Below are 144,179 nucleotides of genomic sequence, written 5' to 3' on the forward strand. Positions count from 1 at the left end.
GAGACAATATACAGTAACAGTCACCTTATAGGCAATACAATGGCACTACATTCATATCTCTCAATAGTTACCCTGAATGTTAATTGGCTAAATGCCCCCAATCAAAAGACACAGGGTATTAAAAATTGAACTTCCTTATGACCCTACAACTTCACTCCTGGGTATTTACCACAAAGATACAGATGTCGTGAAAAGAAGGGCCATCTGTACCCCAATGTTTATAGCAGCAATGGCCACGGTCACCAAACTGTGGAAAGAACCAAGATGCCCTTCAACGGACGAATGGATAAGGAAGCTGTGGTCCATATACACTATGGAGTATTATGCCTCCATCAGAAAGGACTAATACCCAACTTTTGTAGCAACATGGACGGGACTGGAAGAGATGATGCTGAGTGAAATAAGTCAAGCAGAGAGAGTCAATTATCATATGGTTTCACTTATTTGTGGAGCATGGAGGTCATGGGGAGTTAGAGAGGAGAAGGGAGTTGGGGGAAATTTGGAAGGGGAGGTGAACCATGAGAGACTATGGACTCTGAAAAACAATCTGAGGGTTTTGAAGGGGTGGGGGTTAGGAGGTCGGGGTACCAGATGGTAGGTATTATAGAGGGCATGGATTGCATGGAGCCCTGGGTGTGGTGCAAAAATAATGAATACTGTTATGCTAAAAATAAATAAAAAATAAATTTTAAAAAAGACACAGGGTATCAGAATGGATAAAAAAACAAAACCCAGGGACACCTGGGAGGCTCAGTGGGTTAAAGTGTCTGCTTTTGGCTTGGGTCATGGTCTCAGGGTCCTGGGATCGAGCCCCGCATCAGGCTCTCTGCTCAGCAGGGAGCCTGCTTCCTCCTCTCTCTCTCTCTGCCTGCTTCTCTGCCTACTTGTGATCTCTGTTTGTCAAATAAATAAATAAAATCTTAAAAAACAAAAAACAAAACCCATCTATATGTTGCCTACAAGAATCTCATTTCAGACCCAAAGACACATCCAGATTTAAAGTGAGGGAATGGAAAACAAATTACCATGCTAATGGGCATCAGAAGAAAGCAGATCAGTTAGATTTTTTTATGTAAAAATTGTTTAGTTTATTTATTTTCAGCATAACAGTATCATTATTTTTTCACCACACCCAGTGCTCCATGCAATCTGTGCCCTCTATAATACCCACCACCAGGTACCCCGACCTCCCACCCCCCCGCCACTTCAAACCCCTCAGATTGTTTTTCAGAGTCCATAGTCTCTCATGGTTCACCTTCCCTTCCAATTTCCCCCAACTCCTTTCTCTTCTCTATCTCCCCATGTCCTCCATGCTATTTGTTATGCTCCACAAATAAGTGAAACCATATGATAATTGACTCTCTCTGCTTGACTTATTTTACTCAGCATGATCTCTTCCAGTCCTATCCATGTTGCTACAAAAGCTGGGTATTCCTCCTTTCTGATGGAGGCATAATACTCCATAGTGTATATGGACAACTGTTGAAAGAACCAACATGCCCTTCAACGGATGAATGGATAAGGAAGATGTGGTCCAGATCAGTTAGATTTTAAGCCAAAGACTCTAAAAAGAGATGAGGAAGGACAATGTATCATACTCAAAGGGTCTGTCCAACAAGAAGATCTAACAATTTTAAATATATATGCCCCTAATGTGGGAGCAGCCAACTACATAAACCAATTATTAAAAAAATGAAATAAACACATCAGCAATAATAGTAGGGGACTTTAACACTCCACTCACTGAAATGGACAGATCATCCAAGCAAAAGATCAACAAGGAAATAAAGGCCTTAAATGACACACTGGACAAGATGCACATCACAGATATATTCAGAACATTTCATCCCAAAGCAACAGAATACACATTCTTCTCCAGTGCACATGGAATATCTGCAGAATAGATCACATCCTGCGTCCCAAATCAGGTCTCAACTGGTATCAAAATATTGGGATCATTCCCTGCATAATTTCAGACCACAATGTTCTGAAGCTAGAACTCACTCACAAGAGGAAATTTGGAAAGAGCCCAAATACATGGAAACTAAACAGCATCCTTCTAAAGAGTGAATGGGTCAACCAGGAAATTAAATAAGAATTGAAAAAAATCATGGAAAAAATCATAATGAAAACACAACAGTTCAAAATCTGTGAGACACAGCAAAGGCACTCCTGAGAGGAAAATATATAGTGGTACGAGCCTTTCTCAAGTACACAAGTTGTGTACTTGTGTCCCAAGTACACAACCTAACCCTACACCTAAGGGAGCTGGAGAAAGAACAAGAAAGAAACCCTAAACCCAGCAGGAGAAGAGAAATCATAAAGATCAGAGGAGAAATCAATGAAATAGAAACAAACAAACAAACAAATAGAACAAATCAACAAAACTAGGAGCTGGTTATTTGAAAGAATTAATCAGATTGATAAACACCTGGCCAGACTTATCAAAAAGAAAAGAGAAAGTACCCAAATAAATGAAATCATGAATGAAAGAGTAGAGATCACAACTAACAGCAAAGAAATACAGACTATTATAAGAACATACTATGAGCAACTCTACTCCAACAAATTTGACAATCTGGAAAAAATGGATGCATTCCTAAAGACATATAAACTACCACAACTGAACCAGGAAGAAATAGAAAACCTGAAAAGACCCATAACCAGTAAGGAGATTGAAACAGTCATCAAAAATCTCCAAACAAACAAAAGCCCAGGGCCAGAAGGCTTCCCGCGGGAATTCTACCAAACATTTAAAGAAGAACTAATTCCTATTCTCCTGAAACTGTACCAAAAAATAGAAATGGAAGGAAACTTCCAAACTCATTTTATGAGGCCAGCATCACCTTGATCCCAAAACCAGACAAGGATCCCATCAAAAAAGAGAACTACAGACCAATATCCTTGATGAACACAGATGCGAAAATTCTTACCAAAATACTAGCCAATAAGATCCAACAGTACATTAAAAGGATTATTCACCACGACCAAGTGGGATTTATTCCAGGGCTGCAAGGTTCATTCAACATACACAAATCAATCATTGTGATACAACACATTAATAAAAGAAAAAGCAAGACCCATATGATAATCTCAATAGATACTGAAAAATTATTTGACAAAGTACAGCATCCCTTCCTGATCAAAACTCTTCAAAGTGTAGGGATAGAGGGCACATACCTCAAATTATCCAAGCCATCTATGAAAAACCCACCGCAAATATCATTCTCAATGGAGAAAAACTGAAATATTTTCCACTAAGGTCAGGAACACGGCAAGGATGTCCATTACCACCACTGCTATTCAACATAGTACTAGAAGTCCTAGCCTCAGCAATCAGACAATGAAAGGAAATTAAAAGCATTCAAATTGGCAAAGAAGTCAAACTATCACTCTTCGCAGATGATATGATACTCTATGTGGAAAACCCAAAAGACTCCACTCCAAAGCTCCTAGAACTTGTACAGGAATTCAGTAAATTGTCAGGATAAAAAATCAATGCACAGAAATCATTTGCATTTCTCTACACCAACAACAAGACAGAAGAAAGAGAAATCAAGGAGTCAATCCCATTGACAATTGCACACAAAACTATAAGATACCTAGGAATAAACCTAACCAAAGAGGCTAAGAATCTATCCTCAGAAAACTATAAAGTACTCATGAAAGAAATTGAGGAAGACACAAAGAAACCAAAAAATGTTTCATGCTCCTGGATTGGAAGAACAAATATTGTGAAAATGTCTATGCTACCTAAAGCAATCTACACATTTAATGCAATTCCTATCAATATACCATCCATTTGTTTCAAATAAATGGAACGAATAACACTTAGATTTATATGGAACCAGAAAAGACCTCGAATAGCCAAAGGAATATTGAAAGAGAAATCCAACGTTGGTGGCATCACAATTCCGGACTTCAAGCTCTATTACAAAGCTGTCATCATCAAGACAGCATGGTACTGGCACAAAAGCAGACACATAGATCAATGGAACAGAATGGAGAGCCCAGAAATAGACCCTCAACTCGATGGTCAACTAATCTTTGACAAAGCAGGAAAGAATGTCCAATGGAAATAAGACAGCCTCTTCAATAAATGGTGTTGGGAAAATTGGATAGCCACATGCAGAAAAATGAAATTGGACCATTTCCTTATACCACACACAAAAATAGACACAAAATGGATGAAGGACCTCATGTGCGAAAGGAATCCATCAAAATCCTTGAGGAGAACACAGGCAGCAACCTCTTCGACCTCATCTCAGCAACATTTTCATAGGAGCATCACCAAAGGCAAGGGAAGGAAGGACACAAATGAACTATTGGGATTTCATCAAGATCAAAAGCTTTCGCACAGCAAAGAAAACAGTTAATAAAACCAAAAGACAACTGACAGAATGGTAGAAGATATTTGCAAACGACATATCAGATAAAGGGTTAGTGGCCAAAATCTATAAAGAACTTATCAAACTCAACACCCAAAGAACAAATAATCCAATCAAGAATTGGGCAGAAGACATGAACAGACATTTCTGCAAAGAAGACATCCAGATGGCCAACTGAAACATGAAAAAGTGCTCCATATCACTCAGCATCAGGGAAATACAAATCAAAACCACAATGAGATACCATCTCACACCAGTCAGAACGCCTAAAATTAATAAGTCAGGAAATGACAGATGCTGGTGAGAATGCGGAGAAAGGGGAACCCTCCTACACTGTTGGTGGGAATGCAAGCTGGTGCAACCACTCTGGAATACAGCTTAGAGGTTCCTCAAAATGTTGAAAACAGAACTACCCTATGATCCAGCAATTGCACTACTGGGTGTTTACCCTATAGATGCAAACGTAGTGATCTGAAGGGGCATGTTCACCTGAATGTTTATAGCAGCAATGTCCACAATAGCCAAACTATGGAAAGAACCTAGATGTCCATCAACAGATGAATAGATAAAGAAGAAATGGTATATATACACAACGGAATACTATGCAGCCATCAAAAGAAATGAAATCTTGCCATTTGTGACGATGTGGATGTAACTAGAGCATATCATGCTTAGCGAAATAAGTCAAGCAAAGAAAGACAACTATCATATGATCTCCCTGATATGAGGAATTGGAGATGCAACATGGGGGTTTAAGGGGGTAAGAGAAGAATGAATGAAACAAGATGGGATTGGGAGGGTGAAAAACCATAAGTGACTCTTAATATCACAAAAACAAACTGAGGGTTGCTGGGGGGAGGGGGTTTGGGAGAAAGGTGTGGGATTATGGACATTGGGGAGGGTATGTGCTATGGTGAGTGCTGTGAAGTGTGTAAACCTGGCAATTCACAGACCTGTACCCCTGGGGATAAGAACACATTATATGTTTATAAAAAATAAAATTCAAAAAAATCTGGCAAATAAACATTTTCTAAATAAAAAAGAGGGCACTTCGTCCATAAACGCTATGGAGTATGATGCCTCCATCAGAAAGGACAAATACCCAACTTTTGTAGCATCATGGACGGGACTGGAAGAGATTATGCTGAGTGAAATAAGTCAAGCAGAGAGAGTCAATTATCATATGGTTTCACTTATTTGTGGAGCATAACAAATAGCATGGAGGACAGGGGGTGTTAGAGAGGAGAATGGAGTTGGGAGTAATCGGAAGGGGAGGTGAACCATGAGAGACTATAGACTCCGAAAGCAATCTGAGGGGTTTGAAGTGGTGGTGGGGGGGGGTGGGAGGTTGGGGTGCCGGATTGTGGGTATTATAGAGGGCACGATTGCATGGAGCACTGGGTGTGGTGAAAAAATAATGAATACTGTTTTTCTGAAAATAAATAAATTGAAAAAATTTATAAAAAGGAAAAAATAATGAATACTGTTTTTCTGAAAATAAATAAATTAATTTATGAAAAAAAGTATTATAGTAAACATAAAAAAGATGGAAAAACATATCATGCTCATGGTTTTGAAGAATAAATAAATATGGTTAATATATCTATGTTGCCAAGAAGAACCTATAATTTCAATAATGATCTAAATACCCTAGTCATTTTTTGATGTGCTAGAACAAACAATCCTGTAATTTGCCTGGAATCAGAAAAGATCCCAAATCAAGAAGGAAATGTTGAAAAGGGGAAACAAAGTTGGGGGCATCACATTGCCTGATTTCTAGCTATATTACAGAGCTTCAATCACCAAGACAGCATGGTACTGGCACAAAAAATGACACTTAGACCAGTGGAACAGAGTAGAGAGCCCAGATATGTATCCTCAAGTCTACAGTCAGGTATTTGACAAAGTAGGAAAAAATAGCCAATGGAAAAAAGAGGGTCTCTTCAATAAATGGTGCTGGGAAAATTGGACAGTTATATACAGAAGAATGAAACTCGACCATTTGCTTACACCATACAAATATAAACTCAAAATGGATGAAAAACGTCAATGTGATACAGGAATCTATCAGAATCCTAGAGTAAAACATAGACAGTATCCTCTTTGACATTGGCCACAGCAACTTCTTTCAAGACATGTCTCCAAAGGCAAAGGAAACAAAAGCAAAATGATCTTTTGGGACTTCATCGAGATAAAATCCTTCTGTATAACAAAGGAAACAATCAACAAAACAAGGAGGGAATGCATGGGATGGGAGAAGATATTTACAAATGATACTACAAAGTGATGATATCCAAGACCTATACAGAACATCTCAAAATCAACACCTGAAAAGAGATAATCATGTCAAAAAATGGGCAGAAGCGTCCATATACGCTATGGAATATTATGCCTCCATCAGAAAGGATGAATACTCAACTTTTGTAGCAACATGGATGGGACTGGAAGAGATTATGCTGAGTGAAATCAGTCAAGCAGAGAGAGTCAATTATCATATGGTTTCACTTATTTGTGGAGCATAACAAATAGCATGGAGGACAAGGGGAGTTAGAGAGGAGAAGGGAGTTGAGGGAAATTGGAAGGGGAGGTGAACCATGAGAGACTATGGACTCTGAAAAACAATCTGAGGGTTTTGAAGGGGCAGGGGGTGGGAGGTCGGGGTACCAGGTGGTGGGTATTATAGAGGGCACGGATTGCATGGAGCATTGGGTGTGGTGCAAAAACAATGAATACTGTTACACTGAAAATAAATTTAAAAAATTAAAAAAAAAATCGAAGAAGCCATGAACAGACACTTCTCCATAGGAGACATACAAATAGTCAACTAGTACATGAGAAAGTGTTCATTCTCATTAGCCATCAGGGAAATTCATATCAAAACCATCCTGAGATACCACCTTTTACCAGTTAGAATGGCAGAAATGACAAGGTATAAACAATGATTCTCAGAACACTGAAAAAATAAAATAAAAAAAATAAGTGACAAGGCAAGAAACAACAATGTTGGAGAGATTGTAGGGAAAGGGGAACCCTCTTACACTTTTGGTAGGAATGCAAGTTGGTGCAGCCTCTTTGGAAAACAGTGTGGAATTTCCTTAAGAAATTAAAAATAGAGCTACAATATGAACCTCCAATAGCACTACTGATTAGTTACACCAAAGATAGAGATGTCGTTAAAAGAAGGGCCCTCTGTACCCCAGTGTTTATAGCAGCAATGGCCACAGTCAACAAACTGTGGAAAGAACCAAGATGCCCTTCAACGCACGAATGGATAAGGAAGATGTGGTCCATATACACTATGGAGTATTATGCCTCCATCAGAAAGGATGAATACCCAACATTTGTAGCAACATGGATGGGACTGGAAGCGATTATGCTGAGTGAAATAAATCAGCAGAGAGAGTCAATTATCATATAATTTCACTTACTTATGAAGCATAAAGAATAACACGGAGGACAGTGAGTGAAAGCGAGAAGGGAGTTGGGGGAGACGCAGGGCAGACGAACCATGAAAGGCTGAAGAACAATCTGAGGGTTTTGAAGGGGCGGGGGGTGGGATGTTGGAGGAGCCTGGTGGTGGGTATTATGGAGGGCACGGATTGCTTGGAGCACTGGGTGTGGTGCATAAACAATGAATCTTGGAACACTGAAAATATAAAATAAAATTTAAAAATGTTTTATATTCGTGTGTGTGTGTGTGTGTGTGTGTGTGTAATCTTCAGACTCTGTATGCACACAAAATTCTAGTTCTGGTTTCCTCCTCTTTCCCACACTGTGATTAGCATTGATACTGTGAGTATTGTTCAAAATAGAGACAGTACCATGGCTCTTAATTCTCTTGCTTTGGATTTTTAAAGAAGATTTTACTTATTTATTTGACAGAAAGAGATCACAAGCAGACAGAGAGGTAGGCAGAGAGAGAGGAGGAATCAGGCTCCCTGCTGAGCAGAGAGCCCAATGGGGGGCTCAATCCCAGGACCCTGAGATCATGACCTGAGCCGAAGGCAGCAGCTTAACTCACTGAGCCACCCAGGCCCCCCTCTTGCTTTGGATTATTGATGCCTCTGTAGGCTCACATCCAGCATGAACTTTACACTGCTTCTAACAAGCTTTAGCTGGGTTTGAGCTGGGTGGTCCTCTGATTAACAGAGAGTGTAGCTGGGATTCCTGTAAGTTTTAGATGACACTCATGGAGATATTTATAATTCTTTGGTATTTTGGGACAGAACAAGCCAGTGTAAGTGACACAGTCCTTTGTGCATGTTATTATAGTTGTTGTCCCAAATCTCCAAGTCAGAGATTGAAGAGGAAGCACAGAATCATGTGTCCAGAGAGGCTCCCTTGGGGAAAAAGCTTGCAGGCATGGAGGTCAAAGACCCTGACAGGAAACTTGCTCATATCCTCCAGCTGCACCTGTTCTTGGGGCCTAAAGACAGAACTGGTGAGTGGTGTGCTCCCCTGGAGGTCCAGATCCCCTCCTACAGAGAGGTTTGTGTCTGGGCTCACACTGATGTCCTCTCACTGTGTCCGTTGCACAATAATACACAGCCATGTCCTCAGCTCTCAGGCTGTTCATCTGCAGATACAGCGTGTTCTTGCCGTTGTCTCTGGAGATGGTGAATCGGCCCTTCACAGTCTGCATAGTATGTGTTACTACCAGTATTGCTAATACTTGGGACCCACTGCAGCCCCTTCCCTGGAGCCTGGTGGACCCAACTCATCCAGTAGCTACTGAAGGTGAATTCAGAGGCTGCACAGGAAAGTCTCAGGGACCCCCCAGGTTTCACCAGGTCTCCCCCAGATTCCACCAGCTGCACCTCACACTGGACACCTGCAGACACAAGACATCATGGTCAGAAAACTATCACACAGCCATGGTTTCTCTCACTCGTATCCAGTCTTACACTCAAGGTCTCTTATTCTCTGAAAATTACCTTTTAAAAGAGCAACAAGGAAAACCCAGCCAAGCACAAGCTCCATGGTGAGTTTTCTTTATCCTGTCCTGATTAGTGAATGGGAACACCTGGAAGTATGGGGGCTGGGGCTCCTCTCCCAGCTGCAGGGTTAGGGTTTGGCTGCTTTAATCAGCAGAGCAAAGGCCCTATTTGCATGGCCTCTGGGTATATATTCATCTTGGGGTCTATATGAACAGAGAGGGCAGTCAACAGAGCAGGTGTTATTGCATTTGCTTTCGTGATATTGACAGCTTTATGGAAAATAAGATTTTTTATTATATGATTTTCCAGAGCACAGGCTTAACCTCTGTATGCTACCATTTTCACACGCTCAGAAATCTTTAGGCGTAGATTTCAGGTGACCCCATTAAGAGATGTGAGTGTATACCTAGAATTTTAGATGTTTTTTGAGGAGTCTAGAGTATGTACAGGGTAAGAGCGACCCCATGATCTTTTCTGTGCTCCTGCCACAGGATGTACTGCATCCATGGACCACCTGTAGGACAGAATGTCAGGCTCATGAGGAATGTGGAACCCCACCTGTAATGGGGACAGGATGATTTTGCTTGTTCTAGAGATTACCTGAAATAGAGAATCATGTTTCATGGAGTTGCATTTTCTAGTTTCTAATATTTTGTTATTTCTGCATTCGGCCAGAGTCATCTCTGTGGTTATTGGCAATAGCCTTGATGAGTGTACATGACACTCAGGGTGTGTGTGGACCTGAACAGAGACCAGCTCAAAGTGAAGAATGTGTAACATATGTGCTTATGTTTATATGGGTGGAGGTGGGATTCTAGGCAACAGACATTTGGGGTGCCCAGGAGCCTCTGATGGTGTGGACATTACCAACGACAACTCTGGCTGGATAGTAGGTCGTATTCCCTGGTTAGTGTAGAGAACCATTAGAAAAAGTATTGCAGACAACTAAAGAGTGAAAATGTCAACAGGTAATGTGGGTGCCGTTGAGTGTTTCCAGTATTGAGCACAGCATGTGGACCCTACCATCATGACACCAGGAAGAGTCACAGATGCAGGTGGGTTTCAAGTCAGACATGGGTTGACAACAGAACATTCAATGACAGGGGCACACCTCATGGAAATCAGTATATAACACAACTTTGTAAGGTGATTCTCGCCAGGTTTACACACTTCACAGCACTCACCAAAGCACATACCCTCCCCAATGTCCATAACCTCACCCCCCCTTCTCCCAACCCCCCTCCCCCCCAGCAACCCTCAGTTTGTTTTGTGAGATTAAGAGTCACTTATGGTTTGTCTCCCTCCCAATTCCATCTTGTTTCATTGTTTCTCCTCCTACCCACTTAACCCCCATGTTGCATCACCACTTCCTCATATCAGGGAGATCATATGATAGTTGTCTTTCTCTGCTTGACTTATTTCACTAAGCATGATACGCTCTAGTTCCATCCATGTTGTCGCAAATGGCAAGATTTCATTTCTTTTGATGGCTGCATAGTATTCCATTGTGTATATATACCACATCTTCTTGATCCATTCATCTGTTGATGGACATCTAGGTTCTTTCCATAGTTTGGCTATTGTGGACATTGCTGCTATAAACATTCGGGTGCACGTGCCCCTTTGGATCACTACGTTTGTATCTTTAGGGTAAATACCCAGTAGTGCAATTGCTGGGTCATAGGGCAGTTCTATTTTCAACATTTTGAGGAACCTCCGTGCTGTTTTCCAGAGTGGTTGCACCAGCTTGCATTCCCACCAACAGTGTAGGAGGGTTCCCCTTTCTCCACATCCTCGCCAGCATCTGTCATTTCCTGACTTGTTGATTTTAGCCTCTCTGACTGGCCCAGCACCATTTATTGAAGAGACTGTTTCCCTTACGCCCCCCTGGATATCTTTTCCTGTTCTGTTGAAGTTTATTTGATCATAGAGTTGCAGGTCCATTACTGGGCTCTCTATTCTGTTCCATTTGTCTATGTTTCTGTGTTTGTGCCAGTACCATGATCTCTTTGTGACAATAAGTTTGTAGTATATCTTGAAATCAGGAAACATGATGCCTCCAGCTTGGTTTTTCTTTTCATCGTTTCCTTAGCAATTATGGGTGTTGTCTTATTCCATACAAGTTTTTGGGATTTTTTGTTCCAGCACAAAGTAATGAAAAATGTTCCATGCTCATGGATTGGAAGAATAAACATTGTTAAAATATCTATACTGCCCAGAACAATCTGTACTTTCAGTGCCATCCCAATGAAAATTTAACTGGCATTTTTCAATACAAGGACTTTGAATGACACACTTGATCAGACTGATTTCTTATATTATGCTTTAAATTATTTTAATTTAAATTCAGTTCAGTTAACACACAGGGCTTTACTGGTTTCAGAGGTAGATTTAGTGATTTATTGGTTGCATATAACACCGAGTGCTCATTCCATCAAGTGCCCTCCTTAATGTCCATCAGCCAGTTACCCCATCCCCCATAGCCACCTCTAGTTTAAACACAAAATTTTTACTATACTTTCAGGATTTGGATTAGGGAATGTCCATCCTAGAATTATAGCTTTATTTATTTATTTTCTCACAACATTATCTGCTTAATTTTTTTTTTTTTGCTTAAATTCTTTTTAAAATTATGTTCAATTAGCTACCAAATAGTTCATCATTAGTTTTTTTTTACATCATTAATTTTTAATGTAGTGTTCAACAATTCATTATTTGTGTATAACAGCCACTGCTCTTCCCAGCATGTGCCCTCCTTATCTCCCATCCCCAAGTTACCCCATCCCCTGACCCCACCCCTCCAAAACCACGTTTGTTTCACAGAGAAACATATTGATTTCTGGTTTTATTTATTTATTTTTTAATTAATTTTTTATTTTTTATAAACATATATTTTTATCCCCAGGGGTACAGGTGTGTGAATCTTTATTTATTTATTTTTAAGATTTTATTTATTTATTTGACAGACAGAGATCACAAGTAGGCAGAGAGACAGACAGAGAGAGGGGGAAGCAGGCTCCCCGCTGAGCAGAGAGCCCGATGCGGGACTCGATCCCAGGACCCTGAGATCATGAACTGAGCCAAAGGCAGAGGCTTAACCCAAGGAGCCACCCAGACACTCCTCTGGTTTTATTTATTTGGGGCTTTCTCTTATCTTTTTGATAAATCTACGCAGAGGTTTCTAAATTTTATTTTATTTTCTTCCAAAGAACTAGACCTTGGTTTTTAAAATCTGTCCTGTCATTTTTTGGTTTTTATATTATTTATTTCTGCTCTAGTCTTTAGTATTTCCTTCCTTCTTCTGTATTTAGTCATTGTACTTTCTCTAACTTCTTTAGATGTAATGTTAGGTGGTGTCTTTTAGATTTTTCTTGCTTTTTGAGGTCTTCTTGTATTCTGTGTATTTCTGTCTTAGGACCACCCTTGCTAATTAAGTAAAAGCGATGAAGGTTTTATACTTTTGTGTGAGTTTGTGTGGGTGAGTGTGTTTAATGTTCAGTCTCCACATCCACAACACACCTGGTGGGGTTTCACTGCTTTCTGATGTTGCCACTAACATTGATGCTCTGAGATTTGTTTAAGACAGTGACACCCTCTTCCAAAGACCCTTTCTTCTTTTACTTTGGATTGTTGATATCTCTGTGCCCTCATGTGAAGAATGCACTTTTATGCTCCTTCTATCAAGTTTTCACATTGAGCTGGGTGAAACTGTGATGCATACTATGTGCCTCTGGGTTTTCCTGTAAAGCTCAGTTGATGAGCATCAGGATATTTGTGATTCATTGGTATTTAGGGACAGGAATAAACAACGTGAGTGACTCTGTATTTGTGCATTTTAGTATAATTGTTTTCCCATTAGAATACATTTTCGAAGTCAGATAGTGAAGAGGTAAGCACAGAATCATGTGTGCAGAGAGGGCCCTGAGAGAAAGTGTTCTCTGGAGAAGAATCGCCAGATCCTGTCAGGAAACTTGCCCATAACCTCCATCTGCATCTTCTCCTGGGCTTAAAGACAGAATTGGTGAGGAGTGTGCACCCTCTGGTGGTCCCTATCCTCTCCTACAGTGAGGTTTCTGTCTGGGCTCACATTGATGTCCCCTCACTCTGTCATTGCACAGTAATACATGGCTGTGTCTGCAGCTCTCAGGCTGTTCATCTACAGAAACAGTATATTCTTGCCATTGCCTCTGGAGATGCTGAATCGGCCCTTCACAGGGTCAGTGTAGCTTTTGCTACTTCCATCATAGCTAATCCATGTGATCCACTGTGGCCCTTCCCTGGAGCCTGGAGAACTCAGCTCATGTGTTAACTCCTGAAGGTGAATCCAGAGGCAGCACAGGAGAGTCTCAGGAGCCCCCCACTTCACCAGGTCTCCCCCAGACTCCTCGAGTTACACCTCACACTCGACACCTGAGGACACAAGACATTCTGGTTAGGAAATTGTTGCAGACCCACTGTTTCTCCCACTCATATTCGCTCTCACACTCAAGGTCTTTTGTTCACCATGAATTACCTTTTAAAAGAGCAACAATGAAAACACAGCCAAGCACAAACTCCATAGTGAGTTGTCTGTGTTCTGTCTTGATTACTGGTTGAAACACCTGGAAATCCTGGTGCTGGGGCTCCTCTCCCAGCTGCACAGTCAGGGCTGGGCTGTTTTAGTCCACAGAGGGAAGGCCCTATTTGTATGTTCTTTGAGTATATAACAAATTTTCAAGGTAGCATCCTCATGATGGCAGAGACCTAGAGCAGTTCTGAAGGTCCTGGGGGAGTTTGGTCACCATGATATCTTTGAGGAAACCACACCCTTTTATTTTGTAATTTTGCTAGAGAAACCCCTTAAAACCCATTAGCCTCCTTTTTTCACATATGCACCCCATCATCGTGATGTAGGTACCAATTTTACCAGTATTTTACAGGTGGGTATGTACACTCTGCAGCACAGAATGGTTGTGTGAATTTCCTGGTGAGGCAGCAGGCGAAATTGAGCCCCAGTGTCTGTGTCTGTGCTCCTCACCATGGGATCTATTTGCTCCTTTAAACCTCCTGCAGGACAGAGGTGGACATGAGATTTTAGGCTTCCTGAATTTCCAGAATTCCCAGTAGACTGATGTGTGGAGACCAGATCTTTCTGTCACAGAAACTTAGAGACACCGAGAAGCCTTGACAGAGACTTACAGAGCTGCTGAAGACACTGTGGGTTACCAACAAACACAAGGGGCATTTATACCTGTTCTCTCCGTACACATCAATGGAAAACTTCAATAAAGATAAAAGAATGGAATTATTTGTTAAACAATTAACATCAGAACACCTGAGATCAGAAAGTATGCTGTTAGTTAAAGACAATTCTTCATTTCTGAAATGGAGATCATCGTACTTCTACATTCATATTTATTGCCATGATGATATCAATTGTATTTATCCCAATTCTTCACCCTTGGCAAGTTTGATTATTGCTATTTTGATGGTTTAATCAAAACATGTAGGACTCTTCTCTATTTCCACAGATTTACAAACTGTTTACTGTGTTTCTGTCTGGGAGAAGTTAACAGAGAATTTATCTAGAAACCCTAGAGAGGAGACCAACCATCAAACAACCTCTTGTCCTGGATCTTGAGCTCTGTGGTTCTTGAGTCAGGGGGACTGTGAGTGCACCCTTTGGGTCTCAGTACAGCAGCAGGTGTCACAGATACTTGCAGAGATACAGGGACTCCTCTTTTCCCTTCCCCATTTATCCAGCATGCGAGGAGTTACCCTCTTAGTGTAACTACTACAGATTGTCCTGTTGAAATGACATGTCCTCATACTTACCTACTTTACTTGAGCTCCTCATTAAGCTCCTTAGGCTACAACATCCAACTATATTTATTGTATTCAGAGGTGAACAGGAATCTTGGATCAATTCCCTGTGAACTATAAGGTGCCCACACACCGTGAGGTCTTTCCCTTCTGTTGGTATAAATTTGTAGTTTCTATTGTGTGGGAAACGTCCCCTGTCTCAGTAAGGGGAGGGTCAGCTGTTTTCCTTGGAGGATTAGTCCTAGAAACCACATCTCTATATATATTTCCAATTATATTTGATGTGAATCACTAATGAAGTTGCCATTGATCTGAGAATTGTCTTCAGCAGGTATTGGATTTTAGTCATTCAGGCAGGTATGAGGTGACATCTTGCCATGGTTTTGATTTGTACTTCCCTGATGATGACTTATGTTTAGCATCTTTTAATGTATCTGATAGTCATCTGGATGTCTTCTTTCAATAAGTGTTTACTCCTTTCTTCTGACCATTCCCTAACTGCATTTCTTGGGTATTGATTGTAGTAAAGACTTTATAGATTATGGATATTAAACTTTATCAGATATGTCTTGTGCAAATATCTTCCCACATTTATGACTCATATGTGGAATTTATGAAGGAAAACAGATGAACATGAGAGAAGTGGGAAAAAGAAAAAACTGTGGGAGGGAAACAACCACAAGTGAGTCTTAGTAATAGAGAAAAAAACACAGATTGATGGAGGGAGATGAGTGAGGATTGGAGAGATGGATGATGAGCATGAAAGAAGGCACTGGTTTTGATGACACTACCAGTGTACGTAAGGATGAATCAGTGAATTATACTCCAGAAACTAATATTACACTGTGTGGTAACTAATAAAATTTAAAGTAAAAATAATAAGAAAAAAAAAGCAGCAGGTCCTGGAATACATGTGTGGTGTCAGGCAGTGAGGACCAGGGGAACAACACATCGTAAACATGCATCCTCAAGCTCGGGCTTGTTCCCTGTGGAGGAATGGGAGGTGCAAGGGAAGGCCAGCTGACACTTGTCCATGCTTCATGAGTTCTCAGATGCACCGCGGGGATCCAGCCTGTCCCAAGAGCTCAGAACGACCACACTTGGGCAGGATGTGGGATGCAAGGTCTTTGGACAGCTGCCAGTGAGGTGTGGACACAGACGAGTTAGGAAATGCCAACCCGTTTGGCACCGCACAGAGAGTCATGACTGTTTTAGTTAATTATGTCCACAACCAGTCAGGGAGAAAATGGATAAATGCAAAAAGTTGAGTGTCATTACTCTAAATCCTAATGGTTATGACATTTGGGACATAATTTTTCTCTCTTTCTACCTAAATTAGAGAGAAACTATTCAAATTATTCTGAAACCTTAAAAACACTCACTCAACATGTGAGTGCAGATTTTCTGTATTAGCTGTCAAAAATTGTTTTATTTTAGAAAAAAACACACCACATAATACAGAGAATCATAAATTTTTGAAATGTAAAGTGCAGTGGTGACAAGCATACACACCACATGATTTCACACTGAAGCATCTCCAACAGAGTCTCATTTCTTCTACCACACCTGACACGTGGACCAGCCCTTCCATGTTCAGGGCCTCAGGACTGGACCTTAGTCTTGCCCCTCATAGGATGTCATCTGCACCTTTATAAGAGCTTCCTTGTGTTACTGACTTAACTGAGTAGAGTTGAGATACATAGAGTATGTTAATGTTTACTGGTTGTGTTGTTCTATTCTTCTGTCACATACAAAGGACATAAACAGAAGGCAACTATACAAAAGTTAAAATAAAGCAAATGAATAGTCAAGAAGCAAAATTTAAAAATAGGCAAGTAACTCCCTAACCCTACTTGAACAGTGTGGAGATTCCTCAAGAAATTAAAAATAGAGTTTCCCTATGACCCTGCAATTGCACTATTGGGTATTTACCCCAAATATACAGATGTAGTGAAAAGAAGGGCCATCTGTACCCCAGAGTTCATAGCAGCAATCGCCACAGTCCCCAAACTGTGAAAAGAATCAAGATGCCCTTCAACAGACGAATGGATAAGGAAGATGTGGTCCATATACACTATGGAGTATTATGCCTCCATCAGAAAGGATGAATACCCAACTTTTGTAGCAACATGGACGGGACTGGAAGAGATGATGCTGAGTGAAAAAAGTCAAGCAGAGAGAGTCAATGATCATATGGTTTCACTTATTTGTGGAGCATAACAAATAGCATGGAGGACATGGGGAGGGAGGAGAAGGGAGTTGGGAGAAATTGGAAGGGGAGGTCAACCATGAGAGACTATGGACTCTGAAAAACAACTGGGGGTTTTGAAGGGGCAGGGGATGGCAGGTTGGGGGAACCAGGTGATGGGTATTAGAGAGGGCACGGATTGCATGGAGCACTGGGTGTGGTGCAAAAACAATGAATACTGTTATGCTGAAAATAAAAAATTGTGGAGCATAACAAATATCATGGAGGACAAGGGGTGTTAGAGAGGAGAAGGGAGTTGGGGTAAATTGAAAGGGGTGGTGAATCATGAGAGACTATGGACTCTGAAAAACAATCTGAGGGTTTTGAAGGGGCAGGGGGTGGGAGGTCGGGGTATCAGGTGGTGGGTATTATAGAGGGCACAATTTGCATGGAGCACTGGGTGTGGTAAAAACATAATGAATACTGTCATGCTGAAAATAAATAAATTAATAAAAAAAAGAAAAAAGAAAAAATAATGAATACTGTTATCCTGAAAATAAATAAAAAGTAAATTAAAAAAATAAGCAAGTGACTTCCTAAACCTACAAGATATAAAACCTTAAGAATCTAAGGATTAGTTTTTTTTTTTTTTTTTTCAGATTGAGTCCCTTTATAGTAATAGGAGTTCAGTAATTGGGATCTTGGTTGTTTTTAACCATTCAGTTTCACAGAAGTGGTAATTAGTAAATCCCTGAATAATATCAGCTTTGTTTAATGGAAATATCCTTCTGTGGTATGTTGTGAAGTTCAGGATAATGAACAAAATCATTGTTTGCAGTTATTTTTTAAGTTTTTATTTCAATTACTGTTATTTAACATAGGGCATATTTAACAAGACCCAAGCCTACATAACCCATCTGCCTCCCCACTGTTAACCATCAGTCTGTTATCTGTAGTTAAGAGTATATTTCTTGTTTTCTCTCTTTCTTTCCCCCCCTTTTCTCATTTATTTTATTTCTAAAATTCAATATATGAGTGAAATTATATGGTATTTGTCTTTCAGTCACTAATACACTTAGCATAAAAAACTCTCCAGCTCCATCCAAGTCATTGGAAATGTCATGATTTCATTCTTTTGTATGAGTGAGTAACGTTCCACTCTCTCTACCTATATACCACATCTTTTATATCATTCATCAATGAATGGACACGTGGGCTGTTTGTATAGTTTGGCTATTGTAAATAATGCTGCTGTTAATATACAGGTGTGAGGTTCTCTGTGAGCTAGTCTTTTTGTGCTCTTTGGGTAAATATCCAGTCATGTGTTTGCTGGGTCAAGGTGTAGTTCTACTTTTAAGTATTTGGGAAATCTACACCCCTGTTTTCCAGAGTGGCTGCACCCTGCACACCCCACATCCAACCAGGGAATTCTGCAGGGCCTCAGTTCTAAGGAGGTGGCATCAGTTCTCATTTAACAAGCCCAGAAGGAATCTTAGGGAAAATGACAAGATGGAGGAATTCAGTTTCAGGTGCAATTCTGATCAACCTCAGCTTAGGTTTTCTTAGATCAGTCCCTTTGACCCCACAGGGTGAGCAGAAGACTTGTGTTCTGTCTCCAGATCCAGTAGTTTCCATTCCTGAAAGGATCCTGTGCATCGAGAACACTGCCATCCAGCCAAACCATTCACAATGCCGAAATATCCACTGCACTGGGATACTAAATGCTGTGGACAAAATACCTGCTATTCTCATCCTTTTGGAGCACCCTTGACTGCTTGAAGTGCCTGTCTCATTGTCGACAAATGCTTTCTTCTCTGTGTGACTTGTTGGGTGAGAGTATGTGCCTGGACCCCAGGTGGCAACAGTCACTTACTGCAAAATGATATATTAATTGAACAATATTCAATGGGCTTCCCACATTAAAACAGCAGTTGGGTTCATAGGACCACTGGATCAGAGGAGGAAGGGAAATAAGGTTAAGATATTCTGAAATAAAACAGCAGGTTGCCATTTTAAACCTCAATATATAAAGCACTGGGTACTTAGACACCATCTTTGAAGCAAAAAAATGTCGAAGATATTAAAAAATGAAGATACATTTCTTGGTCCCCTTAGAAAGTTGAGGTCACAGAGGAGTCCATCCCCCACACTACAAAGAGGCACAGACCTGGCTGAGTCTACAAGTCTTGCACAGAAACCTTTCATTTCCATAGGAATCGGTGTGCTTCTAGGTGATATTAGCATTGGATCCCTGCTGTGTAACAGTTTTCCTTTCCCAGTGCAGGTGAGTATCCTCCAACCCACTGAGAACCTGAAGAGAACAAAGGCGTAAAAAGGAGGAAGGTACCCTTTTCATTTCAATCTCATTGCCTGAGCTGCTCATCTCCTCTTTTCCTTCCCTACTCTTGGACTGAGCAATACATCAAGGGATCCCCTGGTTCTCCATCCAACAGCCTGAAAATAATTTACTCCACCATCCCCACCAGCTTGTAGAGGATGGAGCCTGGGACTTCTCAGGCTCTCTTACCATGGGATCTAATTACATATGTTCTTTCTGCAGGTGAAATTTCAGCTGGAAATGAATAATAGTTCTTCATTATGTACATGCTTCTTGGCATATGGTATTGTCAGCCTTTTTGTATTTTAGCCATTCCTAGTGGAGGTGTAGTGGTATCTTGTGAGGATGAACACACTGATGTATATAATTACCTCTTTCTAGAATAGGACATTATGCTGATACATGTTCCTTGAAGAAATGCTAAGATTAGTGCTATCGTCATGGATATAGAGGATGTAGGGATGGTGAAGTTCTCCCCCTGCCCATTCCCATGTACAGTTTGTGCCACACAAGTTGTTAAGAGCTGTGGCAGATGCTTGTTGGTAAGTCACAGTCTTGGACTTTAAAATTTTGGAGGAAAGCCCTGCCATTCTTTGCAGATCATGATTCTTCTTTTGAGAAATAGCTGGAAGCCTGTTCCTGGATCTTAGGAACTATAGGTTCAAGCCTGAGTCACCAGGCTGCCATGCAAATTGAGCTGTCCATTTTGAAGCGGGTGTTATTTGAATGTCCAAGCTATAAAGTGGAGCATGTACAGTGATACTCCATCAGCTGATGGAAGAAATGATGGTGTCTGAAGTGATCCTGAAGACACAAGTAAGTCACATGACGTATTTTCCACATGCCCATGATTCCCCCATCCTCCTATACTGCTTTCTCTCTCCTAACCTACATATATGGCCTCATGGGGAGAGTCCTACAATTACTTCCGAGGGGAAAGAAAAAAGTTGAACCTGGTTCACATTTGTTTCTGCATGATATTCAGACACCAGTTAAAGGCAGAACTCACTAGTCTTTTTTGAAAAATTTTTATTTCTCTTAAATTTCTTTTTTTTGAATTATTTATTTTTAAAATTTCTTTTCAGTGTTACAGAATTCATTGTTTATGTACCCCACCCAGTGCTACATGCAATACGTTCCCTCTACAATATCCACCACCAGGCTCAGCCAACCTCTTACGCCAGTCGCCTCCAAAACCTTCAGTTAGTTCCTCAGAAGGGACTGACTTGTCTTATCATGTTCTCCACGTCCCCAGAGCACTTGTTTTATACGACAGAAATTGCTTAATGAATAGAGGATTACAGCATTAATTCAGTGGCAACGTCTTGAAAATTTGAGGCAGAGTTGAGATCCTTCTGGAAAGAAGATGTTGGTTATCCTGTCAGGTAATGGCCTGGCATGGCTTGAAGATTTGGCTGACAACAGGGAGAATACATCATTGGTAGAGTATGAAAGCAGCTCTATATCCCAGTTTTCAATCTTTTCCAGTTACAGAAATGAGGACCTTAGCTATCATGCTTACGTCCTCCTTTTTTTTTTTTAAAGTTGCGTATGTTTTTGTTTTGTTTCTGTCTTTTTCTTTGCCATGTACATAAGATGTATTGACTTTATATTATTGCATTTAATAATTCTTAATTATGCATCATAGTATTTCAGTTGAATGATATCAGTGAGAAGAGAAAACACCACTGAAGAGCTTCACCTCCTCTTCTGGGGAAGGTTTCAGATGGTTTTGGTTGTATGCTGGATACTTGTATCATATATCATATATATTCTGATACCCTGTGTCTTTTGACAGGGGCATTTAGCCCATTCACATTCAGGGTAACTATTGAGAGATATGAATTTAGTGCCATTGTATTGCCTGTAAGGTGACTGTTACTGTATATGGTCTCTGTTCCTTTCTGATCTACCACTTGTAGGCTCTCTCTTTGCTTAGAGGACCCCTTTCAAGATTTCCTGTAGAGCTGGTTTGGTATTTGCAAATTCTTTCAGTTGTTCTTTGTTCTGGAAGCTTTTAATCTTTCCTTCTATTTTCAATGATAGCCTAGCTGGATATAGTATTCTTGGCTGCATGTGTTTCTCGTTTAGTGCTCTGAAAATATCATGCCAGCTCTTTCTGGCCTGCCAGGTCTCTGTGGATAAGTCAGCTGCCAATCTAATATTTTTACCATTGTATGTTACAGACTTCTTTTCCCGGGCTGCTTTCAGGATTTTCTCTTTGTCATTGAGACTTGTAAATTTTACTATTAGGTGACGGGGTGTGGGCCTATTCTTATTGATTTTGAGGGGCATTCTCTGAACCTCCTGAATTTTGATGCTCGTTCCCTTTGCCATATTGGGGAAATTCTCCCCAATAATTCTCTCCAGTATACCTTCTGCTCCCCTCTCACTTTCTTCTTCTTCTGGAATCCCAATTATTCTAATGTTGTTTCGTCTTATGGTGTCACTTATCTCTCGAATTCTCCCCTCGTGGTCCAGTAGCTGTTTGTCCCTCTTTTGATCAGCTTCTTTATTCTCTGTCATTTGGTCTTCTATATCACTAATTCTGTCTTCTGCCTCATTTATCCTAGCAGTGAGAGCCTCCATTTTTGATTGCACCTCATTAATAGCTTTTTTGATTTCAACTTGGTTGGATTTTAGTTCTTTTATTTCTCCAGAGAGGGCTTTTATATCTCTCGAGAGGGTTTCTCTAATATCTTCCATGCCTTTTTCGAGCCCGGCTAGAACCTTGAGAATTGTCATTCTGAACTCTAGATCTGACATATTACCGATGTCTGTATTGATTAGGTCCCTAGCCTTCGGTACTGCCTCTTGTTCTTTTTTTTGTGTTGAATTTTTACGTCTTGTCATTTTGTCCAGATAAGAGTAAATGAAGGGGCAAGTAAAATACTAAAAGGGTGGCAACAACCCCAGGAAAATATGCTTTAACCAAATTAGAAGAGATCCAAAATCGTGAGTGGGGAGAAAGGGGATAAAAAGAGGTTCAAAAAGGAAGAGGGAAAAAAAAAAAAAAAAGAAAAGAAAAGAATTTTTAAAAAAGAAAACACCTAAGAAAAATGTAAAAAAAAAATATATATATATATTAGATAAAAACTAGTAAAAAATCGTTAAAAAAGAAAAAGGTAACACAGTTAAAAAAAAAAAAAATTTTACCCGAAGGCGAGGGAAAAAAAAAAAAATGAAAAAGAAAAAAATTAAATTAACTGCAAGACAAAAAAAAAATCACAGGGAAAAAAGCCATGAGTTCCGTGCTTGGCTTTCTCCTCCTCTGGAATTCTGCTGCTCTCCTTGGTATTGAAACCGCACTCCTTGGTAGGTGAACTTGGTCTCGGCTGGATTTCTTGTTGATCTTCTGGGGGAGGGGCCTGTTGTAGTGATTCTCAAGTGTCTTTGCCCCAGGCGGAATTACACCGCCCTTACCCGGGGCTGGGGTGAGTAATCCGCTCGGGTTTGCTTTCAGGAGCTTTTGTTCCCTGAGCGCTTTCCGTAGAGTTCCAGAGGACGGGAATACAAATGGCGGCCTCCTGGTCTCCGGCCCGGAGGAGCCGAGAGCCAGGGCCCCACTCCTCAGTGCGCCCTCAGAGAACAGCGCCCAGTTACTCCCGTCTGCCTGACCTCCGGCCGCGCTCCGAGCTCACCGAGCCTGCGACCGGTTCAAGGTAACACGGAGCTGCGAGCTTACTGTCAGCTCTGTCTCTGTAGCCGGCTTTCCCGTTCCAATACCCGCAAGCTCTGCGACACTCAGACACCCCCGATCCTTCTGTGACCCTGCGGGACCTGAGGCCACGCTGACCCCGCGTGGGCTTCGCCCCGGTTTAGCCTCTGGAGCGATGTCCCTCAGCGGAACAGACTTTTAAAAGTCCTGATTTTGTGCGCGGTTGCTCCGCCGCTTGCCGGGAGCCGGCCCCCCCCCCCGGGGGTCTATCTTCCCGTCGCTTTGGATTCACTTCTCCGCCGGTCCTACCTTTCAGAAAGTGGCTGATTTTCTGTTTCCAGAATTGCTGTTCTTCTTCTCTTCGATCTGCCGATGGATTTTCAGGTGTTTGCAATCTTTAGATAAGCTATCTAGCTGATCTCCGGCTAGCTGAAGCAGTCTCAGCTTGCTACTTCTCCGCCATCTTGACTCCTCCCATCAAGGGGGCTTCTTTAAAGGAGGAAAAAGCCCAAGAATAGCATTGAAGAGAAATATAGAGACAATCTACAGAAAGAAAGACTTCAAAGGTAACTCGATGTCAATAAAAATGTACCTATCAATATTCACTCTCAATGTGAATGGCCTAAATGCACCCATAATATGGCACAGGGTTGCAGACTGGATAAAACGACAGGACCCATCCATATGTTGTCTACAAGAGACCCATTTTGATCTTAAAGATACACCCATACTGAAAGTGAAGGGATGGAGAAGCATCTTTCATGCCAATGGGCCTCAAAAAAAGGCTGGAGTAGCGATTCTCATATTAGATAAATTAGATTTTAAACTAAAGACTGTAGTCAGAGATACAGAAGGACACTACAAACATCATTCTTAAAGGGACTATCCACCAAGATGATCTAACAATTGTAAATATCTATGCCCCCAATATGGGAGCAGCCAATTACATAAGAAAATAGTTAATCAAGATAAAGAGTCATATTGAGGAGTTCATTATAGATCCTGGATATCAACCTTTTGTCTGTACTGTCATTTGCAAATATCTTCTTCCATTCCGTGGGTTACCTCTTTGTTTTTTTGACTGTTTCCTTTGCTGTGCAGAAGCTTTTGATTTTGATTAAGTTCCAAAAGTTTATTTTCGCTTTTGTTTCCTTTGCCTTTGGAGACATATCTTGAATGAAGTTGCTGTGGCTCATATCGAAGAGATTACTGCCTATGTTATCCTCTAGGATTCTGATGTATTCCTGTCTCACACTGAGGTCTTTTATCCATTTTGAGTCTATCTTTGTGTATGGTGTAAGAGAATGGTCGTGTTTCATTCTTCTATATATAGCTGCCCAGTTTTCCCAGCACCATTTATTGAAGAGACTGTCTTTTTTCCACTGTATATTTTTTCCTGTTTTGTCGAATATTAATTGACCATAGAGTTGAGGGTCTATATCTGGGCTCTCTACTCTGTTCCACTGGTCTATGTGTCTGTTTTTATGCAAGTACCATGCTGTCTTGGTGATCACAGCGTTGTAATAAAGCTTGAAATTAGGTAACGTGATGCCCCAGCTTTATTTTTTTTTTTCAACCTTTCCTTAGCGATTCGGGGTCTTTTCTGATTCCATACAAATTTTAGGACTATTTGATCCAGCTCTTTGAAGAATACCGGTGGAATTTTGATCAGAATGGCATTAAAAGTATATATTGCTCTAGGCAGTATAGACATTTTAACAATGTTTATTCTTCTGATCCAAGAGCATGGCTGATATCCAGGATCTATAATGAACTCCTCAAACTCAACACACACGAAACAGGCAAACATATCAAAAAATGGTCAGAAGATATGAACAGACACTTCTCTAATCAAGACATACAAATGACTATCAGACACATGAAAAAATGTTCATCATCACTAGCCATCAGGAAGATTCAAATTAAAACCACGTTGAGATATCACTTTACACCAGTTAGAATGGCCAAAATTAGCAAGACAGGAAACAACATGTGTTGGAGGGGATATGGAGAAAGGGGGACCCTCTTCCACTGTTGGTGGGAATGCAAGTTGGTGCAGCCTCTTTGGAGAACAGTGTGGAGATTCCTCAAGAAATTAAAAATAGAGCTTCCCTATGACCCTGCCATTGAACTCCTGGGTATTTACTCCAAAAATGTCGTAAAAAGAAGGGCCATCTCTACCCCAATGTTTATAGCAGTAATGGCCACGGTCGCCAAAGTGTGGAAAGAACCAAGATGCCCTTCAACGGACGAATGGATAAGGAAGATGTGGTCCATATACACTATGGAGTATTATTCCTCCAACAGAAAGGATGAATACCCAACTTTTGTAGCAACCTGGACAGGACTGGAAGAGATTATGCTGAGTGAAATAAATCAAGCAGAGAGAGTCAATTATCATATGGTTTCACTTATTTGTGGAGCATAACAAATAGCATGGAGGACAAGGGGTGTTAGAGAGGAGAAGGGAATGGGGGTAAATTGGAAGGGGAGGTGAATCATGAGTGACTATGGACTCTGAAAAACAATCTGAGGAGTTTGAAGTGGTGGGGGGTGGGAGGTCGGGGTACCAGGTGGTGGGTCTTATAGAGGGCACGGATTGCATAGAGCACTGGGTGTGGTGAAAAAATAATGAATACTGTTTTTGTAAAAATAAATATATCAATTTAATAATAATAAAAAAAGAATATATAATAATTAAAAACAAAAAATATGTCATTTTCAAAAAATAAAAAAATATATATATGCACATGCCATGGGGGGTGGACATGGGATTAAGTCCATCTACTTGTGTTCTATGGGCCCCTGAAGACTGGTTTCTCGCAATGTCCCACCTCCCTGGTTCCCCAGGACTTTGTTGCTGATGATGACACATAGGAAGGAAATACTCTGACTTTCTTTCTGTATTTCTTACCAAGTACTGAATCAAGGTTGTAACTATTTTGTCTCTGTCATGCAGCATGCTACAACAGAACATTTAACTAAAGGCTTTGATATCACCTGGTGACACCAAAGAGGTGAGAGACTTCAGAAGATCTGTGGGAAGTGAAAGCCAGACTGCCTCCAGTACCTTGATGTAAAATCAATTTTACTGCATTTCCAGATGCCAGGTAACCCCCATCATGGGTGGACATGGTGACAGGCAGAACCAAAGGGACTGGGAGAAGGGAGACATTCTTTTGAAAGTAACTTTGGGAGAAGAAGATATGTCCCAACAGAACTTTTCCTGTCTTCTTGACCAGAATCTTTCATTGCCACAGAGACACAGATCCCACATCAGACATAAGATTGTGTCCACAGGCTGATACCATTGCCACATAAAATTACTCACCAACTCCCTTAGTGGACAGGGATTTGAATTATATGCTGATTCTTTAATCCATTGTTACAAATGATACCCTGAGTTTCTGCTCCATGGTTAGCCCCTAGTATAGTTTTCGGCATCAAGCTTTTCCAAAAATGCCTTAAACTTATGACATAAACATATTATACATGTCCTTTCAGCATCTTCACAGTACTTCCTAATTTTAGTTATGTTTTATCTATATTTCCATAATTGACAATGAGCTTTCAAAAAACACCTATGTAAAGTAGAAACTGAACAGGGTAGAGAAACTTGCATATGATGCAAAAATTATTCCTCTGCATCTTCTTCAGGTTTATGGTTTGTGTGGAAAGCATATAAATAATACATTTTCTGAGCTCCTCAGCTACATATCTAGGGAGAGAAGCAAATTTATTGTAATATCAGGCACTGGAAACAATTCGACCCCCAAACAACTTCTTAGAAAAATAAAATCCTGCTATGTCCATTCTTTGGACAGGTGCTAATCATTAAAACCAGTGATTCTTTTTTTAACATTTATATTATATTAATTGTTTCAAGCACATTGTATCTTGGTAGTTTTTACTTAGAAAAGAAAGAAACATCTTCAACAACTGAAATCTCACCTCCAACAGGAATCTCTGCACTCCCACAGTACTTTTCCTGTCTCACATTAATCAGTCACATCTTACTTTTGCTCCAATGAGGTGTTCAGGTCTCCTCTCCATTAAACACTGGAGCAGCTCCCGTGGAGACCTGTTTATCAAGCAAAACACCACTTTGCAGGGACACACTGTGGAAAACCTCTGGATAGAACAAAACAGCAGTCAAGTTTGCAACAACAGAGGGTTCTTCCCAGAAATTGTGGGAATTCTGACAATCGATATATGTGCATGAACTAGGAGCTTTGCAAAATGGATAAGCTAGAGTAACAGATGTATTTCTTAGGAAAAGTCAGTAAATTTCTATCAGAGGATGTGCTCATTGTTCAGGAAATTTTCAGAATACCTCTGAGTGTGCAAGGACAAGCTCCTTCTAGAATATGGCCTAAAAGAAGAAGACTCTGACATTCTCTGGTAGATAAAAGTGCAGATTTTGAGCTTCAGAACGAAGGGGAGGCTGCACCATAAATGAATGCAATCAACATGCTCCTGAGAGAGAGAACCCAATTCTATGCAGACCATGATGAGGAGACAGAGATGGTCACTAAGAAGCAGAGGGTATCTGGGAAGCCGGAGGCAGTGGATACCCATGTCTCAATTCTAAGCTATTTGCACTGAAGTAATGTAAACCGTCTGCACTGTCTCACATGACCATTTTCATCATGGTTGTGTCTGGCAGGGGTAGTTTGGAATGGAGGAGAAAATGAGGTAGAAGTATCCTTCCCATCTGTACTTCTCAAGGACACTATTTCCAGAAACCTCAACATAAGGGCTGCATTTATTCTCCTACCTGAATGAAGCAAAATAAAAAGTGGGCAAATTATGTTGCAAAGATTAAGCCAGATGGAAATACATGAATGATAGTGACGCATCAGAGAACTGTTAATACAAGGTGCAGGGTGGGGACGAGAATGCTAGAGAAGATAGACAGACAGAAAGGACCATAACATGGACATAACCATAACCCATGATAGCTGGGTGCTCCCCTTAACTGTCTCTTTCTCTCACTCATGGCCAATTAGTCAGCAAGTCTTGCTGAGGAGTTCTTAACAGACAATGGATAAGGAAGATGTGGTCCATAAACACTATAGAGTATTATGCCTCCATCAGAAAGGATGAATACCCTTGCTTCCCTTGCCTTTGGCGTTGTTCCTAGGAAGATGTTGCTGCGGCTGAGGTCAAAGAGGTTGCTGCCTGTGTTCTCCTCAAGGATTTTGATGGATTACTTTCGCACATTGAGGTCCTTCATCCATTTTGAGTCTATTTTTGTGTGTGGTGTAAGGAAATGGTCCAATTTCATTTTTCTGCATGTGGCTGTCCAATTTTCCCAGCACCATTTATTGAAGAGGCTGTCTTTTTTCCATTGGACATTCTTTCCTGCTTTGTCGAAGATTAGTTGACCATAGAGTTGAGAGTCTATTTCTGGGCTCTCTATTCTGTTCCATTGATCTATGGGTCTGTTTTTTGTGCCAGTACCATTCTGTCTTGATGATGACAGCTTTGTAATAGAGCTTGAAGTCCGGAATTGTGATGCCACCAACGTTGGCTTTCTTTTTCAATATCCCTTTGGCTATTCGAGGTCTTTTCTGGTTCCATATAAATTTTAGGATTATTTGTTACATTTCTTTGAAAAAGATGGATGGTACTTTGATAGGAATTGCATTAAATGTGTAGATTGCTTTAGGTAGCATAGACATTTTCACAATATTTATTCTTCCAATCCAGGAGCATGGAACATTTTTCCATTTCTTTGTGTCTTCCTCAATTTCTTTCATGAGTACTTTATAGTTTTCTGAGTATAGATTCTGTGTCTCTTTGGTTAGGTTTATTCCTAGGTATCTTATGGTTTTGGGTGCAATTGTAAATGGGATTGACTCCTTAATTTCCCTTTCCTCTGTCTTACTGTTGGTGTAGAGAAATGCAACTGATTCCTGTGCATTGATTTTATATCCTGACACTTTACTGAATTCCTGTATAAGTTCTAGCAGTTTTGGAGGGGAGTCTTTTGGGTTTTCCACATATAGTATCATATCATCTGCGAAGAGTGATAATTTGACTTCTTCTTTGCCGATTTGGATGCCTTTAATTTCCTTTTGTTGTCTGATTGCTGAGGCTAGGACTTCTAGTACTAAGTTGAATAGCAGTGGTGATAATGGACATCCCTGCCGTGTTCCTGACCTTAGCGGAAAAGCTTTCAGTTTTTCTCCATTGAGAATGATATTTGCGGTGGGGTTTTTCATAGATGGCTTTGATGATATTGAGGTATGTGCCCTCTATCCCTACACTTTGAAGAGTTTTGATCAGGAAGGGATGTTGTACTTTGTCAAATGCTTTTTCAGCATCTATTGAGAGTATCATATGGTTCTTGTTCTTACTTTTATTGATGTGTTGTATCACATTGACTGATTTGCGGATGTTGAACCAACGTTGCAGCCCTGGAATAAATCCCACTTGGTCGTGGTGAATAATCTTTTTAATGTACTGTTGAATCCTATTGGCTAGTATTTTGTTGAGTATTTTCGCATCTGTGTTCATCAAGGATATTGGTCTATAGCTCTCTTTTTTGGTGGGATCCTTGTCTGGTTTGGGGATCAAGGTGATGCTGGCCTCATAAAATGAGTTTGGAAGTTTTCCTTCCATTTCTATTTTTTGGAACAGTTTTAGGAGAATAGGAATTAGTTCTTCTTTAAATGTTTGGTAGAATTCCCCCGGGAAGCCGTCTGGCCCTGGGCTTTTGTTTGTTTGGAGATTTTTAATGACTGTTTCAATCTCCTTACTGGTTATGGGTCTGTTCAGGCTTTCTATTTCTTCCTGGTTCAGTGAACTATTGGGATTTCATCAAGATCAAAAGCTTTTGCACAGTAAAGGAAACAGTTAACAAAATCAAAAGACAACTGACAGAATGGGAGAAGATATTTGCAAACGACATATCAGATAAAGGACTAGTGTCCAGAATCTATAAAGAACTTAGCAAACTCAACACCCAAAGAACAAATAATCCAATCAAGAAATGGGCAGAGGACATGAGCAGACATTTTTCTGCAAAGAAGACATTCAGATGGCCAACAGACACATGAAAAAGTGCTCCATATCACTCGGCATCAGGGAAATACAAATCAAAACCACAATGCGATATCACCTCACACCAGTCAGAATGGCTAAAATCAACAAGTCAGGAAATGACAGATGCTGGCGAGGATGCGGAGAAAGGGGAACCCTCCTACACTGTTGGTGGGAATGCAAGCTGGTGCAACCTCTCTGGAAAACAGCATGGAGGTTCCTCAAAATGTTGAAAATAGAACTGCCCTATGACCCAGCAATTGCACTATTGGGCATTTACCCTAAAGATACAAACGTAGTGATCCAAAGGGGCACGTGTACTCGAATGTTTATAGCAGCAATGTCCACAGTAGCCAAACTATGGAAAGAACCTTGATGTCCATCAACAGATGAATGGATCAAGAAGATGTGGTATATATACACAATGGAATACTATGCAGCCATCAAAAGAAATGAAATCTTGCCATTTGCGACAACATGGATGGAACTAGAGCGTATCATGCTTAGCGAAATAAGTCGAGCAGAGAAAGACAACTATCATATGATCTCCCTGATATGAGGAAGTGGTGATGCAACATGGGGGCTTAAGTGGGTATGAGAAGAATAAATGAAAGAAGATGGGATTGGGAGGGAGACAAACCATAAGTGACTCTTAATCTCACAAAACAAACTGAGGGTTGATGGGGGGAGGGGGCTTGGGAGAAGGGGGTGGTATTATGGACATTGGGGAGGGTATGTGTTTTGGTGAGTGCTGTGAAGTGTGTAAACCTGGTGATTCACAGACCTGTACCCCTGGGGATAAAAAATATATGTTTATAAAAAATAAAAAATTATATAAAAAAAAAAAGAAAGGATGAATACCCAACTTTTGTAGCAACATGGAAAGGACTGGAGGAGATTATGCTAAGTGAAATAAGTCAAGTAGAGAGAGTCAATTATCATATGGTTTCACTTATTTGTGGAGCATAACAAATAGCATGGAGGACATGGGGAGTTAGAGAGGAGAAGGGAATTGAGGGGAAGTTGGATGTGTAGGTGAACCATGAGAGACTATGGACTCTGAAAAAAACAATCTGAGGGTTTTGAAGGGGTGGGGGAGTGGGAAGTTGGGGGAACCAGATGGTGGGTATTAGAGAGGGCATGGTTTGTATGGAGCACTGGGTGTGGTGCAAAAACAATGAATACTGTTACGCTCAAAAGAAATAAAAAAAAAATTAAAATTGTACCTAGGAAGTAGTGGTGGTTGTTCTCTTGTGTTTTTTTCTTGGCTGGCTTTCTGTGGGAGGGGCCTGTTGTGTGTCTTTTCAGGAAGTCTTGCTATAACTGAGTCCTTCTGTCCCCTCTCAAGGTTGGGTTCTGAGGAAACTGGCTTTTCTGGCTTTTTTTCTCTGGAGTTTTGTTTTTTTTTTCTCCCTTTGTGGATTTTGGCATTTCTTTGGAGGTCTAGAGGAAAGCAAACTGCACCAAGACTTCTGCCTCAGAGAGAAACCTCAGTCTGTTCCTCTCTGGGTGTTCCAGAGCACATAAATTACCCCTCTGCTAATGGAAAAACACGTCCCAGCCATGGTCTCAGTGGTCAGAAGAACACCTGCTTTTACCCAAAGCCATGAGAAATACTAGTCCAGAGAGTTGGCTTCCTGTGGCTGCCTCTGCCATGGCTGTCTGTGCAGGTCCAGACCTCCAGAGAGGTCCCAAGTAGAGATAGCACACTGATATTTACATGCTTTCCCAGGCTGGGAGTGTTCAGACTCTCCTGGTCCTAGAGAGCACTGGCTAGGATCTATCTCAGGGGAGGGTTTGGAGCATGACTCAGACCCCATTCACAGAGTGTGCATGCAGAGTACAAAAAGCGGTGGTTCTAGAGAGCTCCAGCTGGCATCCACACAAGACTCTGTCACGTGAGCCGCCATCCAGATGCTTTCATGCATGTTGGCAGTTCAGGGACCAAGGCCTGGTTCTCTGCTGCACTCTCTGGCTCAGCACCAGGGGTAGTGGTCCTGGGTTCATTGTCCTAAACCCCTGTCCCTAACCACCTGATTCAGCCAAATTCCCCTTAAGATCTTTTGCTCTTTTTGAGTGCTTTCAACCAGACTCCAAGTTAATGCTGGTTCCCAATCACTGGGCACTCTAATATTGGAGTATTACTTTCCAATGGGTCACTTCTGGTGTCTCCCTCTCCCTCTTATTTATCTTCCAATATCAATCCGATGTTCCCCCTCCACTTTACCTGTCCACTGGCCTCTTATGCCCCCATAGAGATCCAGAAGTGTATAATTCTAATCTCAGGCTGATTTCATGGGTGATCAGAGTTCTTTGGTAGATAATCAGCTCACTTTAGGGGACTGGTTGGGAACAGCATCTCCTATTTCTCCTCCATCCTGTCTCCTGAGAAAAGGTGTTTATCAGGTGTGCGAGTAATTATACAAACATGCCAGAGAATAGGAAGTATCCTGAAAGTGGACTGCGAGGTAGCTGGCACACTGGGAGAGAGAGTGCAGAGGAAATGGTCTTGCCTTCCTCATGGAGCAACCTCCTTCCCAGGCTGACTGGCAGCTGGAGGAGTGTGCCCTCTTGCTGCGGCTGGGAAAACAGCCCAGGAAGAAGAGAAACAAAGCTAATTAAGCCTAACCTATTCATTAGAAGGGTAACAGTTAAGATCAGAGCAGAGATCAGTGAAATAAAAAGCAGAAATACAGTAGATCACATCAACGAAACTAGAAGCTGGTTCTTTGAAAGAATTAGTAAGAGATAAATAAGCCACAGGCCAGAATTATCCAAAAGTAGAGAGAAAGGACCGAAATTATTAAATTATTAAAGTATTGTTATGTAAATTAAATTAGTAAATTATTAAATTATGAATGAAAGTGGAGATATCATGACTAACACTAAGGAAATAGAAACAATGATCAGATATTATTATCAACTGCTATATGTCAATACGTCAAGCAACCTAGAAGAAATGGATGCATTACTGGAAACCTATACACTTCCAAGACTGAAACTGGAAGGTATTGACAACCTGAATAGACCAACAACCAGTAACGAGATTGGAGCAATGATCACAAACCTCCCAAGACCAGGAGTCCAGGATGTGCTGGACGCTGTGTGGAATTCTACCAAATATTCAAAGAAGAAATAATACCTATTCTCCTGAACCTTTTTCAAAAAGTAGAAACAGATGGAAAACTTCCGTACTTATTCTATGAGGCCAGGACTACCTTGACCCCAAACTAGGCAAAGACCCCATCAATTAGGAAAATTTCAGACCAATATCCCTGATATAATATGGGTGTCAAAATTGTCATGTAGATCCTAAAATAATTGCATAGTAGGACATTAAAATGATTATCCATCATGACCAAGTGGAATTTTCCCTGGGCTGACAGGTCCATTCAACATTTGCAAACCAGTCAGTGTGATAGAACAAATTAATAAGAGAAGAGAGAAGAACAACATGGTCTTCTCAATTGATGCAGAAATAGCATTAAGTAAAATACAGCATCCTTTCCTGATTAAAACTCTTCAGAGTGTGGGATAGAGGGAACATTCCTCAATTTCATAAATTACATCTATGAAAAACCCACAGCAAATATCATTCCCTTAAGATCAGGAACATGACAAGGTTTCCCCCTTTAGCCACTATTGTTCAGCATAGTGCTAGAAGTTCTAGCAACAGCAATCAGAAAACAAAAAGAAATAAAAGGTATTCAAATGGGCAATGAAGGAGTCAAACTCTCTGTCTTCACAGATGACATGACACTTTATGTGGAAAACCCAAAAGACTCCACCCCCAAACAACTAAAACTCATACAGCAATTCAGTAACATGGCAGGACACAAAACCTATGCACAGAAATCAGTTGCTTTTGTATACACTAACAATGAACCTGTGGAAAGAAAAAATAGAGAATTGACTCCATTTACAATAGCACGAAAATAATAAGATAACTTGGAATACACTTAACCAAAGAGGTAAAGGACCTATACTACAGAAACTACAGAACACTTATGAAATAAATGGAAAAAGACTCAAAAAGATGGAAAAAAAAACATTTTATCTTCATGGTTTGGAAGTATAAGTATTGCTAATATTTCCTGAAAATTAGGAAATTAACAAAATTAAATTAAAAGATCCTGAATCAATAAGGAAATTTTGAAGAAAGATAACAAAGCTGGGGTCATCATGTTGCCTGATTTCAAACTATATTACAGAGTAGTGATCACCAAGACAGCAACCTGAGGGTTTTGAAGGGGCAAGGGTGGGACATTGGGTGAGCATGGTAGTGGGGGTATTATGGAGTGCACATAATGCATGGGAACACTGGGTATGGTACATAAAGAGTGAATTCTGGTACACTGAAAAGAAACTAAAAAAAAAAAAAAAGAAGCATGGTACTGGTACAAAAAGAGACACTTAGACCAATGGAACACAGTAGACAGTCCAGACATGAACCCTCAACTCTATGATCAAGTAATTGACAAAGCAGGAAAAAATATCCAATGGAAAAAAGACAGTCTCTTCAATAATTGGTGCTGGGGAAATTACCTATGTACAGAAGAATGATATTCAACCATTCACTTACACCATACACAAATATAAACTCAAGATGGATGAAAGACCTCAATATGAGACAGGAATCATCCAAATCCTAGAGGAGAACATAGGCAGTAACCATTCCGACATTGGCCAAGCTAATTCTTTCAACACATGTCTCCAAAGACAAAGGGTCAAAAGCAAAAATGATGTTTTGTGACTTCATCAAGATCAAAAGCTTCTGTACAGCAAAGGAAACAGTCAACAAAACAAAGAGACAACGCACAAATGGGAGAAGATATTTGCAGATATTAGACAAAGGGCTAATATCCAAGATGTAGAAAGAACTCAAACTCAACACACACACACACACACACACAAAAAAAACAAAACAAAAAACAAAAACAAAAAAAAACAAAAAAAAAACAACAAACCAGATAATCACGTCAAAAAATGGGCCGAAGACATGAACAGACACTTCTCCAAAGGAGACATATGAATAACCAAGAGGCACATGAAAAAGTGTTCATCATCATTAGCCTTCAGGGAAATTCAAATCAAAATTGGAAGGGGAGATGAACCATGAGAGACTATGGACTCTGAAAAACAATCTGAGGGTTTTGAAGGGGTGTGGGGTGGGAGGTTGGGGGAGCCAGGTGTTGGGCATTATGGATGGTACATATGGCATGGAGCCCTGGGTGTGGTGCATAAACAATGAATTCTGTTATACTGAAAAGAAATTAATAAAAAAATAAAATACATAACAGTAACAACAACAACAAGAAAACCACACTGAGATACCACCTTACACGAGTTAGAATGGCACAAGTAACAATGCATATACAATGAATCTTGGAGCACTGGAAACAATGAAATAAAATAAATAAAAAAAAAAGAGAAGCCAAGAAACAACAAATGTTGGAGAGTTGTGGAGCGAGGAGAAGCCTCTTACACTGTTGGGGAATGCAAGATGATATAGGCACATTGGAAAAAAGTTGGAGGTCCTAAAAAAGATGAAATCAGAATTATTGTATGACCCAGCAATTGCACTACTGGGTATTTACCCCAAAGATACAAATTAGTGAAAAGAAGGGCCACGTAAACCCCAGTGTTCATAGCAGCAATGTCCACAATTGCCAAACTGTGGAAACAGTTGAAATGCCCTTCAACAGAGGAATGGATAAGGAAGATGCAGTTCATATCTACAACAGAATATTACTCCTCCATCACAAAGGATGAATACCCACTTTTGTATCAGCATGGATGGGACTGGAGGAAATTATATACTGGGTGAAATAAGTTAAGTAGAGAAAAACCATTATCATAGGTTTCCCTTATTTGTGGAAGATAAGGAATATCATGGAGGACATTAGAAGAAGGAGGGGAAGATGAAGTTGTGGGAATCAGAGGGTGAAATGAACCACGAGACACTACGGATACTGAGAAATAAAGTGAGGGTTTTAGAGAGGAGGATGGTGGGGGTTGGGTTAGCCTGGGATGGGTATTAAGTAGGGCACATGCTGCATGGAGCCCTGGGTGTTATATGCAAACAATGAGTCTTGGAACACTACATCAAAAACTAATGACGTACTGTATGGTGACTAAAATAACATAACAATAAAAAAATAAAAAAGAAGTGCCTGGCCCTCGGTCATAGAGTGTCTTTAGCTTTGTTGTCCCTGTCACCTCCTCAGTCCAGCACAGATGAGCCTTCTGCAGGTTTCTGACACAGGCAGGATGTGGGTTCTCACATCGTGTCTCTTGCACAGTAATACACGGCCGTGTCCTCAGAGTTCAGGCTGTTGATCTGTAGATAGGCTGTGCTGACAGAGGTGTCCATGGAGAAAACAAATCGACCGGAGAAGCCCTGGGCATATGTTGGTTTCCCAGTGTTTGTGTTGATCCATCCCATGTACTGCAGGGCTCTTCCTGGTGCCTGTCGCACCCAGTTCATTGCATAGCTGGTGAAGGTGTACCCAGATGCCTTGCAGGAGACCTTCACGGATTCCCCGGGCTTCCTCACCTCAGCCTCAGACTGCACCAGCTGCACCTGGGAGTGGACACCTATGGAGAGGGAATAGGAGGCGATGAAGTCATGCTGACTGGCCCTGTTCCCCTCCTCTGCCAAAGGACTGGGGGAATCCCTTACCTGTAGCCAACACCACCAGGAAGAGGATTCTCCAGCTCCAGTCCATGGTGAGGTGCTGTGCTCTCATGGTATCTACAAAGGATCGTGTGCAGCTGTTGGGTGATGTTCTCAGGACCCAAACATGTGTATATTTAAGAGAGAGTATGCCTTGGTTCATTTGCATATTCACAAAGCAGAATATTTCATATCAGGAAATGGCTCATTCAGAGAGAAGACACATCAGAGGGAAAAACATATTCCTGGGATCCTAAGGTTCCACATCTGAACATCTCTTTGAAGATATACACCCTTGCCACATCCCCAACTCTGTGTTACCAGGGCTCTTTCCACTGAGAATGAGCCCGAGTACAGAGCTGTGGAGGCTACTGGGTAAGGCAGTTTCCTTAGGAGCACAAATGAGTGCTGATCTGGAACCAGGGGACCAGGGATGGCAAACCTGATGTGTCAGTCCCTGTGGACCAGTTTCTGTGATGCCCTGTGCCCCTCCCTTCTCAGGTGGAGTCGTGGGGTCTGGGTAGACAAACACCTGAACCTGAGACAGGTCACCGGGATGATGGGTCTGATAGACCCAAATGCACATATTGTAATGAAATGCTGGTAAACTTAACCTAACCACGTGTGGTAAAAAATTACATATTCCTACAGAGTCTCTTCTAATCATAATGTGTTCAAATGTTAACATCAATAAGTCATCTCCCTATTTAAGATAAAAAGTCATGATCATCAAACTAAAAATTTTTTAATTAATGAAAGATGTCTCATTTAATGGTAAATGACTAAACCATTTCTTTGGAAGCCATGAACAAGGTTCCATTCTACCCTGTATCATTATTTTCATGGATAAAGAAGATATACATGGATATACAATGGAATGTACTTCTCCATAAAAAAATTTGCAAAGACATTGATGGAGCTAGAAAGTATTATGTGAGGGTGAAATAAGTTGACCAGGGAGAGAAAATTATCATACAATTTCACTCATATGCGGAACTTAAGGAACAAAACACAATCATGGGGGAAGGGAGGGAAAAATAAAATAAGACGAAATCAGAGAATGAGACAAACCATGAGAAACTCTTAAGTCCAGGAAACAAACGAAGGGTTTCTAGAGGGGAGGGGCTGGTGTCTGCGGTAAGTGGGTGATGGACATTGAGCAGGATATGTGATGTAATGAGCACTGGGTGTTATATGCAACCGAAGAGTAACTGAACTTTACTCCAAAACTAATGATACACTATGTGTTAATTATGTGAATTTAAATTAAAATGAAAAAACCTTTTTATTTGGAGAAGCAAAGTAACAAGTACTAAATATGTAACAACAAACCAAATCCCTATTATTCATGTGTGACAAGAGGAATCTGGTTTCTGGTCAGACCTGTCAAAGCCTGGACGTCTGTAGTTTGCCCATAAGCTGAACAACTGGAAGTCACCAGCTCTTCTCAGACCCACCAGAGATGTTGTGATAGGATATCTTTGTCTGATCTGGTGGCTGTGACAAATACCACTGCCTGGGTAGTGTATAAACTGTGGAAATGAATTCCATCAGAGTTATGAAAGATGCAAGTTCAATGTCAAGTCATGCAGCACATCCGGGCCACCTTGTTCAGCCTGTGCTGGGAGGCGGTTAGTCCCATTGATCTCCAAAATGTTGTGGAGAGTAGGTCCAGGCTTCTCTTTAGAGGCTCATATTGTTCTCAGGGTCTTGACGAGGAGTTCGAGGGTTATGCTGAGATGGTCAACCCATAACCACCCCCTCATCAAGTATTTCCACATCCTTCCTGATTTCTCTGGAACAAGATCTCTCCTTCCTTCCAGTAGGAACAGGCTGAGGATTTTCCAAAATTTTCAGTTCTGCTTCATACTGATTAATGATTATTTCTTCATGTCATTTGTTCATACCACACTTTATCATAAGAATTCCAGAGAAGCCTTCTGATGCCTTAAGCCTTTGCTCAGAAATTCCCTCAGCCTCTTACCAAGTTGTGCCTCTCCCTAATTCTTCCTTTCAATCTCAATGCATGCATGCTCTCTACCAGTCTACAACATAGGTCACCTCCCCTCTGTTTCCCAAAGGCACATTCCTCATCTTGTCTATGACAACATCAGAGTGGCCCATAATATTTATGTCTTACCACATACAGTCCTTAAGCATTTAGATACTCTCTAGGAAGATTGGGGCTTTCATTGTAGGTCTCTTCTTTCCTTCTGGGGTCTCCCATGAATCACCCTTTATGACCCCTTCCTGGCAATGTAGGCTGCTTCTGCACACATCACAGAAGGCTGCTAGCCCTTACCCATTATTCAGATCCAAACGGCTTCCATGATTTAGGTCCTTGTTAGAGCAGCTCCACACTTCTCAGGATGGTATAACAGAGAGCATAAACCAGGCAGCTTAGAAATAAATTTCTCACATTTGTGGAGCCTTCCAAGTGCGAGATCAAGGTATTGGCATATTCATTGTGTAGTGAGTGCCTCCATCGGGATCATTGGGCATGTCTTTAAACTGTGTCTTCATATGGTAAATGAAAGGTTTTGAGGATCCTGTGGGATCACAACAGCTCTGATTCCATTCTTAACCAAACATTCTCCCAGAGCCCTTACTTCTTTGCCATCTCATTGGACATTATATTAGAACACTTGAATTTGCAGGGGACACATATATTCAGATCATAGTTCAGGGAGAACTGTGACCCAAAAATTGAGTTTACAAATGGGCATATGCAAGGAATCACAACTTACTAAGGCAAAAGCCACCTGCAGATATATCCACAGGACCCACAGGAAAGTAGAGAAATATCTACAGGACCCACAAGAAAATAGGAAAATTGAAAGGCAGATGGTGAATTGATGAAGGTTCAGTTTGGAGATGTCTGAGTTGAAGCTCCTGTGGAATTGGTGACAACCTTAGGGTTTCCTACAAGTTTGTGTTTTCAGTCTAGAAGCCCCACCTCATTCCCCCAGGAATGAAAGGATGAACATTTGCTGTGCTTCCGAGGTGGGGAAAGATCTTCTTATGAAACTTGCCAGATAATTCAAGAACTGGAGGAAGTTATATGCCAACATCCAGGTCATTCTAGATTTTGCGTGGGGTCAGGGAAGTACGCCCTCCTCTCCCCTCCCCTTAGGCCTTCCTGTGTCAACTCAGTGAGGTATAACCTGAGATTTCTTGTGAGGATGACATCAAGGGTTTCAGGTCAGGAATACAAAGACCAACCATAAACTACAAACACCTGTCTATACCCACACCTTATCCCCCTATGATAGGGATCTTCTATAATAATAACAACAAGAAAAAGCAAAGAGACCTAGAAAATCAGAAGGTATTTTTGAATTCTATATGGAATCCAGCTCAAAATGAGTCAAAAGCAGGGACATGAGAGGAAAGGTCAATGTTGTCTCATCAGTGGTTGATTCATTATTGTTCTTCTGAATCATATTTTGGGCCAGAGTTCCCGGGTTAGCCCCACTTTAGGGTTCTGTAATCATGGTAGACATTCGTTATTGAGCCTCACTCTACAACTGGCACCTGATGGGGGTCAGGAAAGAGTGACAGGTCTCCAGCCCCATGGGGCTCAGGGGCCAGGACAGGTTGAGGGAGAAGTTACAATGGGGCAGAGAGAAGACATTATGACTCTCTGTGGGATAATTGAAGAATAGCAACAGATGGGCAAGGATACACACTGTACAAGCCAGATCTGATGATTCATGTGGATTTCCTGTGTGGAAGCCCGGAAACACATTTCAGACGCATCCCCAAAGGCTGCTCTCATAGACTCCAGAACAGGACCCAGTAGTACTGCGACGGGTTTTTGTCTCTGGTTGTCAACTTTCAGGTCATCCTGCCTGTTTCTTTGGGGGAAATCAGAGAGCGTATCCCATCAGATGGGCTGCCTTTCCACCGAAGAGATGCAGCGGTGCCTCCAGAAGGACAGTTCCTGATCACCAGTGTCTACCCGCTTGGATAATGAGCCAGAGGATAAACTGTACCTAGGAGGACAAGGACCCAGTTTGGGTAGATGTCCTGGTTTTTTTTTTTTAATTAAATTAATTTATTTATTTTCAGAAAAACAGTATTCATTATTTTTTCACCACACCCAGTGCTCCATGCAATCTGTGCCCTCTATAATACCCATCACCTGTTACCCCAACCTCTCTCCCCCCCGCCACTTCAAACCCCTCGGTTGTTTTTCATGTGGATTTCCTGTGTGGAAGCCCAGAAACATGTTTCAGATGCATCCCCCAAAGCTGCTCTCATAGACTCCAGAACAGGACCCAGCAGTACTGCGATGGGTTTTTGACTCTGGTTGTCATCCTCCAGGTCATCCTGCCTGTTTCTCTGCGGGAAATCAGAGAGCGTATCCCATCAGGTGGGCTGCCTTTCCACCGAAGAGATGGAGCGGTGCCTCCAGAAGGACAGTTCCTGATCACCAGTGTCTACCCGCTTGGATAATGAGACAGAGGATAAATGTACCCAGGAGGACAAGGACCCAGTTTGGGCAAATGTTCTGGGGGTATTTTCATAACCATGTGGAGACAGTGTGTGCCCGATGAGGTCAGAGAACAGGAACAAAGCTCTCAGAAAGCCTGGGCTGTGCAGGTGCTTCTCAGGGATGATGAGAATTCCTGCAGGTCCTTTTTGGAGAAAGAAAAACAGGATATGGATGTGGTTGATGAAACAAAGTTCCCTAGGCACTGGTGAGATCTCATCTGCATGTAGACAATGTTATCTGGTTCTGGTTGGCTACTTGGACAATATGAGAAATTAGAGATCAAAGAAATAACCTTATATATCCCTAAATGAATCTAGAGAGGCTAGAGGGGAAACCCCCTGTCTCAATAGAAAGCCACCCCCCCCACACGCCACTGCTCCTGGGTCTGATTTGTGTCTGTGGTTCTTGAGTGCACCGTGCTGAAGTGAGCACCCCCTGGTGTTCTGAGCACCTCGAGAGCACTGAACTATGTGATCCTTTTGTTCTAATCACTCCCTGGTGCCCTGAGAGCCCCTGTGCCCTGAGAGCCCCCTGGTGTTCTGACTGACTCCTGGTGACTTGAGCACCTGTTGGGGACCTGAGCTCCCTCTGGTGACCACAGAGCCTCCTGAGGCCTTGAGAACCCCTGCAGTCCAGCTACTCCTGTGTTCCTGCAGAAAAGTTTTTGTCAGGGCTCACCCTAAGAGTGTACACACTGGGTTCACACATTGCAGTGACACACAGTGGTGTCCTCAGCTCTCAGCTGTTCACCTGCAGAATCAGCATGTTCTTGCCATTGTCTCAGGAGATGGTGAATTGACCCTTCACAGTGTCTTCATGGTATATGCAACTACCACCACTCGTAATGGCTGAGACCCACTGCAGCCCCTTCCCTAGAGCCTGGCAGACACAAATCATGCCATAGTAACTGAAAGTGAACCCAGAGGCTGCACAGGATAGTCTCAGGGACCCCCAGGCTTCCCCAGGTCTCCCCCAGCCTCCACCAGCTGCACCTCCCACTGGACACCTGCAGACACAAGACATCCTGGTCAGGAAACTGTCCTTCACTCACTGTTTTTCTTACTGATATCCACTTTCTTATTCAATGTCTCTTGTTCTCTGTAAATGACCTTTTAAAAGAGTAACAAGGAAAATCCAGTCAAAAATAAACTCCATCATGAGCTGTCTGTGTTCTGTCCTGAACACTGAATGGAAAACCCGGGAATCCTGAGACTGGGATTCCCATCTCAGCTGCAGGCTTGGGGCTGGGCTGGTTTTATCAGCAGAAGGTGGACCCTATTTGCATGACCCTTGACTCTGTAGCCAGCATGGTATCCGTACTGACAGAGAGGACAGAAACCAGAGCATCTGTGACTGTTTTTGATTTGGTGATACTGACAGGATTTGGGAAAAGATGAAGTTTAAGTATATGATTTTCAGAGTACCTGCTTGGTTTCCATTTACCAGTTTGATTTCACATGGTCACACATATCATATTGGGGTGTAGGTATCTTGTTTCCCCTTAAAGTGACATGATCCTACACCCAGAATTGTGGAGGCTTTGTGAGGTGTCCAAGAACACTGGGGTGAGAGTGAGCCCTGGGATTTGGACCTGTGCTCCTCTCACAGGACCTACTACACACCCTGAGACCTGCAGGACAGAGTGCACAGGTTCATGGAGGACGTAGGATGCTGCCTGTCATGAGACAAGATGACCTTGTTCTAGAATTTATCTGAAATACACAATCAGGGTGCATGCAGGTGTTCTTTCAAGTCTCTAAGGTTTCACTGTCACTGGGTTCATCCCAAGTCATCTCTGGGATTATTTGTAATCGTTTTGATGAGTGTTCTTGACCCAGGATGGACTGCACACAGGCAGAGAGTGCCATATGAGAAACACAGGTGTCAGAATCAACAGTACCCAGAGCAAGCAAATCCATTTTCCACAAAATTTCCTGTATTTGCAATTCTTCCTTCCTCATTCCTTCTTCGCTCTGTCCTTACATAGCTATTGATCTTCATGTTACCTCACACTAGCTTTAATTTTCTAGATTTTATAATTTGGTAATTGTGTGAAATGTACCTTTATTTCTAGGGCTTCTATTGGTGAACCAAATACCTGACAATACCCCCATATTTATTATGTTTTCTTTTAATAATGGACAACTTTCCGAAATGACAGAGAGCACAATATGTCCACTTTTAAGCCAATGATTGGGCTTGGAATTGTTCCCATGTTTCTGTATGTTATTTATTTATTTATTTATTTATTTATTTATTTATCTATCCATATATTTCAGTTACCATATAGACATGATTAGTTTTGATGTAGTGTTTCCGTATTTCAATAAACTCACTGCTCAGATTGGAGTTGCAAGAGCTAAAGAAATAAATAGAATAAACTTCAGATCAACAAATTCATGTCAATATACCTTGTAATTGTGGTCACGAGACAAACAATAATCTTAAACTCTCAGGAGTAGCAAGTACTCACAGGGGCTAAGAGCCAGCATCTTGGCATATTGTGAATGCAGATCCCTGATGACAAATAAACTATCACCAGGTTTAGATAGAACATTTAATGGATTTCTTGACATCACGTGTGCTAATGGTGTTATAGTGTGAGGTTTCCAGGACCATATCATTAAATCAGTCCTGTCCTCAGCATTCCTATCCTGTAGGATGGGGACAAATCATGAAAACCCTCCCCACACCCTGGTGGACCTGGCAGGATGGAGGAAGATGACTCAGAGCAGGAATTCATGGAGATCCACGCATCCTGAGTCCACCACAGAAATAAAGAATTTACCTGCAGAGGAAGCCCTCAGAAGAACCATCGTGGGGTCACAGGTGGAGCCCCATAGGATCTGGGATGGGAACAGACATCACAACCTCAGTTCTGTTGAGGACCACACACAATTTTCACGTGGAATAACAACCTTAGTATTCAGGGAGAAGTAGGGAAACAGGAAGCTGAGGACATCCAGGGACCTCTGGAGCTGTGGCAGGGGACAACCGGGAAGAGCAGAATGACTGTGAAGAGACAGGCAAGAAATCACGAGAGACTATGGACTCTGAAAAACAATCTGAGGGGTTTGAAGTGTCGGGGGGGGTGGGAGGTTGGGGTACCAGGTGGTGGGTATTACAGAGGGCACGGATTGCATGGAGCTCTGGGTGTGGTGCAAAAATAATGAATACTGTTTTTCTGAAAGTAAATGAACTGAAAAAATTAAAAAGAAAAGAATACATGGACTTGGACCACTGGTGGAGGAGGGGCAGTGACACATGAAGGCCTCCCTCGACTCAGGTACCTGGGAACACCTGAGGCTAAGGCTACTTCATCGAGTCAGAGTCCTTGTAGTCTGAAGGCTTCCACCACACTAACAACTGTCACCTGAGTAGAGCAGAGGAGTGTACTGGAGAGTGGAAGTAGATTCTACATGGGGGAGCTCAAGGCGATCACAGTGCTGATCTCGGACCAAAAACAGGAGATCTCTGGAGGAATCTGAACTCTTGTGTGGCTACAGCAGAGACACATTTCGAAGCTGCTACCAAGGCAGCCCATTTACCAGTGGAGCCAGGAAGAGAGTCATACAGTCCACAATGTAGGCCTCACAAAGGGAGGGTGTAATTATCTACAGAAACCATAAAACATAACAATATAATATGAAGTGCCCTGTGCATAGTAGACTTTCATGAAACCCCGCCATAATTCCAGGGGCTCTGTACTGTTAGGGAACCTCTCTGTTCCACCTGCCCCTCTATTCCCTTGTGGTTCAAGTCCTGAGTATGCAAGTTTGGGGACAGCAGCTCCATGTACAAATCATGTGGACATTTGTTAAAGCTGGGTCACTCCACTGTATTTGGCAATTCAGAGCTGTTCCACTCATCATGAGTGGATTTAACTTCCCTGAAACACCTTCACTACCAGGAATGTTCATGTGTAAAGGACAGAATACGATGGCAAGGCTGTCAGATTTTGTCATTGCTCCAATCAGTTCACCTCCCTGGGAACTTCCTGGGTGAACCCTCACTTCTCAGTGACGCATTTATACAAGTAACACCTTCTCTGGTCCTGCAATGACACTTCACACCTGTGTGACAGGGGCAGGTCAGCTTCTTTAACCTGTGTCCTCAACACTGCACTCAGTGATTTAGGTCAGTGCTCTATGAAGGCTCTTCTCTCATTGTCTTCATGAACAGAACTGTGGATGCAGGATCTTGTCTCCTGCCTCCCCTGTAGGCTGTTAATGTGAATTAAATAATAAATATACTACCTGCCTGATAGAGGGATTGAAGACCATGAGAAGGTGGCAAACCCAGTTATGAGGACACATCTGGACCCTGTCTTAGGGCCTGGAAGAGTGGGCTGACCAGCTCGGGGACTGCAGACAGGAAGAGACACCCACAGCATCCAGGTCAATGTGAGTCTCAAACTCACAATTTGTTCTCTCTCTGCACAGACAGAGGTGAGTGTCCACTCTGGCTCCAGGGTGGTGTGGACCTGGATAGAGAGCATTTGACATCACAGGTCAGAGGGGAGGTTCACATTTATGTGGGTGTGGGTGGGTTCCTATGGGCTTCTCATCCCAGGAATAAAACAACTCACATGTAGGGGGTAATAGGTGTCTGTGATGTAAACACTGTCAATGAAAACTTTGGCTGGATACTAGGGTGTGTTACCTAAGTAGTTCAGAGACCAACTAAGAAAAGGACTACATTGTGCGCCTGGGTGGCTCAGTGGGTTAAAGCCTCTGCCTTCAGCTCAGGTCATGATCTCAGGGTCCTGGGATCGAGCCCCACATCGGGCTTTCTGCTCCGCGGGGAGCCTGCATCTCTCTCTCTGCCTGCCTCTCTGCCTGCTTGTGATCTCCGTCTGTCAAATAAATAAATAAAATATTAAAAAAAGGAAAAGGATCACATCAACATCTGAGAGGAGAACACAGGCAGTAACCTTTTACATCCTCAACTGCAACAACTTCTTGCAAGATGGGTCTCTGAAAGAAAGGGAAACACAAACAGAAAGGAATTTTGGGGCTTCACCAAGATAAAAATCTTCTGTGATGCAAAGGAAACAGTCAACAAAACTAAAAGGCAACGTATGGAATGGGAGAAGATATTTGCAAATGACACTACAGAAAAAGGGTTGATATCCAGGATCTATAAAGAACTTACCAGACTGAACATCCAAAAAACAAATAATCCAGTCAAAGAATGGGCAGAAGACATGAATAGACACTTCTCCACAGAGACATACAAGTGTCCAACAGACACATGAAAAAATGTGCCACATCTCTTGTCTCCGTGGAAATATAAATGAAAACCACAATGAGATATCACCTTTCATGAGTTAGAAAGACTAAAATTAACAAGACAGAGAACAACAAATGTTGGAGAGGATGTGGAGAAAGGGGAACTCTCTTACGCTGTAGTTGAGGATGCACATTGATACAGCCACCTTGGACAGGAGTGTCTAGATTCCTCAAAAGTTAAAAATAGAACAACCCTATGACTCAGCAATTGTTCTACTGGGTATTTACCCCCAAAATACAGATGTAGTGAAAAAAGGCGCACATGCACCCCAATGTTCATAGGAATAATGTCCACTATAGTGAATCTGTGGAAGGAGGTGAGATGTCCTTCCACATATGAATGGATAAAGAAGATGTGGTCCATATGTACAATGGAATATTACTCAGCCATCCGACAGGATGAGTACCTACCATTTCATTGATTTGGATGAAACTGGAGGGTGTTATGTCAAGTAGAATAAGTCAAGCAGAGAAAGATAATTATCCTATGGTTTCACCTCTATGTGGAACATAAGGGGTAATGAGGAGGACCAGAGAGGAAGTCAATTATCATACGGGTTTACTTATTTGTGGAGCATAAGGAATGACACAGAAGATATTAGGACATTAAGGGAAAACTGAATTGTGGCAAATCGGAGGGGGAGATGAAGCATGAGAGACCGTGGACTGTGAGAAACAAACTGAGGGTTTGGGAGTGGAGGGGTGGCGGGATGGGTGAGCCTGGTGGTGGGTATTGAGGAGGACGCGTACTGCATGCAGCCCTGGGTGTGGTGCATAAACAGTGTATGCTGGAACTCTGAAAAGTAAAAATCAGGGAAGGAGACAAGCCATGAGAGACTGTGGATCTGGGAAACAAACAAGGATTGCAGAAGTGAGGGTGGTGGGGGATGAGGTAGGCAGGTGATGGGGATTAGGAGGGCAGGTGATGCGATGAGCACTGGGTGTTACACACAACTAATGAATCTTTGAACACTACATCAAAACTGATGATGTACTATATGCAGGCTAAGTGAACATTAAAAAAGAATATAGACTTTTTTCATGTTTTTTTTTTTTTTAATTTCTTTTCAGTGCTCCAGAATTCATTGTTCATGCACCAAGGAAATAAGGGCTTTGAATGACACACTGGCCCAGATAGATTTCTTTGTTATTTACTTGGGCTCTTTCTGTTTCATTTGTAAACTTAGGTAGAGGATTCTCAGGTGTATTGAGGATTTTTTCCCCAAAGTATCACGTGACGTGATGAGTATAGAGTTTTATACTGAACAGATGGAGCATTGAATATCATATCAAAAGTCAATGATGTACTATTTCTCAGCTAATTGAATTAGAAAACATATGCAGACCCTGGTTTCTTTGATCTGTTCTGTGTTTCTTAGTTTCTATATAATCTCTTTCTGCTCTAATCTTGCTCTTTCCTTCCTTCTGCTCTATTTAGGATTCAGCTGCTGCTATTTCTCTAGCATCTTTAGGTGTAATGTTAGGTTGTTTATTTGAGATTTTTCTTCCTTCTTGAGGCCTTCCTGTATGCTGTGTATTTCTGTCTTAGGACCACCTTTACTGCAGAGAAATTACAGGATGGTGGTAACGGTTTTCTACTATTTTCTTAAATTTAATTTTATTTTTTCAGTGGAGGTTTTATACACATGCGTGTGTGTGTGTGTGTGTGTGTGTGTGGTCTTCTGGCTCCACTGGAGGTTTTTGTGATCCACAGTGAGTGCCACTGAGATTCTTTTAAAGGTTTTGTTGACCTGCATCAGGATATTTGTAATTTATTGGTATTTAAGGATAAGAGGAAACTAATGTAACTGACTCTTTTTTTTTTTTTTTTTTTTTTGCATGTTAGTATATTTCTCTTCCTGCTACAACTAAGTTTCTAAGTCAGAGAGTGAATAGGTAAGCACAGAATAATGTCAAGGAGGCTCCCTGGGGAAACTGCTCTATGGAGAGGAAACCCCAGACCCTGACAGGAAATATGTCATAGACTCCATGTGCACCTGCTCCTGGGACTAAAGACAGCATTGGTGAGTGGTATGCACCCTCTGCTGGTCTGATACTCTTGTAGTTTGAGGTTTGTGTCTGGGCTCACACTGATGCCCCCTCACTGTGTCTCTCACACAGTAATACATGGCCGTGTCCTCGGTTCTCAGGCTGTTCATCTGCAGATACAGCGTGTTCTTGCTGTTGTCTCTGGAGATGGTGAATCGGCCCTTCACAGAGTCTGCATAGCTTGTGCTACTTCCACCACTGCTAACGTATGCGACCCACTGCAGCCCCATCCCTGGAGCCTGGCGGACCCAGCTCATGCCGTAGCTGCTGAAGGTGAATCCAGAGGCTGCACAGGAGAGTCTCAGGGACCCCCCTGGCTTCACCAGGTCTCCCCCAGACTCCACCAGCTGCACCTCGCACTGGACATCTGCAGACACAAGACATCCCAGTCAGGAATCTGTCACACACCCATGGTTTCTCTCACTCATATCCACTCACATCCTCAATTTCTTTGGTTCTCTAGAAATTACCTTGTAAAAGAGCAACAAGGAAAACCCAGCCCAGCACAAACTCCATGGTGAGTTCTCTGTGTTCTGTCCTGCTCAGTGAATGTAAACACCTGGAAATCCTAGGACTGGCGCTCCTCTCCCAGCTGCATGGTCCGGGCTGGGCTGTTTTATTCAGTGGAGGGAAGACCCTATTTGCATGTCCTCTGAGTATATAGTTAGCTCCAGACTCAGGTTCAATTCTTTACAAGTTAAAAACCAAGATTGCATTGTTTGAGGATCACTTTGTTTAGATGGCACTTTGAAAATATGCAGTATTCTTTTTTTGTTTGTTTGTTTGTTTAAAAAATGCATTTATCGGGCCCTTGGGCATCTCAGTGGGTTAAAGCCTCTGCCTTTGGCTCAGTTCATGATCCCGGATTCCCGGCATCCAGCACCCCCATCGGGCTTTCTGGTGGGCCTGGGAGTCTGCTTCAGGACCCCTCTCTCTCTGCCTGCCTCTCTGACAACTTGTTATACCTGCCTGTCAAATAAATAAATAAAATGTTTAAAAATGCATTTATTGTTTAAAAATGTTAGAACTGGACATAAAAATATAAATTCCCATTCAGAGTTAAGAGTTCTATTAGAGCCAAATTTAAATATACCTTCAATATATGAATGGATAAACTTTGCAAAAGTACTAGGACTATCAGTTTCCAACCTTTCTGTTGTGTTCCATTGTCCTGTGTGTCTGCTTTTGTGCCAGCACCATACTGTTTTTGAAGGGATCCAGGGCTGGAAGAGTTAACTGTGTAAAGCTTCTGCTAACTTGCTTAATTTGCTTTTTGTAACTGCTTCACTAGCCTTGTGGCTAGAACTTTGAAACATAAGAACATGACCTTCCCTGCCCTTGCCCCGCATCCTGAGCATGTTCCCTGCTTAGGAGATGTCTTTGAATTGTGCTTATGGTTAACAAAGAAGAGAACTGTTTTGTCCTAGTTTCACAGCCGCCCAGCTACACCTGGACGATAAGATATGGCTAAAAAATGTCTATGTGCTGCCGAAGCGAGCACAAGATATGGCTAAAAAATGTAAACTGTGCAGAGCTTACCAGGAACTGTAACTATGTAAAGAGGCCACTGTGATTATGGCTTTGTGACAAGCCTTTGTCTAAAAATGCATAAAAACCCCATACTCCCTTGGATTGGGGCTCTCAGCCTCCGCCTGGTTTTCAGGAATGCTGCAGAGCTCCAGCATGCTGAAACAATAAAACCCTTGCTGTTGGAGAAAGAGCCGCCTTGGTGTCGTTCCTCCCCGCCTCCCTGGGTTGAGGTCTTCTCGACCCTAACATTTTCATGAAACAGCTTTGTAATCTAGCTTGAAATTGGAGTGTGGTGACTCCAGGTGGTTTAGTCACTTGTTCACTATCTTTCCTTTTTTTAAACTTTTTAAATTTATTTTTTATTTATTTTCAGCATAACAGTATTTATTATTTTTGCACCACACTCAGTGCTCCATGCAATCCATGCCCTCTGTAATACACACCACCTGGTACCCTGACCTCCCACTCCCCACCCCTTCAAAACCCTCAGATTGTTTTTCAGAGTCCATAGTCCCATGATTCACCCCCTTTCCAATTTACCCCCAAGTCCTTTCTCTCTAACACCACTTGTACTCCATGGTATTTGTTATGCTCCACAAATAAGTGAAACCATATGATAATTGACTCTCTCTGCTTGACTTATTTCACTCAGCATCATCTCTTCCAGTCCCGTCCATGTTGCTACAAAAGTTGGGTATTCGTCCTTTCTGATGATGGAGGCATCATACTCCATAGTGTATATGGACCACATCTTCCTTATCCATTCGTCCGTTGAAGGGCATCTTGGTTCTTTCCACAGTTTGGCAACTGTGGCCATTGCTGCTATAAAATTGGGGCACAGAACGCCCTTCTTTTCATGACATCTGTATCTTTGGGGTAAATACCCAGGAGTGCAATGGCAGGGTCATAGGGTAGTTCTATTTTTTAATTTCTTGAGGAATCTCCACACTGTTCTCCAAAGAGGCTGCACCAACTTGCATTCCCACCAACAGTGGAAGAGGGTTCCCCTTTCTCCACATCCCCTCCAACACATGTTGTTTCCTGTCTTGCTAATTTTGGCCATTCTAACTGGTGTAAGGTGGTATCTCAATGTGGTTTTATTTGAATCTCCCTGAGGGCTAATGATGATGAACATTTTTTCATGTGTCTGGTAGCCATTTGTATGTCTTAATGGGAGAAGTGTCTGTTCATATCTTCTTCCCATTTTTTGATATGTTTGCCTTTTTCATGATGTTGAGTTTGAGGAGTTCATTATAGATCCTGGATATCAACCTTTTGTCTGTACTTTCCTTTGCAAATATCTTCTCCCATTCCGTGGGTTACCTCTTTGTTTTTTTGACTGTTTCCTTTGCTGTGCAGAAGCTTTTGATTTTGATGAAGTCCCAAAAGTTTATTTTCGCTTTTGTTTCCTTTGCCTTTGGAGACATGTCTTGAAAGAAGTTGCTGTGGCTGATATCGAAGAGATTACTGCCTATGTTCTCCTCTAGGATTCTGATGGATTCCTGTCACACGTTAAGGTCTTTTATCCATTTTGAGTTTATATTTGTGGACAGTGTAAGAGAATGATCGAGTTTCTTTCTTCTAGTTATATCTGTCCAGTTTTCCCAGCACCATTTATTGAAGAGACTTTTTTCCACTGTATATTTTTTCCTGTTTTGTCGAAGATTAATTGACCATAGAGTTGAGGGTCCATATCTGGGCTCTCTACTCTGTTCCACTGGTCTATGTGTCTGTTTTTATGCCAGTACCATGCTGTCTTGGTGATCACAGCTTTGTAATAAAGCTTGAAATCAGGTAACGTGATGCCCCCAGCTTTATTTTTGTTTTTCAACATTTCCTTAGCGATTTGGGGTCTCTTCTGATTCCATACAAATTTTTGGATTATTTGCTCAAGCCCTTTGAAGAATACTGGTGGAATTTTGATCGGAATGGCATTAAAAGTATAGATTGCTCTAGGCAATATGGACATTTTAACAATGTTTATTCTTCCGATCCAAGAGCATGGGATGGTCTTCCATCTTTTTGTGTCTTCTTCAATTTCTTTCATGAGTGTTCTGTAGTTCCTCGAGTACAGATCTTTTACCTCTTTTGTTAGGTTTATCTCCAGGTATCTTATGGTTCTTGGTGCTGTAGTGAATGGAATCAATTCTCTAATTTCCCTTTTTGTACTTTCATTGTTAGTGTATAAGAAAGCCACTGATTTCTGTACATTGACTCTGTATCCTGCCACGTTGCTGAATTGCTGTATGAGTTCTAGCATTTTGGGTTGGAGTCTTTTGTGTTTTCCATATAATGAATCATGTCATCTGTGAAGAGAGAGAGTTTGACTTCTTCATTGCTAATTTGGATACCTTTTATTTCTCTTTGTTGTCTGATTGCTGTTGCTAGGACTTCTAATACTATGTTGAACAAGAGTGGTGAGAGTGGACATCCTTGTGTTCCTGATCTCAGTGGGAAGGCTGCAAGCTTTTTCCCATTGAGGATGATATTTGCTGTGGGTCTTTCATAGATAGTTTTGATGAGGTTCAGGAATGTTCCCTCTATCCCTATACTTTGAAACGTTTTAATCAGGAACAGATGCTGGATTTTGTCAAATGCTTTTTCTGTATCAATTGAGAGGACCATGGGGTTCTTCTCTCTTCTCTTATTAATTTGTTCTATCACATTGATTGATTTGCGAATGTTGAACCATCCTTGTAGCCCAGGGATGAATCCCACCTGGTCATGGTGGATAATCTTTTTAATGTGCTATTGGATCCTGTTTGCTAGGATCTTGTTGAGAATCTTAGCATCCATATTCATCAGTGATATTGGTCTGAAATTCTCCTTTTTGGTAGGGTATTTTCCTGGTTTGGGGATCAGGGTAATGCTGGCTTCATAGAAAGAGTGTGGATGGTTTCCTTCTGCTTCAATTTTTTGAAACAGCTTCAGGAGAATACGTGTTATTTCTTCTTTGAAAGTTTGGTAGAGTTTCCGTGGGAATCTGTCAGGTCCTGGGCTCTTGTTTTTTGGGAGGTTTTTGATCACTGCTTTAATCTCATTATTAGATATCTTTGTATTCAGGTTGTCAATTTCTTCCTGGTTGAATTTTGGTTGTTTATAGTTTTCCAGGAATGCATCCATTTCATCTAGGTTGCTAAACTTATTGGCATATAACTATTGATAATAACTTCTGATGGTTGTTTCTACTTCCTTAGTGTTCATTGTGATTTCTCCGTTTTCATTCACAATTTTATGAATTTGGGCGTTCTCTCTTTTCTTGTGGATTAGTGTGGCCAATGGTTTATCGATATTATTGATTCTTTCTAAAAACCAGCTTCTAGTTTCATTTGTACGTTCTACTGTATCTCTGGTTTCTACCTCATTGATCTCAGCTCTAATCTTGATGATTTCCCTTCTTATGTGTGGAGTTGGTTTGATTTGTTGTTGATTCTCCAGTTCTTTAAGGTGTAAAGACAGCTGGTATATTCTGGATTTTTCTATTTTTTTGAGGGAGGCTTGGATGGCTATGTATTTCCCCCTTAGGACCGCCTTTGCTGTATCCCATAGTTTTTGGATCAAAGTGTCCTCATCCTCATTTGTTTCCTGAATTTGTTTAATTTCTTCTTTGCTTTCCTGGTTGATCCAAACATTCTTGAGCAGGATGTTCAAGACTACTCTGTGGTGACACAGGTAAGTGAGAGAGTTTGCAGTGCTGCGCACCTGGGTCTCCTTGTCTGGGTTCATCTGTACCCGTGCACGCAACACAAGGAGAGTCACAGGGGACAGGTACATTAGATTAGTAGCTGTTTTTAGACATTCCTGAAATGTCTGAGATATACGCATAGGACAGCTTCCAATAGACAGAAGACCCCCTAATGAGTTTCCCTCTTCTTAGGACCGGCCATCTCCAGGAGCTTCATGCTGAGGTGAGGACTGGGCCTGACACTGCTCCAGCTACAAGGGCACAGATTCACCTCAGACACAGAAGATGGATTCCATGCCGACCCCTCTCAGATGGCCCCATTCCTGTGACTTCTCTGATGTGCAGTTTTCAGTACTGGTTTCATGGGAAATCAAGAGAGTAAACAGCCCAGAAGTTATTTATGAATTCTCTAGGGGAAATCCTGGCCAGTTGATGGGACAAAAGCAAGGATATGAGAGGAAGTGACAGTATTGTCTCCTTTGGTAATTGATATAATATTTAAATTCTGGATCATGGTTTGAGCATAGATCTCAATTGCAGCCACAATTTAGGGCTCTGCCATCATGGTACACATTCACTATTGAGCCTCTCTCCATCTTGCACATGGTGAAAATCTGGGAAGAGTTACAGGGCTCCAGATCCATGGGACTCATGGTCCAGGACAGATTGAGGAAGAAGTCAGAAGAAGGAGAGAGTGAGGTTGGGGGTTGGTTTCTGATGGATATTCAAGGGACAGCACAGGGTGGGCAAGGATCTGGGACCTGCCAGCTGGATCTCAGGATTCACATGGATTCCCTGTTTGGAAGCCAGGAAACACATCTCAAACACATTAACCAAAGATGCTTTTATGGACTCTCCCCACCAGAACAGGACCCAGAAGGACAGGGATGGGTTTCCCTCTCTGGGTTGTCATCCCACCGCTTTCTTGGGGAAATCTGAGAGCCCCTCCTAACAGGTGGGTTGTTTTTCCATCCAGAAAATGGAGTGGTGCCTACAGAGGGGCAGTTCCTGATCACCTGTGTCCACCCACATGTATAATGAGCCAGAGGATACAATGGAGCCAGAAGGTCAAGAACTGATTTGGGCAGTCATCCTGGGGGAAGCTAATAAACATGTGGGGACAGTATGTACCCCCTGAGGGCAGAGAACAGGCACGCAGCATGCAGAAAGCCTGGGCTGTGCAGGTGCTTCTCAAGGACGATGGGAATCTGCAGCATGTGCTTCTGTAGAGAACAAAAATGGGACATAGAAGAGGTTGATGAAGGGAAGTTCCCAGAGACTGGTGAGATCTAGTTATGTGGAGGCAAAGTTATATTCTTGTGGTTGGCTGTACGGAGAACATGAGGTATTAGCTATGGAAGAAAAAAAATATATCCTTGTGGACAGCTGAGAGTCTGGAGAGGAAATCCCTGATCTCAAAAGGAAGTCCTACCCCACTGCACCTGCTCCTGGGTTTGATCTCTGCCCTGTGGATGCTGAGCACTCTCTGCTGCCCTGAGTGCCCCTGCAGCTCAGCACATCCTGTGACAACAGGGAGGTTTCTGTCCTGGCTCACACTGAAGGCCCCTCACTGTGTCTGCTGCACAGTAATACACGGCTGTGTCCTCGACTCTCAGGCTGTTCATCTGCAGATAAAGTGTGTTCGTGCCATTGTCTCTGGAGATGGTGATTCGGCCTTTCACAGAGTCTGCGTAGTGTGTGCTACTACCAGTATTGCTAATTTCTGCGACCCACTGCAGCCCCTTCCCTGGAGCCTGGTGGACCCAGTCCATGTGGTAGTTGCTGAAGGTGAATCCAGAGGCTGCACAGGAGAGTCTCAGGGAACCCCTAGGCTTCACCAGGTCTCCCCCAGACTCCACCAGCTGCACCACACACTGGACACCTGCAGATGGAAGACAGCTTGGTCAGGAAACTATCACATATCCAGTGTTTCTCTCACTCATATCCACTCATATACTCAATTTCTTTTTTTCTCCATAAATTACCTTTTAAAAGAGCAAGAAGGAAAACCCAGCCCAGCACAAATTACATGGTGAGCTGTCTGTATTCTGTCCCGATCACTGAGTGAACACCTGGGTATCCCGGACCTGGGGCTCCTCTCCCAGCTGCAGGATCTTGTCTGTGCTGGTTAAATCAGCAGAGGGAAGGCCCTATTTGCATGTCCTCTGGCTATATATTCAGTTTGCGGATCTATTCTGACAGAGAGGCAGTGACCCACGCAGTTGTGAATACCTTTAATTTAGTGCTAATGACCAATTTTGAAAAAAATATTTTTTATTATGTAACTTTCCAGGGTGTATACTTGTGTTTGTAAGGTGTCCATGAACATATACGGGGTGAGATTGACCCCAGGATCTAGGTCAGTGCTCCCCCATCAGGATCTGCTGCCCCCACCCCGAATCATCTGCAGGACAGAATGTCAGGCTATGAGGAACGTGGAACCCTTCCTCTAATGAGGATGGATTTATTTTGCTTATATTATACTTTACCATAAATACAGAGAAAATCAGCATCGTGTAGGTGTATTTTCATGTCTTTAACATTTCACTTTCTCTGTTTTCCTCTAGAATCACCTTTGTTATTACCTATAATAAGTTTGACATGTATATTCGAAACAAGATGAATGGCCCACATATGGAGTGTGTGATATGACAAACATAGGTGTCACAGTCAACTTTATTGACAGTGAGTGCATCAATTCTCCCTAAATTTCCAGCATTTCCCACCTGGAGTTCCTTCTCTTTCCCTTATTTACCCTGTCCCCACGTAAATATTGTTCTTTCTCATGCCACTTTATACTAGCTTTAATTCTGTAGAATTCATAAATGGGTAATTTTACTCTATGTACTTTGTCTGTAAGGCTTCTTTGACCCAGAATCAATCCTTGTGGATACAGTCATTTTGCTGTCTGTATCAGTAATCACTGGTTTTAATGACTGACAGCTCTGAAGGCAGCAGTTGGAAGCACCAGCTGGAGGAAGATCTGAAAGAGCAGACAGAAGCCACTTGCTTCAGCCTCATCCACACACCCTCTTGACCCAGGAGTTCTTCGTTCCAAAAAAGAGAAGAACTCCCTTGTTGTTCAGGAAAAGTTTCTGTTGTCTGTGGAGAAGAGAACTAAAGGCAGCAAGAGTGGACCAGAGAAGGTTGAAGTTAGAAGCTCAGAAAGTTGGTGCAGCCACTTTGGAGAACAGTGTGGAGATTCCTCAAGAAATTAAAAATGGAACTTCCCTATGACCCTGCCATTACACTCCTGGGTATTAACCCCAAAGATACAGATGCAGTGAAAAGAAGCGCCATCTGTACCCCAATGTTTATAGCAGTAATGGCCATGGTGGCCAAACTGTGGAAAGAACCAAGATGCCCTTCAACGGACGAATGGATAAGGAAGATGTGTCCATGTACACTATGGGGTATTATGCCTCCTTCAGAAAGGACGAATACCCAACTTTTGTAGCAACATGGACGGGACTGGAAGAGATTATGCTGAGTGAAATACGTCAAGCAGAGAGAGTCAATTATCCTATGGTTTCACTTATTTTTGGAGCATAACAAATATCATGGAGGACATGGGGAGTTAGGGAGGAGAAGGCAGTTCTGGGAAATTGGAAGAGGAGATGAATCATGAGAGACTATGGACTCTGAAAAACAATCTGAGGGTTTTGAAGGGGCGGGGGGGTGGGAGGTCAGCGTACCAGGTGGTGGGTATTATAGAGGGCACTGATTTCATGGAGCACTGAGTTTGGTGAAAAAATAATGAATACTGTTATGCTGAAAATAAATAAAAAATAAATTAAAAAAACTTTTCCAGCTCCATCCAAGTCATTGGAATTTTCAAGATTTCATTCTTTTGTATGAGTGAGTAACGTCCCACTCTCTCCACATATACCACATCTTCTTTTTAATATTTTATTTTTTTATATTCAGCATAACAGTATTTATTATTTTTGCACCACACCCAGTGCTCCATGCAATCTGTGACCTCTATAATACCCACCACCTGCCTTCCCCAACCTCCCACCCCCTGATGCTTCAAACCCCTCAGATTGTTTTTCAGAGTTCATAGTCTCTCATGGTTCACCTCCCCTTCCAATTTCTCCGAACTGCCTTCTCCTCTCTATCTCCCCTTGTCCTCCATGTTATTTCTTATGCTCCACAAATAAGTGAAACCATAGCATAATTGACTCTCTTTGCTTGACTTATTTCACTCACCATAATCTCTTCCAGTCCCGTCCATGTTGCTACAAAAGTTGGACGTTCGTCCTTTCTGAAGGATGCATAATATTCCATAGTGTATATGGACCACATCTTTCTTATCCATTCATCCACTGAAGACCACCTTGGTTCCTTCCACGGTTTGGTGACCATGGCCATTGCTGCTATAAACATTGGGGTAAAGATGGCCCTTCTTTTCACTACATCATACCACATCTTCTTTATCATTCATCAGTGAGTGGACACGTGGGCTGTTTGCATAGTTTGGCTATTGTAAATAATGCTGCTGTTAATATAGAGGAGTGAGGTTCTCTGTGATCTAGTCTTATTTTGCTCTTTGGGTAAATATCCAGTCGTGTGTTTGCTGAGTCATAGTGTATTTCTACTTTTAAGTATTTGCGGAATCTACACCTTGTTTTCCAGAGTGGCTGCACCCTGCACACTCCACATCCAACCAGAGAATTCTGCAGGGCCTCAGTTCTAAGGAGGTGGTATCAGTTCTCATTTAACAAGCCCAGCAGAGCACACCTACTTAAAAGTACCTAGTTTCTGTCCAAGGACTAAACACAGACCACTGCGGGTTAGAAGGGGCTCTGTAACAATTGGCCTGAAGGCAATTCCTGCTCAAACAGAACAGCAGAAAGCAAACAGTACACAGTACACACCAGTACACACCAGAGACTTCTCTGAATCAACAAACCCTCAATAGAACTGCGTTTTGTAGCACACCAAAGAAGGTAGAATCTTAGGGAAAATGACAAGATGGAGGAATTCAGTTTCAGGTGCAATTCTGATCAACTTCAGTTTAGGTTTTCATAGATCAGTCCCTTTGATCCCACAGGGTGAACATAAGACTTGTGCTCTGTCTCCATATAGGGTAGTTTCATTTCCTGAAAGGATCCTGTGCATCAAGAACACTTCCATCCAGTCAAACCATTCACAATGCAGCAATGTCCACTGCAGTGGGAAACTGAGTGATGCTGACAATATCCTTGACATTCTCATGCTTCTGAAACACCTCTGACTTCCTGCTCAAAGTGGCTGTCTCATTGCTGACAAGTGTTTTCTTCTCCTTGTGACTTGTTGGGTGCGAGTATGTGTCTGGACCCCAGGTGGCAACAGTCACTTACTGCAAAATGATATACTTATTGAATAATATTCACTGGGCTTTCCACATTAAAACAGCAGTAGTGCTCATAGGACCACTGGATCAGAGGAGGAAGGGAAATAAGGTTAGGATATTCTGAAATAAAACAGCAGAGTGCCATTTTGAGCCTCTATATATAAAGCACTGGGTACTTATCACACCATCTTTGAAGCAAGAAAATATCGAAGGTATTAAAAAATGAAGATACATTTCTTGGTCCCCTTAGAAAGTTGAGGTCACAGAGGAGTCCATCCCCCACACTACAGAGAGGCACAGACCTGGCTGAGTCTACAAGTCTTGCACAGAAACCTTGGATTTCCATAGGATTTGGTGTGATTCTAGGTGATATTAGCATTGGATCCCTGCTGTGTAACAGTTTTCCTTTCCGAGTGGAGGTGAGTATCCTCCAACCCACTGAGAACCTGGAGAACAAAGGCATAAGAAGGAGGAAGTCACCCTTTCATTTCAATCTCATTGCCTGAACTGCTCATCTCCTCTTTTCCTACCCTACTCTTGGACTGAGCAATACATCCAGGGGTTCCCTGGTTCTCCATCCAACAGCCAGAGAAAAATTTATTCCACCATCCCTTCGAGCTCGTAGAGGACGGAGCCTGGGCCTTCTCAGGCTCTCTTACCATGGGATCTAATTACATATGTTCTTTCTGCAGGTGAAATTTCAGCTGGAAATGAATAATAGTTCTAAATTCTCTACATGCTTGTTGGCATATGGTATTGTCTGCCTTTCTGTATTGTAGCCATTCTTAGTGCAGGTGTAGTGGTATCTTGTGAGGATGAACATACTGATGTATATAATTACATCTTTCTAGAATAGGACATTTTGCTGATACATGCTCCTTGAAGAATTGCTAAGATTAGTGCTACTGTCATGGATATAGAGGATGTAGGGATGAAGTTCACCCCATGCCCATTCCAATGTCCAGTTTGTGCTGCATAAGTTGTTAAGAGCTGTGGCAGGTAAATCACAGTCTTGGACTTTAAAATTTTGGAGTAAAACCCCGCCATTCTTTGCAGATCATGATTCTTCTTTTGAGAAATAGCTGGAAGCCTGTTCCTGGATCTTAGGAACTATAGGTTCAAGCCCGAGTCACTAGGTTGCCATGGAAATTGAGCTGTCCATCTTGAAGTGGGTGTTATTTGAATGTCCAAGCCATAAAGTGGAGCATGTACAGTGATACTCCATCGGCCGATGGAAGAAATGATGGTGTCTGAAGAGATCCTGAAGACACAAGTAAGTCACATGAAGAATTTTCTACATGTCCATGATTTCCCATCCTGCTGTACTGCTTTCTCTCTCCTAACCTTCATATATGGCCTCATGGGGAGAGCTCTATAATTACTTCCGAGGGGAAGAAAAAGTTTAACCTGGTTCACATTTGATTCTGTATGATATTCAGACACCAGTTAAAGGTGGAACTCACGAATCTTTTTAAAAAATATTTATTTATTTTTTTTAATGTATTTAATTTTTAAATTTCTTTTCAGTGTTCCAGAATTCATTGTTTATGCACCATGCCCAGTGCTCCATGCAATACGTGCCCTCCACAATATCCACCACCAGGCTCAACCAACCTCCTACCCCAGTTCCCTCCAAAATCTTCAGTTAGTTCCTCAGAGGGAATTCACTTGTTTTATGACGTTCTCCACCTCCCTAGAGCACCTGTTTTATACGACAGAATTTCCCTCATGAAGGCAGGAATACAATATTAATTCAGTGGCAACATCTTGCAAATTTGAGGCAAATTCAGGATCCTTCTGGAAAGAAGATATTGGTCATTGTGCCAGGTAATGGCTTGGCACAAATTGAAGATTTGGCTGACAACAGAGAGAATACATCATCGGTAGAGTATGAAAGCAGCTCTATATCCCAGTTTTCAGTCTTTTCCAGTTACAGAAATGACGACCTTAGCTATCATGCTTACATCCTACTTATTTTTTTTAAAAATATGGATATGTTTTTTGTTTTGTTTCTTTCTTTTTCTTTGCCATGTACATAAGATGTATTGACTTTATATCATTGCATTTAAGAATTCTTAATTATGCATCATAATATTTCAGTTTAAGGATATCAATGAGAAGAGAAAACACCACTGAAGAGCTTCACCTCCTCTTCTGGGGAAGGTTTCAGATGGTTTTGGTTGTATGCAGGATACTTGTATCGTATATGGTGAAATTGTGACTGTGTTATTTTCTGTGTTTGCAGAATGAGTGTGATTAAGGCAATGAGTATGGAGGCCCAGTTTATGGGACGTTGATGGTTGATGGTTAACTCAGTGTGTCAGTGTGACAGGGGCATGGTTGAGCGGATTGAACATTGTTTCTCTGGGTGTCTGTGATGCTGTTTCTGGAATGGATTGGCATTTGCATCCATGGTCTCTCTGTACATGGGCATCATCCAATCCATGAAGGTTCTGAGTAGAATAAAAGGCTGAAGGAGGAGGAATTCCCTCACGTTTACTTCCTGTGTGCATGCTTGAGCAGGGACACTGGTCACCTCCTGCCCTTGGATGCAGTTACACCTTCAGGTCCCCAGGATCTCTGACTAGACCATACTGGGAATCTTCATGATGAGACTTTCATCCCTGGCTGTCCTGGGTCTCCACCTTGTGATAGTAGATCATGGGACTTCTCAGACTCTTCAGTGATATATGCAGTGGGCTATGTGTTCCTTTCCTCAGGAGAACTATGACTAATACATGGAGCTTTTGGTATGTTCTTGTGGCTTGTAAGTGCCAAAATGTGTCAGACATGTGAAGGGCTAACAATCAAAATTCTATGAATGAAGTATCATGTGTGTTTGGGGTAAGAGCTGGGTGTGGATAATGAGGAGTAAAGAGATGATGAAAAGATCATGAGATCTAAGAAGGGAGAGACCCCTGGTCCTTGAACACTGATGAGGGAAGACAGGTTCTGCTCATCCTGGGGGTGATTCTTAAAGCCTTGCAGAAGCAAGAGTGCAGATGAGAGTCTCAAGATAATGTCATCTTTCCAAAACACAGAGCAATATTGATTTTTTCAAGAACAGTCTAATGAATGACTACATTTGAAGTGAAAAATGAAAAATTAATTCATGTGTAGTATGTGGATATATTGAAGTCAGTTAAGGATAATCCCAAATACTGATATTTTGTCATCATTCAATTTTATTATTTAGGAACTATTTATAGAAGTATTTAATTGAGAAATTTAATAAAGGTGTTTAAGACTATTAAATAGTATTAAAATATTTAATAATAATATTTATTAAAATACTTAATAAATAAATTACTCTAGATATTTTTAAACTATGCATTTATTAATTGTTATATATTAAAATCCAATTGCTTTGTAATTAGAAATATCAATACATATTCATAAAATCTGAAAGGATAAGAGGAAATAGCTTCACATTATTGTATCTTTGGAATATATATTTTTCATCTTTTATTTCCAGAGAACACATAAAATATATTTTAGTGTAAAAATTATTTCACCTTGAAACTCAATGATTATAACATACAATACTAAAATACTAAATAAATAAATACTAAATAAATAAATACTAAAATATCAGAACCTGTACAAAACCACACTCCCTCAAGCGCAGTACATATTTTTCTAGTTGAGAAGGAAAACAATTCACCTTCTTCACCAGCAGCTAGACCTACCCTGTATTTGGTGGGTCTTAGAGCCCCCTGGTGTCCTGAGTGCCCCTAGGGACCCAAGCACCCCCTGGTGACCCTAGAGCCCACTGGTGTCCTGACTGTTCCTGCAGCCCAACCTCTCCTGTGTTCCTGCAGGGAGGTTTGGGTCTAGGCTCACAGTGACATTCCCTCATTATGTCTCTACCAGTAATACATGACCAGGACCTTGGTGGCACTGAGATCAGTCAGCTGCAAGAACTCGTTCTTGGATGTGACTCTGGAGATGTACATGTAGCTCTTGTTGGATGGAGTGTCATGTGTGCTTTATCTATGATTTATAAACCAATTCACTGCCCCCAGTCACTTGGGGTTGGTGGATTCATTGCCACCAGAAATTACTGCATGACAGGAAGAATCCGGAGATGGTGATCATGAGGTGCAGGGTCTGTCAGTCCCTCAGCAGGCATGAGCCTGACTCATGAAGCAGCACCTGGGACAGGATACCTTGGCACAAGGCCCCATCACTCACAACACTCACAACCATCCCAATGGTCCCATGTCTGACATCTGGACCATCTCTTTGGGGAGCTGTCACCAGACACAGAGAAGGGCCTAGAAACTCATTTTCCTCCAGACCAAAGCTCTGCCTTCCCCAGAGACCTCACCCTGTCTGAAGAGAGAGCTGTGAGCTACCATACCTGAGAGTGAATTTTACCCTAGAGGTTGAGGAGAAGTTTGCATGTGTGGGAGGGAGCCTGTCCTTGGAAGTCATCTGGACAGAGTTAGGCTCCTCTGGACCTTCCAGGACCACCCATGAGTATCTCCTTGTTGAACTCACAAGGTATGTTGGTCTGGGATGAGTGAGCCCTTGGTCTATGAGCTGTGTTGGAAGCAGGTCAATAGATGGCCTCACTTTTTGAGCATAAGAATAAATGTTGAATAAATGAGTGATTCAAAATTCATTTTAATCTGAACTATTTTTCAAAGAGATACCTAATGCGACCCACACTTTGTAGCTACAGCTTTCCAAATGAACAACTACCTGCACAGCATGGGTGCATCTGGGGACCTTTGATCCCAATGGTCTCTGCTGATGGGCTTTGTCTGCAAAGATGTCTGCAAAACATGTAAGTGATATTTCTGTCCTCAAGTGCATGGACACCAGCACAAGGCACCTATTCTGTTCCTATGCTTGGAGGGTGCCTCCCTGGTCCTGAGAAATCCACCTCACACAGGGGCCTGTTATCTGTTGGAGGAGGAGAAAAGTGGGTAACTTTTCTCTTATGCAGCACAGAGATGATCATTAATTCAGGCATGGAGTTAATGACACTCAAATACTACCCTGAAGGAAATAGTGTTAATGACTCAGAAATTATTAGGACCTAATCATTAGAGGTCTAATAAGAGATTGTGGGGCTTATGTTCATATTCCTGAAAAACCTGCAGCAAGTGGATAAATGCTGAGATAGATGAGTAGACTTCAAATGGAGATCAAATGACTATAGTACAGATATATGACAGATGGATACTTACATAAGTTTATATTATTTTAAAAGACACTACAGAGGAATCATATCATTATGAACATATAAAATGGAATGTCCAAAATTGTCATTGTTTCTAAAACCATATTTTCATGAGGAAAGAATATTTTGGTGTCAACTTTGGGTTAACACCCAAGTCAGGATATATGTTAGTTTTGCTAATGTATAAACACAGTTTCCACTTAGGGTGGTGATGCCTCCTTGTAGATATTGGCTGTTGTATAATTTTGTGTAAGCTCTGGAGCAGATCTTCCCTTATACCAGCCCATGGAATATGTCTTTGAAACCTAAGTCATTACATAAGTCATTCCAGTCCCGTCCATGTTGTTACAAAATTTGGGTATTCATCCTTTCTGATGGAGGCATAATACTCCATAGTGTATATGGACCACATCTTCCTTATCCATTCATCTGTTGAAGGGCATCTTGGTTCTTTCCACAGTTTGGCAGCCGTGGCCATTGCTGCTATAAACATTGGGGTACAGGTGACCCTTCTTTTCACTACTTCTGTATCTTTGTGGTAAATACCCAGGAGTGCAATGGCAGGGTCATTGGGAAGTTCTATTTTTGATTTCTTGAGGAATCTCCACACTGATCTCCAAAGAGGCTGCACCAACTTGCATTCCCACCAACAGTGGAAGAGGGTTCCCCTTTCTCCACATCCTCTCCAACACTAGCTGTTTCCTGTTTTGCTAATTTTGGCCATTCTAACCGGTGTAAGGTGATATCTCAATGTGGTTTTAATTTGAATCTCCCTGATGGCTAGTGATGATGAATATTTTTTCATGTGTCTGATAGCCATTTGTATGTCTTGATTGGAGAAGTGTCTGTTCATATCTTCTGCCCATTTTTTATATGATTGTCTGTTTTGTGTGTGTTGAGTTGAGGAGGTCATTATAGATCCTGGATATCAACCTTTTGTCTGTACTGTCATTTGCAAATATCTTCTCCCATTCCGAGGGTTGCCTCTTTGTTCTTTTGACTATTTCCTTGGCTGTGCAAAAGCTTTTGATTTTGATGAAGTCCCAAAAGTTCATCTTCGCTTTTGTTTCCTTTGCCTTTGGAGACATATCTTAAAAGAAGTTGCTGTGGCTGATATCGAAGAGATTACTGCCTATGTTCTCCTCTAGGATTCTGATGGATTCCTGTCTCACATTGAGGTCTTCTAGCCATTTTGAGTTTATCTTTGTGCGGTGTAAGAGAATGGTCGAGTTTCATTCTTCTACACATAGCTGTCCAGTTTTCCCAGCACCATTTTTTTGAAGACTGTTTTTTTTCCACTGTATATTTTTTTCACGCTTTGTCAAAGATAAATTGCCCATAGTGTTGAGGGTCCATATCTGGGCTCTCTACTCTGTTCCACTGGTCTATGTGTCTGTTTTTATGCCAGTACCATGCTGTCTTGGTGATCATAGCTTTGTAGTAAAGCTTGAAATCAGGTAACATGATGCCTCCCATTTTATTTTTGTTTTTCAACATTTCCTTAGCGATTCAGGATCTCTTCTGATTCCATACAAATTTTTGGATTATTTTGCTCCAACTTTTGAAAAATACCGGTGGAATTTTGATCAGAATGGCATTAAAAGTATAGATTGCTCTAGGCAGTATGGACATTTTAACAATGTTTATTCTTCCAATCCAAGAGCATGGAATGGTCTTCCACCTTTTTGTGTCTTCTTCAATTTCTTTCATGAGTGCTCTGTAGTTCTGTGAGTACAGATCCTTTATCTCTTTGGCTAGGTTTATTCCCACGTATCTTATGGTTCTTGGTGCTATAGTAAATGGATTCGATTCTCTGATTTCTGTACATTGACTTTGTATCCTGCCACGTTGCTGAATTGTTGTATGAGTTCTAGCACTTTGGGGATGGAGTCTTTTGTGTTTTCCATATAAATAATCATGTCATCTGCAAAGAGAGAGAGTTTGACTTCTTCATTGCCAATTTGGATACCTTTTATTTCCCTTTGTTGTCTGATTGCTGTTGCTAGGACTTCTAATACTATGTTGAACAAGAGTGGTGAGAGTGGGCATCCTTGTATTGTTCCTGATCTGAACGGGAAGGATGCAAGCTTTTTCCCATTGCGGATGAAATTTGCTGTGGGTCTTTCATAGATAGATTTGATGAAGTTCAGGAATGTTGCCCCTATCCCTATACTTTGAAGCGTTTTAATCAGGAACGGATGCTGGATTTTGTCAAATGCTTTTTCTGCATCAATTAGGAGGACCATGTGGTTCTTCTCTCTTTTCATATTAATTTGTTCTATCACATTGATTGATTTGAGAATGTTGAAACATTCTTGTAGCCTAGGCATGAATCCCACCTTGTCATGGTGGATAATCTTTTTAATGTGCTATTGGATCCTGTTTGCTAGGATCTTGTTGAGAATCTTAGCATCCATATTCATCGGTGATATTGGTCTGAAATTCTCCTTTATGGTAGGTTTTTTGCCTGGTTTGGGAATCAGGATAATGCTGGCTTCATAGAAAGAGTCTGGAAAGAGTCTTCTGCTTCAATTTTTTGAAACAGCTTCAGGAGAATAGGTGTTATTTCTTCTTTGAAAATTTGTTAGAATTCCCCAGGGAATCCATCAGGTCCTGGGCTCTTGTTTTTGGGCGGTTTTTGATCACTGCTTCAATCTCGTTACTAGAAATTTGTCTATTCAGGTTGTCTTTTTCTTCCTGGTTCAATTTTGGGATTTTATAGTTTTCCAGGAATGCATCCATTTCATCTAGGTTGCTTAGCTTATTGGCGTATAACTGTTGATGATAACTTCTGATGATTGTTTCTACTTCCTTGGTGTTCATTGTGATCTCTCCCTTTTCATTCATAATTTTATCAATTTGAGCTCTCTCTTTTCTTTTGGATTTGTGTGGCCAATGATTTATTGATCTTATTGATTCTTTCAATAAACTAGCTTCTAGTTTCATTGATACGTTTCTACTGTATCTCTGGTTTCTACCTCATTGATCTCAGCTCTAATCTTGATGATTTCCCTTCTTATGTGTGGAGTTGGTTTGATTTGTTGTTGATTCTCCAGTTCTCTAAGGTGTAGAGACAGCTGGTGTATTCTGGATTTTTCAATGTTTTTCAACAATTCATTATTTGTGTGTAACACGCAGTGCTCATCCTTCATGTGTCCTTATTTTCCATCACCGAGTTTCCCCATCCGGCCCCTCCTACCCCTCCAAACCTTGTTTGTTCCACAGAGAATCATATTGATTTCTGATATCATTTATTTTGGGCCTTCTCTTTTCCTTTGATAAATCTAGGCAGAGATTTCTCAATTTTATATTATATTTTTCCAAAAAGGTAGACCTTGGTTTTTTGTTCTGTTTTGTGTTTGTTTTTTGTTTTGTTCTGTTTTTATATCATTTATTACTTTACTTTTTTACATTTATAATCTTATATATTTACTTTTTTACATTTATAATTTTACTATTTCCTTCCTTCTCCTGTATTTAGGCTTTAGTCATCAACCTTCTCTAGCTCCTTCAGGTGTAACGTTAGCGTGTTTCTTTCAGATTTTTCTTGCTTCTTGAGGTCTTCATATATGAGGTGTATTTTTGTCTTAGGACCACTTTTGCTGCAGAGAAATTAGAGCAAACTGAAAAAGGTTTCATACTCGTGTGTGTGTGTGTGTGTGTGTGTTTACGCCTGTGTGTATGTAATGTCCAGACTATACATCACAACTGGTGGGGGCTCCATTGCTTTCCCATGTTGTCACTAACATTGATGCTGTGAGCATTGCCTCAGACAGTGACTCCCCAACCAAGTCCATTTCTTCTTTTGCCTTTGATTGTTGATGCCTCTGTAGCCTCATGTCCAGCATGCACTTTATGCTGCTTCTATCAAGTTTGCACGTTGAGCAGGGTGGACCTGTGATGCGCAGTGAGAGCAGCTGGGATTCCTGTAAAGGCTCACCTGGTGAGGGTCAGTTTATTTGTGATTCATTGGTATTTAGGGACAGCAAGAAACAACGTGAGTGACTCTGTATTTTCTGCATTTTAGTATAATTGTGTTTTCCCATTAGAACAAATTTTCAGTCATAGAGTGAAGAGGTAAGCACAGAATTATGTGTGCAGAGGAGGTTCCTGAGGGAAAGTGTTCTCTGGAGAGGAATCGCTAGATTCTGACAGGAAACCTGCCCATAACTTTCATCTGCATCTGTTCCTGGGGCTTAAAGGGAGAATTGGTGAGTTGTGTGCACCCCCTGGTGGTCCAGATCCCCTCCTAAGTGAGGTTTGTGTCTGGACTCACAGTGATGGCCCCTCGCTGTGTCTGTTGCACAGTAATACACGGTTGTGCTTTCGGCTCTCAGGCTGTTCATCTGCAGATACAGCATGTTCTTGCCATTGTCTCTGGGGATGGTGAAACGGCCCTTCACAGGGTCTGTATTGTATGTGCTTCCACCACTGCTAATATATGTGACCCACTGCAGCCCCTTCCCTGGAGCCTGGTGGACCCAGCTCATCCAGTAGCTACTGAAGGTGAATCCACAGGCTGCACAGGAGAGTCTCAGGGACCCTCCAGGCTTCACCAGGTCTCCCCCAGACTCCACCAGCTGCATCTCACCCTGGACACCTGCAGACACAAGACATCCTGGTCAGGAAACTGTCACACACCCACTGTTTCTCTCACTCGTATACATTATCACACTCATAGCCTCTTATTCTCCATGTATTACCTTTTTTTAACCTTTTAAAAAATTTTTTTAATAAACATATATAATGTATTTTTAATCCCCAGGGGTACAGGTCTGTGAATCGCCAGGTTTACACACTTCACAGCACTCATCATAGCACACACCCTCCCCAATGTCCATATCCCCACCACCCTCTTCTACCCCCCCGGTCCCTAGCAACCCTCTGTCTACTTTGTTTTTTTATTTTAACTATTTAACCTTTTATTTTTTTTAAAAAATTCTTTTCAGCGTAACAGTATTCATTGTTTTTGCACCACACCCAGTGCTCCATGCAATCCGTGCCCTCTCTAATACCCACCACCTGGTTCCCCCAACCTCCCACCCCCTGCCCCTTCAAAACCCTCAGATTGTTTTTCAGAGTCCATAGTCTCTCATGGTTCACCTCCCCTTCCAATTTCCCTCAACTCCCTTCTCCTCTCCATTTCCCCTTGTCCTCCATGCTATTTGTTATGTTCCACAAATAAGTGAAACTATTCCTCTGTCTGTTTTTTGAGATTGAGTCTTTTATGGTTTGTCTCTCTCCCGATCCCATCTTGTTTTATTTATCCTTTTCCTACACCCCAAACTCCCCACATTGCATCTCCACTTACTCATATCAGGGAGATTATATGATATTTGTCTTTTTCTGTTTGACTTATCTCGTTAAGCATGATAACCTCTAGTTTCATCCATGTCGTCACAAATGGCAAGATTACATTTCTTTCAATGGCTGCATAGTATTCCATTGTATATATACCACATCTTCTTTATCCATTCATCTGTTGATGGACATGTAGGTTCTTTCCATAGTTTGGTTATTGTGGACATTGCTGCTATAAAAATTTGGGTGCATATGCCCCTTCGGAGCACCACGTTTGTATCTTTAGGGTAAATACCCAGTAGTGCAATCGCTGGGTCATATGATAGCTCTCTTTTCAGTTTTTGCAAATATATTCTCCCATTCTGTCAGTTGTCTTTGGTTTTGTTAATGGTTTCCTTTGCTGTGCAAAAGCTTTTGATCTTGATGAAGTCCCAATAGTTCATTTTTTGCCCTTGCTTCTGTTGCCTTTGGTGATGTTCCTAGGAAGAAGTTGCTGCAGTTGAGGTCAAAGAGTTTGCTGTCTGTGTTCTCCTCGAGGATTTTGATGGATTCCTTTCTCACATTGAGATCCTTAATCCATTTTGAGTCTATTTTCATGTGTGATGAAAAAAAAATAGTCCAATTTCATGATTCTGCATGTGGCTGTCCAATTTTCCCAACACCATTTGTTGAAGAGGCTGTCTTTTTTCCATTGGACATTCCTTCCTGCTTTATCAAAGATTAGTTGACCATAGAGTTGAGGGTATATTTCTGGGCTCTCTATTCTGTTCCATTGATCTATGTATCTGTTTTTGTGCCAGTAACATACTGTCTTGATGATGACAGCTTTGTAATAGAGCTTGAAGTCCGGAATTGTGATGCCACCAACTTTGGCTTTCTTTTTCAATATTCCTCTGGCTATTCGAGGTCTTTTCCATGTAAATTTTAGGATAATTTTTTCCGTTTCTGTGAAAAAAATGGATGGGATTTTGATAGAGATTGCATTAAGTGTGTAGATTGCTTTAGGTAGAATAGACATTTTCACAAGATTTGTTCTTCCGATCCAGGAGCATGGAACATTTTTCCATTTCTTTGTGTCTTCCTCAATTTCTTTCATGAGTACTTTATAGTTTTCTGAGACTAGATTCTTAGCCTCTTTGGTTAGGTTTATTCCTAGGTATCTTATAGTTTTGGGTGCCATTGTCAATGGGATTGACTCCCTAATTTCTCTTTCTTCTGTCTTGTTGCTGGTGTAGAGAAAAGCAACTGATTTCTGTGCATTGATTTTATATCCTGACACTTTACTGAATTCCTGTACAAGTTCTAACAGCTTTAGAGTGGAGTTTTTTGGGTTTTCCACATAGGGTATCATACCATCTGCGAAGAGTGATAGTTTGACTTCTTCTTTGCCAATTGAGATGCCTTTAATTTCCTTTTGTTGTCTGATTGCTGAGGCTAGGACTTCTAGTACTATGTTGAATAGGAGTGGTGATAATGGACATCCCTGCCGTGTTCCTGACCTTAGCGGAAAAGCTTTCAATTTTTACCCATTGAAAATAATATTTGCAGTGGGGTTTTCATAGATAGCTTGGATAATATTGAGGTATGTGCCCTCTATCCCTACACTTTGAAGAGTTTTGATCAGGAAGGGATGCTGTACTTTGTCAAATGCTTTTTCAGCATCTATTGAGAGTATCATATGGTTCTTGTGCTTTCTTGTATTTATGTATTGTATCACATTGATTGATTTGCGGATGTTGAACCAAACTTGCAGCCCTGGAATAAATCCCACTTGGTCGTTTTGAATAATCCTTTTAACGTACTATTGAATCCTGTTGGCCAGTATTTTGGTGAGAATTTTCGCATCTGTGTTCATCAAGGATATTGGTCTGTAATTCTCCATTTTGATGGGATCCTTGTCTGGTTTTGGGATCAAAGTGATGCTGGCTTCATAAAATGAGTTTGGAAGTTTTCCTTCCATTTCTATTTTTTGGTACAGTTTCAGGAGAATAGGAATTAGTTCTTTAAATGTTTGGTAGAATTCCCCTGGGAAGCCGTCTGGCCCTGGGCTTTTGTTTGTTTGGAGATTTTTGATGACAGTTTCAATCTCCTTACTGGTTATGGGTCTGTTCAGGTTTCCTATTTCTTCCTGGTTCAGTTGTGGTAGTTTATATGTCTCTAGAAATGTATCCATTTTTTTCCAGATTGTCAAATTTGTTGGCGTAGAGTTGCTCATAGTAGTTTTTATAATATTTTGTATTTCTTTGGTGTTAGTTGTGATCTCTCCTCTTTCATTCATGATTTTATTTATTTGGGTCCTTTCTCTTTTCTTTTTGATAAACGTGGCCAGGGGTTTATCAATTTGATTAATTCTTTCAAAGAACCAGCTCCTTGTTTTGTTGATTTGTTCTATTGTTTTTTTGGTTTCTATTTCATTGATTTCTGCTCTGATCTTTATGATTTCTCTTCTCCTGCTGGGTTTAGGGTTTCTTGCTTATTCTTTCTCCAGCCGCTTTACGTGTAGGGTTAGGTTGTGTACTTGAGACTTTTCTTGTTTCTTGAAAAAGGCTTGTATCATTATACATTTCCCTCTCAGGACTGCCTTTGTTGTGCCCCACAGATTTTGAACCATTGTGTTTTCATTATCATTTGTTTCCATGAATTTTTTTCAATTCTTTAATTTCCTGGTTGACCCATTTATTTTTTAGAAGGATGCTGTGTAGTCTCCATGTATTGGGGTTCTTTCCAAATTTCCTCTTGCAATTGAGTTCTAGCTTCAGAACATTGTGGTCTGAAAATAAGGAGGGAATGATCCCAATCTTTTGATACTTGTTGAGACCTGATTTATGACCCAGGGTGTGGTCTATTCTGGAGAATGTTCCACGTGCACTAGAGAAGAATGTGTATTCTGTTATTTTGGGATGAAATGTTCTGAATATATCTGTGATGTCCATCTGGTCCAGTGTGTCATTTAAGGCCTTTATTGCCCTGTTGACCTTTTGCTTAGATGATCTGTCCATTTCAGTGTGGGGAGTGTTAATGTCCCCTAATGTTATTGTATTATTGTGGATAAATTTCTTTGATTTTGCTATTAATTGGTATACAGTTGGCTACTCTCATGTTAGGGGCATAGATATTTAAAATTGTTATTTCTTCTTGTTGGACAGACACTTTGAGTATGATATAGTGTCCTTCCTCATATCCTATTATAGTCTTTGGCTTAAAATCTAATTGATCTGATATAAGGATCACTACCCCAGCTTTCTTCTGTTGTCCATTAGCATGGTACATTGTTTTCCACCCCCTCCCTTTAAATCTGGAGGTGTCTTTGGGTCTCAAATGAGTTTCTTGTAGGCAACATATTGATGGGTTTTGTTTTTTTATCCATTCTGATACCTGTGTCTTTTGACAGGGGCATTTAGCCCATTAACATTCAGGGTAACTATTGAGAGATATGAATTTATCATTGTATTGCCTGTAAGGTGACTGTTACTGTATATGGTCTCTGTTCCTTTCTGATCTACCACTTGTAGGCTCTCTGTTTGCTTAGAGGACCCCTTTCAATATTTCCTGTAGAGCTGGTTTGGTGTTTGTAAAATATTTCAGTTTTTGTTTTTCCTGGAGGCTTTTAATCTCTCCTTCTATTTTCAATTATAGCCTAACTGGATATAGTATTCTTGGATGCATGGTTTTTTTGTTTAGTGCTCTGAATATATCATGCCAGTTTTTTCTGGCTTTCCAGGTCTCTGTGGATAAGTCCACTGCCAATCTTTACTCTTGTGTGTTACAGATTTCTTTTCCTGGACTGTTTTCAGGATTTTCTCTTTGTCGCTAAGACTTGTAAATTTTACTATTAGGTGATGGGGTGTGGACCTAATTTTATTGATATTGAGGGGCATTCTTCACTCTCCTGGATTTTGATGCTTGTTCCCTTTGCTATACTAGGGACATTCTTTCCAATATACCTTCTGCTCCCCTCTCTCTTCTTCTTCTGGAATCCCAATTATTCTAATGTTGTGTGATCTTATGGTGTCACTTATCCTCGAATTTTTTCCTCGTGGTCCAGTAGTTTGTCCCTCTTTTGCTCAGCTTCTTTATTCTCTGTCATTTGGTCTTCTATATCATTAATTCCTTCTTCTGCCTCATTTATTCTAGCAGTAAGAGTTTCCATTTTTTGATTGCACCTCATTAATAGCTTGTTTGATTTCAAGTTGGTTAGATTTTAGTTCTTTTATTTCTCCAGAAAGGGCTTTTATCTCTCCAGAGATGGTTTCTTTAATATCTTCTATGCATTTTTAAAGCCTGGCTAGTATCTTGAGAATCATTCTGAACTCTAGGTCTGTCATATTACCAATGTCTGCATTGATTATATCCCCAGCCTTTGGTACTACCTCTTGTTCTTTTTTTGTGGTGAGTTTATCCATCTTGTCATTTTGTCCATTAAGATTTGCTTTCTCCTCCTCTCTAGAGGAGAATTCCAATTCCACTGTTCTCCTTGGCAAGTGAAGTTGGTCTTGGCTGGGTTTCTTGGCAATCTTCTGGGGGAGGGAGCTGTTGTAGTGATTCTCAAGTGTCTTTGCCCCAGGTGGAATTGCACCTCGCTTACCAGGGGCTGGGCTAAGTGTTGTGCTTGGGTTCGCTCTCAGGAGCTTTTCTTCCCTGAATGCTCTCCGTACAGTTCCAGAAGATGGGAATGAACATGGCGGCCTCCCAATATCCGGCCTGGAGGAGGTGAGATCTCGGCGTCCTGCTCCTCAGTGGGCCCTCAGAGAAAAGCGCCCAACTGCCCCCGCCTCCCTGGCCTCTGGTTGTGCTTGGAGAAAAGCGTTCGGTCGCTTCCATCTCCCTGGCCTCCAGTCGCATGTGGAGAAAAGTGCTCAGTCACTCTATCTTCCTGGCCTCCGGCCCCACTCTGAGCTCACTCAGGCTGCAACCGGTTCAAGGTAACCCGGAGCTGAGCACTCACTCCTCCCCTCTGTCTTTGTAGCCGGTTTCCCTGCTGTAAAATCTGCAAGCTCTTTATAGATCTTGGATACCAACCCTTTGTCTGTTGTGTCACTTGCGATTATTTTCTTGCCTTCTGTGGGTTGCTTCTTTGTTTTGTTGACTTTTTCCTTTTCTGTGCAGAAGCCTTTGATCCTGATGAAGTCCCAAAAGTTCATTTTGGCTTTTTTTCCCTTTGTCTTTAGAGACATATCTTGAATGAAGTTGCTGTGGCTGATATCAGAGGGGTTACTGCCTATGTTCTCTTCTATGTTCTGATGGATTCCTGCATCTCGTTGAGGTCTTTTATCAATTTTGAGTTTATCTTTGTGTATTGAGTAAGAGAATGGTCGAGTTTCATTCTTCTACATATAGCTGTCCAATTGTCCCAGCACCATTTATTGAAGAGACTTTTTTCCTGCTTTGTCGAAGATTAGTTGAGCACAAAGTTGAGGGTCCATATTTGGGCTGTCTACTCTGTTCCACTGGTCTATGTGTCTGTTTTTGTGTTGGTATGATGCTTTCTTGGCGATCACCTGTTTTTACTAAAGCTTGAAATCAGGCAACGTGATGCCTCCAGTTTTGTTTTTCTTTTTCAACATTTCCTTAACTATTTAGCGTCTCTTCTGATTCCAACTTTTAGGATTGTTTGCTCCAGCCATTTGAAAAATGTCGGTGGAATTTTGATCAGAATGGCATTGAAACTATAGATTGCTCTAGCCAATCTATGCTCTAAAATGTCAAAATATTGACATTTTAACAATGTTTATTCTTCTGATCCATGAGCATAGAATGGTCTTCCATCTTTTTGTGTTTTACAGAATCCCCTTTAATATTTCTTGCAGGTCTGTCTTGGTGGTCACTTCATCTTTCAGTTTCTGTATGCCCTGAAAGGTCTTTATCTCTGCATCCATTCTGAATGACAGTCTGGCTGAATAAAGTATTCTTGGCTGCATGCTCTTTCCATTTATACCCTGAATCTATATTACATCCCTTTTGGCTTGTTTGGTTTCTGTGGGAAGTTCTGATGTTATTCTGATGATTCTCCCTCTGTATGTAAGAAAACGATTCCCCCTTTCTGCTCTAAGGATATCTTCCCTGGCTCTATGATTTTCATGCTTCACTATTTCATGTCAGGGTTTTGATCTATTTTTATTGATTTTTGGAGGGGTCCTCTGTGTTTCTTGGTCTCAAATGCTTGTTTCCTTCTCCAGATTAGGGAGGTTCTCTGATGTGACTTGGTCAAATATACCTTCCAGTCTTTTCTGTATCTCCATCCCCTTGGGGATCCCAGTAATTCTGACTTTGAGCCTTTCATTGCATTGTTCTCCCTAAGTCTAATTTCATGTGCCACTAACTGCCTACCCCTGTCTTGTTCAGTTTCCTTCTTCTGTCTCGCTTATCTTGTAGGTCACTAATTGTTCTTCTGCCTCATTTACCATGGCTGTTAGAGAATCTAGCTTAGGCTGTATTTCATTCATAACATTTTAAAACTCAGCCTGATTAGATCTCATTTCTGTTCTTGGGGATACTATATTGTCATAAATGCCTTTTTTCAAGCCTCGCTATTGAGGTCATGATTGCTATCCTGAAGTCTGTGTCTGACGTCTTGGTTATATCTGAATCAATTAGTTCTGTGAGAGGATGTTTGACTGTTGTTTTTTTTTTTTGTTGGGATTTCCTCCTCCTAGTCAGTATGTCCATGGGTGGTTGAGTGACTGGAGCGAGTCAAAAATATCAAACAAGACCCAAGCAGGATGCAGCCTAGCAATATCCAGAGTGTTTGGAAGCCACCATTGAAAAAACAAAGGCAAACCAAAATGCAAGAATAAAATAAAAAAATTGAAAAGAAGAGAAAGGGAAAGATGGCAGAGAAGTAGGATGCCCTGTTTCAACAGGTTCCCTAAAGTGAGCTAAGTATCCACCAAAGCACTGTGAGCACCCATGAAATCAGCCTCAGGTGTAGGATTGTATACTTCTGGATGTCTATGGGGCAAAAGACACCAGTGGGGAAAAGCAGAGTGAGAATGCTCTGATTGATATTGGAGGATAAACAGAGGGGGAGGGAGCCACCAGAAGCAATCCCTGTAGTTGGAGAACATCATTAGCTTGGAGTCTGGTTAAAAGCACTCAAAAAGAGCAAAAGATCTTAAGGGACAACTGGTGGAATCAGGCATTCATGGGCATGGGCCTAGGACCACGGACCAGGACGGCCACTTCTGGTGACCACCCATGCCAGGGAGAGTGCAACTGAGCCTCCAGTTCCTGGCTCCTGAGCACGTGGATGTGCACTGCTTGCATTACTGCTCAGGAAAGTGCTCATCACACTCTCACTTGTGCATTAGGGAGTCTGGTATGGGCACCAGCCTGAACTCTCTAGAACCACACCCTTCTGTGCTCTGCTCACACTGCACAACCAGGGTCTGATTGCACTCCCTGCCCAGGCCTGAGAGAGCTTGGTGTGAGCATTATCCAGTGGTCTCTAGGACGGAATACTCCAGCCCATGCCTGAAGGAACTCAGCGAGATTTCTGTTCAGGGTCCCTCCATGGCAGCAGCCTTCTGTGACCTGGATGACTGAGTGGTGTTTGCATGATCCCTATACAGCAGTCTTGGCAAAGGCAGCGACTGGAAATGTGTTCCCCAGACCAATATCACTTGCACTTTTAGTGGCCACGGGGTGCTGAGACAAGCAGGCACTTCGGGTGACCCCTGAGACAGTGGCTGGGGGCCCACACTGCCCACACCATGAATTTGCGTTGTTCAGTGGAGTTTGCCAAGGGGGAGTGTGTGTTCTGGATCACCCAGAGGGGAGCAGACTGAGGCCTCTCTCTGAGGTGGAGGTCTGGGTGCATTTTGCTTTCCACTAAACCTCCAAAAAGCTGCAAAAAAAAAAAAAAAAACCCAAAACCCTCCAAAATACAAAATCCCAAAGAACCAGTTTCCACAGAGCCCAGCCCCTAGATAGGGGGCAGGACGACTCAACCCAAGCAAGACTGACTGAAAAACAGTGCAGTGGGCCCCTCCCCCAGAAGGAAAGCCAAAAGAACAGGAGGACAACCACCACAATATCCCCATATTACTGTAATACCCCAACATCAGGGGAAAACAATATATTAAACTTCCAGTATAACACTAAAATCTGTATATTTCATAGATACATCTCTTTAAAAAAATTCATTCTCATGATTATCGTTCTTTTAATTTCTTTAACCTACTTACCATTACAACTAGAGGTTTAATACAGCATATTCCAAAATAACATTTTAACTTGAACTTTTTTCATACACATATCTCTGTTTTTCTTTTCTTTTTCTTTTTAAAAATCATATAGATATAAGCTTCAAGGTAATCCTTTTTCCATATTCAATGCTATCCTTATGTCTAAACCAGTTTTAATCCCCCTTTATCTCAGGAAAGTTGAGTCTTTTAACAACGATATCAAGGTATACCCAGCAAGAATCAAAATAACCATCCTCGTCCACATCAAGGATTTACAACTACCTTCCCATCTTCTTCAATCTGTGTTTCTGTGCATTTGTTTTTGTTCTGGTATTATATAAATCTCATTCTTGGGGTTCATTTTGGCTGGGTTCTTTTTTTTATTCTTTTTATTTGTCATTTACTCTTGTTTCTCTTTTTGTTTATATACCTTATAAATCTTACTTTTGGGGCTCATTCTGGTTGGGTTTGTCTTTTTTCTCTCTATCTCTCTTTCTTTTTTCTTTCTCTTTGGTGGTGACTTCTGATTTCTCTGAAGCATTCCAGGATGCACCTTGGCTGGATCGTGGTTGATACATTCTGCTATACATCCCTTCAAAATCCTCTCACCAAAATGACTAGGAGGAAGAACACCCAACAGTGTAAAAATTCAGAGACTGTGCCCTCTCCATCAGAACTCTTGGATATGGACATAAACAGTATGTCAGAAAGAGAATTCAGGGGGTGCCTGGGTGGCTCAGTGGGTTAAGCCTCTGCCTACTGCTCAGGTCATGATTGGGATCAAGCCCTGCATTGGGCTCTGTGCTCAGAGGGGAGCCTGCTTCCTCCTCTCTCTCTCTGCCTGCCTCTCTGCCTACTTGTGATTTCTCTCTCTCTGTCAAATAAATAAAATCTTCAAAAAAGAAACAAAGAGAGTTCAGCATAACAATTATCCAGGCAATGGCTAGGTTGGAGAAAACCATTAGTGACAATATAGAATCTCTAAGGGCAGAAGTGAGAGCCACTAAGGAAGAAGTTAAAAGTTTAATCAATGAGATCTAATCTAATCTAAATACTCTAACAGCTAGGGTAACTGGGGCAGAAGATAGAATTAGTGATCTAGAGGACAAACTGATAGAGGAAAAGGTCAGGAGGAGGGCTGGAACAAACAGCTTAGAAGCCATGAAAACAGACTCAGGAAATAAATGATGCCATGAAATGTTCCAACATCAGAATTATTGGGATCCCTGAGGGGGTGGAGAAAGAGAGAAGACTAAAGGTACAGTTAAATTCTGGATGAAAATTTTCCCAGTATGGAGAACGGAACAAGAGTTCATGTCTCAAGGCACACGAAGCTAGAAAAGCCTCAGTGAGCAACTAAGCTACCCCCATGAGCAACTAAGCTAGAAAAGCCTCAGTGCACTTGATTGTGGAACTGAAGAATCATAATTTTAGGGAAAAGCTTCTGAGGGCATCTAGGTGGAAAAGATTCCTCAGGCATTGAGGAAGGTCCATCTGAATAATATCAAACCTGTCCAAAGAAACTTGGCAAACCAGAAAGGGATGGCAAGACATACTCAGGTCATTAAATGAGAAGAAAATGCAGCCAAGAATACTTTATTCAGCAAGGCTGACATTCAGAATGGATGGAAAGATAAGGAGCTTCCAAGACCGGCAAGGCTTAAAAGAGTATGTGACCATCAAGCCAGCACTACAAGAAACATTAAGGAGGGGTCCTATAAAAGAAGAAATAACCCAAGAGTGACATCGACCAGAAATGTACAGAGACTATCTGTAGAAACAAGGGCTTCATAGGCAGCGTGATGTCAATAAAAACATATTTTTCAATGATCACTCTCATCATGAATGACCCATATGGAACCCCTGTCCCATAAAATGGCACAGGGTTGCAGATTGAATAAAATGACAGGACCTGTCCTTATGTTGTTTACAAGAGACCCATTTTGAACCTAAGGATACATCCAGACTGAAAGTGCAGGGATGGAGAAGCATCTTTCATGCCAATGGGCCTCAAAAGAAAGCTGGAGTAGAGATTCTCATATCAGATAAATTAGATTTCAAATTAAGGACTATAGTCAGAGATACAGAAGGACACAACATCATTCTTAAAGGGTCTATCCACCAAGAAGATCTAATAATTATAAATGTTTCTGCTCCCAATATGGGAGCAGCCAACTACATAAGACAACTGTAAATCAAGATAAAGAGTCATATTGATATGAATACATCAATCATAGGGGCTCTTAACATGCCACTCTCAGTAGTGTCTAGATCTAGATTTGTCTAGATCATCCAAGCAGAAAATCAATAAAGAAAAAGGAACATTTAATGACACATTGGACCAGATGGACCTCATCGATATATAAAGAACATTTCTCCCCAAAACAACAAATACTCATTCTTCTCGAGCACATATGAAACCTTCTCCAGAATAGACCATGTACTGGGTCATAAAAAAGGGCTCAACTGATACCAAAAGATTGAGATTATTCGATGTATATTCTCAGACCACAGTGCTTTGGAACTGGAACTCAACAATAAGAAGAAGTTTGGAAGAAATTCAAACACCAGGAAGCTAAGGACCACCTTGCTTAAGAATGCTTGGATTAACCAGGAAATCAAAGAAGAACTTAAACAATTCATGGAAACCAGTGAGAATGAAAACAAGTCAGTCAACATGTGTAGGAGAGGGTGTGGAGAAAGCGGAACCCTCTTACACTGTTGGTGGGAATGCAAGTTGCTACAGCCACTTTGGAAAACAGTGTGGAGATTCCTTAAGAAATTAAAAACAACACTTCACTATGACCATGCAATTTCAGTACTGTGTATTTACCTCAAAGATACAGATGTAGTGAAATGAAGGGCCATCTGTACCCCAATGTTCTTCGCAGCAATGGCCACAGTCACCAACTGTGGAAAGAAGCAAGATGCCCTTCAATGGATGAATGGATAAGGAAGATGTGGTCCATATGCACTATGGAGTATTATGCCTCCATCAGAAAGGACGAATAACCAAATTTTGTAGTAACATGGATGGGACTGGAAGAGATTATGCTGAGTGAAATAAGTCAAGCAGATGGACTTAAATATCGTGGTTTTTCTTATTTGTGGGATATAAGGAATAACACAGAGAACATGGGGAGATGGAGTGGAGAAGGGAGTTGCAGGAAATTGGAGGGGGAGATGAACCATGAGAGAAGGTGGACTCAGAGGAACTAACTGAGGGTTTTGGAGGGATGGGGGTGGGAGGGGGGGTGAGCCTAGTGGTGAGTATTAGGGAACGTATTGCATGGAGCACTGTGAGTGGTGCATAAACAATGAACTCGGGAACACTGAGAAGAAATTTAAAAAAATAAATAAAATTAAAAAGAATAAATAAAAATTAAAAAAAACACAAAGTATAAGGATAGAGGGAACATTCCTCGACTTTATCAAATCTGTCTATGAAAAACACACAGCGATTATCATACTTAATGGGGAAAAGCTGAAATCCTTCCCATTGAGATCATGGACATGACAAGGATGCCCACTTTCACCGCTTTTGTTCAACAGAGATGTCCTAGCAGCAGCAAACAGACAACAAAGAGAAATAAAAGGTATCCAAATTGGGAAATTAGAAGTCAAACCCTTTCGCTTCACAGATGACAGGACACTTTATAAAACCCAAAAGACTATACCTCCAAACTACTAGAACTCCTACAGCAAATCAGCAATGTGGCAAAAAATCAATGGGCAGAAATCAGGTGCTTTCTTATACACTAACAATGAACATATAGAAAGGGAAATTAGAGAATCTATTCTATTTACTAGAGCACCAAAAACTACAAGATACCTGGGAATAAACCTAACCAAAGAGGTAAAGGATCTGTACTAGGAACTACAGAACACTCATGAAAGAAATTGAAGAAGACACAAAAAGATGGAAGACCATTCCATGTTCTTGGATTGGAAGAATAAACATTGTTAAAATGTCTATTCTGCCCACAGCTATCTATACTTTCAATGTGATTCTAATAAAAATTCCACCAGTATTTTTAAAGGGCTGGAATAAACAATCTTAAAATTTGTACGGAACCAGAAAAGACCCTGAATTTCTAAGGAAATGTTTAAAAAAAAAAAAACAAAAAACAAAGCTAGGGGCATCATGTCGCCTGATTTCCAGCTTTATTACAAAGCTTTGATCACCAAGACAGCATGGTACTGGCACAAAAACAGGGACATAGGCCATTGGAACAGTGTAGAGAGCTCAAATATTACTGGCAAGTCTATGGTCATACAGTCTTCGACTAAACAGGAAAAAATATTGAGTGGAAAAAAGACAGTCTCTTCAATAAATAGTGCTAGGAAAATTGGACAGCTATGTATAGAAGTAATGAAACTCAACCATTCTCTTACAGCATACACAAAGATTAACTCAAAATAGATGAAAAACCTCAATGTGATACATGAATCCATCAAAGTCCTAGATGAGAACATAGGCAGTAATCTCTTCGACATTGGCCACAACAATTTCTTTCAAGATATGTCTCCAAAGGCAAAGGAAACAAAAGCAAAAATAAACTTTTGGGACTTCGTCAAAATCAAAAGCTTCTGCACAGCAAATGAAACAGTCAAGAAAACAAAGAGGCAACCCACGGAATGGGAGAAGATATTCACAAGTGACAGTACAGACAATAGATTGATATCCAGGATCTATAAAGAACTTATCAAACTCAACTCACACAAAACAGACAATCATGTCAGCAAATGGGCAGAAGATATGGACAGACAATTCTCCAATCAAGACATACAAATGGCTATCAGACACATGAAAAAATGTTCATCATCACTAGCCCTCAGGGAGATTCAAATTAAAACTACATTGAGATATCACCTTACACCAGTTAGAATGGCCAAAATTAACAAGACAGGAAACATGTGTTGGAGGGGACGTGGAGAAAGGGGAACCCTCTTCCACTGTTGGTGGGAATGCAAGTTGGTGCAGTCACTTTGGAGAAGAGTGTGGAGATTCCTTAAGAAATTAAAAATAGAGCTTCCCTATGACTGCAATTGCACTCCTGGGTATTTACCCCAAAGATACAGATGTCGTGAAAAGAAGGGCCATTTGTACCCCAGTGTTTATAGCAGCAATGACCATGGTCGCCAAACTGTGGAAAGAACCCTTCAATGGGATGCCCTTCAATGGATGAATGGATAAGGAAGATGTGGTCCATATACACTATGGAGTACTATGCCTCCATCAGAAAGGATGAATACCCAACTTTTGTAGCAACATGGACGGGACTGGACGAGATTATGCTGAGTGAAATAAGTCAAGCAGAGAGAGTCAATTATCATATGGTTTCATTTATTTGTGGAGCATAAGAAATAACATGGAGGACATGGGGAGATGGAGAATAGAAGGAAGTTGAGGAAATTGGAAGGGGAGATAAACCATGAGAGACTATTGACTCTGAAAAAGAATCTGAGGGTTTTGAAGGGGCGGGGAGGTGGGAGGTTGGGGGAGCCAGGTGGTGGGTATTATGGAGGGCATGGATTGTATGGAGCACTGTGTGTGGTGCCTAAACAATGAATTCTGTTACACTGAAAAGAAATGAAAAAAGTAGTTAAGAGAGGAAATAGTAAAAGTTAAAAAGAATTTTAGCATAAGAATAAATTAATGTTAAAAAATATTAATTAACTTTGCAAGACTAAAGAATCCTGGGGAGAAAGCCATGCATTCCGTGCTTTGCTTTCTCCTCCTCTGGAATTCCACTGTTCTCCTTGGTAAGTGAACTTCATCTTGGCTGGATTTCTTGCTGATATTCTGGGGGAGGGCCCTGTTGTAGTGATTCTCAGGTGTCTTTGCCCAAGGTTGAATTGGACCATCCTTACCAGGGGCCCAGCTATGTAATCCGCTAAGGTTCGGTTTTGGGGAGCTTTTGTTCCATGAACGCTTTCCATAGAGCTCCGAAGGATGGGAATGAAAACGGTCGCCTCCCAGTCTCTGGCTGAAGGAGCCTAGAGCTCATGGCCCCACTCAGTGTGCACTCGGAGAAAAGTGTTCAATCACTCCTGTGTCCCTGGCTTCTGGCTGCGCTCCAAGATCACCCAGCCTGTGGCTGGGTGTCTCTTTCTCTGGCACACAGCCCTGCCTGGAGTCTCTGAACCTCACAGATCCCTGAGCTATTTCAGGGGGCTCTCCCCGGATCTTGTGGGGTCCCAGCTCACAGAGCAGTGGTCTGATTGTGCCACGGATCACAGTTTAAGGTAATCCTGAGTTGAGAGCTCACTCCTCAGCTCCATCTCTGTAGCCAGCTTCCCTGCTCTAATATCTGTGAATTCCATGACACTCAGACACCCCTGATCCTTTCGTGACTCTGTGGGACCTGCGGACCATGCTGTCCTACGTGGGCTTCACCCTGGCTTAGCTTCTGGAGTGATGTCCCTCAGGGGAGCAGCCTTTTAAATGTTCTGGTTTTATGCTCCATTGCTCTGCTGTTTTCTCGGAAGCTGGTCCCTCCCTCTAGGTCTATCTTCCCGTCGCTTTGGAGTCACTTCTCTGATGGTCCTACCTTTCAGAAAGTGGTTGATTTTCTTTTTCTCTTCTTCTCTTCGATCTCCTATAGGATTTGTAGGTGTTCGCAAGGGTTTGATAAGCTATCTAGATGATCCCCTGCTACCTGATGTCTCCTGAGCCTGCTACTTCTCTGACAACTTGACTCCTCCTCACCCTTCCTGGATGTATCTTGATATCTTTGTTAAAGGACCCAACTTTCCTGAGATAATGGGGAATTAAAACTGGTTGATATATAAGAGTAGCATTGATTGGGTAAAGGGATTACCTTGAAGCTTATCTGTATATGAATATTTAAAAAAAAATTTAAAAAATAGAAAAGCAAAAGAAAAACACAGGTATATGTATCAAAAAAGTTCAAGTTAAAAGGTTATTATGGAATTTGTTGTACTGAACATCTCATTGTGATGGTAAATAGGTTAATAAATTATTTAAAAATTGAAAATAATGAGAATAGTGGGAATGAATTAAAAATTAAAGTTGTATCTAAGATGTAGTGTGTTTTGTTCTCTTGTAGGTTTTTTTTGGGGGCTGGCTTTCTGTGGGAGGGGTCTGCTGCGTGTATTTTCAGGCAGTCTTGCTATCCTTGAGTCCTCCTGTCCCTCTCAAGGCGCTGGGCTTTGAGGAAACTGTTTTTTCAGGCTTTGTTCTTTTGTTGTTTTTTGTTTTTTTTTTCCCCTTCCCTTTGTGGCTTTTGGCATTTCTTTGGAGGTCTAGAGGAAAGCAGACTGCACCCAGACCTCCGTCTCAGAGAGAAGCCTCAGTCCGTTTCTCTCTGGGTGTTCCAGAGCATGTAAATTCCACCACCTGCTGCTGGCAGAACACATCCCCAGTCACAGTCTCAGTGGTCAGAAGAACTCCCGCTTTTACTGAAAACCATGGGAAATACTAATCCAGAGAGCTGGCTTCCTGTGGTTGCCTCTGTCATGGCTGTCTGTGCAGGTCCAGACCTCCAGAGAGGTCCCAACTAGAGATAGCACACTGAGATTTTCCTGCTGGTCCAGGCTGGGAGTGTTCAGCTCTCCTGGTCCTAGAGAGCACTGGCTAGGATCTCTGTCAGGGGAGGGTGTGGAGAGTGACTCAGACCCCATTTGCACAGTGTGCATGCAGAGTACAAAAGGCTGTGGTTCTAGAGAGCTCCAGCTGGCATCCACATGAGATTCTCTCACGTGAGCTGCCATCCAGATGCTCTCATGCATGTTGGCAGTTCAGGGACCAAGGCCTGGTTCTCTGCTGCACTCTCTCTGGCTCAGCACCAGGTGTAGTGGTCCTGGGTTCATGGGCTTAAACCCCTGTCCCTAACCACCTGATTCAATCAATTTCCCTTTAAGATCTTTTGCTCTTTTTGAGTGCTTTCAACCAGACTCCAAGTTAATGCTGGTCCCCAATCACAGGGCACTCTCATATTGCGGTATTACTTTCCAATGGGTCACTTCTGCTGGCTCCCTCCCCCTCTTTATCTTCCAATATCAGTCTGATGTTCCCACTCCACTTAACCTGTCCGCTGGCCTCTTATGCCCCCATAGAGATCCAGAAGTGTATAATTCTAATCTCAGGCTGATTTCATGGGTGATCAGAGTTCTTTGGTAGGTAATCAGCTCACTTTAGGGGACCGGTTGGAACAGCATCTCCTATTTCTCCGCCATCCTGTCTCCTGAGAAAAGGTGTTTATCAGGTGTGAGAGTAATTATTCAAACATTTGAGAGAATAGGAAGTATCCTGAAAGTGGACCATGAGGTAGCTGGCACACTGGGAGAGAGCACAGAGGAAGTGGCCTTACCTTCATTATGGAGCAACCTCCTCCCCATGCTGACTGGCATCTGGAGGAGCATGCCCTCTTTTTAGGGCTAGGGAAGCAACCAGGGAAGAAGACAATCAAAGAAAATTAAGCCTAACCTATGCATCAGAAGGGGAACAATTAGTATCAGAGCAGTGATCAATAAATTAGAAACCAGAAATACAGTAGAACACATCAGTGAAACTAGAAGCTGGTTCTTTGAAAGAATTAGAAGATAAATAAGCCACAGGCAAGAATTATCCAAAAGTAAAGAGAAATGACCCAAATTATTAAATTATTAAATTGTTAAGTTATGTAAATTAAATTAGTAAATTATTAAATTATGAATGAAAGTAGAGAGATCATCACCAACACCAAGGAAATAGAAATAATCGTCAGAAATTATTATCAGCTGCTATATGTCAATAAGTTAAGCAACCTAGAAGAAATGGATGCATTCCTGGAAACCTATAATCTTCCAAGACTGAAACAGGAAGATATTGACAACCTGAATAGACCAATAACCAGTAACGAGATTGAATATAGTTGCCAAACTACAGAACACTTATGAAGGAAATGGAAAAAGACTCAAAAAGATGGAAAACGTTTCATGCTCATGGTTTGGGAGAATAAACATGGCTAATATTTCTATGTTGCCAAGAACACGTAGATCCTAGATAATTGTCACGTAGATCCTAGATAATTGCATAATAGTACTTTAAAAGGATTATCCATCACAACCAAGTGGGATTTTCCCTGGGCTGACAGGTCCATTCAACATTTGCAAACCAGTCAGTGTGATAGAACAAATTAAGAAGAGAAGAGAGAAGAATAACATGGTCCTCTCAATTGATGCAGAAATAGCGTTCGATAAAATACAGCATTCTTTCCCGCTTAAAACTCTTCAGAGTGTGGGATAGAAGGAACATTCCTCAATTTCTTAAATTCCATCTATGAAAAACCCACAGCAAATATCATTCCTTTAAGATCAGGAACATGACAAGGTTGCCCCCTTTAGACACTATTGTTCAGCATAGTCCTAGAAGTTCTAGCAACAGCAATAAGAAAACAAAAAGAAATAAAAGGTATTCAAATGGGCAATGAAGGAGTCAAACACTCTCTTCACAGATGACACGATACTTTATGTGGAAAACCCAAAAGACTCCACCACCAAACAACTAGAAATCATGCAGCAATTCAGTAACATGGCAGGATACAAATCCTTTGCACAGAAATCAGTTGATCTTGTATACACTAACAATCAACCTGTGGAGAGAGAAAATAGAGAGAATTGACTCCATTTATAATAGCACAAAAATAATAAGATACATAGGAATACACCTAACCAAAGAGGTAAAGTATCTATACTGAAGAAATTACAGAACACTTATGAAGGAAATGGAAAAAAGACTCAAAAAAGATGGAAAAACATTTCATGCTCATGGTTTGGAAGAATAAACATTGCTAATATTTCTATGTTGCCAAGAACAACCTATACTTTCAATGCCATCCAGATCAAATGCTGGAACAAACAATCCTAAAATTTGCACAGAACCAGAAAAGATCCTGGATCAACAAGGAAATGTTGAAAAAGGATAACAAAGCTGGGGTCATCACATTGCCTGACTTCAAGCTATATTACAGAGTAGTGATCACCAAGACAGCAACCTGAGGGTTTTGAAGGGGCGGGAGTGGTTGGGTGAGCATGGTAATATTATGGACGGCATATAATTCATGGAATACTGGGTGTGGTACATAAACAATGAATTCAGGTACACTAAAAAGAAACTAAAAAAAAAAAAAAAGGCAGCATGGTACTGGTAAAAAACAGACACTTAGACCAATGGAACAGAGAAGACAGTCCAGTCATGGACCCTCAACTCTATGATCAAGTAAATGAGCAAGCAGGAAAAAATATCCAATGGAAAAAAGACAGTCTCTTCAATAATTGGTGCTGGGGAAATTACCTATATACAGAAGAATGGAATTCGACCATTCACTTACACCATACACAAATATAAACTCAAGATGGATGAAAGACCTCAATATGAGACAGGAATCATCCAAATCCTAGAGGAGAACATAGGCAGTAACCACTCCGACATTGGCCAAGCTAATTCTTTCAAGACATGTCTCCAAAGACAAAGGGGACAAAAGCAAAAATGATGTTTTGTGACTTCATCAAGATCAAAAGCTTCTGCACAGCAAAGGAAACAGTCAAAACAAAACAAAGAGACAATGCACAAATGGGAGAAGATATTTGCAGATGACACTACAGAAAAAGGGCTAATATCCAAGATGTAGAGAGAACTCAAACTCAACACTCAAAAAAACAGACAATCACATCAAAAAAAATGGGCAGAAATCAAGTAATGTGATGCCTGATTTCAATCTTTACTACAAAGCTGTGATCACCAAGACAGCATGGTTCTGGCATAAAAACAGATACATAGACCAGTGGAATAGAGTAGAGAGCCCAGATATGGACCCTCAACTCTATGGTCAAATAATCTTCGACAAAACAGGAAAAAAATATACAGTGAAAAAAAAAGACAGTCTCTTAAATAAATGGTGCTGGGAAAACTGGACAGCTGTAAGTAGAAGAATGAAACTCGACCCTTCTCTTACACCGTACACAAAGATAAACTCAAAATGGATAAAAGACCTCAATGTGAGACAGGAACCCATCAGAATCCTAGAGGAGAACATAGGCAGTAATCTCTACCATATCAGCCACAGCAAGTTCTTTCAAGATATGTCTCCAAAGGCAAAGGAAACAAAAACGAAAATAAACTTTTGGGACTTCATCAAAATCAAAAGCTTCTGCACAGCCAAAGAAACAGTCAAGAAAACAAAGAGGCAACCCACGGAATGGGAGAAGATATATGCAAATGACAGTACAGGCAAAAGGTTGATATCCAGGATCTATAATGAACTCCTCCAACTGAACACACACAAAACAGGCAAACATATAAAAAAATGGGCAGAAGATATGAACAGACACTTCTGCAATCAAGACATACAAATGGCTATCAGACACATGAAAAAAGTTCCTCATCACTAGCCCTCAGGGAGATTCAAATTAAAACCACATTGACATGTCACCTTACACAAGTTAGAATGGCCAAAATTAACAAAACAGGAAACAACATGTGTTGGAGGGGATGTGGAGAAAGGGGAAACCTCTTCCACTGTTGGTGGGAATGCAAGTTGGTGCAGACTCTTTGGAGAACAGTGTGGAGATTCCCCAAGAAATTAAAAATAGAACTTCCCTATGACCCTGCCATTGCACTCCTGGGTATTTACCCCAAGGATACAGATGTAGTGAAAAGAAGGGCCATCTGTACCCCAATGTTTATAGCAGCAATGGCCACGGTCGCCAAACTGTGGAAAGAACCAAGATGCCCTTTAACAGACGAATGGATAAGGAAGATGTGGTCCATATACACTATGGAGTATTATGCCTCCATCAGAAAGGATGAATACCCAACTTTTGTAGCAACATGGATGAGACTGGAAGAGATGATGCTGAGTGAAATAAGTCAAGCAGAGAGAGTCAATTATCATATTGTTTCACTTATTTGTGGAGCATAACAAATAGCATGGAGGTCATGGGGAGTTAGAGAGGAGAAGGGAGTTGTGGGAAATTGGAAGGGGAGGTGAACCATGAGAGACTATGGACTCTCAATATGAGACAGGAATCTGAGGGGTTTGAAGTGGCGGGGGGGTGGGAGGTCGGGGTACCTGGTGGTGGGTATTATAGAGGGCTCGGATTGCATGGAGCACTGGGTGTGGTGAGAAAATAATGAGTACTGTTTTTCTGAAAATAAATTAATTAAAAAAAAAGGGAAGTCTAAGCCCAAATTGGCTCCAAGGTAAGATTTATCAAGTATACAAACAAAACAGACAAACAAAAAGACTGACAAAAGTATTTGACATGAGAATATATATATATATATATATATATATATATATATATATATATATATATGTGAATTTAAAAAAAACCTTATAAAGAAGAACTCCAATTATAAGATTTATATACTATTAGAAACGCTCAAATACATAGACACACTGGAGGATGAAAAATATGGGAGCGTAGTTATAAATTTTCAGTGTGGGCGAGGAAGGTTGTTTTGATTTTTCTGGATGTATCTTGATATCTTTGTTAAGGACTCAACTTTCCTAAGATAAAGGGGGATTAAAAATTGGTTTACCTATAGCGTTAGCATTGATTGGGGGATTGGGATTATCTTGAAGTTTAACTCTATATTAATATTAAAAACTAAAAATAGAAAAGAATAAACTAAACTAAACTAAAATTAAATTAAAAAATTAAAAAAATGGAAAAGCAAAAGTAAAACGGGTATATGTATCAAAATGTTCAGGTTAAAAGGTTACTATGAATTTGATGTACTGGACATCTCACTGTGTTGGTAAATAGGTTAAAAATTATCTATAAAAGAATGAACCAGAATATTGGGAATGGTTTAAAAATAAGGGTTGTATCTATGAAGTCGTGGTGGTTGTTCTCTTGTCGTCTTTTTTTTTTTTTTTTTTTTTTTTTTTACCCTGGTTGGCTTCCTGGGGGAGGAGTCTGCCATGTAGGCTTCCAGGCAGTGTTCCCTGAGTTAAGTCCTCAAGCCCCCCTCAAGAGGGTGGGCTCTGAGGAAACCTGTTTTTCAGGCCTTTGTTCTCTGGAGGTTTTTATGTTTGTTTGTTCATTTGTTTTCTCTTCCTTTGACAGCTTTTGATGGTCTTTGGAGGTTTAGAGGAAAGAGATTGCACCCAGACCTCCCTCTCAGAGAGAAACCTCAGTCTATCCCCCTCTGGGAGCTGCAGAGCACATAAGTTCCCCCTTGGCCCCTGGAAGAGCACGTCCCATGTTGCCGGCCCTGGGGACACAGGTACTCCTGCTTGTACCCAAAATGACAACAGCGGCGGCTCTCTGGGCAGCTCCAGACTGCCAGAGAGGTTCCAAGCAGCGATAGCACACTGAGATTTTCCCGCTGGCCCAGACTGAGAGTACTCAGGCCTTCTGGGACGGAGAGCACTGGGATGGCACCTGCATGCACCTCTCTCAGGGGAGGGTGTGGGGCACGACTCAGGCTCTGATAGCATGACATGGTTTGCGCGTGGGGACTACAGAAAAGTCTGTGCTTCTGCTGGCTGACAGGGCTCCCAGCCCCTCATGGGAGCTGGACCTCACATGCTCTCAGACCTTCTTGTGGCTCAGGGACCAAGACATGGTTTCCTCACTGCACTCTCTCTGGCTCAGCACCAGGGGTGGCTGCCCTGGGTCCAGGGACTTAAGCCTCTGTCCCTAACCACCCTGATTCCCAGAACTTCCCCCTGCAATTCTTTGTTCTTTTTGAGTGCTTTCAATCAGACTCCAAGTTAATGCTGGTCCCCAGTTGCAGGGCGCTCTCCTATTTCCAATGGGTCTCTTCTGGTGGCTCCCTCCCCCTTTTGTTTATCTTCCCATATTAGTCCGATGTTACCACTCCACTGTACCTGCCCACTGGTGTCTTCTGTCCCCATAGAGATCCAGACGTGTATAATTCTAATCTCAGGCTGATTTCATGGGTGATCGGATTTCATTGGCAGGTAATCAGCTCACTTTAGGGTACAGGTTGAAAAGGGGCCTCCTCCTACTTCCCCGCCATCTTGTCTCCACCTCACTATTATGTTTTATATTTTATACTAAATAACTCTACAAATAATAGAATAACGGGAAGTGGGCACTATAATATCTTGAATGAAAATCACAAGCAGATTGTTACTTTAGGTTGTTTTTTATAATTTATATTGCACAGTAAGTTCATCCGTTAAATATGTGAACTCTTTTTGGTTGTAAAATATATTACCAGTTATGCAAGTAATTCCAATAGTACTTCCAGGGGTAGCAGAATCTAAAAATATACAGATTTATAGTGTAATAATTCATCAGAGGTTATCAATAAATGAAACATACCACGGATATTATGGAAAGAAGGATATGACAATTCGGCAATGCATGCAGACATTTTCTGCCAATGTTTGTATATTAGAACAGAAAGAAATGTATATATACCTCATAAGAAACACAGCTGGGGACAGCCTGCTGATTATGCAGAGAAAAACCTGAGAGATGAGATTTGGGGAACAATGGAGAATACTGAAAGTCCACAGTTGCTCAAGAGAACTTGGTGGTGACACAGGTAAGTGAGAGAGTCTGTGAGGTTCTGCACACCTGGGACTCCTTGTCCAGGTTCATCTGGATCAGTGAACACAACACAAGGAGACTCACAGGAGGCCGGTACACTAGATTGGTAACTATTCTTAGACATTCCTGTAATGTATTAAATACACACACAGGACAGCTGCCAACACAGAGAAGACCCGCTAATGAGTGTCCCTCTTCTTGGGAACGACCATCCCAAGATGCTTCATGCTGAGTTGAGGAGTGGGCCTGACCCTCCTCCAGCTACAGGCAAACAGATTCACCTCAGACACAGAAGATGCATTCCATGCAGACCACCCCCTCGACGTTACAAGAGTAGAAGGACTCTGAGTGGAAGGGCCTTTCCTGTGACTCCTCTGATGTGCGAAGACCAGTACTGGTTTCACAGGAAATCAAGAGAGCAAACAGCCCAGAAGATATTTATGAATTCTCTCTAGGGGAAATCCTGGCCAGTTCAATGGGACAAAAGCAGGGATATGAGAGGAAGTGACAGTATTGTCTCATATAGTACCTGCTATATTATTTTATTTCTGGGATCGTGGTTTGAGCCATATATCCCCATTTCAGCCCCACTTCAGAGCCCTCCCATCATGGGAGACATTCATTATTGAGCCTTTCTCCATCTGACACTTGGTGAAGATCTTGTCAGTGTGACAGGACACCCAGTTCCATGGGGCTCAGGATACAGGACAGGTTGAGGGAGAAGTCAGAAGAAGGAGAGAATGAGGTTGGGGGTTGGTTTCTGATGGATATTCAATGGATAGCACAGGGTGGGCAGGGATCTGGGACCTGCCAGCTGGACCTCAGGATTCACATGGATTCCCTGTGTGGAAGCTGGGAAACATGTCTCAAACACAGTCACCAAGGACGCTCTCATGGACTCTCCCCACCAGAACAGGACCCAGCAGGAAAGGGATGGGTTTTCCTCTCTGGATTGTCATCCCGCCAGTTTCATGGGGAAATCTGAGCGTCCCTCATAGCAGGTGGACTCCTTTTCCATCCAGGAAATGCAGCGGTGCCTACAGAAGGGCAGTTCCTGATCACCTGTGTCCGCCTACATGTACAATGAGCCAGAGGATACACTGGAGCCAGGAGGACAAGAACTGACTTGGGCAGTCATAAACATGTGGGGACAGTGTGTGCCCCGCTGAGGGCAGAGAACAGGCATGCAGAGAGCCTGGGCTGTGCAGATGTTTCTCAAGGACAATGGGAAATTGCAACATGTGCTTCAGTGGAGGACGAAAATGAGACATAGAAGAGGTTGATGAAGGGAAGTTCCCCGGAGACTGGTGAGATCTCTGCTGTGTGGAAGCAAAGTTATATTCTTGTGGTTGGCTGCATGGAGAACACGAGGTATTAGAGATGAAAGAAAAAAAAAAATCCCTGTGGACAGCTGAGGGTCTGGAGAGGAAATCCCTGATCTCAAAAGGAAGTCCTACCTACTGCACCTGCTCCTGGGTCTGATCTCTGCTGTGGATGCTGAGCGCTCTCTGCTGCCCTGAGTGCCCCTGCAGCTCAGCACATCCTATGTCAACATGGAGGTTTCTGTCCTGGCTCACACTGAGGGCCCTTCACTGTGTCTCTTGCACAGTAATACATGGCCGTGTCCTCAGTTCTCAAGCTGTTCATCTGCAGATACAGCGTGTTCTTGCCGTTGTCTCTGGAGATGGTGAATCGGCCCTTCACAGAGTCTGCGTAGCTTGTGCTACTTCCACCAGTATTAATCCATGCGACCCACTGCAGCCCCTTCCCTGGAGCCTGGCGGACCCAGCTCATGTAGTAGTTGCTGAAGGTGAATCCAGAGGCTGCACAGGAGAGTCTCAGGGACCCCCCAGGCTTCACCAGGTCACCCCCAGACTCCACCAGCTGCACCTCACACTGGACACCTGCAGACAGAAGACATCTTGGTCAGGAAACTATCACATATCCTGTTTTTCTCTCACTCACATTCACTCACATACTCAATTTCTTTTTTTTCTCCATAAATTACCTTTTAAAAGAGCAAGAAGGAAAACCCAGCCCAGCACAAATTCCATGGTGAGCTGTCTGTGTTCTGTCCTGATCACTGAATGAACACTTGGGTATCCCGGGCCTGGGGCTCCTCTCCCAGCTGCAGGATCTTGGCTGTGCTGGTTAAATCAGCAGAGGGGAGGCCCTATTTGCATGTCCTCTGGCTATATATTCAGCTTGGGGATCTATTCTGACAGAGAGGCTGTGACCCACAGTTGTGAATACCTTTAATTTAGTGCTAAGGACAAATTTTGAAAAAAAAAAGTTTTTTTATTATATAGCATTTCAGGGTGTATACTTGTGTTTGTAGGGTGTCCATGAACATATATGGGGTGAGACTGACCCCAGGATCTAGGTCAGTGCTCCCCCCACAGGAATTGCTGCCCCCCACCCCGAATCATCTGCAGGGCAGAGTGTCAGGCTATGAGGCATATAGAACCCATCCTGTAATGGGGATGGATTGATTTTGCTTATTTTATACTTTACCATAAATATAGAGAAAATCAGCATCGTGTAGGTGTGTTTTCATATCTTCTGATCTCTCTATGTCCCTCCAGAATCACCTTTGTTATTACCCATAATAAGTTCGATGTGTATATACGACACAAGATGAACGGCCCACATATGGAGTGTGTGATATGATAAACACAGGTGTCACAATTAACATTATGGACAGTGAGTGCCTCAATTCTCCCTAAAATGTCCAGATTTCCCCCTGGAATTCCTCCTTCCCTTTCCCTTGTCCTCCCTGTTCCCACATAACTATTGTTCTTCCTCATGTCACCTTATACTGGCTTTAATTCTGTAGAATTCATAAATGGGTCATTGTACTCTATGTACTTTCTCTGTAGGGCTTCTTTGCCCCAGAATCAATCCTTGTGGACACAGTCGTGTTGCTGTCTGCATCAGGAATCACTGGCTTTAATGACTGACAGCTCTGAGGGCAGCAGTTGGAAGCACCAGTTGGAGGAAGATCTGAAAGAGCAGAAAGAAGCCACTTGCTTCAGCCTCACCCACACACCCTCTGGGCCCAGGAGTTCTTTGTCCCAAAAAAGAGAAGAACTCCCTTGTTGTTCAGGAAATTTTCTACTGTCTGTGGAGAAGAGAACCAAAGACAGCAAGAGGTGGACCAGAGAAGGTTGAGTTAGAAGCTCAGAAAGACCTGTCCATGGAAGACGTGAGGCACCAGGAGGAAGCACAGCATTGGGGAGCTGTCCTGCTGCAGAAGAAACCTGTGCAGGAACAAATCCGACACTCAGGCACCAGCCTGTGGATGTCATGTCAAGTGGCCAGCCTCGGACTATGCCCATAACTCCCACATTCTCCACTCAGTTCCACTGCTAACCTCAGCTGTGAGCTGCAGGCACCACCTGGGAACAGCAGCTGCTCTTTGCCTCAAACCAGGAGCCTTCTTTCCTTGTCACCAGTGCATGGAGAGGACCCATTTCTGCAGCCACACCTGCCCACACTCCCACAGAGTGTACCGGACATGTGTGGAATCTCCTTTTGTTGAGAATAGTTTTCCTGCATTACTGAGGCTCATTAGGAGGCTCGACAAATGTGTGTCTCCTACTGTCCCAAGAACTTACTTACATTGAGCCGTTGTGGACCTTGACTGTGGGTGTTAACTGTGACTAGAATGTAGTCTCTGTCAAAACAGTGCAAATGTATTGCTACTCTGCCACCCTCCTGGTTTTCTATTTTAATTGGAAAATAAGAACCATTATGCTTTCCTGAAAACATGGTCTCTGTTTGAGACTCTGTCCTTTTCTTTGTACAAAGTGCATTTAGAACAAAGGAGTGGAACTCTAATGGGAATGCCTCAGGAGCTGCACAACCAGGAAGAAGACCGTGTTGCCCCACATGGAGCCTCCCAGCAGCCATGTCATGCTTTGGGACAGAACTGGTGAGAAGCCACATTGTTCCTTGTAAGTGCTGACAATAACAGGGAACACCATGGTCTACAGACATGCATCAGTCTTCCCATAAACTGGAGTGGAAAGTAGATAGTTGATTCCCTTCTCTGATTTTGTCTCCTCATCTTTTCAACTCTGTTAAGCTCCTTTATTGGTCACCTTTCCAGGGGGAAGTGGTAGTTTGAGAGGAGGAGTGTCCATGAGCGTTGGAAAGCACAGGTTCTGTCCTTAGAGGAATGTGTGCCATAAGGGTTTCCTGTCCTTCCCTGTTTTGTTAACTTCCTCCCAGGATCCACTCGGGAAGGCGACCATGTGTGCTGGCCTTCACACAGTCTCTGCCTTCTTCCCTCATTGTGCCTTTTCTCATCTGCTAGACATCGTCCCGAGACAAGGTTCAGCTCAGGTAAAAACTTTATCGTAAGTCCTTCCTTGACCACATGGCCTCCTCAGGTAAGATAATCACTTACTTCTTCGTGGCTCCCAATGTTCCCCGTGTGCATCTCCCACAGAACACGTATACCACCATGGTACTTGTTCACATGCAGGTAGAAGCAGAGATGCCTACATTTTTCTTAGTCCTCAAAGAGAAGAGTTATCTTCGTCACCTCTGCACTGTGTGTCGCTGGTGCAGAATTCATTCAACTCATGGTGGTTTTCCTGCAGATTGGCCATTGCTTATGACCTCTGCTCTTTACATGTACCTGCTCTTGTGTGTGGGGACAGAACAGCATCCGTATTCTGTCCAGGCCAGTTCTAGGCACCATGTAATGTAGACAACCTATCGGACATTCTTTCCACTAGTTCATGCAGTGAACATTATGAAGAGGCCATTGTAGTCTCAGTGACAAAAAAAAAAAAAAAAAAAAAAAAAAAAGAGAGAGAGAGAGAGATGATTTCTAGAACCCGACCATTCTGAAAGCCCACAAATGAATACAAAATGCAGATCCTTTATTCTTTTTTTTTTTAAAATATTTTATTTATTTATTTGACAGAGAGAGAGATCACAAGTAGGCAGAGAGGCAGGCAGAGAGAGAGGAGGAAGCAGGCTCCCCGCTGAGCAGAGAGCCCGATGCAGGACTCGATCTCAGGACCCTGAGATCATGACCCGAGCCGAAGGCAGCGGCCTAGCCCACTGAGCCACCCAGGCGCCCGATCCTTTATTCTTTACCCAGAAATCTAGTGTACAGTTCTATAACTGTTTGTGTAGTTCATTAACTAATATTTATTTGGTTCTAACTGCACAAACTGTAGCCCTCCCTGGACTCTGTGAATACAGCAGTGAACAGAAATAGAAGAACTTGCCTTCATGGGGCTTACATTTGAGGAGGGAAGACAAGCCACAAACCAGCAACAATCCTCTCTTTCTCCACATGGTAAAGGATTCTCTGACTGACTCTGGTGTGGGGAATAGTTAGGAGTGAGACAGGGACATGGGAGCTTGGAATCTGGAAGGTGAGGAGATTCTTGAGGGCATCCAAGTGAAAACTGATAGGAGCCCAGTCCAGGGTGGCAGCAGCGAAGGGGTGAGAAATGGTTGGATTCTGAGTGTGTCCTGAACTTGTCACCGGCAAGACTTGCTGACTAATTGGCCATGAGTGAGAGAAAGAGACAGTTAAGGGGAGCACCCAGCTATCAGCCCCAGAGTTTAGGTCTCCATCCTTCATCCTGTGAGAAGGGCAGTTCCACCCCAGTCCTCGTATCTCTTGTGGACTCCTGGAGGGTTTGTTCACTGTGTCTCCTTATCTCTGGCTTTACTGTTTCTCCTTCTGTCCATGTTTGTCCCTTCTGTCTGTCTATCTTGTCTAGCATGCTCGACCCCACCCTGAACCTTGTATTAACAGTTCTCTGTTGCATCACTCTCATTCATGTATTTCCATCTGGTTTAGCTTTTGTAATATATTTTGCACACTTTTTTTGTTTTGGGTTGATTCAGGTAGGAGAATAAATGCAGCCCTTATGTTGAGGTTTCTGGAAATAGTGTCCTTGAGAAGTACAGATGGGAAGGATACTTCTACCCCATTCTCTCCATTCCAAACTACCCCCTCCAGACACAACCATGATGACATTGTCATGTGTGACAGTCCCAAGGGTTTACATTAGAGCCAATTAGAATTGAGACACTGGCATCCATTGCCTCTTGCTTTCCAGAGTCCTTCTGCTTCTGAGTTGCCATCTATGTCTCCCCATCATGTCTTGCCTAGAATTGGGTTCTCTCTCTCAGGACCACCTCGGATTACCTTCATTTATGGTGCAACCTCCCCTTCATTCTGAAGCTCAGAATCTGCATTTTTATCTACCAGAGACTGTCAAGGTCTTGTTCCTTCAGGCTGTATCCTAGAGGGAGCTTGTCTTGGAATACTCAGAGGTCATTCTGAAATTTTCCTGAGCAATGAACATGTCTTTGATAGGAATTTACTGACTTTTCCTGAGAAATAATGTCTGTCACTCTGTGCTCCATTTTTGCAAAGGTCCTAGTTCATGCACATATGTAGGTTGTTAGAATTCCCACAATTTCTGGGAAGGACTCTCTGGTTTTCAATGTTGTTTTGACTTGGCCATGGCTTCCCTTTGCTCATGGTGTTGTGCTTATTAACAACCTCAAAAGATGACTGTGCACTCTTTTTGGTTGGTTCTTTTCTCTTATGTGATGGCTTGTTGCAAACTTGACTGCTGTTTTGTTCTATCCAGGGGTTCTCCACAGTTTGTCCCTGCAAAGTGGAGATTTGCTTGATAGACAGGAGCTGCTCCAGTGTTTAATGGAGAGGAGACCTGGACAACCCACTGGAACACAAGATAAGATGTCAGTGACTAAAGTGAGACAGGAAAAGTACTGGGGGGAGTGTAGAGATTCCTGTTAGAGGTGTGATTTCAGTTCTTACAGTTCTTTATTTTTGAAGTAAAAACTACTGAAGTACAATGTAGTTTTGAAACAATTAATATAATGCAGACATTAAAAAAGAATCACTGGTTTTAAAGATTAGCACCTTTCCAAAGAATGAACAAAGCAGGATTTTAGTTTTTTTAAGAAGTTGTTTGGGGTTCGAATTGTTTCCAGCATCTGATGTTGCAATAAAGTTGCTTCCCCCCTAGATATGTAGCTGAGGAACTCAGAAAATGTATTATTTATATGCTTTCCAGAAGAAACATGAACCTGAAGAAGATGCAGAGGAAAAATTTTGCATCAATATGCGAGTTTCTCTGCCCTGTTTAAAAAAAAAAAATTCTCCTTTACATAGGTGTTTTTGAAAGGTTATTGTCAATTATGGGAATATAAATGAAACATAATTAAAATGAGGAAGTTTCTGTGAAGATGCTATAAGGACATGTGTAATATGTTTATGTCATACGTTTAAGTTATATTTGGAAAAGCTTGATGCCCATAATAACTACACTAGGGTGTAACCATGGAGCAGAAATCTAGAGTAACATTTATAGCAATGGATTGAAGAATCAGCATATTATTAAAATCCTTGTCCATTAAGGGAGTTTGTGGGTCTAATTTTATGTGGAAATAATATCAGCCTTGTGGGCATAATCTGATTTCTAATGTGGGATCTGTGTCTCTGTGGCAATGAGATGATTCTGGTCAGGGAGACAGGAGAAGGCCTTTTGGGACATTCCTGCTTCTCCTGAAGATACTTTCTGAAGAATCTCTTCCTTCTCCCAGTCCCAGTTTGGGTCTGCCTGTCACCTTTGGGAATGCTGCCACTATGTCCACCCATGATGGGGGTTACCTGGCATTGGGAAGTGCCATAAAATTGATTTTACATCAAGATACTGGAGGCAACCTGGATGTCATTTCTCTCAGATCATCTGCAGTCTCTCACCTCTTTGGTGTCACGGGGTGTTATCAAAGTCTGGTAGTTAAATGTTCTGTTGTAACATGGTGCAAATTAGAGACAAATTGGTTACAACCTTGATTCAGTACTTGGAAGGAAACTCAGAAAGAGAGTCAGAATATTTCCTTCTCGTGTGTCATCTTCAGCAGCAACTTTCTGGGGAACCTGACAGGTGGAACATTGTGAGAAAACAGTCTTCAGGAGCTCACAGAACACAGGTAGATGACTTAATCCCATGTCCACCCTCCATGGCACATGTATATGTTTTATTTCTTGTATGTGCCCTTTCCTACATTGTGAAGTCATTCCTGAAGCAAAGCCTCCATTCCTTCCTGCAGATGAAAGTCTTCTAGATTTTTGTTTCCATCCTGGGTCATACCAGCTTTTATATCCAATGGCTGAGGTTCACACCTGACAGCTGTCATGGTGGGACAATGGTTCACAGTGTGGTTCAGAGTCAGATACCACAAGATCGTCATATCCACATTCTCTGGAAAGGTTGAGAAAAGAGTATCCCTAAAGTAAATTTACACAATCTCTGAGAGAGGCAGGGACTCTATTGTCCAAAGATACTCCCACTGGCACTGATGGGTAGTGGTCAATGGACTCAAGAGCACATGCCTAATCTCCCTGTGACATAGTAGCTGGTGAGGCCATGCATTTAGGAATATTTCCTCCATTTCTAGTCTCTGCCCTACTGCATTCTGTGGTGGGACATTTAAAAAGGATTCATGCATCATATCCCTCCTAAACTAACAAAGTCAATCTGTTGGTCCACTGTAAGTTTCTGGTTGATTCTTTGACTTTCTTTCTCCAAATATTTTATTTTTCTCAGTGTTCCAAGCCCTTTGCCTTTCACGTAGTAAATTCAGTCTAATGGGAGAGCAGTAAATAATAAATAAAAATAATACATAAATAAATAAAAAAATAAATTAAAAAAAGAAGGATTTACAGGGACTGTTGACAACAGACGCAGCAGGGAAATTCAATTCCAATTCAACGTCAGGTTGCAGCTCTGTTCTATCTGTTTTCATTTTCTCAGATCAGACTCTTTGACCTTGATGCATGAGTTCAGTACCTCTGTTCTCCACATTCCCCACTTTCCATCCCTGAATGCATCATGTGCATCAGGAAGACTGTAAACTGGCCATGCCATCCAAAATGCACCTGTGTTCACTGCACAGAGACATGGAGTGGTGCTAGTAATATTCCTGCAATCCTTGTCCTTGGGGAGAGCCCCTCACTACCTGCTCATAGCCCCAAGCTCACTGCCAGGAGGTGCATTCTTCTCTGAGTCTCCTAGTGAGAGAGGTCATGTCGGTGGATGAAATATGTCAACCATTACTGCAAAATAATATAATAATTGCATAATATTTAATCGATTTGCTCATTCAAAGAGCAAGTGAACCATAAGACAACTGGATCAGAGCAAAGAGAGAAATAAATTAGGATATTCTGAAATAAAACACTGGATTTCAACTTTGAGCTTCAGCATATAAGAAGGAGTTATATGCTGTTATAAGAAGGAGTTGATCACACCCTCTTTGCTACAAGAAAATGTGGGACGGAGTAGTTAGGATGGTGGAGAAGGGGTTGCTATGCTTGGATTTCTGGAACACAGCTAGGTAGTCATCAAGTCATTCTGAGCAGCCAAGAAGACAATCAGAGGTCTGAGAGAACAAAGCCCACTAGTCGTCAAATAGAAAACCGACCTCATTTTGTTATGTAATAGGTGCAGATTTGTCTTGGGACAGATAGAGCTGTGGGGGTGACATCAGGGATGGAGCCTGCTTCTGGAAGCTACCCCAATGTATTGTAGCAGCAGAGCACAAAATATGAACTTTTAGAAGTGTGCTACTGTGAAGATGTGGCTGGCATAAAGGTGCTGATGTGGAAAAGTGGGGCAGAATTCCAGGGTCTGAGGTCTGCAGAGGCACAAGAAGGATGTGTTGTACCACTGTGATGCACAGATGCTAGGCAAAGAGCCAGGAACCTGGTTGAACAGTGAGTCTAATTGCGGGCTTTCTGGTCTGATTTGCCATAAACAGTGAACCACAATCTGGTCATGGGATGTATTTCCTGAGACCTGTAGGAAAATGGAAAAAGATATAATACTCTCCCCTGGAGGAATAGCATGGGTCCACACCATAGGAGACCCTAGAAGTTTTGAAACTCTATCATGTGCCTGAGATACAGCAGCTGAGACACAGGTAGGGTGAACATGGGTTTCAGATGGAAACATTGGAGAGAAAGGGGTTGATTGCTGCTCTGTGAGGGCGCACTGAAGAGTGGGTGTATGTGAAATTTCAACCTCTGCCCAGAGAGAAGATGCTATGTTCAACCTACCCATCAGTGCCATCAGGAAGCAAAACAGTGGCACCTAGTGGAGGGCAGACACACTTACAGGAAGCCCTGCCCTCTGCTCCCAAGAGGTGCCTTTCCATGAGGGCAAAACCACTGAGAATAGTCACAGGAGGCACCTCCCCAGAAGATCCTCAGAACAATTCCATCTCAGCAAGTTTAATGATCATAGAATGTGGCACACTTTCAGTTCCCAGGGAAGTAGGCTTAGCTTTATTTCTTTTGATTCTTAGTTTTTTTTTTTATTTTTATTTTTGTTTTATTTTCTGATTCATCTTTCTTTACAGTTTATATTACTCCCTCCTCATTTTTTAGGTTTAATTTTTATAAATACACATTCTTATTTTTTCTATTTTTAATTTTTTCATTGATATATATTTTATTTTTTGTGATCTATATTCTATTTAAGAAGCATTCATTATGACAAATCCTAATTTATTTGTCTTAATTTATTCCCCTCATCTTATTTTATTCTCCAGGAAAAGAAACAATGAATGTTCTTCATTGCAGAACAGACACTTCTGCAATGAAGACATACAAATGGCTAACACACATATGAAAAAATGTTCATCATCCTTAGCCATCAGGGAGATTCAAATCAAAACCATATTGAGATATCACCTTACACCAGTTAGATTGGCCAATATTAACAAGACAGTAAACAACGTGTTTTGGAGAAGGTGTGCAGAAAGGGGAACCCTCTTACACTGTTGGTGGGAATGCAAGTAGGTGCAGCCACTTTGGAAAACAGTGTGGAGATTCCTTAAGAAATTAAAAATAGAACTTCCCCATGACCCTGCCAATGCACTCATGGGTATTTACCCCAGAGATACAGATGTCGTGAAAAGAAGGGCCATGTATACCCCAATATTCATAGCAGCAATGGCCACATTTGTGAAACAGTGGAAAGGGTCAAGATGCCCATTAACAGACGAGTGGATAAAGATTTGGTTCATATATACAATGGAGTATTATGCCTCCATCATAAAGGATAAATATCCGCCTTATGCATCAACATGGACACGTCAAGAGGAGATGATGCTGAGTGAAATAAGTCCAGCAGAGAGAGTCCATTATCATATGGTTTCACTTACTTGTGGAGTATAAAGAATAACACGGAGGATTTTTAAAGAAGGAGAGAAGAACAGGATTGGGGAAAATTGAGGGTGAGATGAATCCTGAGAAACTGGACTCTGAGAAAGAAACTGAGGGTTTTGGAGTAGGAGGTAGTGGGGGGTTAGGTGAGCCTGGTGGGGGACATTCTGGAGGGCACGTATTGCATGGAGCGCTGGGTGTGGTGCATAAACAATGATAATTGGAGCACTGAACAAAATAAAAATTGAAAAAATAAGATATTGAAAAGAAATGAGAGTATGGAAAAATTCACCATAAAAGAATGAGTCAGATGTAGATCTCATTCCCAGGTTTTTAATCAATACAAACATAAATATGAAGTCTGTACTAGAATTTAAAGTGATGATTTTTAGTATACTAGCTGGCCTTGAAAAAAGTTAGAAGACACTAAGAGTCCCTTACTGCAGTGAGAGATGAACTAAAATTGAATCAGGTCCAAATTAAAAACAAACAAACAAGCTCTAAAACCAAGACACAACCCCAAGTGGAGGCCATAAAACATAAGGATGGATGGAGAGGAGCAAATTTGTGGTATTCAAGATAAAATTATAGAAAATAATGACTGAGAAGATGATGGAATCCAAGATAATGGACCACAAAGGTGGACTTAGGGAACTCAGGGACCTTTTAAAAACATAATAATATTTGTATCATAAGCGTCTCTGGAGATGGACAGAGAGAAAAGGAGGGATTAGGTTTATTCTGTAAGATAGTAACTGAAAAGTTCCATAATTTGCAGAAGGACACAGACATCAAAATCCAGGAAGTATAGGGAATTCACATTAAATGCAACAAAAGCTGATGATCTCTAAGGCATATCATAGTCAAACTGACAAAACACAACACAGAGAAGGAAAGAATCCTGAAAGGAACTAGGGAACAAAAGAGCTTAACCTTTAGGGCTTTCAGTACAACACTACTCTGTTATGTGATGATCAGAATCAAATCCCACAGAGTCATCACATCCACATCTTCTGGAAAGTTTGAAAAATCATCACCCTTAAGTGAAAGTTCCAGAAATTCTAGGAAACCCTGACTCCCTTGTACCAAGGTCCTCCTTGTGCGTGTCCACTGCATCCTTTCACAGAGCCCTGGGATAGTCAACTGGTTAGTCCTGTCTGCGGGAGGGAACATGTGACAAGCCCACTCTGAATCTCACTGAAGGAACTTATCAGGTACTTTGCACAACAAAAGCAGCAGAGAAACTCCAGAGCATCAGTGCTTGGGTTCATGCGTCACTAATGTCTTCATGTGTTCCAGCTGCTGTAACAAGGTACAAAGACTGAGTGACTTTAAACAACACACACCTACTTCCCACATTCTCTTCTGTAGTCTTGGAAGTCGCATGTCAAGGTGTGGACAGATCTGGAGACTGGAGAGCCTACACATCTAAGAGTGTCCTTTCCTTGTCACCTCACACGGGGCCAGGAGGCAAAGGATCTTTCCCAGTCCTGGTGGGTAAAGGCCCTAATACCATCATGAGATTGCTGTCTCCTGACCTAAGTGCTTCGCTGAGAGCCCTCCTCCTCCTCATCCCATTATATTGTTGTTAGGATTCCCTGTGATGGTAGAGGTCACACACATTGAGCTGACAGCAACAACTAAAGGATCAGTTAGTTATTCCCTGCAGGTGGAAGGCCCCTCCAATCCAGCATCTCAACCTGAGGATTCTCATGGATATAGTAGAAGCTTCTGGTCTCTGTGTGCACACAGGGAACACAAGACCTTCAGAACCACCTGGTGACCTTGGGGAGTGGACACCTCCCCCTGCAGACACTGGGTAGAGAACAGTCTACTTCTATCATTATCTTTTTACTGTGGTGCTTCTATGGATTGTTCTAATTTCCCAAGGATTCATACTATTTTCTACTTAGAATGGTTAGTTTCCTCTTTTCTTCTTTCAGTTTCGCACATGTTTAGTGGAATTAGTGCCTGCTAGGTCATCGACCTTCATTCCTCTCTCTTTTCTTTCTGCCTCACAGATGAACCTAATCCCTCCTTTTCTCTTTGCCTGCTACATTTTTCCGTGATGTCCCCTACCCCAGAGAGTAATTGCAGTTAGTCAAACAATCCTTTTCTTTGGGCTTGGTCACTAAAGGTCATGTATTATGTGAGCAGACATATTTCTCCTTTCTTCTGACTTATCTACAAGACTTATGGTCAATGTGTAACCTACTCCATCTTCTTTGTTGGTTGTTACCTACTTTCTAATAAATATGAGACTGAGGAGTTGCTCAGGGTGACAGTCATTTCTACTGTTGCCCCGTGGGACCATTCTCTTGCAGCTGACTTGATTGTGGCTCTTTCTTCTCCTATGCACCATCAGGAAGCTGCAATAAACTATTCTTTTAATGATGGGCAACATTTCAAAGATAACATAGAGCACAATGTGTCCATTTTTAAGCTGGTGATTGGGCTTGGGATCGTTCCCATTTTTTTTTTTTCATTTATTTATTTTCAGCATAACAGTATCATTATTTTTTCACCACACCCAGTGCTCCATGCAATCTCTGCCCTCTCTAATACCCACCACCTGGTACCCCAACCTCCCACACCCCCGCCACTTGAAACCCCTCAGATCGTTTTTCAGAGTCCATAGTCTCTCATGGTTCACCTCCCCTTTCAATTTACCCCAACTCCCTTCTCCTCTCCATCTCCCCATGTCCTCCATGCTATTTGTTATGCTCCACAAATAGATGAAACCATATGATAATTGACTCTCTCTGCTTGACTTATTTCACTCAGCATAATCTCTTCCAGTCCCGTCCATGTTGCTACAAAAGTTGGGTATTCATCCTTTCTGATGGAGGCATAATACTCCATAGTGTATATGGACCACATCTTCCTTATCCATTCGTCCATTGTAGGGCATCTTGATTCTTTCCGCAGTTTAGGGACTGTGGCCATTTCTATGACTATGAACATTGGGGTACAGATGGCCCTTCTTTTCACTACATCTGTGTCTTTGTTGTAAATACCCAGTAGGGCAATTGTAGGGTCATTGGGAAGCTCTATTTTTAATTTCCAACTATTTTACAACGTGGCTGAAACAACTTGGATTCCCACCAACAGTGTGAGAGGGTTTCCTATTCTCCACATCCTCTCCAACACATGTTGTTTCCTGTCTTGCTAATTTTGGCCATTCTAACTGGTGTAAGGTGATATCTCAATGTAGTTTTGATTTGAATCTCCCTGAAGGCTAGTGAGGATGAACATTTCTTCATGTGTCTGATAGCCATTTGTATGTCTTCTTTGGAGAAGTGTCTGTTCATGTCTTCTGCCCATTTTTCAACATGATTATCTGCTTTGTGTGTGTTGAGTTTGAGGTGTTCTTTATAGATCTTCTGTATCAGTCCTTTGTCTAACGTCATTTGTGACTATCTTCTCCCATTCCATGGGTTGCCTCCTTGTTTTGTTGACTGTTTCCTTTGATGTGCAGAAGGTTTTTATATTTACAATGTCCCAAGAGTTCATTTTCTCTTTTGTTTCCTTTGCCTTTGGAGACGTATCCTGAAAGATATTGCGGTGGCTGATGTCGAAGACGTTACTGCCTATGTTCTCTTCTATAATTTTAATAGATTCCTGCCTCACATTGAGGCCTATTATCCATTTCAAGTTTATTTTTGTGTACCGTGTAAGAGAATGGCCAAGTTTCATTCTTTTGCATGTAGCTTTCCAATTTTCCCAGCGCCATTTATTGAAGAGACTGTCTTTTTTCCACTAGATATTTTTTCCTGCTTTGTCAGAGATTATTTGATCATAGAGTTGCAGGTCCATTACTGGGGTCTCTGTTTTACTGGTCTATGTGTCTGTGTTTTGCCAGTACCATGCTGCCTTTGTGACAATACCTTTGTAGTATATCTTGAGATCAGGAAACGTGATGCCTCCAGTTTGGTTTTTATTTTTCAACATTTCATAGCAATTCCGGGTGTTTTCTGGTTCCATACAAATTTTAGGATTGTTTGTTCCTGCACAAAGTAATGAAAAAGCATTCCTTGCTCATGGATCGGAAGAATAAACATTGTTAAAATGTCCAGAACAATCTGTACTTTCAGTGCCATCCTGATGAAAATTCCATCAGCATTTTTCAAAACAAGGACTTTGAATGACACACTCAATCACACTGATTTCTTATATTATGCTTTAAATTATTTTAATTTAAATTCAGTTCAGGTAACACAGAGTGCATTACCGGTTTCAGAGGTATTTAGTGATTCATCAGTTGCCTATAATAGCTAGTGCTCATTCCATGAAATGCCTCCTTAATGCCCTTTGGCCAGTTACCTCATCCTCCACAGCCACTTCTAGTTTAAACAGAAAATTTTGAATATAATTTCAGGATTTGGATTGGGGAATGTTCATCCTAGAATTGTAGCTTTATTTATTTATCACAGCATTATCTGCTTAAATTCTTTTTAAAATTATGTTCAGTTAGCCACCATATAGTACATCATTAGTTTTTGATGCAGTGCTCAACAATTCATTATTTGTGTATAACACCCACTGCTCCTCCCAGCATGTGCCCTCCTTACCACCCGTCCCCAAGTTACCCCATCCCCTGACCCGCACCCCTCCAAGACTCTGTCTGTTCCACAGAGAAACATATTGATTTCTTATTTGATTTATTTGGGGCTTTCTCTTTTCTTTATGATAAATCTAGGCAGAGGTTTCTCGATTTTATTTTATTTTTTCCAAAGAACTAGACCTTGTTTTCTTTGATCTGTTCTGCTGTTTTTGGTTTTTATACCATTTGTTTCTGCTCTAGTCTTTAGTATTTCCTTCCTTCTACTGTATTTAGCTTCAGTCACTGCATTTTCTCTAGATCCTTTAAGTGTAATGTTAGGTGGTGTCTTTTAGATTTTTCTTGCTTCTTGAGGTCTTCCTGTATGCTTTGTATTTCTGTTTTTGGAACCATCTTTGCTGCAGAAAAATTAAGTAAGAGAAAGTTATGAAGGTTTTATACTCTTTTGTGTGTGTGTGTGTGTGTGTGTGTGTGTGTGTGTAATGTTCAGGCTCTACATCCACACCACACTTGGTGGGGTTTCACTGTTTTCTGATGTTGTCACTAACATTGATGCTATGAGGATTGTTTAAGACAGTGACACCCCCCACCAAAGACCATTTCTTCTTCTTCTTAACTTTTTAAAATGTACAACTGTTTAATATAATTACATGAACTTCAGGATGTATTAAATATCAACAACATTTTTTTCTATTTCACTATGAAGGGCATCATATGCAAAAGTGAATCTGTGGTTTTTTAAAAAAAATTACTTTTTACTTATTTTCAGCATAACAGTATTCATTATTTTTGCTTTACTTTGTTTACTTTGGATTATTGATGCCTTTATGGCTTCATGTCCAGCATGCACTTTATGCTTTTTCTATCATGTGTACACGTTGATCTGGGTGGACATGTGATGCATACTGAGTGCCTCTGGGATTCCTGCAAAGGTTCAGTTGATGAGCATCAGGATATTTGTGATTCATTGATATTTAGGGACAGGAATAAACAACATGAATGAATCTGTATTTTGTGCATTTTAATATAATTGTTTTCCCATTAGAACAAATTTTTGAATTCAGAGAGTGAAAAGTTAAGCACAGAATCATGTGTGCAGAGAGGGCCCTTAGGGAAAGTGTTCTCTGGAGAAGAATCGCCAGATCCTGACAGGAAACTTGTCCATAACCTCCATCTGCATCTTCTCCTGGGCTTAAAGACAGAATTGGTGAGGAGTGTGCCCCCTCTGGTGGTCCCTATCCTCTCCTACAGTGAGGTTTCTGTCTGGGCTCACACTGATGTCCCCTCGCTGTGTCGTTTCACAGTAATACATGGCTGTGTCCTTGGCTCTCAGGCTGTTCATCTGCAGATACAGCGTGTTCTTGCCATTGTCTCTGGAGATGCTGAATTGTACAGAGTCTGTGTAGCTTTTGCGACTTCCATCATTGCTAATCCATGCGACCCACTGCAGCCACATCCCTGGAGCCCAGTGGACCCAGCTCATGTGGTAACTGCTGAAGGTGAATCCAGAGCCTGCATAGGAGAGTCTCAGGATCCCCCAGGCTTCACCACGTCTTTCCCAGACTCCACCAGCTGCACCTCACACTGGACACCTGAGGACACAAGACATCCTGCTCAGGAAATTGTTGCAGCTCCACCATTTCTCTCACTCGTATCCACTCTCATACTCAAGGTCTCTTGTTCACCATGAATTACTGTTTAAAATAGCAACAAGGAAAACCCAGCGAAGCACAAAGTCCATAGTGAGTTGTCTGTGTCTTGTCTTCATTACTGATTGGAACACCTGGAAATCCTGGTGCTGGGGCTCCTATCCCAGCTGCATGGTCAGGGCTGGGCTGTTTTAATCAGCAGAGAGAAGGCCCTATTTGCATGTTCCCTAAGTATATATCAAATTTTCCAGGTAGCATCCTCATGACGGCAGTGACCTAGAGCAGTTGTGAGGGTCCTGGGGGAGTTTGGTCACCATGAGATCTTTGAGGAAACTGTAATCTTTTATTTTGTGATTTTGGTAGAGAAACTGCTTATCACACATTATATTCCTTTTTTCACTATGCACCCCATCATTGTGATTAGGTACCCATTTTACCAGTATTTTACAGGTGGGTATGTACACACTGCAGCACAGAATGGCTGTGTGAATCTCCAGGTGAGCACAGCAGGTGAAGTTGAGCCCCAGTGTCGGAGTCTGTGCGCCTTACCCTGGGAACTGCTTGCTCCCTTGAACCTCCTGCAGACAGAGCTGGACATGAGATTAGCAGGCTTCCTGAATTTCCAGAATTCCCAGTAGACTGATGTGTGGCTTCCAGGTCTTTTTTTTTTTTTTTTTTCAGCATAACAGTATTCATTATTTTTGCACCACACCCAGTGCTCCATGCAATCCGTGCCCTCTATAATACCCACCACCTGGTACCCCGACCTCCAACCCCCCACCCCTTTAAAACCCTCAGATTGTTTTTCAGAGTCCATAGTCTCTCATGGTTCACCTCCTCTTCCAATTTCCCTCAACTCCCTTCTCCTCTCTATCTACCCTTGTCCTCCATGCTATTTGTTATGCTCCACAGGTGAATGGATAAGCAAGATGTGGTCCATATACACTATGGAGTATTATGCCTCCATCAGAAAGGACGGATACCCAACTTCTGTAGCAATATGGACGGGACTGGAAGAGATTATGCTGAGTGAAATAAGTCAAGCAGAGAGAGTCAATTATCCTATGGTTTCACTTATTTGTGGAGCAACCAGGTCTTTCTGTCACAAAACTTGGAGACACTGAGAAGCCTTGACAGAATCTCACAGAGCTTGTGGAGATGCTGTGGGCTATCAACAGCCACAAGGACATTTATACCTGTTCTCTCTGTACACATCCATGGAAAACTTTAAATAAAGATAAAAGAATGGAATTATTATTTAAACAATTAACATCACAACACTTGAGATCAGAACACATGCTGTTAGTTAAAGACAGTTCTTCATTTCTGAAATGGAGATCATTGTATTTGTATGCTCATATTTATTGTCATGATGATATCAATTATATTTATCCCAGTGCTTCACCCTTGGCAATTTGGTTTTTGTCATTTTGATGGTTTATTCCAAAAATGGAGGACTCTTTTGTATTTCCACAGATTTACAAACTGTTTACTGTGTTTCTGTGTGGGAGAAGTTAACAGAGCATTTAGCTGGAAACCATCAAGAGAAGACCAGCCATCAACCAACCTCTTGTCCTGGATCATGAACTTCATGGTTCTTGAGTCAGAGGGATTGTGAGTGCACCCTGTTGGTCCCAGTGCACCAGCAGCTGTCACAGACCCTTGCAGAGATACAGGGACTCCTCTTTTCCCTTCCTCATTTATCCAACATGCAAGGAGTTACCCTCTCAGCATAACCACTATGGATTGTCCTATTGGTAGGATATGTCCTCATACTTACTTCCTTTACTTGAGCTCCTCACTCTGCTCATAGGCTACAATATCCAATATTTATTGTATTCAGATGTGAGCAGGAATGTTGGATCAAGTCCCTATGATCTATCAGGTGCTCTTAAGCCGCTGAAGTTTTTCCCTCCTGAGGGTAAATTCATACATTCTATTGTATGGGAAATGTCTCCTCTCTCAGTAAGGTGAGGGTCAGCGGCTTTTCCTGGGAGGAATAGTCCTAGAAACCACTTCTCTATATGCTTCCAATTATAATTGATGTGAATCACTAATGAAATTTCCATTGGTCTGAGAATTGTCTTCAGCAGGTATTGGATTTTAGTCATTCTGTCAGGTATGAGGTGACATCTTTCCATGGTTTTGATTTTTGCTTCCCCGATGATGGCCAACGTTCAGCATCTTTTCATGTACCTGATAACCATCTGGATGTCTTATTTCAATAAGTTTTTATTACTTCCTTTCTTCTGACCATTTTTAACTGTATTATTTGCATGTTGAGTATGTGAAAGTCTTTATAGATTATGGATATTAAACTTTATCACATATGTTTTTTTCCAAATATCTTCTCCCATTTATGATTCATATGTGGAATTTATGATGAAAAACAAATGAACATAAGTGAAGTAGGAAAAGAAAAAAACGAAGGACGGAAAGAACCATAAGTGACTCTTAGTAGTAGAGAACAAACTGCAGGCTGTTGGAGGGAGATGAGTGAGGATTGGGGAGATGGATGATGAGCATGAAAGAGGGCACCAGTTTTTTTTTTTTAATTTTTAATTTTTTATAAACATATATTTTTATCCCCAGGGGTACAGGTCTGTGAATCACCAGGTTTACACACTTCACAGCACTCACCAAATCACATACCCTCCATAATGTCCATAATCCCACCCCCTTCTCCCAAACCCCCTCCCCCCGGCACCCCTCAGTTTGTTTTGTGAGATTAAGAGTCACTTATGGTTTGACTCCCTCCCAATCCCATCTTGTTTCATTTATTCTTCTTCTACCCACTTAAGCCTCCATGTTGCATCACCACTTCCTCATATCAGGGAGATCATATGATAGTTGTCTTTCTCTGCTTGACTTATTTCGCTAAGCATGATACGCTCTAGTTCCATCCATGTTGTTGCAAATGGCAAGATTTCATTTCTTTTGATGGCTGCATAGTATTCCATTGTGTATATATACCACACCTTCTTGATCCATTCATCTGTTGATGGACATCTAGGTTCTTTCCATAGTTTGGCTATTGTGGACATTGCTGCTATAAACATTCGGGTGCATGTGCCCCTTCAGATCACTACGTTTGTATCTTTAGGGTAAATACCCAATAGTGCAATTGCTGGGTCATAGGGCAGTTCTATTTTCAACATTTTGAGGAACCTCCATGCTGTTTTCCAGAGTGGCTGCACCAGCGTGCATTCCCACCAACAGTGTAGGAGGGTTCCCCTTTCTCCGCATCCTCGCCAGCATCTGTCATTTCCTGACTTGTTGATTTTAGCCATTCTGACTGGTGTGAGGTGATATCTCATTGTGGTTTTGATTTGTATTTCCCTGATGCCGAGTGATATGGAGCACTTTTTCATGTGTCTGTTGGCCATCTGGATGTCTTCTTTGCAGAAATGTCTGTTCATGTCCTCTGCCCATTTCTTGATTGGATTATTTGTTCTTTGGGTGTTGAGTTTGCTAAGTTCTTTATAGATTCTGGACACTAGTCCTTTATCTGATATGTCGTTTGCAAATATCTTCTCCCATTCTGTCAGTTGTCTTTTGATTTTGTTAACTGTTTCCTTTGCTGTGCAAAAGTTTTTGATCTTGATGAAATCCCAGTAGTTCATTTTTTCCCTTGCTTCCCTTGCCTTTTGCGTTGTTCCTAGGAAGATGTTGCTGTGGCAGAGGTCGAAGAGGTTGCAAGAGGGCACCAGTTTTGATGACCCTAGGTGTTGTATGTAATGATGAATCACTGAATTATACTCCAGAAGGCAATATTTCACTGTGTGGTAACTAATAAAATTTATATTAAATATAAAATAAGAAAAATGCAGCAGGTACTGGAATACATGTGTGGTGTCCAACAGTGAGGACCCGGGAACAACACATTGTAAACATGCATTCTCAAGCTTGGGCTTGTTCCTGCGGAGGAATGGGAGGTGCAAGGAAAGGCCAGCTGACACTTGTCCATGCTTCATGAGTTCTCAGATGCACCGCTGTGAACCAGCCTGGCCCAGAAGCTCAGGACGAACACACTTGGGCAGGATGTGGGATGCAAGATGTTTGGACAGCTGCCAGTGAGGTGTGGGCACAGACGAGTTAGGAAATGGCAACCCATATGGCACCACACAGAGAGTCATGACTGTTTTTGTTAATTATGTCAGGAAGAAAATGGATAAAGGCAAGGAGTTGAGTCTCTTTACTCTAGATCCCAATGAATATCCGTTTGGGACATAATTTCTCTATTTCTACCTAAATTAGAGAAAATGTTGAAATTGTTATGAAACTATAAAACCATTCACTAAACATATGAGCATACATTTTCTCTGTTAGTTGTTAAAAATGCCTGCCTTTAATTGTTTATTTTAGGAAAAAGACCCCACATAATATGTAGAATCTTAAATATTTGAAATGCAATGGTGACAAGCATATACACCACATGATTTCACACTGAAGCATCTCCAACAGAGTCTCATTTCTTCCACCACACCTGACGTGTGGACCAGCCCTGCAATGATCAGGGCCTCAGGACTGGACCTTAGTCTTTCCCCTCAAAAGATGTCATCTGCATCTTTCCAAGAGCTTCCTGGTGTTATTGGTTTAACTGAGTAGAGTTGAGATACATAGAGTATGTTAATGTTTACTGGTTGTGTTGTTCTATTCTTCTGTCACATACAAAGGACATAAACAGAAGGCAACTATACAAAAGTTAAAATAAAACAAATGAATAGTCAAGAAGCAAAATTTAAAAATAGGCAAGTAACTCCCTAACCCTACAAGCTATAAAACTTTGAACAGTGTGGAGATTCCTCAAGAAATTAAAAATAGAGCTTCGCTATGACCCTGCAATTGCACTTCTGGGTATTTACCCCAAAGATACAGATGTCGTGAAAAAAAAGGCCATCTGTACCCCATTGTTTATAGCAGCAATGGCCATAGTCGCCAAACTATGGAAAGAACCAAGATGCCCTTCAACGGACGAATGGATAAGGAAGATGTGGTCCATATACACTATGGAGTATAATGCCTCCATCAGAAAGGATGAATACCCAACTTTTGTAGCAACATGGACAGGACTGGAAGAGATTATGCTGATTGAAATAAGTCAAGCAGACAGAGTCAATTATCATATGGTTTCACTTATTTGTGGAGCATAACAAATAGCATGGAGGACCTGGGGAGATAGAGAGGAGAAGGGAGTTGGGGTAAATTGGAAGGGGAGTTGAACCATGAGAGACTATGGACTCTGAAAAACAATCTGAGGGGTTTGAAGTGGCAGGGGGGTGGGAGGTTGGGGTACCAGGTGGTGGGTATTATAGACGTCAGGAATTGCATGGAGTTCTGAGTGTGGTGGAAAAATAATGAATACTGTTATGGTGAAAATAAAAAAAAATTAATTTTATCATAAAAAAACCCCACTCACTGAGATACCACTTTACACCAATTAGAATTGCCAAAATTAACAAGACAGTAAATTACATGTGTTGGAGGGGATGTGGAGAAAGGGGAACCCTCTTCCACTGTTGGTGGGAATGCAAGTTGGAGCAGCCGCTTTTGGAAAATTTGTGAAAAGAAGGGCCACTTGTACCCCAATGTTCATAGCAACAATGAACACGGTCACAAACTGTGGAAAGAACCAAGATGCCTTCAATGGATGAATGGATAAGGAAGATGTGGTCCATATACACTATGCCTCCATCAGAAAGGATGAATACCCAACTTTTGTATCAACATGGACAGTACTGGAGGAGATTATGCTGAGTAAAGTAAGTCAAGCAGAGAGAGTCAATTATCATGTGGTTTCACTTACTTGTGAAGCATTAGGAATAACACAGATGACATTAGGAGAAGGAAAGAAAAAGTGAAATGGGGTGAATCAGAGGGGGAGATGAACCACGAGAGACTGTGGCCTCTGAGAAACAAACTGAGTGTTTTGGAAGCGAGGGGGTGTGGGGATGGATGAGCCTGGTGGTCGGTATTAAGGAGGGCATTTAGTGTATGGAGAACAAGGCATGGTGCATAAACAATGATTCTTGGAACTCTGAGAAAATAAAATTAAATTTAAAAAGTTTTATATTCACTTGGGTGTGTATGTATGTCTCTGTGATTGTTTGTGACCTTCAAACTCTGTCCACACAACATCCTGGTGCAAGTTTCCTCTTCTATTCCATTTTGTCATTAATATTGATACTGTGAGTAAAGTTCAAGTTTGACACTGTACCAGGGCTGTTAATTCTCTTGCTTTGCATTGTTGATGCCTCTGTAGGCTCATATCCAGCACACACTTTACACTGGTTTTGACAAGCTTGCACACTGAGCTGAGTGATCCTCTAATGAACAGAGAGTGTAGTTGGGAATCCTGTAAGGTTCAGATGACATACATGGAGATATTTGTAATTCATTGGTATTTAGAGACAGGAACAAGCAAGTATAATTGACACTGTCTTTTGTGCTGTTCATAAAGTTGTTGTCCCAAATTTCTAAATCAGAGACTGAAGAGGAAGCACGGAATCATGTGTCCAGAGAGGCTCCCTTGGGGAAAAAGCTTGAAGGCATGAATGGCAAAGACCCTGACAGGAAACCTGCTCATATCCTCCTCCAGCTGCACCTGTTCCTGGGGCTTAAAGACGGAATTGGTGAGTGGTGTGCACCCCTGGTGGTCCAGATCCCGTCCTACAGTGAGGTTTGTGTCTGGGCTCACACTGATGTCCCCTCACTGTGTCTCTCGCACAGTAATACACAGCCGTGTCCTCGGTTCTCAGGCTGTCCATCTGCAGATACAGCGTGTTCTTGCCATTGTCTCTGGAGATGGTGAATCGGCCCTTCACAGAGTCCGCGTAGTATGTGCCACTTCCATCAGTGCTAGTAACTGCGACCCACTGCAGCCCCTTCCCTGGAGCCTGGCGGACCCAGTGCATCCCGTAGCTACTGAAGGTGAATCCAGAGGCTGCACAGGAGAGTCTCAGAGACGCCCCAGGCTTCACCAGGTCTCCCCCAGACTCCACCAGCTGCACCTCGCACTGGACACCTGCAGACACAAGATACCCCAGTAAAGGATCGGTCACACCCCCATGTCTTCTCTCACTCATATCCACTCACATCCTCAATGTCTGTTGTTCACCGTGAATTACCTTTTAAAAGAGCAACAAGGAAAACCCAGCCAAGTACAAATTCCATGGTGAGTTCTCTGTGTTCTGTCCTGAGCACTGACTGGAACACCTGGGAATCCTGGTGCTGGGGCTCCTCTCCCAGCTGCAAAGTCAGGTTTGGGCTGTTTTAATCAGCAGATGGTGGACCCTATTTGCATGTCCTCTGGCTATATATTCAGCTTGGGATCTAGTCTGACAGAGAGGCAGTGACCCAAGCAGTTGTGAATACCTTTTAGTGCTAATATAAATGTTGAAGAAAATGCTTTTTATTATATAACATTCCAGGGTGTATGCTTGTGTTTGTAGGGTGTCCATGAACATATGTGGGGTGAGACTGACCCCAGCATCTAGGTCAGTGCTCCCCCCACAGGAATTGCTGCCCTTCACCCCGAATCATCTGCAGGACAGAGTGTCAGGCTATGAGGCATATGGAACCCATCCTCTAATGGAGATGGATTGATTTTGCTTATTTTATACTTTACCATAAATACAGAGAAAATCAGCATCATGCAGGTGTATTTTCGTATCTGTAACATTCACTCTCTCTACGTCCCTTTAAAATCAACTTTGTTATTACCTATAATAAATTCAATGTGTATATGCAACACAAGATGAACGGCCCATATACGGAGTGTGTGATAAATAAACACAGGTGTCACAATCAACATTATGGACAGTGAGTGCCTCAATTCTCCCTAAAATGTCCAGATTTCCCCCTGGAATTCCTCCTTCACTTTCCCTTGTCCTCCCTGTTCCCACATAACTATTGCTCTTCCTCATGTCACCTTATACTGGCTTTAATTCTGTAGAATTCATAAATGGGCCATTGTACTCTATGTACTTTCTCTGTAGCTCTTCTTTGCCCCAGAATCAATCCTTGTGGGTACAGTCGTGCTGCTGTCTGCATCAGGAATCACTGGCTTTAATGACTGACAGCTCTGAGGGCAGCAGTTGGAAGCACCAGCTGGAGGAAGATCTGAAAGAGCAGAAAGAAGCCACTTGCTTCAGCCTCACCCACACACCCTCTGGGCTCAGGAGTTCTTTGCTCCAAAAAGAGAAGACCTCTCGTGTTGTTCCGGAACTTTTCTGCTGGCTGTGGAGAAGAGAACTAAGGGCAAGAAGAAGTGGACCAGAGACGGTTGAGTTAGAAGCTCAGAAAGACCTGTCCATGGAAGACGTGAGGCACCAGGAGGAAGCACAGCATTGGGGAGCTGTCCTGCTGCAGAAGAAACCGGTGCCTGAACAAATCCGACACTCAGGCACCAGCCTGTGGATGTCATGTCAAGTTGCAGCCTCTGACTATGCCCATAACTCCCACATTCTCCACTCAGCTCCACTGCTAACCTCAGCTGTGAACTGCAGTCACCACCTGGGAACAGCAGCTGCTCTTTGTCTCAAACCAGGAGCCTTCTTTCCTTGTCACCAGTGCATGGAGAGGACCCATTTCTGCAGCCACACCTGCCCACACTCCCACAGAGTGTACCGGACATGTGTGGAATCTCCTTTTGTTGAGAATAGTTTTCCTGCATTACTGAGGCCTATTAGGAGGCTCGACAAATGCGTGTCTCCTACTGTCCCAAGAACTTACTTACATTGAGCCGTTGTGGACCTTGACTGTGGGTGTTAACTGTGACTAGAATGTAGTCTCTGTCAAAACAGTGCAAAAGTATTGCTACTCTGCCACCCTCCTGGTTTTCTTTTAATCGGAAAATAAAAACCATTTTGCTTTCCTGAAAACATGATCTCTGCTTCAGATTCTGTCCGTTTCTTTGTACAAAGTGCATTTAGAACAAAGGAGTGGAAATCCAATGGGAATGCCTCAGGAGCTGCACAAAAGACTGTGTTACCCCACATGGAGCCTCCCGGCAGCCATGTCATGCTTTGGGACAGAGCTGGTGTGAACCTACATTGTTCCTTGTAAGTGCTGACAATAACAGGGAACACCGTGCTCTACAGACATGCATCAGTCTTCCCATAAACTGGAGTGGAAAGTAGATAGTTGATTCCCTTCTCTGATTTTGTCTCCCAATGTTTTCAACTCAGTTAAGCCCCTTTATTGGTCACCTTTCTAGGGGGAAATGGTAGTTTGAGAGGAGGAGTGTCCATGAGTGTTGGAAAGCACAGGTACTGTTCTTAGAGGAATGTGTGCCATAAGGGTTTCCTGTCCTTCCCCGTTTTGTTAACTTCCTCCCAGGATCCACTCGCGAGGGCGACCATGGGGCTGGGCTTCACACAGTCTCTGTCTTCTTCCCTCATTGTGCCTTTTCTCATCTGCTAGACATCATCCTGAGACATGGTTCAGCTCAGCTAAAAACTTCCTCAGAAGTCCTTCCCTGACCACATGGCCTCCTCAGGTAAGATGATCACTTACTTCTTCGTGGCTCCCAATGTTCCCCATGTGCATCTCCCTCAGAACACGTATACCACCATGGTACTTGTTCACAAGCAGGTAGAAGCAGAGATTCCTACAATTTTCTTAGTCCTCGAAGACAAGAGTTATCTTCGTCACCTCTGCACTGTGTGTCGCTGGTGCAGAATTCATTCAACTCATGTTGAATGGTGGTTTTCCTCCAGTCTGGCCATTGCTTATGACCTCTGCTCTTTACATGTACCTGCGCTTGTGTGTGGGGACAGAACAGCATCTGAATTCTTCCCACGCCAGTTCTTGGCAGCATGTAATGTAGTCAACCTATCGGACATTCTTTCCACTAGTTCATGCAGTGAACATTATGAAGAGGCCATTGTGGTCTCAGTGATAATGACCAAAAAAAAAAAAAAAGAGAGCGAGCGAGCGAGAGAGACATGATTTCTAGACCCCAACCATTCTGAAAGCCCACAAATAAATACAAAATGCAGATCCTTTATTCTTTTATTTTTTTTAAAGATTTTATTTATTTATTTGATAGACAGAGATCACAAGTAGACAGAGAGGTAGGCAGAGAGAGAGAGGAGGAAGCAGGCTCCCCGCTGAGCAGAGAGCCCGATGCGGGACTCGATCTCAGGACCCTGAGACCATGACCCGAGCTGAAGGCAGCGGCTTAACCCACTGAGCCACCCAGACACCCGATCCTTTATTCTTTACCCAGAATTCTAGTGTACAGTTCTATAACTGTTTGTGTAGTTCATTAACTAATATTTATTTGGTTCTAACTGCACAAACTGTGCCCTCCCTGGACTCTGTGAATACAGCAGTGAACAGAAATAGAAGAATTTGCCTTCATGGGGCTTACCTTTGAGGAGGGAAGACAAGCCATAAACCAGCAACAACCCTCTCTTTCTCCACATGGTAAAGGGTTCTCTGACTGACTCTGGTGTGGGGAATAGTTAGGAGTGAGACAGGGACATGGGAGCTTGGAATCTGGAAGGTGAGGAGATTCTTGAGGGCATCCAAGTGAAAACTGATAGGAGCTCTGTCCAGGGTGGCAGCAGCGAAGGGGTGAGAAATGGTTGGATTCTGAGTGTGTCTTGAACTTGTCACCGGCAAGACTTGCTGATTAATTGGCCATGAGTGAGAGAAAGAGACAGTTAAGGGGAGCACCCACTATCAGCCCCAGAGTTTAGGTCTCCATCCTTCATCCTGTGAGAAGGGCAGTTCCACCTCAGTCCTCATATCTCTTGTGGATTCCTGGAGGGTTTGTTCACTGTGTCTGATTATCTCTGGCTTTTATGTTTCTCCTTTTGTCCATGTTATGGTCCTTTCTGTCTGTCTATCTTCTTTAGCATTCTCGTCCCCACCCTGCACCTTGTATTAACAGTTCTCTGATGCGTCACAATCATTCATGTATTTCAATCTGGCTTAATTTTTGCAACATAAATTGCTCACTTTTTATCTTGCTTCATTCAGGTAGGAGAATAAATGCAGCCCTTATGTTGAGGTTTCTGGAAATAGTGTCCTTGAGAAGTACAGATGGGAAGGATACTTCTACCCCATTTTCTCCATTCCAAACTACCCCCTCCAGACACAGCCATGATGAAATGGTCATGTGAGACAGTGCAGAGGGTTTACATTACTTCAGTGCAAATAGCTTAGAATTGAGACATGGGTATCCACTGCCTCCTGCTTCCCAGAGACCCTCTGCTTCTTAGTGACCATCTATGTCTCCTCATCATGGTCTGCCTAGAATTGGGTTCTCTCTCTCAGGACCATGTTGATTGCCTTCATTTATGGTGCAGCCTCCCCTTCGTTCTGAAGCTCAAAATCTGCACTTTTATCTACCAGAGAATGTCAGAGTCTTCTTTTAGGCCATATTCTAGAGGGAGCTTGTCCTCGCACACTCAGAGGTATTCTGAAAATTTCCTGAACAATGAGCACATCCTCTGATAGAAATTTACTGACTTTTCCTGATAAATACATCTGTTACTTTAGCTTATCCATTTTGCAAAGCTCCTGTCTCATGCACATATATAGATTGTCAGAATTCCCATAATTTCTGGGAAGGACCCTCTTTTGTTGCAAACTTGATTGCTGTTTTGTTCTATCCAGAGGTTCTCCACAGTGTGTCCCTGCAAACTGCTGTTTTCGCTAGGTAAACAGGTCTCCACTGGAGCTGCTCCAGTGTTTAATGGAGAGGAGACCTAAACACCTCATTGGAACACAAGATAAGATGTGACTGATTAACGTCAGACAGGAAGAGTACTGTGGGAGTGCAGAGATTCCTGTTGGAGGTGAGATTTCAGTTGGTAAAGATGTTTTTTCTTTTTAAAGTCAAAACTACCAAGATACAATGTGTATGAAACAATTAATATAATATAAACCTTAAAAAAGAATTACTGGTTTTAATGATTAGCACCTGTCCTAAGAATGGACATAGCAGGATTTTATTTTTTTAAGAAATAATGAATACTGTTTTTCTAAAAATAATTTAATTTAATTAAAATAAAATAAAATAAAAAGATAAAAAAGAAGTTGTTTGGGGGTCAAATTGTTTCCAGTCTCTGATATTACAATAAATTTGCTTCTCCCCCTAGATATATAGCTGAGGAACTCAGGAAATGTATTATTTATATGCTTTCCACAACAGCTATGAACCTGAAGAAGATGCAGAGGACTAATTTTGCATCATATGCGAGTTTCTCTGCTCTGTTCAGTCTACTTTACATAGGTGTTTTTGAAAGCTCATTGTCAATCATGGAAATATAGATAAAACATAATTAAAATTAGGAAGTTCCTGTGAAGATGCTAGAAGGACATGTGCAATATGTTTATGTCATAAGTTTAAGGCATTTTTGGAAAAGCTTGATGCCCAAAACTATAGTAGGGGCTAACCATGAAGCAGAAATCCAGGGTATCTTTTGTAACAATGGATTAAAGAACAGCATAGCATTCAAATCCCTGTTCACTAAGGGAGTTGGTGAGTAATTTTATGTGGCAATAGTATCAGCGTGTGGACACAAACTTATGTCTGATGTGGGATCTGTGTCTCTGTGGCAATGAGAGATTCTGGTCAGGGAGACAGGAAAAGGTCTGTTGGGACATACCTTCTTCTCCCACAGTTACTTTCAAAAGAATCTCTCCCTTCTCCCAGTCCCTTTGGTTCTGCCTGTCACCTTTGGGAATGTTGCCACTATGTCCACCCATAATGGGGGTTACCTGGCATCTGGAAATGCAGTAAAATTGATTTTACATCAAGGTACTGGAGGAAGTTTGGCTGTCACTTCCCACAGATCTTCTGCAGTCTCTCACCTCTTTGGTGTCCCCAGGTGATATCAAAGCCTTTAGTGAAATGTTCTGTTGTAGCGTGCTGCAATGTGGAGACAAATTAGTTACAACTTGATTCAGTACCTGGAAGGAAACTCAGAAAGAAAGTGAGAGTATTTCCTTCCTATGTGTCATCATCAGCAACAAAGTCCTGGGGAACCTGGGAGGTGGGACATTGCAAGAAACCTGTCTTCAGGGGCCCATAGAACACAGGTAGATGGACTTAATCCCATGTCCACCCTCCATGGCATGTGCATATGTTTTATTTCTTGTATGTCCACTTTCCCACGTTGTGAAGTCATCCCTGAAGCAAAGCCTCCATTCCTTCCTGCAGATGAAAGTCTTCTTGATTTGTCTTTCTATCCTGAGTGATACCACCTTTATATCCAATGGCTGAGGTTCACATCTGACAGTTGTCAAGATGGGAAAATGGTTCACCGTTTGGTACGGAGTCCGATACCACATGATGATCATATCCACAGTCTCCTGGAAAGCCTGAGAAAACAGCATCTTTAAATTTACACAATCTCTCAGAGATGCATGGACTCTGTTGTCCACAGACACTCACACTGGCACTGATGGTTAGTGGTCAAAGGACTCAAGAGCACATGCCTAATCTCCCTGTGACATGGGACCTGGTGAGGCCACACATTTAGGAATATTTCCTCCAATTCTAGTCTCTGCATTCTGCTAGGGACATTTAAAAAGGATTCATGCATCATATCCCTCCTAAACTAACAAATCTGCCTGTCCACTGTGAGTTTTTTAAAAAAATGTTTTATTGTTTTCAGTATTCCAAGTCCTCTGACTTTCAATTAGTAAATTCAACCTAATGGGAGAGCAGTAAATAAAAATAAATAAATAAATAAATAAATAAATAAATAAATAAATAAATGCTACCCTTCAACCTCTTTGAAGGATTTACAGGGGCTATTGTTTTTAAAAGATTTTTATAAAATTTATTTGAGGGAGAGATCACAAGTAGGCAGGGACACAGGCAGAGAAGGGGAAGCAGGCTCCCTGCTGAGCAGAGATCCCGATGTGGAGCTCGATCCCAGGACCCTGAGATCATGACCTGAGGTTTTAACCCACTGAGCCACCCAGGCTCCCCTACAGGGACTTTTTTTTTAAGATGATAGTTTTTTGTTTTCCTTTTTTTAATATATTAATGTGTAAAGTATTAATTGCTCAGGGATACAGGTCTCTGAATCATCAGTCTTACACAATTCACAGGACTCACCACAGCACATACTCTCCCAAATGTCCATAACCCAACCATCCTCTCCCTCCCCCTCCACCCCTCAGCAACCCTCACTTTGTTTCCTGAGATTAAGAGACTCTTATGGTGTGTCTCCTTTCCTCCAGGGACTTTGGACAACAAACGCAACAGGGAAATTCAATTCAAATTCAATTTCAGGTTGCAGCTCTGAGCTATCTGTTTTGGTTTTCTCAGCTCAATCCCTTTGGTCTTGCTGGATGAGTACAGGACTTCTGCTCTGTCTCCACATCCTGCAGTTTCCATCCCTGAGTGGATTTTGTGCATCAGGAAGACTGCAAACTGGCCATGCCATCCAAAATGCACCTGTGTTCCCTGCATGGACACATGGAGTGGTGCTAGCAATATTCCTGCAATTCTTGTCCTTGGGGAGCCCCCTCACTACTTGCTCATAGCCCTGGGCTCACTGCCAGGGCAGTGAGTTTTTTATTCCTCTCTGAGTTGCCTAGTGAGTGAGGTTATGTACGTGGACAACATATGTCAGCCATTACTGCAAAATAATACAATAATTGCATAATATTTAATGGGATTGCACATTGGAAGAGCAATTGAACCATAAGACAACTGGATCACAGCAAATAGAGAAATAAATTAGGATATTCTGAAATAAAACACTGGGTTTCAAGTTTGGGCTTTAGCATATACAGAAGAAGGAATTTATCACACCCTCATTGCTACAAGAAAATGTGGGACGGAGTAGTTAGGATGGCAGAGGAAAAGGGGTCTTAGGTTGGATTTCTGGAACACGGCTAGGTAGTCATCAAGTCATTCTGAGCAGCCAAGAAGTCAATCAGAGGTCTGAGAGAACAAAACCCACAAGTCTTAAAATAGAAAATCAACCTCCTTTTGTTATGTAGCAGGTGCAGAGAGTTGTCTTGGGACAGATAAAACTGTGGGGGAGACATCAGGGATGGAGCCTGCATCTGGAAGCTACCACGGTGTATTGTAGCAGCAGAGCATAAAATCTGAACTTTTAGAAGTGTGCTACTGTGGGGATGTGGCTGGCATAAAGGTGCTGAAGTGGCAAAGTGGGGCAGAATTCCAGGGTCTGAGATCTGCTGAGGCACAAGAAGGATGTGTGGCAACATTGTGATGCACAGATGGTAGGCAAAGAGCCTGGAAACTGGTTGAACAGTGAGTCTAAGTGCAGGCTTTCTAGTCTGATTTGCCATAAACAGTGAACCACAATCTGGTCATGTGATCTCTTTCCTGAGACCTGTGGGCAAATGAAAAAAGGTATTAGACTCTTCCCTGGAGGAATAGCATGGGTCCACACCATAGGAGTCCCTACTTTTGAAGATTTGAAACTCAATCATGTGCCTGGGGTGCAACAGCTCAGACACAAGTAGGGTGAACATGGATTTCAGATGGAAACATTGGAGAGAAAGGGGTTGATTGCCCTTCTGTGAGGGCTCACTGAAGAGTGGGGTGTATGTGAAATTTCAACCCCTGCCTAGAGAGCAGATGGCATATTCACCCTACCCATCAGTGCCATCAGGAAGCAAAACAGTGGCACCTAGTGGAGGGCACAACTGCTTACACCAAGCCCCGTCACCTGCTTCCAAAATGTGTCTTTCCATGAGGACAAAACCCCTGAGAATAATCACAGCAGGCACCTCCCCCAGAAGATCCACAGAACAATTCCATCTCACCAAATGTAATAATCATAAAATGTGGCACACTTTCCGTTCCCATGGAAGTAGGCTTAGCTTTCTTTCTTTTGATTCTTAAGTTTTTTATTTTTATTTTTGATTTATTTTCTGAATTCATCTTTCTTTGCTTTTTATATGCTTGCTCCTTACACTTTTTTAGGTTTGATTTTTATAAATACACATACTTATTTTTTCTATATTTACTTTTTTCATTTATATATATTTTGTTTATTTGTGATCTATATTCTATTTAAGAACATTCATTATGACAAATCCTTAATTTTTATGTCTTAATTTTCCCCTCTTCTTATTTTATTTCTCAGAAAAAAATGAAAGGATGAACAGACACTTCTCCAGTGAAGACATACAAATGGCTAACAGACACATGAAAAAAATGTTCATCATCACTAGCCATCAAAGAGATTCAAATTAAAACCACATTGATCACGGGGCGGAGTCAAGATGGTGGAGAAGTAGCAGGCTGAGACTACTTCAGCTAGCCAGAGATCAGCTAGATAGCTTATCTAAAGATTGCAAACACCTGAAAATCCATCCGCAGATCAAAGAGAGGAAGAACAGCAATTCTGGAAACAGAAAAACAACCATTTCTGAAAGGTAGGACCGGCGGAGAAGTGAATCCAAAGGGACGGGAAGATAGACCCCGGGGGGAGGGGTCGGCTCCCGGCAAGCAGCGGAGCAACCGCGCACAAAATCAGGACTTTTAAAAGTCTGTTTCGCTGAGGGACATCGCTCCAGAGGCTAAACTGGGGCACCGCCCACGCGGGGTCAGCGTGGCCTCAGGTCCCGCAGGGTCACAGAAGGATCGGGGGTGTCTGAGTGTCGCAGAGCTTGCGGGTATTGGAACGGGAAAGCCGGCTACAGAGACAGAGCCGACACTAAGCTCGCAGCTCTGGGTGACCTTGAACCAGTCGCAGGCTCGGTGAGCTTGGAGCGTGGCCAGAGGTCAGGCAGATGGGAGTAACTGGGCGCTGTTCTCTGAGGGCGCACTGAGGAGTGCGGCCCTGGGCTCTCGGCTCCTCCGGGCCGGAGACCAGGAGGCTGCCATTTGTATTCCCGTCCTCCGGAACTCTACGGAAAGCGGTCAGGGAACAAAAGCTCCTGAAAGCAAACCTGAGCGGATTACTCACCCCAGCCCCTGGTAAGGGCGGTGCAATTCTGGCTGGGGCAAAGACACTTGAGAATCACTACAACAGGCCCCTCCCCCAGAAGACCAACAAGAAATCCAGCCGAGACCAAGATCACCTACCAAGGAGTGCGGTTTCAATACCAAGGAGAGCAGCAGAATTCCAGAGGAGAAGAAAGCAAAGCACGGAACACATGGTTTTTTCCCTGTGATTTTTTTTAGTCTTGCAGTTAATTTTATTTTTTTCTTTTTCATTTTTTGGTTTTTTTTTTCTCACCTTCTGATAAATTTTTTTTAAACTTTTTAACATTTTTTAACTAGTTTATCCAATATATATATATTTATTTTCTATATTTTTCTTATTGTTTTCTTTTTTTTAATTCTGTTCTTTTCTTTTTTTTCTTTTTTTTTTCTTTCTTCTTTTTTGAACCTCTTTTTATCCCCTTTCTACCCCCTCACGATTTGGGATCTCTTCTAATTTGGTTAAAGCATATTTTCCTGGGGTTGTTGCCACCCTTTTAGTATTTTACTTGCTCCTTCATATACCCTTATCTGGGAAAATGACAAGACGGAAAAACTCAACACACACACACAAAAGAACAAGAGGCAGTACCAAAGGCTAGGGACCTAATCAATACAGACATTGGTAATATGTCAGATCTAGAGTTCAGAATGACAATTCTCAAGGTTCTAGCTGGGCTCGAAAAAGGCATGGAAGATATTAGAGAAACCCTCTCGAGAGATATAAAAGCCCTTTCTGGAGAAATAAAAGAATGAAAATCTAAACAAGTTGAAATCAAAAAGCTATTAATGAGGTGCAATCAAAAATGGAGGCTCTCACTGCTAGGATAAATAAAGCAGAAGAAAGAATTAGTGATATAGAAGACCAAATGACAGAGAATAAAGAAGCTGAGCAAAAGAGGGACAAACAGCTACTGGACCACGAGGGGAGAATTCAAGAGATAAGTGACACCATAAGACGAAACAACATTAGAATAATTGGGATTCCAGAAGAAGAAGAAAGAGAGAGGGGAGCAGAAGGTATACTGGAGAGAATTATTGGGGAGAATTTACCCAATATGGCAAAGGGAACGAGCATCAAAATTTGGGAGGTTCAGAGAACACCCCTCAAAATCAATAAGAATAGGCCCACACCCCGTCACCTAATAGTAAAATTTACAAGTCTCAGTGACAAAGAGAAAATCCTGAAAGCAGCCCGGGAAAAGAAGTCTGTAATATACAATGGTAAAAATATTAGATTGGCAGCTGACTTATCCACAGAGACCTGGCAGGCCAGAAAGAGCTGGCATGATATTTTCAGAGCACTAAATTAGAAAAACATGCAGCAAAGAATACTATATCCAGCTAGGCTATCATTGAAAATAGAAGGAGAGGGGCGCCTGGGTGGCTCAGTGGGTTAAGCTGCTGCCTTCGGCTCAGGTCATGATCTCAGCGTCCTGGGATCGAGTCCCATATCAGGCTCTCTGCTCAGCCGGGGGCCTGCTTCCCTTCCTCTCTCTCTTCCTGCTTCTCTGCCTACGTGTAATCTCTGTCTGTCAAATAAATAAAAAAAAAAAAAAAAAAAAAAAAAAGAAAATAGAAGGAGAGATTAAAAGCTTCCAGGACAAACAAAAACTGAAAGAACTTGCAAACACCAAACCAGCTCTACAGGAAATATTGAAAGGGGTCCTCTAAGCAAAGAGAGAGCCTACAAGTAGTAGATCAGAAAGGAACAGAGACCATATAAAGTAACAGCCACCTTATAGGCAACACAATGGCACTAAATTCATATCTCTCAATAGTTACCCTGAATGTGAATGGGCTAAATGTCCCTGTCAAAAGACACAGGCTATCAGAATGGATAAAAAAACAAAACCCATCTATATGTTGCCTCCAAGAAACTCATTTTAAGCCCGAAGACACCTCCAGATTTAAAGTGAGGGGGTGGAAAAGAATTTACCATGCTAATGGACATCAGAAGAAAGCAAGAGTGGCAATCCTTATATCAGATCAATTAGATTTTAAGCCAAAGACTATAATAAGAGATGAGGAAGGACATTTATATCATACTCAAAGGGTCTGTCCAACAAGAAGATCTAACAATTTTAAATATCTATGCCCCTAGCATGGGCTCAGACAACTACATAAACCAATTAATAACAAAATCAAAGAATCACATCAACAATAATACAACAATAGTAGGGGAGTTTAACACTCCCCTCACTGAAATGGACAGATCATCCAAGCAAAAGATCAGCAAGGAAATAAAGGCCTTAAACGACACACTGGACCAGATGGACATCACAGATATATTCAGAACATTTCATCCCAAAGCAACAGAATACACATTCTTCTCAAGTGCACATGGAACATTCTCCAGAATAGATCACATCCTTGGTCCTAAATCAGGACTCAACCGGTATCAAAAGATTGGGATCATTCCCTGCATATTTTCAGACCACAATGCTCTAAAGCTAGAACTCAACCACAAGAGGAAGTTTGAAAAGAAACAAAATACATGGATACTAAACAGCATCCTTCTAAAGAATGAATGGGTCAACCGGGAAATTAAAGAAGAATTGAAAAAAATCATGGAAACAAATGATAATGAAAATACAACGGTTCAAAATCTGTGGGACACAACAAAGGCAGTCCTGAGAGGAAAATATATAGCAGTATAAGCCTTTCTCAAGAAACAAGAAAGGTCTCAGGTATACAACCTAACCCTATACCTAAAGGAGCTGGAGAAAGAACAAGAAAGAAACCCTAAGCCCAGCAGGAGAAGAGAAATCATAAAGATCAGAGCAGAAATCAATGAAATAGAAACCAAAAAGACAATAGAGCAAATCAATGAAACAAGGAGCTGGTTCTTTGAAAGAATTAATAAAATTGATAAACCCCTGGCCAGACTTATCAAAAAGAAAAGAGAAAGGACCCAAATAAATAAAATCATGAATGAAAGAGGAGCGATCACAACTAACACCAAAGAAATACAAACTATTATAAGAACATACTATGAGCAACTCTACGCCAACAAATTTGACAATCTGGAAGAAATGGATGCATTCCTAGAAACATATAAACTACCACAACTGAACCAGGAAGAAGTAGAAAACCTGAACAGACCCATAACCAGTAAGGAGATTGAAACAGTCATTAAAAATCTCCAAACAAACAAAAGCCCAGGGCCAGACAGCTTCCCGGGGGAATTCTACCAAACATTTAAAGAAGAACTAATTCCTAGTCTCCTGAAACTGTTCCAAAAAATACAAATGGAAGGAAAACTTCCAAACTCATTTTATGAGGCCAGCATCACCTTGATCCCAAAACCAGACAAGGATCCCATCAAAAAAGAGAGCTATAGACCAATATCCTTGATGAACACAATTACGAAAATACTCACCAAAATACTAGCCAATAGGATTCAACAGTACATTAAAAGGATTTTTTCCCCAGACCAAGTGGGATTTATTCCAGGGCTGCAAGTTTGGTTCGACATCCGCAAATCAGTCAATGTGATACAACACATCAATAAAAGAAAGAACAAGAACCATATGATACTCTCAATAGATGCTGAAAAAGCATTTGACAAAGTACAGCATCCCTTCCTGATCAAAACTCTTCAAAGTGTAGGGATAGAGGGCACATACCTCAATATCGTCAAAGCCATCTATGAAAAACCCACTGCAAATATCATTCTCAATGGAGAAAAACTGAAAACCTCAGCAATCAGACAACAAAAGGAAATTAAAGGCATGCAAATCGGCAAAGAAGAAGTCAAATTATCACTCTTCGCAGATGATATGATACTATATGTGGAAAACCCAAAAGACTCCACTCCAAAACTGCTAGAACTTATACAGGGATTCAGTAAAGTGTCCGGATATAAAATCAATGCACAGAAATCAGTTGCATTTCTCTACACCAACAACAAGACAGAAGAAAGAGAAATTAAGGAGTCAATCCCATTTACAATTGCACCCAAAACCATAAGATACCTAGGAATAAACCTAACCAAAGAGGCACAGAATCTATACTCAGAAAAATATAAAGGACTCATGAAAGAAATTGAGGAAGACACAAAGAAATGGAAAAATGTTCCATGCTCCTGGATTGGAAGAATAAATATTGTGAAAATGTCTATGCTAACTAAAGCAATCTACACATTTACTGCAATTCCTATCAAAGTTCCATCCATCTTTTCAAAGAAATGGAACAAATAATTCTAAAATTTATATGGAACCAGAAAAGACCTCAAATAGCCAAAGGGATATTGAAAAAGAAAGCCAACGTTGGTGACATCACGATTCCTGACTTCAAGCTCTATTACAAAGCTGTCATCATCAAGACAGCATGGTACTGGCACAAAAACAGACACATAGTTCAATGGAACAGAATAGAGAGCCCAGAAATAGACCCTCAACTCTATGGTCAACTAATCTTCGACAAAGCAGGAAAGAATGTCCAATGGAAAAAAGACAGCCTCTTCAATAAATGGTGCTGGGAATATTGGACAGCCAAATGCAGAAAAATGAAATTGGACTATTTCCTTACACCACACACAAAAATAAACTCAGAATGGATGAAGGACTTCAATGTGTGAAAGGAATCCATCAAAATCCTTGAGGAGAACACAGGCAGCAAACTCTTCGACCGCAGCCGCAGCAACATCTTCCTAGGAACAATGCCAAAGGCAAGGGAAGCAAGGGCAAAAATGAACTATTGGGATGTCATCAAGATCAAAAGCTTTTGCACAGCAAAGAAAACAGTTAACAAAACCAAAAGACAACTGACAGAATGGGAGAAGATATTTGCAAACGGCATATCAGATAAAGGACTAGTGTCCAGAATCTATAAAGAACCTAGCAAACTCAACACCCAAAGAACAAATAATCCAATCAAGAAATGGGCAGAGGACATGAACAGACATTTCTGCAAAGAAGACATCCAGATGGCCAACAGACACATGAAAAAGTGCTCCATATCACTCGGCATCAGGGAAATACAAATCAAAACCACAATGAGATATCACCTCACACCAGTCAGAATGGCTAAGATCAACAAGTCAGGAAATGACGGATGCTGGCGAGGATGCGGAGAAAGGGGAACCTCCTACACTGTTGGTGGGAATGCAAGCTGGTGCAGCCACTCTGGAAAACAGCATGGAGGTTCCTCAGAATGTTGAAAATTGAACTGCCCTATGACCCAGCAATTGCAGTACTGGGTATTTATCCTAAAGATACAAACGTAGTGATCCAAAGGGGCACGTGCACCTGAATGTTTATAGCAGCAATGTCTACAATAGCCAAACTACGGAAAGAACCTAGATGTCCATCAACAGATGAATGGATCAAGAAGATGTGGTGTTTATATACACAATGGAATTCTGTGTAGCCGTCAAAAGAAATGAAATCTTGCCATTTGCGACAACATGGATGGAACTAGAGCGTATCATGCTTAGCGAAATAAGTCAAGCAGAGAAAGACAACTATCATATGATCTCCCTGATATGAGGAAGTGGTGATGCAACATGGGGGCTTAAGTGTGTAGGAGAAGAATCAATGAAATAAGATGGGATTGGGAGGGAGACAAACCATAAGTGACTCTTAATCTCACAAAACAAAATGAGGGTTGCTGGGGGGAGGGAGGTTGGGTGAAGGGGGTGGGATTATGGACATTGGGGAGGGTATGTGCTTTGGTGAGTGCTGTGAAGTGTGTAAACCTGGTGATTCACAGACCTGTACCCCTGGGGATAAAAATATATGTTTATAAATATAAAAAATTTAAAAAAAAGGATTATTCACCACGACCAAGTGGGGTTTATTCCAAGGCTGCAAGGTTGGTTCAACATACACAAATCAGTCATTTTGATACAACACATTAATAAAAGAAAAAGCAAGAACCATACGATTCTCTCTATAGATACTGAAAAAGCTTTTGAGAAAGTACAGTATCCCTTCCTGGTCAAAACTCGTCAAAGTGTAGGTATAGAGGGCACATACCTCAATATTATCCAAGCCATCTATGAAAAACCTACCGCAAATATCATTCTCAATGGAGAAAAACTGAAATATTTTCTACTAAGGTCAGGAACACGGCAGGGATGTCCATTATCACCACTGCTATTCAACATAGTACTAGAATTCCTAGCCTCAGCAATCAGACAATGAAAGGAAATTAAAAGCATTCAAATTGGCAAAGAAGTCAAACTATCACTTTTAGCAGATGATATGATACTCTATGTTGAAAACCCAAAAGACTCCACTCCAAAGCTCCTAGAACTTGTACAGGAATTCAGTAAAGTGTCAGGATAAAAAATCAATGCACAGCAATCAGTTCGATTTCTCTACACCAACAAAAAGACAGAAGAAAGAGAAATCAAGGAGTCAGTCCAATTGAGAATGCCACCTCAAACTATAAGATACCAAGGAATAAACCTAACCAAAGAGGCTAAGAATCTATCCTCAGAAAACTATAAAGAACTTATGAAAGAAATTGAGGAAGACACAAAGAAACCAAAAAATGTTTCATGCTCCTGGATTGGAAGAACAAATATTGTGAAAATGTCTATGCTACCTAAAGCAATCTACACATTTAATGCAATTCCTATTAAAATACCATCCATTGTTTCAAAGAAATGGAACAAATAACACTAAGATTTATATGTAACCAGAAAAGACTTCAAAGAGCCAAAGGAATATTGAAAGCGAAAACCAAAGTTGGTGGCATCACAATTCCTGACTTCAAGCTCTATTACAAAGCTGTCATCATCAAGACAGTATGGTACTGGCACAAAAATGGACACATAGATCAATGGAACAGAATAGAGAGCTCAGAAATAGACCCTCAAATCTATGGTCATCTAATCTTCGACAAAGCAGGAAAGAATGTCCAATGGAAAAAACACAGCCTTTTCAATAAATGGTACTGGGAAAATTGGACAGCCACATGCAGAAAAATGAAATTGGACCATTTCCTTACACCACACACAAAAATAGACTCAAAATGGATGAAGGACCTCAATGTACGAAAGGAATCCATCAAAATCCTTGAGGAGAACACGGGCAGCAACCTCTTCGACCTCTGCCGCAGCAACATCTTCCTAGGAACAACGCAAAAGGCAAGGGAAGCAAGGGAAAAAATGCATTTCTATTTTTTAATTTCTTGTTTTAAATTTTAGTTTAGTTTAGTCTAGTTTATTCCTTATTAAAATTTTTATTTTCTAATATTCACAGAGAGTTAAACTTCAAGGTAATCCCCTTTCCCCAATCAATGCTACCCCTATAGGTAATCCAATTCTTAATCCCCTTTATCTTAGGAATGTTGAGTCCTGTAACAAAGATGTCAAGATACATCCAGGAAGAATCAAAACAACCTTCCACGCCCACACTGAGAATTTATAAACACTCTCCCATTTTTTTCTTCCACCAGTGTTTCTGTGCTTTTGTGTTTGTCCTGATAGTATATAAATCTTACACTTGGGGTTCTTTTTAAAAATATTTTATTTATTCATTTTTAAAAAATTTTTTCAATTTATTTTCAGAAAAACAATATTCATTATTTTTTCACCACACCAGGTGCTCCATGCAATCCGTGCCCTCTGTAATACCCACCACCTGGTACCCCGACCTCCCACACCCCCACCACTTCAAACCACTCAGATTGTTATTCAGAGTCCACAGTCTCTCATGATTCACCTCCCTTTCCAAGTTACCCCAACTCCCTTCTCCTCTCTAACATCCCTTGTCCGCCATGATATTTGTTATGCTCCACAAATAAGTGAAACCATATGATAATTGACTCTCTCTGCTTGACTTATTTCACTCAGCATAATCTCTTCCAGTCCGGTCCATGTTGCTACAAAAGTTGGGTATTCATCCTTTCTGATGGAGGCATAATACTCCATAGTGTATATGGACCACATCTTCCTCATCCATTCATCCGTTGAAGGGCATCTTGGTTCTTTTCATAGTTTGGTGACCGTGGCCATTGCTGCTATAAACATTGGGGGTACAGATGGCCCTTCTTTTCACGACATATGTATCTTTGGGGTAAATACGCAGTAGTGCAATTGCAGGGTCATAGGGAAGTTCTATTTTTAATTTCTTGAGGAATCTCCACACTGTTCTCCAAAGAGGCTGCACCAACTTGCATTCCCACCAACAGTGTAAGGGTCCTTTTTGACGAGGTTCTTCCTTTACTTGCATATATATATATATATATATATACGCAATATATATATATATATATATATATATATATTTATATATATATATATTTATATATATATATATATGTATATTTATATATATATTTTTCTCTTGTATATATATTTCTTTTTATCAGTCCTTTTTCAGTCCTTTTGTTTGTCTGTTTTTGTTTGTATACTTCATAAATCTTACCTTGGGGCCAATTTGGACCGAACCTTCTCTTTTTTTTTTAATTTTTATTTTTTTATAAACATATTTTTATCCCCAGGGGTACAGGTCTGTGATCACCAGGTTTACACACTTCACAGCACTCACCAAAGCACATACCCTCCCCAATGTCCATAATCCCACCCCCTTCTCCCAAACCCCCTCCCCCCAGCAACCCTCAGTTTGTTTTGTGAGATTAAGAGTCACTTATGGATTGTCTCCCTCCCAATCCCATCTTGTTTCATTGATTCTTCTCCTACCCACTTAAGCCCCCATGTTGCATCACCACTTCCTCATATCAGGGAGATCATATGATAGTTGTCTTTCTCTGCTTGACTTATTTTGCTAAGCATGATACGCTCTAGTTGCATCCATGTTGTCGCAAATGGCAAGATTTCATTTCTTTTGATGGCTGCATAGTATTCCATTGTGTATATATACCACATCTTCTTGATCCATTCATCTGAACCTTCTCTTTTATCTCAACTTTCGTTCCTGTCTCTCTCTCCTTTTTTCTTTTCTTTTTTTCTCACATTTCGGTGGGGAACCGTGATTGCTCAGAAACTTTCCTGGGTGCACCTTGACTGCACCACAGTCGATACATCCAGCTACACCCGTTTAGCCATCTCTCACCAAAATGAATGGGAGGAGGAATGCCGAACAGAAAAAAAAAATACAGTGGATGGGCCTTCTGCAACAGAGCTAATGGCTATCAACATAAAAATATGTCAGAAAGAGAATGCATGCTAACATTTATCCAAGCAATAGCTAGGTTGGAGAAAGCCATGGGTGACCAAACGGAATTGATTAGGGCCAAACTGAAAACGACCAGAGATCATGTTTTCAATGTTATGGAAAAGCTGAAAGCTACCAGGGAGGAGCTTCACAATGCTCTCAATGAATTCCAATCTAATCTAAATTCTCTCAAAGCTAGGGTAACTGAGACAGAGGATAGAATTAGTGATCTGGAGGACAAACAGATAGAAAGGATCAGGAGGAAGCCTGGAACAAACATCTTAGAAGCCACAAAAACAGAATCAGGGAAATAAATGATGCCATGAAACATTTCAAAGTCAGAATTATTGGAATCCCTGAAGGGGAGGAGAAAGAAAGAAGTCTAGAAGATAAAGTGGAACAAGTTCTTCATGAAAATTTTCTGAATCTCCTGAATGGAACCAGCGTTCATGTAGTAGAGGCCTAACGGTTTCCTCCCAAGATTAGAGATTCTCGAAAGTCCTCGAGACACCTAATAGTAAGAATGAAGAATTATAATTGTAGCCATAACCTCTTGAGAAAGCAGCTGGGAAAAAGAATCCTCTTATGTACAGAGGAAAGCCGATTAGAATAATGTCAGACCTGTCCACAGAGACCTGGCAAGCCAGAAAGGGATGGCAAGATATATTCAGTGCACTGAATGAGAAGAACATGGAGCCAAGAATCTTTATCCATCAAGACTGACATTCAAAATGGATGGAGGGATAAAGAGTTTCCAAGACCGGCAAGGCTTAAAAGACTATGCAACCACCAAGCCGACACTGCAGGAAATATTAAGGGGAGTTGTATAAAAGAGGAAAAAGCCTAATATAAGAATTGAACAGAAATATAGAGACAGTCTACTGAAAGAAAAACTTCAAAGGTAACATGATGTCAATAAAAACGTATCTATGATTAATCACTATCAATGTGAATGGCATAAATGCACCCATAAAATGGCACAGGGTTGCAGATTGGAAAAAAATGACTGGACCCATCCATATGTTGTCTACAAGAGACCCATTTTGAACCTAAAGATACACCCAGACTGAAAGTGAAGGGATGGAGAAGCATCTTTCATGCTAATGGTCCTCACAAGTAGGACAGGGTAGCTATTCTCATATAAGACAAATTAGATTTTAAACTAATGACTGTAGTCAGAGAAACAGAAGGACACTACATCATTCTTAAAGGGACTATCCACCAAGGTTATCTAACAATTGTAAATATCTATTCCCCCAACATGGGGGCAGCCAATTACATAAGAAAACTGTTAATCAAGATAAAGCATCATATTGATATGAATACATCAATAGTAGGAGATCTTAACACGCCTCTCTCAGAAGTAGACAGATCATCGAAGCAGAAAATCAATAAAGAAACAAGAGCATTGAATGACACATTGGACCAGATGGACCTCATAGATATATACAGAACATTCCGCCCTACAACAACAGAATACTCATTCTTCTCAAGTGCACATGGAAACTTCTCCAGAATAGACCACATACTGGGTCACAAATCAGGACTCAACCGATACCAAAAGACTGAGATTATTAGCTACACATTCTCAGATCACAATGCTTTGAAACTGGAGCTCAACCACAAGGAAAAGTTCAGAAGGAACGCCAACACCTGGAAGCTAAAGACCACCTTGCTTAAGAATGCTTGGATCAACCAGGAGATTAAAGAAGAACTGAAACAATGCATGAAAACCAATGAGAATGAAGACACTTCGATCCCAAACCTATGGGATACAGCAAAGGCGGTCCTAAGGGGGAAATACATAGCCATCCAAGCCTCCCTCAAAAAAATTGAAAAATCCAGAACACAGCAGCTGTCTCTACACCTTAAAGAACTGGAGAATCAACAACAAATTAAACCAACTCCACACACAAGAAGGGAAATCATCAAGATTAGAGCTGAGATCGATGAGGTAGAAACCAGAGATACAGTAGAACGTATCAGTGAAACTAGAAGCTGGTTTTATGAAGGAATCAATAAGATCGATAAACCATTGGCCACACTAATCCAAAAGAAAAGAGAGAAAGCCCAAATTCATAAAATTATGGGTGAAAAGAGAGAGATCACAATGAACACCAAGGAAGTAGAAACAATCATCAGAAGTTATTATCAACAGTTATATGCCAATTGGCTAAGCAACCTAGATGAAATGTATGCATTCCTGGAAAACTATAAACTCCCAACATTGAACCAGAAATTGACAACCTGAATAGACTTATATCTAATAACGAGATTGAAGCAGTGATCAAAAACCTCCCAAAAACAGGAGCCCAGGACCTGAAGGATTCCCTGGGGAATTCTACCAAATTTTCAAAGAAGAAATAACACCTATTCTCCTGAAGCTGTTTCAAAAAATTGAAGCACAAGCAAAACTTCCAGACTCTTTCTATGAAGCCAGCATTACCTTGATCCCCAAACCAGGCAAGGCCCTACCAAAAAGGAGAATTCCAGACCAATATCACTGAAAATATGGATGCCCTAAGATTCTCAACAATATCCTAGCAAACAGGATCCAACAGCACATTAAAAAGATTATCCACCATGACCAGGTGGGATTCATCCCTGGGCTACAAGGATGGTTCAACATTCGCAAATCAATCAATGTGATACAACAAATTAATAAGAGAAGAGAGAAGAACCACATGGTCCTCTCAATTGATGAAGAAAAAGCATTTGACAAAATCCAGCATCCGTTCCTGATTAAAACGCTTCAAAGTATAGGGATTGAGGGAACATTCCTGAACTTCATCAAATCTATCTATGAAAGACCCACAGAAAATATCATCCTCAATGGGAAAAAGCTTGTAGCCTTCCTGTTGAGATCAGGAACATGACAAGGATGCCCACTCTCACCACTCTTGTTCAACATAGTATTAGAAGACCTAGCAACAGCAATCAGACAACAAAGAGAAATAAAAGGTATCCAAATTGGCAATGAAGAAGTCAAACTCTCTCTCTTCACAGATGACATGATTCATTATATGGAAAACCCAAAAGAATCCACCCAAACTACTAGCACTCATACAGCAATTCAGCAATGTGGCTGGATACAAAGTCAATGTACAGAAATCAGTGGCTTTCTTATACACTAATAATGAAAATACAGAAAGGGAAATTAGAGAATCGATTCCATTTACTATAGCACCAAGATCGGTAAGTTACCGGGGAATAAACCTAACCAAAGAGGTAAAGGATCTGTACTCGAAGAACTACAGAACACTCATGAAAGAAATTGAAGAAGACACAGAAAGATGGAAGATGATTCCATGCTCTTGGATCGGAAGAATAAACATTGTTAACATGTCTATACTCCCTAGAGCAATCTATACTTTTAATGCTATTCCGATCAAAATTCCACCGGTATTCTTCAAATAGCTGGAGCAAATAGGCCAAAACTTTGTATGGAATCAGAAGAGACCCCGAATCACTAAGGAAATGTGGAAAAACAAAATAAAACTGGGGGCATCACGTTACTTGATTTCAAGCTTTATTACAAAGCTGTGATCACCAAGACAGCATGGTACTGGCATAAAAACAGACACAGAGACCAGTGGAACAGAGTAGAGAACCCAGATATGGACCCTCAACTGTATGGTCAAATAATCTTCGACAAAACAGGAAAAAAAACACAGTGGAAAAAAGACAGTGTCTTCAATAAATGGTGCTAGGAAAACGGGGCAGCTATATGTAGAAGAATGAAATTCAACCATTGTCTTACACTGTAGTCAACGATAAAGTCAAAATGGATAAAAGACTGGTCTATGTGTCCTGTTTTTTAAAAAAAAAAAATTAAAATTTATTTATTTTCAGCATAACAGTATCATTATTTTTTAACCACACCCAGTGCTCCATGCAATCTGTGCCCTCTATTATACCCACCACCAGGTACCCTGACCTCCCACCCCACCCCGCCACTTCAAACACCTCATACTGTGTCTGTTTTTATGCCAGTACCATGCTGTCTTGCTGATCACAGCTTTGTAGTAAAGTTTGAAATCAGGTAACCTGATGCCCCCAGTTTTATTTTTGTTTTTGAACATTTCCTTAGCAATTCGGGGTCTCTTCTGATTCCATACAGATTTTAGGATTATTTGTTCCAGCTCTTTGAAGAATACTGGTGGAATTTTGATCGGAATAGCATTAAAAGTATAGATTGCTCTAGGCAGTATAGACATGTTAACAATGTTTATTCTTCCCATCCAAGAGCATGGAATGGTCTTCCATCTTTCTGTGTCTTCTTCAATTTCTTTCATGTGTGTTCTATCGTTCCTCGAGTACAGATCCTTTACCTCTTTGGTTAGGTTTATTCTCAGGTATCTTATGCTTCTTGGTGCTACACAAAAATAAACTCAAATCGGATAAAAGACTTCAATGTGAGACAGGAATCCATCAGAATCCTAGAGGAGAACATAGGCAGTAATCTCTTCGATATCAGCCACAGCAACTTCTTTCAAGTTATGTTTCCAAAGGCAAAGTAAACAAAAGTTAAAATGAACTTTTGGGACTTCATCAAAATCAAAAGCTTCTGCACAGCAAAGGAAACAGTCAAGAAAACAAAGTGGCAACCCACGGAATGGGAGAAGATATTTGCAAATGACAGTACAGACAAAAGGTTGATATCCAGGATCTATAAAGAGCTCCTCAAACTCAACACACACAAAACAGAGAATCCTATCAAAAAATGGGCAGAAGATATGAACAGACACTTCTCCAATGAAGACATACAAGTGGCTATCAGACACATGAAACAATGTTCATCATCACTAGCCATCAGGGAGATTCAAATTAAAACGACATTGAGATATCAACTTACACCAGTTAGAATGGCCAAAATTAGCAAGACAGGAAACAACATGTTTTGGAGAGAATGTGGAGAAAGGAGAACCTTCTTCCAGTGTTTGTGGGAATGCAAGTTGGTGCAGCCTCTTTGGAGAACAGCGTGGAGATTCCTCAAGAAATTAAAAATAGAACTTCCCTATGACCCGGCAATTGCACTCCTGGGTATTTACCCCAAAGATACAGATGTCGTGAAAAGAAGGGCCATCTGTACCCCAATGTTTATAGCAGCAATGGCCACGGTCGCCCAACTGTGGAAAGAACCAAGATGCCCTTCAACAGACGAATGGATAAGGAAGATGTGGTCCATATACACTATGGAGTATTATGCCTCCATCAGAAAGGACGAATACCCAACTTTTGTAGCAACATGGACGGAACTGGAAGAGATTATGCTGAGTGAATTAAGTCAAGCGGAGGGAGTCAATTATCATATGATTTCACTTATTTGTGGAGCCTAACAAATAACATGGAGGACATGGAGAGATAGAGAGGAGTAGGGAGTTGGGGGAAATTGGAAGGGGAGGTGAACCATGAGAGACTATGGACTGTGAAAAACAATCTGTGGGTTTTGACGGGGTTGGGTGTGGGAGGTTGGGGTACCAGGTGGTGGGTATTATAGAGGGCACAGAGTGCATGGAGCACTGGGTGTGGTGCAAAAATAGTGATTACTGTTATGCTGAAAATAAATAAAAAATCGTGGAGCATAACAAATATCATGGAGGACAAGGGGTGTTATAGAGGAGAAGGGAGTTGGGGTAAATTGGAAGGGGTGGTGAATAATGAGAGACTATGGACTGTGAAAAACAATCTGAGGGTTTTGAAGGGGTGGGGAATGGGAGGTCAGGGTACCAGGTGGTGGGTATTATAGAGGGCACAATTTGCATGGAGCACTGGGTGTGGTAAAAAAAAATAATGAATACTGTTATGCTGAAAATAAATAAATTAATAAATAAAGGAAAAAAGAAAAAAATAATGAATACTGTTATCCTGACAATAAATAAAAAACAAATTAAAAAAATAAGCAAGTGACTTCCTAAACCTACAAGCTATAAAACCTTAAAAATCTAAGGATTAGTTATGTTTTTTGAGATTGAGTCCCTTTATAGTAATAGGAGTTCAGTAATTGGGATCTTGGTTGTTTTTAACCATTCAGTTTCACAGAAGTGGTAATTATTAAATACCTGAATAATATCAGCTTTGTTTAATGGAAATATCCTTCTGTGGTATGTTGTGAAGTTCAGGATAATGAACACAATCATTGTTTGCAGTTATTTTTTAAGTTTTTATTTCAATTACCGTTATTTAACATAGGGCATATTTAACAAGACCCAAGCCTACATAACCCATCTGCCACCCCTCTGTTAACCATCAGTCTGTTATCTGTAGTTAAGAGTATATTTCTTGTTTTCTCTCTTTCCCCCCCCTTTTCTCCTTTATTTTGTTTCTAAAATTCAACATATGAGTGAAATTATATGGTATTTGTCTTTCACTCACTAATACACTTAGCATAAAACTCTCCAGCTCCATCCAAGTCATTGGAAATGTCAGGATTTCATTCTTTTGTATGAGTGAGTAACGTTCCACTCTCTGTACCTATACCACATCTTCCTTATAATTCATCAATGAGTGGACACGTGGGCTGTTTGTATAGTTTGGCTATTGTAAATAATGCTGCTGTTAATATACGGGTGTGAGGTTCTCTGTGAGCTAGTCTTTTTGTGCTCTTTGGGTAAATATCCAGTCATGTGTTTGCTGATCAAGGTGTAGTTCTACTTTTAAGTATTTGGGGAATCTACACCCTGTTTTCCAGAGTGGCTGCACCCTGCACACTCCACATCCAACCAGGGAATTCTGCAGGGCCTCAGTTCTAAGGAGGTGGTATCAGTTCTCATTTAACAAGCCCAGCAGAGCACACCTACTTAAAAGTCCCCAGTTTCTGGCCAGGGACTGAACACAGACCACTTCAGGCTAGGATGGGCTCTGGAGACAAATGGCCTGAAGGTAATTCCTGCTAAAACAGAATAGCAGAGAACAAACAGTACACAGCACACTCCGGTACACACCAGGGATCTCTCTGAATCACCAAGCCCTCAACAAAACTGGCTTTTGTAATATACATAAGAAGGTAGAATCTTAGGGAAAATGACAAGATGGAGGAATTCAGTTTCAGGTGCAATTCTGATCAACCTCAGCTTAGGTTTTCTTAGATCAGTCCCTTTGACCCCACAGGGTGAGCAGAAGACTTGTATTCTGTCTCCAGATCCAGTAGTTTCCATTCCTGAAAGGATCCTGTGCATCAAGAACACTGCCATCCAGCCAAACCATTCACAATGCCGAAATATCCACTGCACTGGGATACTGAATGCTGTGGACAAAATACCTGATATTCTCATCCTTTTGGAGCACCCTTGACTGCTTGAAGTGCCTGTCTCATTGTTGACAAATGCTTATTTCTCTATGTGACTTGTTGGGTGAGAGTATGTGCCTGGACCCCAGGTGGCAATAGTCACTTACTGCAAAATGATATATTAATTGAACAATATTCAATGGGCTTCCCACATTAAAACAGCAGTAGTGCTCATAGGACCACTGGATCAGAGGAGGAAGGGAAATAAGGTTAAGATATTCTGAAATAAAACAGCAGGTTGCCATTTTAAACCTCAATATATAAAGCACTGGGTACTTAGCACACCATATTTGAAGCAAAAAAATGTCGAAGATATTAAAAAATGCAGATACATTTCTTGGTCCCCTTAGAAAGTTGAGGTCACAGAGGAGTCCATCCCCTGCACTACAAAGAGGCACAGACCTGGCTGAGTCTATAAGTCTTGCACAGAAACCTTTCATTTCTATAGGAATCGGTGTGCTTCTAGGTGATATTAGCATTGGATTCCTGTTGTGTAACAGGTTTCCTTTCCCAGTGCAGGTGAGTATCCTCCAACCCATTGAGAACCTGAAGAGAACAAAGGCGTAAGAAGGGGGAGGTCACCCTTTTTATTTCAATCTCATTGCCTGAACTGCTCATCTCCTCTTTTCCTTCCCTACTCTTGGACTGAGCAATACATCAAGGTATCCCCTGGTTCTCCATTCAACAGCCTGAGAATGGTTTACTCCACCATCCCCACCAGCTTGTAGAGGACGGAG

General features: G+C 41.5%; 2 gene segments (V, D, J or C); both read right to left on the reverse strand.

Moving 5' to 3' along the window:
• Positions 1 to 8,910: 8,910 nt before the first annotated feature.
• Positions 8,911 to 94,798, reverse strand: LOC123390501. The segment is given in 2 exon segments: positions 8,911 to 9,219; positions 94,647 to 94,798. Coding segments are annotated over 2 exon segments (321 nt in total).
• LOC123390498 lies at positions 36,617 to 37,158 on the reverse strand. The segment is given in 2 exon segments: positions 36,617 to 36,955; positions 37,041 to 37,158. Coding segments are annotated over 2 exon segments (384 nt in total).
• Positions 94,799 to 144,179: the final 49,381 nt, after the last annotated feature.

Source organism: Mustela putorius, unplaced genomic scaffold (assembly GCF_011764305.1).
Source record: "Mustela putorius furo isolate JIRA1106 unplaced genomic scaffold, ASM1176430v1.1 tig00000129_pilon_pilon_pilon, whole genome shotgun sequence".
Classification (NCBI taxonomy): domain Eukaryota; kingdom Metazoa; phylum Chordata; class Mammalia; order Carnivora; family Mustelidae; genus Mustela; species Mustela putorius.